The sequence below is a fragment of the Phyllobates terribilis genome, unplaced genomic scaffold, assembly GCF_046119375.1.
Source record: "Phyllobates terribilis strain yellow unplaced genomic scaffold, ASM4611937v1 Scaffold_7__3_contigs__length_470593459, whole genome shotgun sequence".
NCBI lineage: Eukaryota > Metazoa > Chordata > Amphibia > Anura > Dendrobatidae > Phyllobates > Phyllobates terribilis.
Window position 1 is genome coordinate 231,603,630 of NW_027362767.1, and position 142,963 is coordinate 231,746,592.

Sequence of the window (142,963 nt, forward strand, 5' to 3'; positions counted from 1 at the left end):
GATATTGTATAACTCCTCATAGACATGATAGGAGAGTTGCTCTCAGAAATGTATTGTGTATATATATATATTTTCTCTTTCTCAATGGTTCAATCTATCCCTCAAGGAGCAGCTTCCATTTGGGGATTGGTAACTGGCATTAGTATGTGTTTTGTCTTACACTGGCAGAATTGTTCTAGAAGACAAAAACACATAGTAATGCCAGTTACCAGTCCCCAAATGGAGGCGACTCCTTGAGGGATAGACTGAACCATTGAGAAAAAATATATACATTTCTGAGAGCAATTGGCATATCTTATCTATTAGGAGTTATACCCCCACAACAGTGAGGAATGCAAAGTCCTACATCTGGGCAAGAAAAAAAAAAAAGCATATACAGAATGGGAGAAACAGAACTAAGCAACAGCACGTGTGAAAAAGACTTGGGTATGCTAATAGATCACAGACTGCACATGAGTCAACAGTGTGATGCAGCAGCAAAAAAGGCAAACACAGTTCTGGGATGTACTAACAGAAGAAGAGTCCAGATCACATGAAGTAATTATCCCCCTCTACTCCTCCTTGGTCAGACCTCATCTGGAAGACTGTGTCCACTTCTGGGCACCACATTTTAAAAAAAGACATTGAAAAACTGGAGCAAGTTCGGAGAAGAGCTACCAGGATGGTGAGCGGACTGCAAACTATGTCATACGAGGAAAGGTTAAAGGATCTGGGAATGTTTAGATTGCAAAAGAGAAGACTGTAATAGCTGTCTACAAATATCTGAAGGTCTGTCACAGTGTAGAGGGATCATCCTTATTCTCATTTGTACATGGAAACACGAGAAGCAATGGGATGAAACTGAAAGGGAGAAGATACAGATTAGATATTAGATAAAACTTTTTGACAGTGATGGTGATCAATGAGTGGAACAGGCTGCCAGGAGAGGTGGTGAGTTCTCCTTCAATGGACGTCTTTATACAGAGGCTGGACAGACATCTGTCTGAGATGGTTTAGTGACTCCTGCATTGAGCAGGGGGTTGGACACGAGGACCCTGGAGGTCCCCTCCAACTCTAACATTCTAGGATTCTATGAATATCACTGAGTTCTCTGGCTGTGAGACTCCTCACAAATTACTGATATTGATTGTGACTATGAAAAAAGCCACAACTCAATACTTAAAAAAATTAAAAATTTCCCTTAGGAAAGACCAACACAAACTTGTGTGTTTAATATTGCACATTAGTTAATGTAATAAACAATAAAGGTTACATTTTAATAGTTACTGAATCTTTCGTTAGGGTTTATTTGCCTTACAGCAATTTGTAAATAAGCAATACCGGATATAACCCATGGCCACAAGAGGTGCTATTTGTTAGGTAGAATCTCAGATAGTTCCTAAATCTACATAAGGACTCAATTTCAACATAAATATAAGAACAAGTTTAGATGGTGAAAAGCCCTGTGTGAATGTAGCGGTGGGTGATCATGTCCATTACTTCTTATGGGCGTGCCGAATGAACCCATAAGACCCATAAGAATGAATGGCGCGGCAGTGCTCCATTCACACCCAGTTCTTGGGATTGGTGGGGGTTCGAGCAATCGGGAAGTAATCCCTTTTTCTGATGGGGGATAACTTCCAAACTTGAGAACATCCCTTTAAATTATTGATGAGTATGGACAGCAGACTGACCAAAAACGCACTTGTCTGAGCAAGCGCCAAAACCCAAAATGACAAATTGTAAAATTCTCACCTGCAAGATTCCTGGGGTGACCGGCAGCCGTTCCTGGATGGAGAAGTGCATCTTGGAACAATATCTGTTTATATAAACAGGTCACTTACCCAACTTGTCCCTTGTTTTATGTTAGCACTGGTCACCTACTAAGCACTACAATACTTTTACACAGCCGGGACACATTTTGTAAAGAGGACCTTTCCCCACATTTTTCATGTTGCACTGGACATGTAATAGTGGCAGCGGAGCGGGATAATAATTTTTTTTTGCCATTATTTCATCTCTCTGTTGCAAAGATAGTAACAAAGTATTTGTAATGTAAGGAGTTAACTATCTGATACCATCCGCTTAGACTTAAAGGGGTTGTCAACGCTTGAAGTTAAAAATTCTAGAGTCACTCTATAGGACTGCAGACTTCCGAATCCTCACATATTGTGAGGATTCTCCAGTGCCGGCAATGGGTGGTCACATGCAATTTGCATACATGTAGTCATATGCCAACTAGACGTGAAGTGAATTGAGGCCGAGCACGTCTAGTTGGAATGTGACCGGAAGTATGCAAATTGTATACTTGTCAGGTAATGGCCCGTAGAGTCCTCATAGCATGTGCGAGTTGCAAGGATTCATAAGTCTGTAGTCATACAGTGACTACAGACTTTAATCTCAAGCTTGAACATCCCCTTTAACAAAATTTCTTCACTGGGGGCGTGTACTACTTCTCCTTGTATGACGCTGACCAATCACTGATCTCGCTGCAGAGAGATTGCAAGTTGCTTATGATTGGTCAGCATTATACAGGGGGAAGAAGTACCCGCCCCCAGTGAAAACTAACAACATCTACTTGGATGTAACAAAAATTAACTCATTAGAAGCCAAAAACTTCAATTTCGCTTCTCCATTACGGAGATGTTAGCCTTTAAAAATGGTTGAGATATCTGAATAGATCACAAGCAGATCGACACTGAACTCTGGTGACCATTAGTCTTCATTTTGAAATATCAGGTAAGCTGATCAAGAGGGTAAATTCACAAAAATGTGTACAATTTCTCAAGGCAAAGAACTCTAACCAAATGTATGCAATGGCTGTTAAAATATGCATTTTTTTTAATCCAGATTCATAAGAAAAACCTACTGTCAATTCTACAACATACCTTTTTGTAGCTTCAGAGCTTAAAATTCCTTTCAATGTCTTAGGGTTAAATGATTAAATTTCTGGCCGCCTGCTGTCACCACTAGGGGGAGCTCGCTGTAAACAGCCACAAAATGACATCCTTGTAAAATGGTGTCACCGTGTAAATCACGATCAGAACTGTCGTTTTATAGAGAAAAAGAGCAGATGAAAAGCAACAGATGAAAATATTAAAATGCTAAATGAGACAATAGTTTTCCAAAAGACAAATTTTTCTAAAAAGACAAATTTTGTAAGCAATATAGTGTCACTTTAAACAATATCTTCCCATTGTGAACAGAGACATATTCTGCTACATTAAACTTATGCAAATCAACAGAATAAGAATCACAGAGACGCTGCACGGTTAAAGGGTTATTCTTAACATTTAAAGTTCTGACCTATCCACGAGGAGGGATTCTGACCCTTAGGATCCCTGCAGATTCCTAGAGCAGGACTGTTGGGAGATCACCTATCCATGGCCAACTTAAATGTTGGGAATAACCCATCTAACATTAAAATTGTAACCACATGAAAATTCTGAACACCGGAAAAAAAAAAAAAAAACTTAGGTCATAGTTCCCACGCTAAGTTTTTGATGTGTTTTTGACTGCCAAAAAAAAGCAGCATCCCACAGTTCTGACAAAGTGAATGTAAGTCTCGTGCACACTGCTCTTTTTATACGCAGGCGATGCATTTGAAATCAGCAATATATCAATTTTTCTTGCTGTAAATATGCGTTTTATATGCAGATTTCCTCCATAGACTTGAATACGATGAGGGGAAAAATCAGCAGGTAAAAAGCATGTAATCAGCATGACTATCAATAAAGTTTTATCAATGCTAACAGAAAGTTTCCAAAACTAAGCAGCTTTTATTTAAAACCTGACATGCGCTCAGAAACAAAGTAACCTGAGAAATACTGCAACATCAAAAACGCACCAAATACTCATTGTGGGAACTTATTTCTTATTTCACTTTTTTCAACATTTTTCTATTGCACCAAAACTAGAAAATAAGGAAACTGTACAAGGTAGTCAATAAAAAAAAAGATTATTTTGAGTATATAGCTTCTATGTGGACGTGGTTGCAGAATAGATGACCACACACATGGACAATTATCATTGCTGAATGTGTGTGTTCTCAATGGGATGTGTGAATCGCTGCCAGAAACCTTTGCCGGTGGTTTATCCCCCAAGAACAAAGGATTGGGCATATTGACATTTAACATGACCAACCTTTGTTTTTTCAGCCTTACACATTAAATTGACTTCTATTAGCTGCACACAAGACCAGTGCCAGACTGGGATGCCAAGGGCCCAACCAGTAACATTCAGTCTGGTGGTCCACTGTTCAGCTACATGCAAATATCACATTACCCTCACTCACAAATTTGCCTATGTTTCTATATAATAAACGGGGTAGTTTATTAAATGAATGTTGAGTTGATGCCCTTGTCTGTATTTAGTGAAACAAATGTATTGTGTTAACTACTTCTCATATAGGTGCTGTGGAGAGCCAATTCCTGCATGGGGGCCCACCGGAGGATCCTCCGGTTCTTCGATGGGCCAGTCCGAGCCTGCATATGACTTGTATCAATTAGGACATCCAATACATTGAAACATACAGAATAATTAGCAGACGATCACAGATCTCTCTCTCTAATATATATATATCCATGTATATATTCATAATTGGATGATTGTGTGTGTGTATTATATATACGGTATATATTATTTTTACAAAGATCTTCGGTTATGAGAAGATGAACAGTTCGATTTATTAACCGTAAAACTCACAGTGACCAGACGAGGCGACGGCAGGAAAAAAAAAAAAAAAAAATTTTATCTATGTAGAAACAAAACCATTTGCAATCAGTGATCCAAGAGATTTATTGATGTAGCAGGCACTTTACAGATAATCCTTCTCTGGACAATAAACCCACATTCAGTTTTGTATGAAAGCAGGTCTGTCCAATGGATGGTGTTGGCCCCAATGCAGCCTGTGGCCCCCAGTTGTCACTGGTGCACACACCACATACTAGACAACACTGCTCTTCAGGAATATCCCAAAGCCTAAGCCCCTGCTACCGTAAGAGCAACATTGCATGTTCTGCGGGAAGGGTCGTTAGATGTAGGTGAAATGGCTCAGAACAACCTACCGGACGAGCCTCCTCCTCCGCCGACTCCCAAATTCAGCTCATTGCCTGTGGCAGGACAATCCTACCCAGGTCCATGTATGTTACTGGGTAAAACAAAATAAATATTCAAGGGTGAATCATGCAATGTTGCTTCTAAAAGGCAAAAAAACAAAAGTATCAACCAATTAACACAAAGATAAAACAAAAGTATTTCCATCACTTCACTCATGGAAGCTGTAAGTTTAATAAAGTTTACAGTTATCAGTAGAGCAGTGGGCGCTGCAGGAGAGCGGTCGTCTTTCTCCAAAACACCCATCGTTGGGACAAAGAATACCAGACCGCCCCCAGCCATACTGCAGGTTTAATTTAGAAACATCACAAAACACATATCTTTATTTTATTTTTTTGCTTTTTTTTTTTTTTTTTTTTTTTTTCAATTTCCCCCAATCACTATGCGGCTTTAACCCTTTCTGTGCCACAGGAGCTGGCACCTCCTCCCATGGAAGAAACGACGCCGCGCTGCCACAGCCTCTGGGGCAGAGGAAAGGGTTAAAACCGTAAATTTTCAAGTAAGACCGAACTCGAGGAACTCCTAAAATCCTGTATGTACAAGTGAACAAATAAAAAGCCACCAGTCCTGTGACCCCCAAAGAATCGGGTCTGATGCTAATCTCGCCGGCGGTTTTATTATGGGAATTCTAGCTGGAGAATAAAAAGGGCACAGAGTTTGGGACTTTGGCGCAGCCTCGCTACGGGAGCGGTGCCTCTTGGCTTGGGCGGATTTTGAGGTGTCTCTTGGCTTTGTTTTAAGTCAATTTCGCTGCTCGCCCATCTTAAGAAAATTCCTCATCTTTGTCAGTTTACATTGCCTTGCTAAGGAGGACTGGTGCTTGGAACAAAATATACCCCATTAAACAAACATACATTCATGTCTCGTCCACAGTCAGTAATAAGAAGCATTCCCAATTGAATTTTCCAAAACAGTTTAATATATAGCAGTCTGCAGACAGACGGCCTCTGCATCCGCTCTTCTTCACTGCGCTGGAGCCCCGAACATAAACTTCTCCGTTCAGATGATACAGTCTTTTACACAGATTTCCGTGAGGTCAGAACTCGGACTATGGAGCCAAGGCCTCCTATTACTAATGCCTGTGTGGGGAGGAAAAGAAGAGCACGTTATATCAGTCCGGAGTGTAATACAAGGCAGAAGGATTAGACAGAAGATGATAAACCCGTATCCCATACCCCCCAACAGTCCCGGATCCAGCAGGACAGTCCTGATTGTAAGGCGCTGTCCCAGGAGGGAGCAGAGATACTGCTGAATATAATAGTGGAGCAGGGAGGCAACGGATCCCACGTCCACTGCTCGGTCTGTGTAGAGACTGACGATCCTGTCAGGACCTTTAGGTCTCACGACATTCTCATGTGACCTTAAGGTCCTGGCAGGAACAGAACTTCAGTCCCTATATAGAGTGAACCGGGGAGCCAACAATTAGGCAGCGGAGACAAGGAGCCGGTCACACGGGCACGCTGTAGTCATGGCGGAGCTGCGGGCGCGCTGTAGTCATGGCGGAGCTGTGGGCGCGCTGTAGTCATGGCGGAGCTGCGGGCGCGCTGCAGGCATGGCGGAGCTGCGGGCGCGCTGTAGGCATGGCGGAGCTGTGTCTACGCTGTTGTCATAGATGAGCTGTATGTGCACTGTTGTCATAGTGGACTTGTGTGTGCGCGCACTGTTGTCATAGTGGACCTGTGTGTGTGCACGCTGTTGTTATAGCTCAGCTGTGTGTGTTGTCATAGCTGAGCTGTGTGCGCGCTGTTGTTGTAGTGAAGTGTGCACACTATTGTCATAGCTGAGCTGTGTGTGCGCACTATTGTGTTCGCTAAGCTATGTGTGTCGCGCGCTGTTGTCGTAGCTGAGCAGTTTGTGTACATGGAAACTATCCCCAAGCTGGCAAATGACAGGATCTTACAGATCTCACTAGATCGTATCAATGCCACTACACCTGGAAGAGGCAGGAGAGAAGGATCCCTTTAAGATGCGGCCTTCATTTAAGCAGCATTATGACCATCACATTTGATAATAGCAGTAGAGGAACAAGATATTTATATCTAGGTACTGTCGCTATTGCATTTTATTTCCTAATGAAAAATTATTGCAGGTGAAAGATGTAAAACAGCAATAAGCCGATTACACAGGGAGCTTTGACTAAGGGTATGTGCACACGATGCAGAAATGCTCAGGATTTTTTCCTGAGCGTTTCTGCATCTCTCTGGCAGGAAAAAACGCATGCGGATTGTACATGCGGATTGTATATGCGGTTTCCTGCCAGGGACATGCGGATGTGAAGCGGTCTTCACTTTCATTTCCGCATGCGGGTTGACAAGCGCTTCCCAAGCGATTTTTAGCATCACTTGGAAAGTGCTTGTCAACTTCACACTATATAAATCCATGCAACCGGCATGGATTTATATAGTGTGTGATGTCAAAAAATAAGAAATAAAAATATACTTTACCCTCTGATGGCCCCCGGTGTCCTGCTTCATCGGTCCCGGCTGCCGGCAGTGAAGACTGTAGGACCTTCCGACGTCAGCGTCACGTGACCCGTCACATGACTCTGACGTCAGCGAAGGTCCTTCATTCAACCGCGAAGTGCGCGGGAAGCCGGCAGGACGCAGCGCGGGCCGTCAGAAGGTGAGAATATATATATTTTTATTCTTTTTTTTTTAATGGTACCTGGGTCTGGATGAGAGTCTTCTCATCCACACCCGGGTACCATCCGCACATTAGACCGCATGAAAAGCGCATCAACATATACAGTGATGCGGATTCCATGCGGTCTAATGCAAGTCAATGGCGGCAAAAGAGCAGCGTTTCCGCAAAATTAATTGACATGCTGCGGATTTTTGACCGCAGCGTTTACGCTGCGGAAAAATCCGCATCATGGGCACAGCACATGCGGATTTCCATTGGGGAACATTGCTGCCCTTCTACCATGCGTTTTTCATGCGTTTCCGCGGCGTTTCCGCAACTGCAAAAACGCCGCGGAAACGCATGAAAAACGCATCGTGTGAACTCAGCCTTAAGGTAAGCGAGCCTCCGAGCAGTGAGCTGCCTAATCTGCAGCCGGTGATCATACATTACACATGGTGCACAATTTAGAAGGTGCAATCCAGGGCTGTGGAGTTGGTAAGCCAAACCTTTGACTCAGACTCCACGACTGACTCCCTCATACACGGCTCATGTTTAAGTGATAAATTTACTGTAGCACAGATTCATCTCAGCTAAAAGTCCAGACCCTTAGATCAGAAACAGGACAGACATTTATAGGACATTTTCATAACTTTCCCAAATTCTTATGAAAAAAAATATTCCCCACAAACTGCATTGAACTACTGTACCCAATTTATTATAGATTTTAGGAGTCGGAGTTGGTGCATTTTATGCCGACTCCGACTCCACAGCCTTGGTGCAATCTATGCATAAAGTTGCCAAAAGTAAAAATAAATAAATCTCCAATAATGAGGAGCGGATGCAGGAACACCTACTGATTACAAGTGGTGCAAATCGATTTACACGATTCAGTCCATCGGCCAAGTCAGTAATCTGTGGCTGCTGGACGGGAGTCGTGAAAACCACCTCGTACCTGACGGCATCCGCGGCTCTTCTTCTGATTAGCCGACCTGGTGGCGTGTCGCACATGTAACATCACTGGCTGGCTAATAAGAAGGGCCGCCGATCAGGTTCTCAGGGCTCCGGCCCAGCAGCCACAGATTACTGATGTGGCAGATGGACCGGGTCTGGCATATCGATCTGCAATAACTCTACGACTAATTTATCTGAAGCAAAATTGGGCATAGGAAACAATTCCCGGCCAGACTCCTCACATGGGTGATGTGTGCGAAATAACCTTCATACTTGGAACTAATGGCTCTTTTCTGTGATAATTCCTCACCGGTCTCAGTTTACTTTCCTGCAGCGGTCAAGTGCCGTCTACCCAGATGACTGCTGCAGCCAAGACCTTAGATGTCATGTACTGGCTGTGCTACCATCACTACGGAGGTTACGGATTGTCTGCAGTGGTCACATGTGAGTAGTTGGCTTGTCCTCATTTGTGGAAAGGTAATAAAACCAGTGGGACCACCAGTGCACCGTGCTCCCGCCGCCGGCAGGTGCGCTCATACACTTTGATCAGAATGTGTAGTAGTAATCTGGAGGTTTGCAGAATGATTTAGCATTTATTTGTCCTGTTCCTTCCACATACATGTGATACATGACCCCCTGATATCTTCTGCTACATGACTAGTAAGGTCTATATCGTAGGAGCCAATATTACAGCAGAGGATGAGCCCTCTGAGCCCCAAGTTGAATTTCAATGGAAAACTACATATCAGGACCATGTAGAAACACAATTGGTCTTCCCAGTTATAGTCTGCACCGGCGATCGATAAGGTCGGACATTCCCCCGTTAATCATACATTTTTCTTACTCGTACCTTTTCGTGCCACTGTAGCAATATAGCGCTGCTGTTCTCTGTGGGCTTCTCAAACCCCTTGTAGATATATTTCATTAGCAGGTCGATCCCGTTTCGATCCAGTGTTTTTACCGCTTGCTCAATCTCGTTGCTTTTAAATGATGTCAGGACCTTCAGTACTATTGCCTGGGTGCGTTCCTGCGGTCAGAAAAGGTGAGAGCGGCATTACAGAGGCAGAACAAGAGACCGCACTGATCATCTTACAACGTTCCTAACCTGGAAAACCTGCAAGTTACTCTGTACTCTCAAACTCTGCTGTTCCTCCTTTACTCCTCCTGGAAATGAGTGAATACATTTGACAACTGGGTATTATCCATCCCCTTATGAGAACGATGTAGGAATCTCAGAAAGCGTTGTAAAATGTCCTGAAGAGGTTTTTTTGTGCAGTTTAGGGGTCACGCTGTGCTGATCTCCAGCTCGGCCGTGTACCCAGATGCCCAGCGTGGACAACAGGTGAAAGAATATGCGTCGGTCTCTTCTCATTTTACTACCTAATACAGCACTGTCCACCTTTTTGGACCAGCACAAGAACGGGCATCGTCCTTGAAGGAGCTATCCGTGAAAACAAATTATCACCTATCTTCAAGGTTGTCCATAGCTCATTGATGGGTGGAGGTCTGACCAATAGGACCTTTCCTGATCAGTAGAAAGTGGCACTTTTATACCTATTGGAATGAAGCAGCCGGTCAGACCCCCGACTGCTGCTCCATTCGTTCTCTATGGGACTGCCCGAAAAAGCCAAGCCCAGCGCTCGACAGCTATAAAGGGAACGAGTGGAGCGGCAGCTAGGCATACGCGCTGCCGCGGTTAGACATGCGCGCTGCATTCTGACAGGGATAAAAGTCTATCGCTCAGAGCAGTTCCTAGCGGGGTCCTGTAGAGAAGTGATAAGTTATTATTCGACAACCCCTTTTTAAAATGTAAAAAAAAAAGGATAATATCTTTTAGTCAAAAATCACCCATCCCAATCTAGTTGTCAGTTTAGGTATACATACCCCAGGGAAACTACATTGGAAGGGTACAATGACGGGCACAATGACAGGCCCACACATGCGTTCGGAGATTCCGTTCATCTGTTCCGTTTTAGGAGCAGGCAATGCATTAATTTCCTAAAACCCCACTGATTATTATGGGGTCCTTCTGGGTTGCATTAAGTGATGGGAGGAGGGGGAGAGTTCTCCTTATTCTAAAAGGGGACATATATTGGAATCCAGACGGACCCCTTAGAAGGGCCTCACTGATCACTGCTTGCATCAGTTATGCAGTAAAGCCATTTTTGGATGAATGCTTTGTCTGCTCCTAAAATGAAAACCCATACATGCTAGTGTGAACCCAGACTTAGAAAACGTGTTAATAAATGTTTATCCACCCAGACCAATCAGGAGAGCTGAGTGATCATTTATGAAAAAGATTTTGCTGTGGTGAAGCCCCTCTCCTGAGCAGTCACGCCTGTCAGTCCTTCTCGTGGCTAGACTGGTGTCCCACTGGCCATTACACCATGACAAGGAGCCTCCGTAGGTATTAGGCGCAGTGCACTGAGACCAGTACACCTTTTCTCTGTGCACACCGTCAATAATGCTTCCTCCCTGTGGGATGTCAATCAAGCATGGTTTGCAACATTGGAGTCCTGGGTTCAAATCCCACCAAGGACAACATCTTCAAAAAGAGTTTGTATGCTGTTCCTCCTTGACATACTGATAGGGAATGTAGATTGTGAGTCCCAATGGGGACAGTGATGATGATGTCTGTAAAGTGCAGTGGAATATGATGGCGCTATATAAGTAAAATAAATAAATCAAGCCAGGAAGAGGATCGGACAGTGTGACTATTCAAGAGAGGCTCCACCCCCTTGACTCATTAAAGCCATGTAAGTATGCCACAATATAGGCCATCAGCATTGTGAACCAGTTACTGTACTGGCAACAAGGGTGATGGTTTGGGGGTCCTAATCCTGTTTACAGGGTCCCTTTAAAACATTAGAATAACACAGCACAACCTTGCATTATAGAACACGGACAATCCCTTTAAATTTGGATACAATCTTAGGTACATATAAAACCCATTTGGACTTCTACTTTAAGGGGCATGAACAGCATTCATCACCTAGTCACAGGATAGGTGACAAGCTTATCGTAATTGGTGGGGGTCCAACCGCTGGGACCCCTTCTGAACCCAAGAAAGGGATTCCCGTGTTCCCTGTGTGAATGGAGAGGCAGTATACATGTATGACCTGTGGCTTCACTCACTTATAGATGATAAATGCTGTTTATTGGGGAAACCCCTATCTGAACATGTAGCTGAGTGGGCGATATCCCATCACATGTAACCAAAAGAGTCGGCACCATCAATATTAAACCCACCATTTTCTGGAAGATGAATGAAGTCTCCGGGTTGGAGCGGCGGACTCACCTTTACTATTTGGTTTTTGGAGTTGACGGGAGAGTTCCGGAAGGCAGCGTGGAAGGCGCGGAGCAGGTCCCCTGTACAGCGCTGTTAAGGAGGGTACCGTACAGAAATGGAAGCCACAGATCACCGGGGCAAGGAAGACATCGGGGAAAGAGTCACTTAGGCTGCTCGCATAAGCTATACGGGATCCATTCACACAACAAAAGGCAAAAAACGGACCATTCAGCCTCCTCTGAGCCGCTATGTGCTGACAAACCTTTTTTAACTGTATAGTAAGTTGTTTTTTTTACTATTAGATCCTATGTGCCACGTGCGCAGCTACACCCCCATACAGCGCCACGTGCGCAGCTACACCCCCATACAGCGCCACGTGCGCAGCTACACCCCCATACAGCGCCACGTGCGCAGCTACACCCCCATACAGCGCCACGTACGCAGCTACACGCCCATACAGCGCCACGTACGCAGCTACACGCCCATACAGCGCCACGTACGCAGCTACACGCCCATACAGCGCCACGTACGCAGCTACAAGCCCATACAGCGCCACGTACGCAGCTACACCCACCTATACAGCGCCACGTACGCAGCTACACAAACCTATACAGCGCCACGTACGCAGCTACACAAACCTATACAGCGCCACATACGCAGCTACACACCTATACAGTGCCACACATTGAGCCTAAGGCCCTCATACACGGACTGCATCAGCTGATGGTTGGACCGACAGCCATCTCTCCCATACACATTTCTCTATGAGAAAACTACAGCCAGACATCTATGCTGGTGGCTTATCTCCAGGAGAACAATGTGATCGGCAGTCTGAAATCGGACATGCCCGATCGACATCCCCTCCGACAATCAGCTGTCCGGTGCCCCCCCATACACAGCGATTGCCAAACCCGTTCTTATCAGCCAACGTTAGTCTATCATGTATGGCAGCTTTGGGTTACGTTCAGATTGAAAAGGGGCTCAGTCGTGTCTGCAGATTGCTGAAGTAACGGGTTCTGTGTGCTTGTCCACACTTTGGACGGGTGCTGGAGATGCTTTAAAGGGGTTGTTCACTACTCGAACAAACGCTTCTGAATTCCCGAGTAAAACACCACCTATATTTACCTCGGATGCCAGTGCCGTTCCTTTAGTGTCAGCACTGGCTCTCCCGGGGATTGTGTGACATTGCTATGTCACGCAATCTCTGCGTCCAATCAGCGCTGGCTCCACTCTCTCCTCTTTTGAACAAATCAAGACATCAGGAGGAAGAGTGAGAGCATCCACAGCCGTCCCTTCCTCCGGACGTCAATTACGTCCATAGCAGAGAGTGAATCCAGAGCTGATTGGCAGCAGGGATCGAGTCACAATGTCATGCGATCTCCAGTAGAGCCAGTGTTGACACCGCTTGAAAGCTGCCGACACCGGAGGTGAGTATAATATTCAAAGTGAGAAGCGGTTGTTCTAGTAGTGGACAACCCCTTTAATTACCAAAAAAGCAGCAAAAATGCATGGTTGCGTCCTATGAATTCTCATTACTTTCTAAAACGCAATGTGTGCACATAGCCTAAAGAGTCTGCGGAAAAGCTGAGTCTAAAGTCAAGAACTGTATGTTGGGGGCAATGAAGAAATGGCAGGTTATACAGCTCAGTCACCTTGTGATGGGTACATACATGTATGGGTATGACATATACGAGACGTCTTGAGGAAATAGTAAGACAGTACATGATCCAAGGGCACCACCATACCTGACATTCCTCCCTTATCTAAGTTACACAAAGGTCAGAAGTACGATCCCATTCTCCACCAACCAGGTGTCAGGTCCGACCCCGGCAGGTAACATACTACCAATACTCAGGTAACTCAGGAAATTCCCAATTTAGGAGGACAATGCTACAAACAGATCTAATAGTCTATTAATCATATGGTCACAAATGGCCTCCTGTTCAGCCACCGGTGCCGGCAAATGCAGATGGATCTCCGGACAAGAATGGCGCCATATTTATTACCGTGCAAATCCCGGTCCTGCGCATCTATCAGCATCGGACACGTTTCTTACAATCTGGCACATTTCCCTCTAAATTATTTAATGGGGGAAATATCAACCTTTCGTCTTGGAGTGGCTTCCCGCGAGGTTCCATGATTAGATCGGACCGCCGACACGCCAACAACAGGAAGGTGTACGCACTTGCTGCAAATAAACCACGGCCTGTCCTCACGGCTGGTGTCAGGACACCGCTGGGTTTTATTTTCTGCTCAATTCTGACTAGGACCGAGAAGAAAGAATGGAAATATACACGAGGGATTGTCCGGAGGATAATGGGATTATTTATGTAACTGTGTCGTAATAATAAGCTTATTCCCGAGATTGCGAATTTTACTGAATCTAGGACCTGGAAGCCACATTTTCTACATTTCTGTATATTAAAGGGTTAACCGTCATAAGAACCGAAATCTCCCAATGAAATTATATATGAAGGTATGAAATAGCTTGTCCCATAAACATTATATCACCTATTCGCTGGACAGGCATGAGAGCCGGGCGTCTGACCATCAGGAGTGGAAGAGAAAGGTAATGAGCATGTGCGACCATAGCTATAGGAGAGGAGGTCGCACATGCTCACTACCGCTCCATTCTCAGAGAATGGCAACCAGACCTCAGTGATCATAGATTTAAACTCTATCTAGTTGATAAGCGATTCATATTTATAGGTTTATATGTAGAATTTATCTAAAATAAAGGGATTTTCCATCTTTAAAACAAAAAAAAGTCTTGAAAAATCAACAGCGTACATCAGCACTGCAGCCAATCACAGAGCTCAACGTTTCTGCTGATGTAGACAACACGAGCAGCCTAGTTCAGTGATTGGCTGCAGTGGTGATGTGAGTCGTAGTTGTGATGTCATGGCTGCAGCGAAAATCCAGAGACAAGAGCAGCAGCGGAGAGCCAGTGCTGGACTCGAAGAGGGTGAATATATCATTGTGATTTTACAAGACTGCTGCTCTTTGGGGACCATTTGGGACAGCCATTTTAAAGAGGTGGTTCATAGTATAGGTGAGACGTGTCTGACCACTTGGACTCAAGCCAATCACAAGAATGGGGTCCTGCGTCCCATATTTGGATCAGGCACGGGTGCACAATACTGGCAACGGCTGTCAGTCCCATAGTAGACTATTAATAAAGCTACAGCCTGCGTCCATCCCCAATCCATTAAATCAGAGGCCACAGGACTAACAGCGTATATGTAAACTTACGAGTCTTGTACAGATCCTGATTTACAGCCTGCAATGTAATCCAGAGCAGCATTCACAATTCTGCTCATAGTCCTTGTAAACTGCTGGCGTGTTAGCAACCTCCATCAGCTTCCCATGCCTACAATAATGCTATAGGATACGATAGTTTTAGTACAATAGTGCCTAAAGTAAAAAGAACATTTCCGAAAATATAATTTATCAAGGTATGCTCTGTACAAGAAGTCCTGTGATTCCAGCTCTGAAGCCAGTTTAATTGTGACTGTAGCCTGGGACTGTAATATAGGCAAGAACAGTACAAGAAAAATAATGTGATATATTTACTGAAGTTCTCAGTACCATCCAAGGAACACATTGTATGGGAAAATCCCATATTACTGGAGTGAACATGTTCTCCTTACACTGGAAAACTGACCATCATTTTGGAAGATCTTATAAAACAGGACCAACCTGTTCAGAGGATAAACAATGATGCTGTGCCCGGGAGATGTGTCAGTCATTAACCATCATTACACCGCGCTGGTGGAGCGCACATAGTGCAGCACACGCAGGAGGGAAGATTCTATAACTTGACAGTAATGTACAGGGTCCGAGAAGAAAGGGAACGCGGCATCTGAAAATCACCTACTGTAATCAATGGGGAATGGATTTTTTTATGTTCTGAGATATAGAGATTATATATATATATATATATATATATATATATATATATATATATATATATATATATATATATATACACACACACACACACATACATATAACACAGGGTCCACCACTCACAATAGCTGATGTCACAGCTCACCTTCTCCCTCTCCTGTACAATGACTGATAACACCTCTATATACAGTAGATAATACAGGATCCACCATTCACAATAGGTGATATCACAGCTCACCTCCCCCCTCCTGTACAATGACTGATAACACCTCTATATACAGTAGATATCGCCTATTGTGAATGGTGGATCCTGTGTTATCACAGCTCACCTCCTGTACAATGACTGATAACACCTCTAAATACAGTAGATAACACAGGATCCACCATTCACAATAGGTGATGTCACAGCTCACCTCCTCCTCCTGTACAATGACTGATAACACCTCTAAATACAGTAGATAACACAGGATCCACCATTCACAATAGGTGATGTCACAGCACACCTCCTCCTCCTGTACAATGACTGATAACACCTCTAAATACAGTAGATAACACAGGATCCACCATTCACAATAGGTGATGTCACAGCACACCTCATCCTCCTGTATAATGACTGATAACACCTCTATATACAGTAGATAACAGGATCCACCATTCACAATAGGTGATGTCACAGCTCACCTCCTCCTCCTGTATAATGACTGATAACTCCTCATTTAAACAAGTGAGGTTAAAAAAAAAAAAAAGGATTTACAGAACAGGTGATTTTCTAATGACACATTCCCTTTAAGAACTGCCCAGTGTACAATGTGCTGCTGAGCAGTGAGTTTCCTCCATAGAGGCGGGCTGGTGACATGCAGTGGGCTGGCGTATTATTGGTTACAATTGTGCTGGGACTTCCCACTGGTGGAAAGGAGGCGAGAGCTGCGGCGGAGGGAGCACCATGTACACAAATCCTTTCACCTCTGTTCTTATTAAATCCTATTAAAACCTGAATAATCGTGAATAACATTAACACACCGGCCGTTTCTCACACGGTTTCCTAATCATTCTTTTACCATCAATCCTCGGCTTGGACACCTACAGTCTTATTAATAAAGACAGACCCCAGATAATCTAATGTAGGAAGAATAAAACCCCTAATACTTACCCAGTAATAATGGAGTACTGAATGATTCTACAAATATTAATAAGAATTTAAGGGGCTGATTTTACATATTAACCCATTAAGAACCAGGCAAGGTCAGTTTTGCTCTCTTCCTCCCTCTTTTCCTTTTTTTTGGCGTTAATAGCGTGAGATATTTTTTCTTTTTATTAATTTGGGCAATTACTCAAGCGGCAAAACCAAATACGTACATGTTTATTTCTTTTTTTTTAATGTTTTTAAAAAAATTTTCACCATTGAGAGACTTGGGCCTGTAATCTCCTGATGGCCTGTATAATACACTGCAATACCAAAGTAGTATTGTGGTGTATTGTAAACTTACTGGCTTCCAATGAAGGCCAGGCCACAGGTTGGGCGTCATAATAGTAATACCACAGCAGACACGAAGGCCTTTAAGAAGGCTCCCAGCAATCCATCGCCACCCCACAAAATCGTCACAAGGGGTGCTGATGGGCTCCAGAGTGACGGAGACGTTTTACGCTTCACCCTAGCATTTCAGAGGTTTAACTGATGTGACTAGGTAGCTCCAATCTGCATTATGCTGTACGCTGCTACCTCCAACAGTCCCATAGACAATGAAAAGAGCTGTGAGGCACAGGGCTGTGGAGTAGGAGTCGTGGAGTCGGTGTCCATTTTGGAGGAGTCTGAATCGGAGTTGGTATAAAATGGACCGACTCAGACTCCTAAAATCTATAATTGGGTGCAGTAGTACAATGCAGTTTATGGGGAATATTTTTTCATAAGAATTTGGCAAAGTTATGAAATGTCCTATAAATGTCTGTCCTATTCCTGATCTAAGGGTCTGGACTTTTAGCTGAGATGAATCTGTGCTACAGTAAATTAATCACCTAAATATGAGCCGTGTATGAGGGAGTCGGAGTCGTGGTGATGGAAATTGAGGAGTTGGAGTTTTGGCTTACCGACTGCAGAGCCCTGGTGAGGCGCATGTGTAGCCACGACTTCATACCGAGGGGGAGAGGCACGGCCCGGCGAGGCCCACCTCTCAAGCAAGAAGTCCCACCAAGCTCACATTAGACATACCAATCAGTGCGAAGGAAGCCATGAAATATCCCTTTATTGTGCCCAATAGTAATGTTTCTCCCCAGTAATTGAGTCATTACCATGCTCAATACAATATGTGCACGGTTTGGTGCAATAAAAAAAATATTTCCTGGATTCTGTCAGATTTCTAACCTAAAATTGTGATCCGAGGTCCTTGATATTTATACCTCACCTATCTCCCATAAATGTAAGACGGCAGCCGCCTGATATACAACTATGTACCGGCATCTATATAATCAAAAGAAAAAATGCTGCAGTAAAACAGCCTCACCATTGTGACGCTGGGGAAAATTCCAACCACTGATTAACCACAAGGTCTCGTTCACACAGCGGCCCCACAAGTCATTCTCTATAGGTCGGAAAGTGAAAATACAGAGCGAGGGCTGTTTATAGAAGGTGAGCTGACACAAACAGCCCCATCACACGGAGAACGAGACGTCCGAATCCACCGCATGGCCTCCATGCTCCTCCAGAACGGGGCCAAAATATCGTCAACCCTGCCAAGTCCATTTAGCCATTCTGAAGCTCAAAAAGAGAAACCGGTTTACAAGGGATAATCCTCCCCCGCGGGGAACCCCAGTGATACCTGCGCACAAACCTGACGCTAAGCACCACTACAGAGGAAAGAAGCATAAGGGTGTGTTCACATTGCGTCTGTGTGTAAACCCTCCATCTGGGTGACCTTATTATATATATTATTTAATTGTTATTTTTTTTGGATTTGCCTTTCTAAGTAATACTTTTTAAATTGCCGTCTATAAATGAAGGTGACCATACACCTTAAAAGGGTCCTCTCACCCTCTGCCCAGAGTGCACCTCTCCACAAATTTCCTGCTGCACTCCTGCTAGATTGAGACTTTGGACCGCTGGCCTGAACCGTGCCCCCCTCCAAGCGTCATCGGAGGAGCACAGTTACATGGAAGCTGGCTTGATCACGAGCCAGCAGTGTGCCCCAGCAAACTTCAGGGCAGCACTTACAAACTCTATGGAAGAGAGCTTGTAAGCACTACACGAGCAATAAAATACAAAAAAAAAAATAGCAAACTTTTTTGTTTTCTGCATTTTATAAGTTTTAAAAATGAATGAACATGAGGAGACCCCTGTAAGGAGCATTTTTTAAAGGCCAAACGTCTGTATCAGTCCAGGCATAAATCACACCGCACCGTGGTCTCCAGACTGAGTTCAGATCAATGGCCAGTCCTTACATCACAGACGTCTGAAGTCAGCCAAGTTTGTAGGAGGTCTTCAGTAGGGGAAACAGGGGACCCTTTTACAATCAGATCAAAAAAGGACTACAAAGTTCAGCGCTCACTCTAATAAACCCAGGATGCCCTTCCAATCCACAGAGGATTTATTGCTGTCACTTGCCCTGCTGGTGATGTTGGGGTATAGAAAATAAAAAGTATTAGAAAGGGTTTTATGTAATATTGCCAGTTCTATTCCTTTGTGCCTCCCCAATTCTCCCCACATGTTAAGTCAGGGTTGTGGATTGCAGCAAAGTGTTAAAGCGGACCCTCTGCCTGCGAGCTCACAATCCACGACAGGCAGCGCCGGCTTAATACTTCCCCCAGGAATACAGATGTCGCCCAGTCACAATCCTATATTTAGTGCTGAGGCCGATGCATTTCTAAAATAGGGAATTTGGTAGAAATCTTGGATGTGACGTAGATGCAGGTATGTATAAACCAGAGGCCGGCAAGAGCTCGTGTAATGATTCACTATGCCAGAACGTAAAGGAAAAGGAGATCGGGGGGCCGAACTGTGCAAACCGACAGCGCAGTCAGCTTGTGTGTACAAGACCAGACTCCGGCCACACAGATCATCAGCTTCACTTATTATCACACGGTGAGCCCCCCGCACACAACATCTCCCCCCATCTATGGAGCAAGCTCCTGCACAGCAGCTATGCAGGGAAATACAGAAGCCAAGAAGGAATTATAAGAAGTGACGGCATCTGAGCAAGGCTAGTGCAGGTCCAGGATGCTTACTGGGGGTCTGTACGGCAAAGGAGCTGATCAGGGGCAACTGTCGGGAGTCGGACTTCTGCCCAAATGTACCATGACATGTCGGTCATTCACACTGCATAGGCTGCCAGAGACAAAGCTGCTCTTTGTTAGTGCGTGTCCACTTTGGCATCTACATAAGGCCTAGTTCACACCACTGCTGCTCTCTCTGGTCTGATCAGCAGGTTTCTGAACCAACAGCATTATAGGTGTATACAATACTGCTAGGGGCCCGCTGTCAGGCCAGGACTTGCAGGTGGAGCCGCTACATGGGGGTGTGAATTAGCCCGACTACGTGGACAGGAAAGTGTTGTTTGAGGTTAGAAATAAGGGTCAGTTCACATCGGGGGTCAATGAGAAAACCTGAATGTTGGACTTCTCAGCAATACTAGTCCTGGCACAGCTGTCACTGCGTCTCCCAGAAGTTTGGGGAAAATGGTCTCTCTCTCTCTGTGTGTGTGTGTATGTGTGTGTATATTATATATATATATATATATATATATATATATATATATATATATATATATATATATATATATATATATCACACTTTGCAGATCGCTTGGGGTCCAACTGCTAAGACCCCCCCCCCCCCCACCTCTGAACATGGGGTGGAGCGATGGCCGTGCATGTGTTGCCTGGCTCCATTCATTTTACACACCAGAAATTGCCAAGAACATCAATTCACATTTATTTACGGTACAACGCGATAATTTCACAGCAATTTTAGAAAATTGCAGCAAAACAATGCAGCATTGTGTGATCATGGCCTAACGGTGCACAGTAGAGATGAGCGGAGCGATTTGTGGGGCTCCGGTCCAGCATGCAGGTCAGTGGTACTTAGTGGCTAGAAGGGAGGCTCATGAATCTCTTACCCTCCAGAGTGGCATTTGATTTATCAGGGCTGGCACCATGTCACGTCGCACAGATGACATCACGCCAGCCCCAATAAATCAAATGCTGCGGTGGAGGCTAACAAAACCAGTGGGACCACCAGTGCGATCGTAATTACATCCAGGCCTGGCGTGACGTCATTTGTGTGTCAGCCCTGACAAATCAGAATACGCACCAGCGACGTCTAACCACCAGGTACCACTGACCCAACACTGGACCGGAGTCCTGAGAACGATCCGCTCATCTCTAGTACATACGTTTTTTACTTGGAATCCTGTTGCTGAAACATCAACATACAAATGTTTCTTTTTAATGTTTCTATTGACTTCGTGGACAAATTTGGAGTTTTTTTTTTTTTTTTTTTTCCCCATGCAGAAAGATGTTAATTGACATGTTGCTTTTTTTTTATTTTTTATCCACGCTGGGAAAAAAGAATGCAAGTTTTCCCATTGAAATCAATAGAAAGCTTAAAGTATTTGAAGTGTATTTTGGAGCAGAATCCATCTAATAAAACCTCTGTGAACGCAGCTTTATTCTGATCCGTCAGCCAAAACAGCCATTAAAAAGGTATGATCACATGGAGCGGTTACACTGCTGATTTTCCATTAGGATTTAAGGGCAGAAAATCTTAAGTGTTACAGTAGTAACAAAATTGACGGCTTCACTGCACACTGCCATATTTTCGGTGTGGAAAGGCGTCATGTAACTCTGATTTAACGTTGGTGCACTCATCTGAACAAGTAAATGGACACAAGACTAGAAAAAGAGGTAAAACTCCTTTTCAAGACTCGAGAAAAGCTGAGAACCCTGCGGGAGCAGCAATGTCAGCTATGGCGATCAGCACACGGCTTTCACAGAAACAGATAGATCTCATGGTGGCTTAACTATTCCCAAAAGTACAAGTCAGCGATTTATATTTTCGGTGCCTTTATTTTAGACTAAGGTCACACAACCATTTTCTCTCCATCAGAGAAAACCGCTTTTTCTTGGAGGTGGAGAGAAAAACAACAACAACAAAAAAAAAAAAGTTTCTCCACCTTCTCTATTCTGTCAGTCCGTGAATATCGGATCACACTTGGATGTCCGATATTTTTTCACAGACCCATAGGCTTGCACTGCCGATTCTGATCTGACGCTCGGATCAAAATTGGACGTCTCTTATTTATTCCTTGGACTACTCAGTCAGAAGAATAAAGTCGGACATGTGCACAGCCCCACAGACTATCACCGGTACGAGTGCTATCCGTGAAAACCATGGTTAACACACGTCCCGAGAAAATTGGTCGTGTGCACGAACCCTTAAAGGAACATAATCTACAAATTTTTTTTTTTTTTTAACCACTGTAGTATCCCAGACAGGAAAATCCTGCTCCACCACGTGCCACCTACTACCAGTCTAGGAGCTTAGGTACACAACGATATGTGTGAAAAGTTACTAGGCAAAGATGCAATGTCCGAGGCCGCAAGCAGCAGGCGCAATAAACCTATGGTGGACGCGTCCGTAAATCCCATCTCCAGATGTGGTCTCGGCACCCTCCGCCCGTCTCAGGGCATCAGGAGGGTGAAGCTAAGCCACCTGTGTGACTTAGAAGCCAATGGCCGCGTCATCCTCAGGTTGTGGGGAGGAATGTAGCGCTCATTACTACACCAGACAGGATTTTCTTTTCTTTTTTTTTTTTTTTTTTTTTTTACAACCCATTCAAAGTCAAACATAAATCAGGGTGTGGTGGGCGAGAGCCCTTCGTTACAGAAGTCACTCCCATGCCAGGGAGTTACAAAGACGTCCATTCAGTGGCACAGCCATGTAACGTGTGCACCTTTAAGACATGGCAGTCTGGAAATGCTCTGCTGCACTCATTCATCGCTTTCTCTTGCAAGAATTACACTTTAAAATATCTTCTAGGTTAGTGTTCTTCCCCAAGTGTTGCAAAACTACATGTCCTGTCAGGACATGATGGGAGTTGTAGTTTTGCAACTGCTCCGGGAACACTGATCAAGGGTGTGAGCTCTATAGAGTCAACAAGAAGCAAATTTTCTGTCCAGAGAAAAATCCGCTGTGTAATACAGTGGCAGCAAGGTGAACAATATTTTAAAGGGGGTTTTCTGATTTTGGAAAACCCCTGTCCCCCCAGCTGCAATTGGTTTAAAAAAAATAAATAAAAATGCTTTGCTCTCCCTCCCCGGGTCCAGTGCAGAGTCTCTACCTCTGCTCCAGGTATCTATAATTGACTAGCTGCAGTGCTGTCAATATTATGTCAGCCCTGCAGACAATAACAGACAACGGGAGTGGCGGTGGAAACTTATCGCTGGACCTGGGGAAGGTGAATAAAGCAAAGTGTATTTGTTTTTAAAACAAATGGTAACCAGGGGACAGTTCTTTTTCCAGAACCGGAAAACGCCTTTTAATATATTTTCACTTACAAGCTACTACAAAAAACAAAATCTGCACAAAAATTGCCTAGAGGTGGGCTATGGGTGCTGTTGCCAACCTGTAGGGGTAAAGTTTCTGGGAAAGCCGGGGGGGGGCAACAAATTTTGGAGTCATAATGCAGATATGTTGGTTGGTGAAAGTGGGCGGGAGAAAAAAAAAACAACACTTTGGCAGAAGAGGATGAGAGAGAGACGTATAAACGCTGCTGGATGTCACAGGAAAAGCTTTATAAATATTTATAGTGCAATAAACCAATTTATTTACAAACGTGTAATAAAAGCAAACGGTATCACACCCAACACCAAGTATCACGCTCACTAAAGAGGCCGTGGGGATCCCAGAATGAAGCAGCCAAAGACAAAGAAATGCAGGTGATCTGAAGTTCCACAACATACACTTATATTGTCAGGGAGGGAGAAAATGACAATGATGAAAGCAGCAAAACCTAAATATTCAGATTTCTCAAGGCCTGGTCCTACTGTCCCAACACAACATAGCAAACCAGAACTGGGGGATAAAAGACATGAATTTTAAAGGGGTTGTCCACTTTTGAATTTTTTTTTTTCTTAAATGCATATATCTGGAGCCAAGTCTCATTTTTCCAATTGGATGTCAAAAAATGTTGCACTGTTTGGCTTCTACAAGTTCTTCACTTGCCCACACGAGGAGGTCTGTGGTCATAGCAGCTGTGAGGAGCTCAGAAAAAGAGAGAAAAGTTACAAACTCCGGGTCAGAACATCATAGTGAGCTGACTGACAGATTCTCAGGTAACTCATTCTGCAGCCAGCAATAATAAATAAATATATATATATATAAAATTTATTTTTTTTCTTAGAATTGAGTCCACTTTGCTGCAGGTTTTCTCTCCGGTATGTATGGCTACACAGTAATCTCATGGCTAAAGAACCCAAACAAGCCACAGACCTCTACGGGGGGGCAAGTCCTGTGCAATCTGCATCCTAAACCCCACCGAAGATCATTACACTGCAACATTGCAATCTTAGTATCCCTGATGAAGACAGCCGTAGCTGTCGAAGCGCGTTGGAACGTCTTTGACCCAGCTGAGAAGGCACCCACAGGCCTCCGTACTGAGTGCACGCCGCTTACCACGTGACAGCGCGTCACTCTGCCCCTCTCGCGCACTTTCAAGTGAAAGCGCGCCTTCTCTCCCCCCTCCCTCTCTCTCTCCCGCTCTGCCTACCCGGAAGCACGCGAGCTGCGGCGGTCACCGGCCGGGACTCCGCTCTCGCTCCGGGCTTCATCACCTGCTGACATATCGCGGGACTGCAGACTACAGACTGTAAGTAATCTCGAGCCTCGGCCCCCACCGCTTGCTACCACACGAAACTGCCAGGAGCAGATACCTTAACTTTCACTATTCTATCCTTGGCAGACTCACAGACCACGCGGTCTGCCCTATACTCACCTTGCAACCATAGCCTTCTGCTACATCGTGACAGCATTTTCTGACTACCCAGCCAGAGACCCCTGCTATATCAACCCTACAACCAGAACCTTCGTCTACACCAGAGCATTTTATGGCAGGACACATCACTGCCTGACCGACTGACCACCCAGTCAGAGCCTCTTACTGTACCTAATTGGTATCCAGGATCAGAGCCTCCTACTATAGAACTATTGCTGCATAAAAAATTCATCCAGAGCCTCCTGCTGCACCTTCCGTACCACCGGAACACCTGATGCACCTGTCCTCTTATGTCAACAATATATGAAATAAGGTAAATAACAAGCATAGCAACTGCAGACTAATCCTACTATACCTCAAACACTAACCCTCCCTTAAATTTCCAAACAGGACAAAGGGTACAACATAGACGCCACATCGTCAGTACCGCCAGAAGCACCTTGCTGCACCTCTCCTACAGGGACAGGGACAAACCAGACTCACCTGCTGCATCTCTCAAAAGGACAACTATAACTATTAAACCCAAATAGAACTAGTCTACCTTAGGGTAAGTCCTAATCCTATCGTACCACCTGAAAACCAAGTACCTACAATATCAAACCTATTTCTTCTACGACCCTAGGACCTCGAGCCCCCTTTTCAGATAACCATCCCGGACCAGTCCACCTCCATAGTTGGCTCCCTGTGGATCACGGTCCAAGAAACACATCCGCACGTCTCTGTTCTTGTTGCCCACCGATTGCCACAACAGCAGCAGGTAAAGTACAACTCCCACTAGTAACCTCTAGTCAATTACTCCTAAGTTCTAATGCACTTTTCCTGCACCTCAGGTATCTAGAGTATGTGAAGCCTCCTACTGACACTAGAGTCCACCGTCAAAAGGCCTTCAAGGTTGCCACAAGGAGATACAGACCCATCATAACCGGTAACCCATACAAAACCAAACCTACCAAGAATCGATTCCCTAAGTACCGTATTACCACACCATACTACTATACCGTAACACGGTTCCTCTTTCACCAGGTCCACCCTTCTGCCTCGAAAGTATCGACTACCTCAAGACTCTATGGAAAGCCGTTCTATCCATTAATCCAGAACCATATTTATTTATATTTATTTACTCATTTTTACCAATCTCTTATATTGTCTATTTTAGCTTTTTAGAAAAAATCTTTTTAAACACCTGTATCAATAAAGTACATTTTAGTTATTTATTCTCCCGAAGTCCTTCATTCACTACCACTAGCGCGAATTTTAAACCATAGGCTATTTTATCTAGTACATCTACTATGGACACTTAGTGGTTCCCTGTCCAAAAATTCGCTGCCTTTGATAGTGAGTAGCCTAATAGCGCCTCCAATACCTACAACGCAATCTTTGTATCACCCTTCATTCTTGTCCTTAAATACATATTACCATTTCTAAAAAAAAAAAGTCAAAATTAACACCCGCAACTAGAACAAGAGGACTTCGGTGACACTTTACCGCCGGCCACTTCGGCTCTGCAGACATTAGCCCCTTTGACACGGCACATAGATTCCGGGTAGGACTTGCACTAATATCTATGGAGGATCTGTAAGCTGACGATCATTAGATGCCATCTTTCCTACCGTCCTTACATACAATATCATGGGCACTGGGTAGCGAAATCATCACCATTTCCTAGTCCAAATTGACATCGGACCACCACTGATCGCCGGCCCCTTTAGCACAGCGCAGAGCTTTCTGCTAAGAGAAAATCCCATAGATGTGAATGGACTTTTCTCAATGGCAGAAGTTGTGCTATAGGGTCCTGTGCCCGGGTGCTCTCCACTATAACCCTGCCCCCCAATAACTGCAGCCGGTAAGGCAGCCCTGTATAGGAGGCATGGCTGCTGTCCGCACACCCCGGTATATCCCTGTCCCCACTATAATCGCAGCCGGTAACGCAGGATATTGCCTGATGAGCCCGTCCACCTCGCCCTCGTCCGGCCCCTGGGGCTCCGCCGGCTCCTCCTGCAGTTGGTCGTCCACGAACTTGTTCTCGTCGTACTCGTCTATGTCCACTTTGCGGAAACGCGACGACAGTGTGTTCTTGGCCATGGCGGGCAGGGAGGGGGTGTGACAGGCCGCGCGGGGGTCCCGGCACTCTGGGGGTGACCCGGGGGACTGCACGCAATGATGACGGGGTGACCGGGAGGGAGGTGGCGGCGCTGGCTACTGTCACGGGCTTCCCGTTCCTTTCCGCCCGGCTCCCTCCGCTTCCGGTGGCTCCGGCGGGCGGAGAGTGAAAAGGAAGCGGAAACGCCTCAGCGACCTCACTGAGGGAGGGACGGGAGGGGGAGCAACATGGCGCCTGCTTGTTGCTTAGCAACTGCGGCCCGGTAACCAGGGGGTCAGGGCCTGTCAGAGGCTGAGGCCGGGGGCTTCTTATGTGGAAAATCCTGAAATATAACGCTTTATTCTCTGTGACGGATCTGTGCTGATTCATTATTGACTGTTTTTTTTGTCCTGTAAAAAAATTCATTAAGCGTTTTTGGTGACTTTTTTTTTTGGGGGGGGGGGGACGTCACCAAAAACGCTTAAACCATGGTCTTAGTCATTGGTATGGGAAAACCACATGTTCATGGTTTATAGCACTTTTTAACCATTTCAGGTTTCCAAAGATGACAAAAAGAAGCCCTAAAAACGCAAACAAAAAATAACTCAGGAAATGACAAAAACTAAAAATGACACTTCAGGTTTACAGGACCCTAGAGAAAAGGAGCAGTACCTAAAGCATCCTCTGCTTGAAAAATAGATGTTTTTGACAGCCGGACAAAGACACAGTGTGAACAAACCCCAAGTGTAGGTGCTCACGACATTCTGAAGACTCAAGGTTTCCCTAGGGGAAGTCACTACAGGCACAAGCCGGCAGATTTTAACCCTGAAACCATTAAAATAAGTAATAAAAGCCGGCTGCAGATGTGCACCCAGAGGTTTTTGATGAGGTCAGTCCTGGCATTGCGGTCGCAAAATATTCTTGTGTGAACACGACCTTAAAGGACATGAACCTGCTTGGTCTCTGCAGCATTGGTGAAGTGCAGAGACACCCATCTCTGGCCACCTTCAGAGCAGCGCTCGCTCGTACATGAAAATAGAAGTTGGAGAAATCAGCATTTTGGAACTTTTTTTTGTTGCTTCCGCTATTTGATATGACTTGTCTTTATACAAAATCTTCTGCATTGCAAATTCATTGCATCATGGAGATTGTGTACTGTAGGAGCAAAGGCTTAAAGAAAGACAAAAGTCTGTAAAGTTCTGCCTAACTGAATTGTGAAAATGCTCGGTGTATACAGGGTTTATGGGCTCGAAGCAGGGGCAACAGCAACTGGGCCCGTGCTGGAGGGGAGCCCGCCAACGCCAATTTCACATGGATGTGCGTCCTAGGATGGGGATGTTATACCAGGATAGGGGACATTATACCAGGATGGGGACATTATACCAGGATGAGAGACATTATACCAGGATGGGGACATTATACCAGGATGAGAGACATTATACCAGGATGAGAGACATTATACCAAGATGGGGACATTATACCAGAATGGGCGACATTATACCAGGATGAAGGATGAGGACATTATACCAGGATAGGGGACATTATACCAGGATGGGGACATTATACCAGGATGGGGACATTATACCAGGATAGGGGACATTATACCAGGATGAGAGACATTATACCAGGATGGGGACATTATACCAGGATGAGAGACATTATACCAGGATGAGAGACATTATACCAGGATGGGTGGAATTATACCAAGATGGGGACATTATACCAGAATGGGCGACATTATACCAGGATGAAGGATGAGGACATTATACCAGGATAGGGGACATTATACCAGGATGGGTGGAATTATACCAAGATGGGGACATTATACCAGAATGGGCGACATTATACCAGGATGAAGGATGAGGACATTATACCAGGATAGGGGACATTATACCAGGATGGGGACATTATACCAGGATAGGGGACATTATACTAGGATGGGTGGCATTATACCAAGATGGGGACATTATACCAGAATAAGGGACATTATCCCAGGATGAGGACATTATACCAGGATGGAGGACATTATACCAGGATGGGTGACATTATACCAGGATGGGTGCCACTATATAAGGATGGGGAACATTATACCAGGATGGGTGGCATTATACCAAGATGGGGACATTATACCAGGATGAGAGACATTATACCAGGATGGGTGTTATTATACCAAGATGGGGACATTATACCAGAATGGGCGACATTATACCAGGATGAAGGATGAGGACATTATACCAGGATAGGGGACATTGTACCAGGATAGGGGACATTGTACCAGGATGGGTGGCATTATACCAGAATTGGCGACATTATACCAGAATGGGGACATTATACCACAATAGGGGACATTATAGTAGAATAAGGGACATTATCCCAGGATTGGAGGACATTGTACCAGGATGGGTGACATTATACCAGGATAGGGGACATTATACCAAGATGGGGACATTATACCAGAATAAGGGACATTATCCCAGGATGGGGACATTATACCAGGATGGGTGGCATTATTCCAGGATGGGGACATTATACCAGGATGAGTGACATTATACCAGAATGGGTTGCATTATTCCAGGATGGAGACATTATACCAGGATGGGTGGCATTATATCAGGATGGGGAACATTGTACCAGGATGGGGACATTATACCAGAATATGGACATTATACAAGAATGGGGGACATTATACCAGGATGAAGGAAAATGTTATAGAATGGGGCCCAGGATGGGGGAGATTATTACATGGGGGCAAACACATATGTCTTTATAGGATCTAGAAATCTAGAACGCTACAAGGGCCCATACATCTGACCAACATGTTGGTGGGAGCCCAGGTCCAAATTTTGCACCGGGGCCCTTAGGACTCTAGTTACGCCACTGGTCATTGACTGTAATGAATGCCAACTGGACCAAACTTGTATGTGAGAAGATAGGAATTTGTGCACATGTACTGTAAGTAATTTGTGTAAGTAGAGGGGTGGTGGACTGTTGGGGTTATCAGTACAAAACCTCGCCGATCAATAACCACATTCCTGATTCTACAATATTGATCTCTCGGCTCTGTCGCTTGTTTCTGTAAAATGCATGGCGCTCTATGTCTTGCTTTGCGTGCTTATTCTTAGCACTTGTGGTCTATTCTGCATGCATCGGCAGCCGCTGGAAACCACAAGTTGTATGTGACATACAGCTACAATGTAAGATAATTTTTGAGGAACCATGAATGAAGAGGAGAACTCAAGCACCTACTTTTTGCTATATGGAGTCAGGCCTGTAACAAAGGTCAATATAGTGTTTCTCAAATTGTGTTTTAGGGAATTTCAGGGTTCTACCAAGGAGTCTCTTGGGTTCCCCACGATAAAAACTTTTAATGGCAGACGAAAAAGACATGACAATATAACCATCCAGATACGCAAATAGCAAGATCCATAGCGGCAACATTTCTACTGACGTACTAGCCATACACATTAGATGTAAAGCAACAGTGAAGCATGGTGGAGGATCCTTGCAAGTCTGAGCTGCATTTCTGCAAAAGGCATGGGGAATTTGGTCCGGATTAATAGTATCCTCAATAATGAGAAATACAGGCAGATAATTATCCATCATGTAAAACCATCAGGGAGGCGGCTGATTGGGTCCAAATTTATTCTGCAGCAGGACAACGACCCCAAACATCCAGCCAACTATCTTCAGTGTAAAGAAGATCAAGAAGTCCTGGAAGTGATGATCCGACCCCCACAGAGCCCTGATCTCACATCATCCAGTCTGTCTGGGATCGCATGAAAAAATAACAGGATTAGCACAAGCCTCATATACACAGAAGATCTGTGGTCAGTTATCCAAGATGTTTGGAACAACCGTCTACTGAGTTCCTTCAAAAACTGTACAAGTACCGAGAAGAAGTGATGAAGGCTAAGTGCGGTCTCCAAATATTGATGTGATTTACATTTCTCTTTTGTTAATTCACTTTGCACTTTGTTAAACGGTAAAAAATAATCTATTAACACTTCTATTTGGAAAGGATTTGACTTTACAGCATTTATTTTCCACACCTGCCTAAAACTTTTGCATTCAATGATTTTGATACAACCTGCCAACCATTCAATTTGTATGGGGGTCTACTGACTCTTTCATGTGTCTCGGGAGAAAAGGAAACCAGGATCAGGTAGCTAAGAGTTCAAAAGAAATCAAGCCAGACATGTCACTAGAATCAAGGATCACCAAGCTACGACTTGTCTACTGTGGACACATGATACGAAGAGAACAATCACTGGAGAAGGACATCATGGTCGGGGGAATAGAAGGAACAAGATGAAGAAGAAAACCAGCAACCAGATGGCTCGATACTATCAAGATAACGGAGGAGAAAACCATGGTGGACCTATCTAGGCTGCACAAGATCGATCTTTCTTCAGTGCGTTCATCCATCAAGTCGCCATGGCTGAAGATTGAGCTGAAGTCCGTTAAATAATAATAAGTTAAGAGTTGAGTTCTCTAAACTTTTTGTTCTCAAGGAGAGAAGTCAACATCAGAATTGTCTGGAAGTGGCTTCCTCCGATCTTCAACCAAGCAAAGTGTGTATGTGAATGGGGGCTAGAGAGTGTGAAATCGTCAAACGCAGAACTCATCCTCTCTCTTGTATGATTTTAATTGTATTTTAAGTCTTTAAAAGTTACACTCTATGCATAAGATAGGGAACCACTTACTGATCCCTGGGGATACTACCACTTAGACCCCACTAATCCTGAAATCAGCCTGGTCTTAGTGGAGCTAAGGTCAAGCATGCACACCTCTGTTCCCTTCATTCTTTTCAGGAGATAATTTAGTGCCGTACTCAGCTTTATCCATCAATGACAATAAATGGGGTGAAGGCCAAGCAAACGCATCTCCCCATTCAAGGTGGGACTTTGGTTTCCTTGACCAATGGTCACGCTAGCGCTGCCGCTGGTCTTTTTTGTTGCTGTATTCATAATTTCACTGCTGCAGCCATGTCAACGAAGACCGCAAGCAGCGCTGAAGGGGATTTAATGTAAAAGTAAGAAAATCAGCCTTATGTCACATTCACACATCCAAGAACAGACCGTGATGCAAGAACTGTCCACGGGTCTCCTGACCCGAACTTGACAGCCACATTACTTTTACATTAAAGCCCCTGTAATAATCTAGTTCTATCCTAGATAGACAGAAGTCAATGCTGGGACGAATCCATCACAAGATGGAAAATATCAATTCCGTCGACTTTAATGGTGTCCGTTGGGTTTCTAACCATTTTACTGCAAAAACAATACTGCAGCATGTTGTACCACTCTTTCCGCCATGTTCGATCAAGTCTGAAACAAAGTCTCCTAACATGAACCTGCAGCGCAGAAGAGGATAACGTTTAGGATAAATCTGGATTTTCAAATTGAAAATTTGCAGCATATGACAGAAAAGTAGATCAGTTTTACTAAATCTCCTATGAGTCAACACAAAGACAGGATGCACAGCCTTAATAATAGGGCAGGGTGCATCATAATGTACCGAAAACATTGAGTAGAAACAGCAGAAGGAAAGCGGCACACTATAAATGCACACACCTTAAATACACTAGCTATAGCGCAATTATAGTGTACCGCTATCCTTCTGCTGTTTCTATTTCACTAAATCTTCTGAACAAAGCACAGAAATAAAACTGATGGCGTAATTTGAACTGACTTTTTTGCACATCTTATCTTTTGCAATGCAAAGGGTAAGAAATCTGCAAAACTGCACATTTACGCAATGAACAAAAATCTACAACGTATCAGAGCCATGAAGGTGTACAGGCTGCGGAGAAAAAAAAAACATCTCCTGCTCAATATTTCTGCAAATACCACTCTAAAAACCTGCATCCAATTTAAATGGGAAAAAGCCACAGCAGAAATTCATGTCCCATTTGCAAGCTTTTTTTTCTCTGCGGATGTGCCTGTGCAAAATCAGTGCCATGTGAACTTGCAGCAGCAGATTCATTGTAGGAATTGCTGCAGTCCCATACACTTACATGGGATTCTTTCTGCGTTTAAGACATATCACACAGTTGTGGAAATATGTTAGATCGCCTGTAACTTCTGTACCAACAGGACTGTTCCCTCGGCTTTTAGCCTAGCCATTCACCCGTCTCTGCATTCCAGCTTCATAGTTCAGATGTGGCCATATGTCTCCTAGAAAGGTTGTAAAGTGAGCTTGTATGTATTGATCAGAGTGCGCCCCCTAGTGTTCTTTCTTCCCACTGAATGGGTAAGATACATGGGGCTGATATGAATGGGACAGATTTTCAGCAGCCGACATTTCCTAATAAATATAGTCGCCACCTAGTGGCTGCACAAAGAAATACAAGCTATTTTGTTCCTTATAGCGTAAACCTGCGCACCCACTATGCGTTTTTCAAGCATTTTTGCCGTGGAATTTCAGTAGCAAAAACGCTTGGTAATACGTGCCCCATGGTCCCCAATGATAATTCGCATGTGCTGTGCACATGCTGCGGAAATTTCTGCTGCGGATTATCATTGCGGAAAAATACGCAGCATGTCCATTAATTTTGCGGACACGCAGTGTAATTGCCGCCATTGACTTGCACTGAAACGCTTGACATCAATCATTTAGTCAGCTGATGGTCACGCGACCATCACCTAACCGCGTGACCATCAGCTGACTAAATGACGTCACCGCAGGTCCTGGCAAAACACCGCGGGCCGCCGAGGAGAGAGGACGCCACCGGGAGGAGACGGGTGGGCCGCCGGAGAGGTATGAATATTTTTTTTATTTTTTACTTTATAATTCTTTTTTAACTTGCAGGTACAATGGTACCCGGGTTGGACGAGAGTCTCTTCTTCTCCAGACCCGGGTACCATCCGCGGATGTTATGCGGTTGAATGCAAGTCAATGGCGGCGATTTGGCCGCGAAATTGCACAATAAATGGTTGTGCAGCGGATTTTTCCGCAATGATAATCCGCACCGGAAATTTGCGCATGTGCACAGCACATGAGGATTATCATTGGGAAACGTGGCAGACATCTTAACCAGCGATTTTAATGCGTTTCCGCGGCGGAAATACCGCCCATGGAAGAACAGCATTGTTTACTTCCATCCCGAACGATATTTTTATAGAAGCATCTCAGTACATACATTATCCCACTGAGTATGCCACAAGTTCTTTTTTTTCTCTGCCAAATTAGCTCACAATTAAACTTTGCTTGCATGGCGTGCTTACTTCTTCGGTTGAAGGTAGACATACAGTGGGGAATATAAGTATTTGATACCAAGACTGGAGAGGTCTGTAGTTTTTTTCGTAGGTACACTTCACCTGTGAGAGACAGAATCTAAACATAAAAAACAAAGTCACATTGTAAGATTTTTACATATTTCATGCAATAAAATGCAGTTTAATTAAGTATTTGATCACCTACCAACTAGCAAGAATTCTGGCTCTCACAGACATGTTAGTTTTTCTTTAAGAAGCCCTCCTACTCTGCACTCATTACCTATATTACCCTCTTCACAACCTTGGACGTATAGGTATGTCCAAGGTCGCCTCCCCGTTTGATGCCGGCTCCGGCGCTGATCTGATCAGCTGTCATGTGCCCCTAACAGTTGCAGGGTCAATCGTGATCCCCCCGCAGCTGTTAACATGTTAAATGTCGGTTTAACGCCAATAGCGGCATTTAACATGGTTGTGCCAGAAGAGAGTCACTAATCCCGTCCATCGGCGCGGCGCCCCATCACATGATCGCCAATGGGTTGGCATGAAAACCCAGGGGCTGCAGGAGACCCCTGTGGTTGTCATAGCAGATTGGCTATGAGCGCTGAGCAGTGGCCGGCTTTCATAGCAGATGAGCATTTTTGTTAGCAGGGTTTCAGCCCTGCTATGTGTAGCACAGATGATCGCAGTTTCTAGTCTCCCATGGAGACTACTGAAGTGAGAAAAAAAAAAAAAAGGTTTTAAAAATATTAATGGTCCTGTGTCCCCTAATGAGGCGACAGAGTAAAATATATAAAAGTTCAAATCACCCCCCTTTTACCCATTCAAAATAAAAGACATTCGGGATCGCAGAGTTCAGAATCGCCCGATCTATCAATACATAAAAAGAACTAATCCAATCGGTAAACGGCGTAATGAGAAAAAAAAAAAACAATCAAAACACCAGAATTATGGTTTTTGGTTGTCGCAACATTGTAATAACGGGCGATCAAAACATTGCATCTAGCCCAAAATGGTATCAATAAAAACCATCAGCTCAACGCACAAAAAAATAAGCCCTCACCGGACCCCAGATCCCAAAAAATAGAGACGCTAAGGGTCTCAGAAAATGGCACCATTTTTTTCTTTTTGACAAACTTTTGATTTTTTTTCACCACTTAAAGATCCTATACATGTTTGGTATCTACGAACTCGTAATGACCTGGAGAATAATAACGGCAGGTCAGTTTTAGTATTTAGTGAACATGGTAAAAACAAAAACCCAAAAAACTGTGGCATTTTGCACTTTTTTTTTTTTTTTTTTTTTTTTGCAATTTCATTGGACTTGGAATTTTTTCCCCGTTTTCCAGTACATGACATGGTAAAATCAATGGTGTCGTTCAAAAGTACAACTCATCCCGCAAAAAAACAAGCCCTCACACGGCCATATTGACCGAAAAATAAAAGTTATGGCTTTGAAAAGGAGAGCAAAAAACAAACTCAAAAGACCAAGTTGGTGAAGGGGTTAATTGCACCTGTTTGAACTCGTTACCTGTATAAAAAAAAAAAAAAAAAAAAAAAAAGGACACCGGTCCACACACTCACACTACAAGCTCTCCACCATGGCCAAGACCAAAGAGCTGTCTAAGGACAACAGGGACAAAATTGTAGACCTGCACACAAGGCTGGGATGGGCTACAGGACAATAGGCAAGCAGGCAACACATTTTGGCGCAATTAGAAAAAGGAAGAAACACAAGATGACTGTCAATCTTCCTTGGTCTTGAGCTCCATGCAGGATCTCAGCTCGTGGGGGTAAGGATGAAATGTCAGGAATTAGCCCAGAACTACACAGGAGGACCTGGTCAGTGACCTGAAGAGAGCTGGGACCACAGTCTCAAATATTACCGATAGTAACACACTGCGCTGTCATGGATTAAAATCTTGCAGGGTACGCAAGGCCCCCCCTTCTCACGCCAGCACATGGCCAGGCCCATTTGAAGTTCGCCAATGACCATCTGGATGATCCAGAGGAGACATGGAAGAAGGTTATGTGGTCACAAGACCAAAATGGAACTTTTTGGTTCCAACTCCACTCGCCAAAGGAAGGAGGATGAGTACAACCCCAAGAACACTACCATTAAGCATGGTGGGGGAAACACCATACTTTGATGGTGCTTTTCTGAAAAGGTGACAGGATGACTGAACCGTATTGACGAGAGAATGGATGGGGTCACGTATTGCGAGATTTTGGCCAACAACCTCCTTCCCTCAGAAAGAACATTAAAGATGGGTTGTGGCTGAATGACAATGACCTGAAACACAGCCAGGGCAACTAAGGAGTGGCTCCGTAAGAAGCATTTCCTGGTCCTGGAGTGGCCGAGCCAGTCTACAGACCCGAACCCAATAGAAAATCTTTGGAGAGAGCTGAAACTCAATGTTACCCAGCGACAGCCCCGAAACCTGAAAGATCTGGAGAAGATCTGTATGGAGGAGTGGGCCAAAATCCCTGCTGCAGTGTGTGCAAACCTGGTCAAGAACTACCGGAAATGTCTGACCTCTGTAATTGCAAACAAAGGTTTCTGGACCAAATATTAAGTTCTGTCTTTCTATTGTATCAAATACTTATTTCATGCAATAAAATGCAAATTAAAGTAGTCCATAGGATATCCGTAGGATAGGGCGTCAATGTATGATCGGCCGTGGTCCCGCACGCGGCACCCCCGCCGATCAGCCATTATCGGTGCTGGCGGCCGCCAGTGCTCACCTGCGGGGCTCCGCCGTCAAGTGGTAGTGGCTGCCACGGTGTACTACACATCCGCCTCCTATTCAATTGAATGGGAGGCGGATCTGCAGTACACCGCAGCGGCGACTACCACTTGACGGCGGAGCCCCGCAGGTGAGAAGTTCCAGCTGGCGGCACAGATAACTGCTGATCATCGGGGGTGCCGCGTGCGGATAGAGTATCCATGTAAAAGTAGTGGACAACCCCTTTAATTATGTAAAAATCATACAATGTGATTCTGTTTTTTTTTTTTTTTTTTTTAGATTCTGTCTCACAGGTGAAGTGACCTACGATAATAATTACAGACCTCTCCATTCTTTGCAGGTGGGAAAACTTACAAAATCGGCAGTGTATCAAATACTTATTTTCCCCACTGTAAGGCCATCCTATACCCCAACATGTAAGCTGCATACGATTTATAAGTCATATGTAGCTATAGTATTACCCATGTGCTTAAATAAGTAGGCTACGTTCCCACAATGAGTGTTTGGTGAATTTATCTTGCAGGTTTTTATTTTATTTAAAAAAAAATAAAAAAAAAAGTTTAATGACTGGTAGAAGTCATGCTCCGAGTAGAAATTGTCTACACAAGTGTATTTTTCCCCTTTATATAGTTAGGTCAATGAGAGGCACCAGATAATTTACCCAAAAGAGTTTATTCAGTACATGAGACTTTATGCCTTAACAGCAAACTTGCGCACGGCGTACAGACGGTCTTTTCTCTGCCGTTTCTTGGTCCTCAGAGACTCTTCGTGCTTGTTCAGTCTGCGCCTCAGGGCCCTGGTCTTCTTTGGCCTCAGATCCAAAGGCTTGTACTTCTTGCCCTAGTGAGAGAAAGCACGTTTGTTAGGTAGCCCTGGCTATTACATCTAGAAGAGGCCACCAGCAGCCAGTAACCTGATAACCATTACATACAAAACTGCAATATTCAGGGTATAAGGACATCTCACATGCCTTTCCTGGCTTCTTCCTGACCAGGCATCTTGCCCCATAGGATTACACTGCCTCCTCTATTATATACAGATATTTATATGTATCCACCAGGAAGCTAAGCCGGCTATTCACAGCTGGACATGAGCCGCCCGGGGGTAAATTACTATAGCAAGAACCTATTCACACTGCAAGCCATCGCAGGGCCCAGTGCTGGGTGATTGTCTTGCAGGATCCAGAACTTTATACCATTGTAACTATGAAACTATGCAGAACTTCAGTGAAATCCTCTCACTACAGAACCAATTATACAGTAGACGCATTATTTCTGTTAACGGGGTTGTCCGTTCCAACACTGCTGCATTTTTGTGATAGGAGACTCAACAGAATAGTCATTATTTATAACATTTCCTGCAGTTTATTTCCAAAATGGGAGGCCTCCCGACGGAGCACATGACACTGGCCGGGGCCCCCCCGACAGCGCATGCGTCCCAGCAGCAGGTATGTATAGATGCAACATCATCGGCACCTCTTGATGCAGATCCACTACCATTCTTTGAATAAGTCCCGGACCCGGCCGCTGACGTGATAGGTGACGGAGCTCAGGCTGTGCAGTTCCACAACTGATCCCATCCGGCCGAATCGGGAACAGATGGACAGTGTGAGTGACGGTTGTGTTGAACCCGCACCAATCTGATATTGATTACCATCAATGTAAAAGTAGCAGACAGCACCTTTAATTTCATAAAGACGACTGTATTGGAAAACATGTACGTCACATCCACAAATTGCAGGCATATTCGGCTCGCGGGCACTCATCCACATTGCAGACGCATGCTGGAGATGCCTTTACATAGCATGCATTATTCTGGTCCGTAATTTGGGCCAAAATAGTACAGGATGCCGTTTTTTTTCCATGCAAACAATTGGGTCTATAATGGGTGTGTGCGCTCTCCGCTGTGGGGCACAGACAGTATGCAGACCAAGTATACACTTTGGTGACATGTGGATAGATTATCAGCAAGTCCCAGTTATATAAAAGGGACAGTCACAACTTTTTGCCACGTATGAACATTCCCTTGGTCATCATCGAACCGGCAAATGACAGGTTGCATATGTCCAGTAATTTTCTGGATAGGAAACGCTTGGAGAAAAGTCAAAATTGGGTCTGTGTATAGGGCGCCTTCTGTAGAAGCAGCTCCAATTACTTACTTTGTAAAACTTCCTCAAGTTTTCCTTTTGTGTCTGATTGATCACGGTCAGGACTCTGGCGATGGACTTGCGGACAACACGGCTGAGGGAGAACAAGAACAGGCGATGAAGACAGAATAAAAAAGGTATGATGCCCTGTGCATGGAAACACTGACTGCGAGCGGTGGTCGCAGGCAGTTATATCATCCCCCCTCTAGGCTGAGGATTTAGGAAACTGTAGGTGGACATTCACATTAAAGGGTGGTAGTAACAATAAAATTACCCCCTAGACTGGATTTAAGAGTCCATTCTCTGAAAAAAAAAAAAAATTGACGTTGGTGAGACTGCTGGAAATGATGAGGACAGAATTAGGCCATCTTTGCAGTTCCATAAACAATTAAAGGGGATATCCAGGACTTTATAAAAAATAAAAAGTGTGCAGTTGCTACCTGCCTGTTGTGCCCAGTGCCATTCTTCACCGATAGAGAGCGCTCCTGCCGACCTGACGTCAGCAGAGGCAGCGCAATCATCAGCAGGAGCGGTCTGTGCCAGTAAAGAATGATGCCGGGCACAACAGGCATGTAGGTAGCAACTGCACATTTTTTTTGTATTTTTTTTTTTTTATATCAAGTCCCGGATATCCCCTTTATGTGACTTGTGGTGGAAGAAGTTGAAATCCTGGTAGAATGCCTTTAATCACTTCCCCCAGTGGTCAATTTTAATTTTTCGCTTTAGTTTTTTTCCTTGCCTTAACTTTTATCTTTCTGTCCAATGGGTGAGGTTCCAACCACTGCAGACCCGAAGAATGGGGCTCTGAAATGCCCCATGAATGTGGCGCAGAAACCAAAAGGCAATCACATTTCATACAACAATCAAAATTGTGCTCCATGGTACAGTTGGCATTACCCTGTAACCCCGGTGGCACATTTACCCGAGATACCCTTCACCACCTTGTCTACGAGAAGACAATACTGACTTGAAGAGCAGGAGGTACTAAGGTCTATGGTGGGATGGGATATCCCGATGAAGGTTTGTATGGATGGACAGATTTAGAGCCAATGCCGTATGTGTCTGATAGGAGCAGCATGTATGGAGAATGGGGGAAGGATGAGCGACCTGCTCTCCAATCACTCATCAGAGCACACAACTCCAATGGAGCAGAATAGAGCGCCAGAGACTTGTGCCGCCACCCAATAAAGCAAGAACAGGGTAGAGGTGACCGCCCGCAGCAGTACCTGGACCCATCAGACACGTATAGCACATAGTGTTAGTGCGTCCTCCTCAGGTGGCCAATAACACCCGGCTGAATATACTCACATCTTGGACAGCTTAGATGCGGCGCCGCCTGTCACCTTGGCTACTCTCAGCTGGGACAGCTCCACCTTCAGGTCATCCAGCTGCTTCAGCAGCTCTTCCTTCTTCTTGCCACGCAGATCTCGGGCCTTAATTTTTGCCTGTTTAAAATGAGATAAGTGGATTTATTACCTTACCGCTGTTATCAGCCACATAGATTCTACACAAGTTACAGGTCCACCTCACATGTTCTCACTTTTAGGGCTCATCCACAAGCATTTTTGTATTATCTGTATGGATCACGGTACTACCTACATGGACGAGATCTAACCAAATCTCATCCGCAGGTTGTCACAGACCGGATTTTATAGTCCACAATACGTCAACTCCTGTTGCCCATGTGGATTTGCAACAGATATTTCCATCACAGGTGAACAATACCCTTGTGGGCGCTAGACGTGGTGCAAATGAATTTGCAGGACCCAGTCCATTGGCCATGTCAGTAATCAGTGGATGGGACCCCTGAGGACCACCTTTTACCTCCTGACGTCCGTGGCTCTTCTTTTGATTAGCCGGCCTGCCATGACATCACACGGGCACCACCACGATGATGTCACACCAGGCCGGCTAATCAAAAGAAGAGCCATGGATGCCGGACTATAAGAGGCGATTCTCAGCTGTCCTCTCCAGCGGTCACAGATTACTGCGATGCCCGATGGACCAGGTCCTGTGAATCAATACATACCACTCTAATGGGCACCTGTGTGGGGCCTAAATATAGTAGTGCAGCTATTCTCACCCTCACTGATCCCACCCAGTATAACAGGGTCCCTGGTGGTCTCTACTTTACGTTTGAAGCTATGGGAAAAGCCCATTCACCCAATGACTGGCTGCAGCAGGGACCGCCTAAATGTACTACTGGCTACATCGGGATTTCCCGATATTTTGGGTGTCTGGAGACCGGCAGGAACAGGGGGAAGTATTTATCAGCCGGACATCCCCTTTAACACGCACACATCTCCATGCAATCACAGCTGCCAAGATCTCAGCACACTTGTCCTTTTGGGCAAAACTTTTGTCACCCTCAGGGCCTTAGTCCTGTAACTCTCTAATAGTTGTGAAACTAATGGTATGCTGGGACTTGTAGTTCTAACACAGCTGGAGACACACTGGTCCGGTCTGTAAAGGATCTCTTAGTAAACCTTCAGAGCAGTAGCACCTGCAGTCCAGATCAAAGTACATTCTATCAGCTACTGCTCCCTGTTGTCAACCATTAGGTTGGGTCGTCAATGAGGGGTAGAAATGTCTCCCCCCCACATGTACACGCAGGATATTAGCGTGCACTGTGCCTTTAAGGAGGATCACTGACCTAAGCAACGCGGCAGGACGAGCCCATTACACCGCCACAGTAACAGCACGGCCGGCCATACCACTACACAACCGGGAGGGGGGGGGGGGAATACAACAAACACATTTATCCGCCCTGTCCCTTCCCGCACTGACACAATTCCACCCCTCACACATTCTCCACACTCCCCGTTACACGATAAACCGACGTAAACCGTCACCAGAAAGCAGAAACCGCAGGATGTCACCGGATTACACCGCAGGAGCGCTCGCAACTTACCATCGTCGCCGCTGGCTGCCAGAGGAAAGGGAGGGGTCACCAGGCAGAAGAGTACTTCCGGGTAACGGGCGGCTCCACTGCATTGATTCGTAGGGGGGGAAACCGATGTGTTTAATGGAACAGTCCATTCAATGCAGTCAATGGCAAAAATCACTGCTTGTCTTACTTTGTACTCGTCATTTTTTTTTTTTTCATTTCCAATTATCCAAAGCTATGTGTATTTTAACAGTTATACACAGATATAAAGATATATAAACATATATATATATATACATATATATATATATATATATATATATATATATATATATATATATATATATATACAGTACAGACCAAAAGTTTGGACACACCTTCTCATTTAAAGATTTTTCTGAATTTTCATGACTATGATAATTGTACATTCACACTGAAGGCATCAAAACTATGAATTAACACATGTGGAATTATATACTTAACAAAAAAGTGTGAAACAACTGAAAATATGTCTTATATTCTAGGTTCTTCAAAGTAGCCACCTTTTGCTTTGATAACTGCTTTGCACATTCTTGGCATTCTCTTGATGAGCTTCAAGAGGTAGTCACCGGAAATGGTCTTCCAACAATCTTGAAGGAGTTCCCAGAGATGCTTAGCACTTGTTGGCCCTTTTGCCTTCACTCTGCGGTCCAGCTCACCCCAAACCATCTCGATTGGGTTCAGGTCTGGTGACTGTGGAGGCCAGGTCATCTGGCGTAGCACCCCATCACTCTCCTTCTTGGTCAGATAGCCCTTACACAGCCTGGAGGTGTGTTTGGGGTCATTGTCCTGTTGAAAAATAAATGATGGTCCAACTAAACGCAAACCGGATGGAATAGCATGCCGCTGCAAGACGCTGTGGTAGCCATGCTGGTTCAGTATGCCTTCAATTTTGAATAAATCCCCAACAGTGTCACCAGCAAAGCACCCCCACACCATCACACCTCCTCCTCCATGCTCCACGGTGGCAACCAGGCATGTAGAGTCCATCCGTTCACCTTTTCTGTGTCGCACAAAGACACGGTGGTTGGAACCAAAGATCTCAAATTTGGACTCATCAGACCAAAGCACAGATTTCCACTGGTCTAATGTCCATTCCTTGTGTTCTTTAGCCCAAAGAAGTCTCTTCTGCTTGTTGCCTGTCCTTAGCAGTGGTTTCCTAGCAGCTATTTTACCATAAAGGTCTGCTGCACAAAGTCTCCTCTTAACAGTTATTGTAGAGATGTGTCTGCTGCTAAAACTCTGTGTGGCATTGATCTGGTCTCTAATCTGAGCTGCTGTTAACCTGCGATTTCTGAGGCTGGTGACTCGCATAAACTTATCCTCAGAAGCAGAGGTGACTCTTGGTCTTCCTTTCCTGGGGCGGTCCTCATGTGAGCCAGTTTCTTTGTAGCGCTTGATGGTTTTTGCAACTGCACTTGGAGACACTTTCAAAGTTTTCCCAATTTTTCGGACTGACTGACCTTCATTTCTTAAAGTAATGATGGCCACTCGTTTTTCTTTACTTAGCTGCTTTTTTCTTGCCATAATACAAATTCTAACAGTCTATTCAGTAGGACTATCAGCTGTGCATCCACCAGACTTCTGCACAACACAACTGATGGTCCCAACCCCATTTATAAGGCAAGAAATCCCACTTATTAAACCTGACAGGGCACACCTGTGAAGTGAAAACCATTTCCGGTGACTACCTCTTGAAGCTCATCAAGAGAATGCCAAGAGTGTGCAAAGCAGTCATCAAAGCAAAAGGTGGCTACTTTGAAGAACCTAGAATATAAGACATATTTTCAGTTGTTTCACACTTTTTTGTTAAGTATATAATTCCACATGTGTTAATTCATAGTTTTGATGCCTTCAGTGTGAATGTACAATTTTCATAGTCATGAAAATACAGAAAAATCTTTAAATGAGAAGGTGTGTCCAAACTTTTGGTCTGTACTGTATATAGTTGAAAGCTGCATTAACATTTATTTTTATAATTAACATTAATAAAATAATACCTCCTGTGAACTCCCAGCCTGATTTCCTTAAGACTGGCCCATTTGATCTTGACAAAATAAAACTGTATTATTTTTATTGGAAGGACAATGATCAATACAGCCCTGCTATGTATGTAGAGGGTAGGACAGGGGCCGTGCAGGAGGGGTCCCACCGACGCCAGGTTAGATTGGATGTCTGTCCTCAGATGCACAGTCAGTTGAAGTGTATTGTGGCTCAGAAACTCACTGGCTCCCTGCGCCACAATACACCCCGCCGGGCAATTAGAGGCCAGTAGCTGACGTCGGCTGCCATGATGTCGGTCTCTGTGCCATCTACGTAAGACGACTCCGCATTTTGTGGCAGGTGGGAGAGGAGGAAGGTAAGAAGAATCATTGATCTCTTTTTTTAAAAAGTGTTGGAGATGAACGGAGGACATTATTACAGGATGGGGGCCAGGACAGGGGTCATTACTCAGGAAGGGGCCAGGATGGGGGACATTAATACAGGAAGGGGCAAGAATGGAGACATTACAGGAAGGGGCCAGGACAGGGGTCATCACTCAGCAAGGGGCCAGGATGGGTGATATTAATACAGGAAGGGGCAAAAATTGAGAAATGATTACAGGAAGGGGCCAGGATGGGGAACATTATTGTAGGAATTGTCCAGGATGGGGGTACATTACTACAGGAATTGTTCAGGATGGAGGACATTATTACAGGAATGAGCCAGAATGGAGGACACTATTACAGGAAAGAGTCGGGATGGAGGACATTATTACAGGAAAGAGCCAGGATGGGGACATTATTCCAGGATGGGGAAATTATTACTGGAAGGGGCCAGGATGGGAACAGTATTCCAGGAAGGGGCCAGGATGGGGAAATTATTACTGGAAGGGGCCAGGATGGGGATATTATTATAGGATGGGTGAGCTGGCAGGGACATTATTACAGGAAGGAGCCAGCATGAGGACATTGCAACATGAAGGGGCCAGGATGGAGGACATTATTACAGGAAAGAGTCAGAATGGAGGACATTATTACAGGAAAAAGCCAGGATGGGAACATCATTACAGGAAGGGGCCAGGATGAGGACATTATAACAGGAAGGGGCCAGGATGGGGAACATTATAACAGGAAGGGGCCAGGATGGGGAACATCATTACAGGAAGGGGCCAGGATGAGGACATTATAACAGGAAGGGGCCAGGGTGGAAAACATTATTACAGGAAGATGCCAAATGGAGAACATTTTTATAGGATCAGGATGAAGACATTGACATTATTACAGGGAGGAGCTATGATGGGAACATTATTACAGGGAGAGGCCAGGATGGGGACATTATTATAGGATGGGTGAGCTGGCAGGAACATTATTACAGGATGGAGCCAGGATGAGGACATTATAACAGGAAGGGGCCAGGATGGAGGACGTTATTACAGGAAGAGACTGGATGGGGGACATTATTATAGGATCGGGATGAGGACATGGACATTATTACAGGGAGAGGCCAGGATGGGGACGTTATTAGAGGAAGAGGCCAGGATGGAGGACATTGTTACAGAAAGAGCCAGGATGGGGGACATTATTACAGGAATTGTCCGGGATGGGGGACATTATTCCAGGAAGGGGGCAGAATGGGCACATTATAACAGAGAGGGGTCAGGATGGAGAGGACATGGACATTATTACAGCGAAGAGCCATGATGGGGACATTATTACATGGGGAGGCAGGATTGGAACATTATTACATGAGAGGGTGAACATGTATTTATAGGATCTAGAATGCTACAAGGGCCCATACATCTGACCATCATGCAGATGGGTGCCCACCCAGGTCCCAATTTTGCACTGGAGCCTATCGGACTTTAGTTACACGACTGCTGACAGGTTCCCTTTAAGACAACCAGCTACGTATTGAATTTTATTGAAAATACTAAAAAAAAAGTCTGCAAATGATTTTTCACTCAAAATTAAATAAAATTTCTTCGCTAAAGCCACCAGTGGAGGCGGGCACAGTGTAAGTCAATCACTGGTATTTAAAAGTTGATGAGTAATAAAAAAAAGCTCATTAATATGTTTCCCAAATGTTGCTCAGTAGAAGAGATGTTCCCAATATTTCCTTACCAGTACCTAAGAATGCTCAGAGACCTTCCTTATTTAATGAAAAGAAGTGTCTCTCTTACTTTGTCGAATAGGCTAGCCTCATGAACTGAGGACCCCCTTTATGACATCTGTAGGCCATAATCCTTGAAAATGAAGTTATCTTTAGAAAATGACCCATTGTTGAAAGTTTTTGCACTCAATGTATTTTTTTAGAAATGCTTTTTTTTCCCATATAACAATCTTTATTAAAATCAGAAAAATACAATTCCTCCCTGGGTTTATACCACGGACAGAAAAAATCCAGGATGGGGGACATTATTACAGGAATTGTTCGTGATGGGGGACATTATTACAGGAAGGGGCCAGGATGGAGGACATTATTACAGGAAGGGGCCGCATAAGAGACATCTGGCCTCTTCCTGTAATAGCGTCCTCCACCCTGGCCCCTTCCTGTTATAATGTCCATATCCTGGCTCCTTCCTGTAATAATGTCCCTGTCAGCTCACCCATCCTATAATAATGTCCCCGATCTTGGCACTGTAGGTTTTCTCATCTTATTGCAGCAATGGAGGTGACACGCGGTATTAAAAGTTTATTTTGCAACTTGATTGGCAATACAGAGTTGTTGATTATGTCAATGCTGGAAGTTTCTTCTTGTTCCTGAAAAATCCGTATTCTCCGAGACGCTGGTGGAGGCGTATACGCAACATGTTACTACTGTGATTGGTAGAAGCCCATAGCACCAGCCAGCATTAGGGTGCCGTCTGGTGAAAAAATGCAGATGTGTGTCATCTCTAGCATGCCCTGCAATAGAGAAAGGCGAGTTACTCAGAATATTATATTATACATACTAAATGATAAAAAATATCCCCATACCATGGAGACCAATGGGGAACCAGGGAAGCGTCAGCATTGAAACGGCATGGAATGGGTAAAGTGAGCTTTATCCCTTTTGGTTTTTTTTTTCATTTTTTTCTACTGTTGGGAAAAAAACTACCAAAAAGTGTAAAAGAAATGTTTTTCTTGAATATTGGATAAAAAATTACTCCTTTTTGATGGAAGAACAATTGCATTACTTCACGCTCCGAAAAATAAGGGAACACTTATCTAACTCTCACCTTCACAACTTTTATACATTTTCCTTTTTCACAGTCCCAGAGTCTGACCTGCAAACGGAATTGAAAAGTGGTAATTACATAATAAAATCACAATTTCCGCTTTTTTGTTGCTTCACAGCCATTCAGTTGTTAAAGGGGCCATCATAAAAGAGACTCGTTAGCACCTTCAGAAGACTCCCATACATATATAACAACCATCAGGGGTTACAAAGGCCATACCCAGGGGTTACAGAGGCAATACCCATGGATTACAAAGGCCATACCCATGGGATACAAAGCCCATACCTAGGGGTTACAGAGGCCATACCCATGGGATACAAAGGCCATACCCAGGGGTTACAGAGGCAATACCCATGGATTGCAAAGGCCATACCCATGGGATACAAAGCCCATACCTAGGGGTTACAGAGGCCATACCCATGGATTACAGAGGCCATACCCATGGGATACAAAGGCCATACCCAGGGATTACAGAGGCCATACCCAGGGATTACAGAGGTCATACCCATGGGATACAGAGGCCATACCCAGGGGTTATAGAGGTCATACCCATGGGATACAGAGCCCATACCCAGGGGTTATAGAGGCCATACCCATGGGATACAAAGGTCATACTCATGGGTTACAAAGGACATACACAGGGGTTACAGAGTCCATATCCACAGGTTACAGAGGCCATACCCAGGGGTTGCAGAGGCCATACCCAGGGGTTACAGAGGCAATAGCCAGGGGTTGCAAAGGCCATACCCAGGGGTTACAAAGACCATACCCAGGGGTTACAAATGCCATACCCATGGCGGTCAGCTGATCATTGATGTATCTGGTGTTAGGGGACTCTGATTCACAAACTCTGTATTTAAAAAAAAAATCATATAAATGAAGCTTGAGTCGTTTTTTTTTTTTTTTTTTTCTGGAAAAGGTTCGAGGCCATCTTTTAGGAAAACTGGGATAAAAATCAATTCAGCTGCCAATGAGTGGTATTCCCAGTTTGTTCTGGTTTATACTTACTTAAGCTGGTCCAAGGAAAGACCACCAGTGAACCAGCAACAAGGTCATTGATACATGTGGGCAGGCCAGACCTGAAGGATCCCACTGAGGGGCCCCTGAAGCCCAAATTGGTGCTGGTTATGATACAAAGGTGCCAGACCACACTGTGCTCTGTAGATTGCTGCAGACTGGTCATAGTGCCCATGATAACCCCGGTCCATCACCATTTATAATGGGGCACCAGATCTGAGCCCTGGAGCCATAGAAGGTCTGTGCTATCACTTATTCTTTTACAGCATGTGGACGGCTAGGAAAGATGGCGCCGGGATGTCCTATAGGGAGACGAGAAGCCATTGGAGGCGGTGTGATGGTCTGGGCAATGTTCAGCATGGAAATCTTGGGTCCTGCATATTATTGTGGATGTGACAGGTACTATTTACCTACACATTGTATAAACTAAGTACACCCCTCTATGTCACAGTGTTACCCTATGGCTTCTTTTAGCAGGATAATGCCCCTGCTACACTGCAAACATTGCTGAGGAATGGTTCAGAGAGTTCAAGGAGATGACTTGGCCTCTATATTTTCCTGATCTCAATCCCATTAAGTATCCTTGGGAAGTCCAGTCCATGGTGGCCGCACCTTGTAGCTTACAGGACTTAGGGAAGCTGTCATGTTGAAAATGGTATCTGATCTGCAGGGATGATGTTATAGAGCAGGAGGAGCTGATCAGGTTCATAGACATTTTTTCTTCCATTTTATTCATTGAAACCCTTGTGTTTGTATGCATGAGTCCAGTGGGCGGTTCCTGTATGACTGTACATGCAGAGATAGCTGTCAATCACTAGTAGGCCCGCCCACTGGACTCATATACATACAAACACCAGGGATTATAAATTTTACCGAACAAAACCTATATATCATTCTGCTCAGCGTCTCTACTCCATGCTGTCCACAGATCGGGCTGTATGTTCCTTTAAAGGAACTGGTGCTATTGTCTTTGTGCCAGATATCACAGGATTTTGTGGATGCCATGATTACACATGAACCTACACAATATTTAGACGGTTTCTTGTAGGAGTCTAGGACAGTCAGTGTTGACATAGGGCATACATGTCAAACTCTGGCCCGTGGGCCAAATCTGGCCCACAGGATGGTTTTATTTGGCCCGCGATACCAGAACCACCACCCCTATGTGGGGCCCATTATTCTGTATGGAGGACCATGCAGGGCCATTATTCTGTATGGAGGACTATGTGGGGCCCATTATTCTGTATGGAGGACTATGTGGGGCCCATTATACTGTATGGAGGACTATGTGGGGCCCATTATTCTGTATGGAGGACTAGGCGGGGCCATTATTCTGTATGGAGAACTATGTGGGGTCCATTATTCTGTATGGAGCACTATGTGGGGTCACTATTCTGTATGGAGGACAATGTGGGGCCCATTATTCTGTATGGAGGACTGTGTGGGGCCCATTATACTGTATGGAGGACTATGTGGGGCCCATTATTCTGTATGGAGGACTATGTGGGGCCTATTATTCTGTATGGAGGACTGTGGGCCCATTATACTGTATGGAGGACTATGTGGGCCCATTATACTGTATGGAGGACTATGTGGGGCCCATTATACTGTATGGAGGACTATGTGGGGCCCATTATTCTGTATGGAGGACTATGTGGGGCCTATTATTCTGTATGGAGGACTGTGGGCCCATTATACTGCATGGAGGACTATGTGGGGCCTGTTATTCTGTATGGAGCACTATGTGGGCCCATTATACTGTGTGGAGCACTATGTGGGGCCCATTATTCTGTATGGAGCACTATGTGGGGCCTATTATTCTGTATGGAGGACTATGTGGGACCCATTATGCTGTATAGAGGACTATGTGGGGCCCATTATTCTGTATGGAGGACTATGTGGGGCCCATTATTCTGTATGGAGGACTGTGTGGGGCCCATTATACTGTATGGAGGACTATGTGGGGCCCATTATTCTGTATGGAGGACTGTGTGGGGCCCATTATACTGTATGGAGGACTATGTGGGGCCATTATACTGTATGAAGGACTATGTGGGGCCCATTATACTGTATGGAGGACTATGTGGGGCCCATTATTCTGTATGGAGGACTGTGTGGGGCCCATTATACTGTATGGAGGACTATGTGGGGCACATTATTCTGTATGGAGGACTATGTGAGGCCATTATAGTATATGAAGCACTATGTGGGCCCATTACTCTGTATGGAGGACTATGTGGGGCTATTATTCTGTATGGAGGACTATGTGGGGTCCATTATTCTGTATGGAGGACTATGTGGGCCCATTATTCTGTATGGAGGATTATGTGGGGCCCATTATTCTGTATGGAGGACTATGTGGGCCCATTATTCTGTATGGAGCACTCTGTGGACCCATTATACTGTATGGAGGACTATGTGGGGCCCATTATTCTGTATGGAGCACTATGTGGGGCCTATTATTCTGTATGGAGGACTATGTGGGCCCATTATTCTGTGTGGAGCACTATGTGGGGCCCATTATTGTGTATGGACCACTATGTGGGGCCTATTATTCTGTATGGAGGACTATGTGGCACCCATTATACTGTATGGAGGACTATGTGGGGCCCATTATTCTCTATGGAGGACTATGTGAGGCCATTATACTATATGAAGCACTATGTGGGCCCATTACTCTGTATGGAGGACTATGTGGGGCCATTATTCTGTATGGAGGACTATGTGGGGTCCATTATTCTGTATGGAGGACTATGTGAGGCCATTATTCTGTATGGAGGACTATGTGGGGCCATTATTCTGTATGGAGGACTATATGGGGCCTATTATTCTGTATGGAGGACTACGTGGGCCCATTATTCTGTATGGAGCACTCTGTGGACCCATTATGCTGTATGGAGGATTATGTGGGGCCCATTATGCTGTATGGAGGACTATGTGGGGTCACTATTCTGTATGGAGGACAATGTGGGGCCCATTATTCTGTATGGAGGACAATGTGGGGCCCATTATTCTGTATGGAGGACTATGTGGGGCCTATTATTCTGTATGGAGGACTATGTGGGCCCATTATACTGCATGGAGGACTATGTGGGGCCTATTATTCTGTATGGAGCACTATGTGGGCCCATTATACTGTGTGGAGCACTATGTGGGGCCCATTATTCTGTATGGAGCACTATGTGGGGCCTATTATTCTGTATGGAGGACTATGTGGGACCCATTATGCTGTATAGAGGACTATGTGGGGCCCATTATACTGTATGAAGGACTATGTGGGGCCCATTATACTGTATGGAGGACTATGTGGGGCCCATTATTCTGTATGGAGGACTGTGTGGGGCCCATTATACTGTATGGAGGACTATGTGGGGCACATTATTCTGTATGGAGGACTATGTGAGGCCATTATAGTATATGAAGCACTATGTGGGCCCATTACTCTGTATGGAGGACTATGTGGGGCTATTATTCTGTATGGAGGACTATGTGGGGTCCATTATTCTGTATGGAGGACTATGTGGGCCCATTATTCTGTATGGAGGATTATGTGGGGCCCATTATTCTGTATGGAGGACTATGTGGGCCCATTATTCTGTATGGAGCACTCTGTGGACCCATTATACTGTATGGAGGACTATGTGGGGCCCATTATTGTGTATGGACCACTATGTGGGGCCTATTATTCTGTATGGAGGACTATGTGGCACCCATTATACTGTATGGAGGACTATGTGGGGCCCATTATTCTCTATGGAGGACTATGTGAGGCCATTATACTATATGAAGCACTATGTGGGCCCATTACTCTGTATGGAGGACTATGTGGGGCCATTATTCTGTATGGAGCACTCTGTGGACCCATTATGCTGTATGGAGGACTATGTGGGGCCCATTATGCTGTATGGAGGACTATGTGGGGCCCATTATACTGTATGGAGGACTATGTGGGGCTCATTATACTGTATGGAGGACTATGTGGGGCCCATTATTCTGTATGGAGGACTATGTGAGGCCATTATACTGTATGGAGGACTATGTGAGCCCATTATACTGTATACAGGACTATGTGGGGCCCATTATACTGCATGGAGGGCTATGTGGGGCCCATTATTCTGTATGGAGGACTATGTGGGGTCATTATACTGTTTGAAGTACTATGTGGGGTCATTATACTGTATAGAGGACTATGTGGGGCTATTATTCTGTATGGAGGACTATGTGGGGCCCATTATACTGTATGAAGCACTATGTGGGCCCATTACTCTGTATGGAGGACTATGTGGGCCCATTATACTGTGTGGAACACTATGTGGGGCCTATTATTCTGTATGGAGGACTATGTGGGGTCATTATACTGTATAGAGGACTATGTGGGGCTATTATTCTGTATGGAGGACTATATGGGGTCCATTATACTGTATGGAGGACTATATGGGGCTATTATACTGTATGGAGGACTATGTGGGGCCATTATTCTGTATGGAGGACTATGTGGGGCCCATTATTCTGTATGGAGGACTATGTGGGGCCCATTATACTGTATGGAGAACTATGTGGGGGCCATTATTCTGTATGGAGGACTGTGTGGGGCCCATTATTCTGTATGGAGGACTACGTGGGGCTATTATTCTGTATGGAGCACTATGTGGGTCCCATTATTCTGTATGGAGGACTATGTGGGGTCATTATACTGTATGAAGTACTATGTGGGGTCATTATACTGTATAGAGGACTATGTGGGGCTATTATTCTGTATGGAGGACTATGTGGGGCCCATTATACTGTTTGGAGGACTATGTGGGGCACATTATTCTGTATGGAGGACTATGTGAGGCCATTATAGTATATGAAGCACTATGTGGGCCCATTACTCTGTATGGAGGACTATGTGGGGCTATTATTCTGTATGGAGGACTATGTGGGGTCCATTATTCTGTATGGAGGACTATGTGGGCCCATTATTCTGTATGGAGGATTATGTGGGGCCCATTATTCTGTATGGAGGACTATGTGGGCCCATTATTCTGTATGGAGCACTCTGTGGACCCATTATACTGTATGGAGGACTATGTGGGGCCCATTATTGTGTATGGACCACTATGTGGGGCCTATTATTCTGTATGGAGGACTATGTGGCACCCATTATACTGTATGGAGGACTATGTGGGGCCCATTATTCTCTATGGAGGACTATGTGAGGCCATTATACTATATGAAGCACTATGTGGGCCCTTTACTCTGTATGGAGGACTATGTGGGGCCATTATTCTGTATGGAGCACTCTGTGGACCCATTATGCTGTATGGAGGACTATGTGGGGCCCATTATGCTGTATGGAGGACTATGTGGGGCCCATTATACTGTATGGAGGACTATGTGGGGCTCATTATACTGTATGGAGGACTATGTGGGGCCCATTATTCTGTATGGAGGACTATGTGAGGCCATTATACTGTATGGAGGACTATGTGAGCCCATTATACTGTATACAGGACTATGTGGGGCCCATTATACTGCATGGAGGGCTATGTGGGGCCCATTATTCTGTATGGAGGACTATGTGGGGTCATTATACTGTTTGAAGTACTATGTGGGGTCATTATACTGTATAGAGGACTATGTGGGGCTATTATTCTGTATGGAGGACTATGTGGGGCCCATTATACTGTATGAAGCACTATGTGGGCCCATTACTCTGTATGGAGGACTATGTGGGCCCATTATACTGTGTGGAACACTATGTGGGGCCTATTATTCTGTATGGAGGACTATGTGGGGTCATTATACTGTATAGAGGACTATGTGGGGCTATTATTCTGTATGGAGGACTATATGGGGTCCATTATACTGTATGGAGGACTATATGGGGCTATTATACTGTATGGAGGACTATGTGGGGCCATTATTCTGTATGGAGGACTATGTGGGGCCCATTATTCTGTATGGAGGACTATGTGGGGCTCATTATACTGTATGGAGAACTATGTGGGGGCCATTATTCTGTATGGAGGACTGTGTGGGGCCCATTATTCTGTATGGAGGACTACGTGGGGCTATTATTCTGTATGGAGCACTATGTGGGTCCCATTATTCTGTATGGAGGACTATGTGGGGTCATTATACTGTATGAAGTACTATGTGGGGTCATTATACTGTATAGAGGACTATGTGGGGCTATTATTCTGTATGGAGGACTATGTGGGGCCCATTATACTGTTTGGAGGACTATGTGGGGCTATTATACTGTATGGAGGACTATGTGGGGTCATTATACTGTATAGAGGACTATGTGGGGCTATTATTCTGTATGGAGGACTATGTGGGGTCATTTTACTGTATAGAGGACTATGTGGGGCTATTATTCTCTATGGAGGACTATGTGGGGCCCATTATACTGTATGGAGGACTATGTGGGGCCCATTATACTGTATGGAGGACTATGTGGGGCTATTATTCTGTATGGAGGACTATGTGGGGCCCATTATACTGTATGGAGGACTATGTGGGGCCCATTATACTGTATGGAGGACTATGTGGGGCCATTATTCTGTATGGAGGACTATGTGGGGCCCATTATTCTGTATGGAGGACTATGTGGGGCCCATTATACTGTATGGAGGACTATGTGGGGCCCATTATACTGTATGGAGGACTATGTGGGGGCCATTATTCTGTATGGAGGACTATGTGGGGCCCATTATTCTGTATGGAGGACTCTGTGGGCCCATTATTCTGTATGGAGAACTATGAGGCCCATTATTCTGTATGGAGGACTATGTGGGGCCCATTATTCTGAATGGAGGACTTTGTGGGGCCTATTATACTGTATACTGGTTAGCTCGCGACATTGTCCAAGTTTTTCATTTTGGCCCTCTGTGTATTTGAGTTTGACATCCCTGACATAGAGAGAACATAGTGATCATTTTGGTTACAGGGGATTTGCTGACTGTGTAGGCAATGTAATAAAATAAAATTGTATGTTAGCCTATTGACAATCATCTAACTTTACAACTGCATTCATTTACAATACATGTACGTCATCCAGACATTATAGCGCTTACCGTCTTGTCATGTCCTGTAGAAGCCAGAAGTATACCGTCACGGGAGAAAGACAAGGTTCTTAACCAGTCCACGTGTCCTTTCAGGAGAAAGATCAAGGCTCCTCTACGTGGGTTCCAAATTCTTATTGTTTTGTCCCATGAACCAGAAGCCTGAACAAAAAATAAAAAAAAACTAATTGATAATGTACCCCAAGGTTCAGTGATGCTGGGTCCTCTCTTTTCAACTTATTTCTTGATTATATAGAAGATGGCATTGATCATGTTTCTACTATTTTTGCAGATGACTCCAATCTATGAAGTATAGTGCAGTCTATAGAAGATAAGTTACATGCTGATTTGGATAAAGTTTTTGGGCATCCACTTGACACATGAAGTTCAATGTGGAGAAATGTAAAGTTGTGTACATGGTAACTACTAATAATATGTGGACATCATAAAACTAGGAGAGTCACTTATAGAGGAGGATCTGGGTGTATGAGTAGATCACAGACTAAGTAACAGCACAATGTCAATCGGCAGCTTGTAAAGCCAACAGGATATTGTCGTATACTAAAAGAGGCATGGATTCGCGAGACAGGGACGTAACAAAGCGTTGGTGCGACCTCATATGGAATAGGCAGTTAATTTCTGGGCACCAGAAAAGGTACAAAAAAAAAGCCACAAAACTGATAAGGGGCAGGGAGGATCTTAATTATGAGGAAAGATTTAAATAATTATATTTATTTAGTCTTGAGAAGTCTAATGGGGGACATGATTAAGTACATAAATGACCCACAAAAAAGTATAGTCAAAAGTGGTTTCATGTTAAACCCTCTGAAAAAACAAGAGGGTATTCTCTTCACCTCGAGAAAAGGAGGTTCAATCTCCAGAGCAGACAAGGCTTCTTTACCAGGAGAACTATTAATCTGTGGAGTGGTCTACCTCAGAAGCTGGTCACAGCAGGAACCATCAATGGATTAAAAAAACAGCATAGGATTTTTTTTCTGAAGGAAAAAAAATCATAAATACTAATGTAAATATAAAATTCTTGTTCTGAATGTTGATCCAGTTGATTGATACTCAGGATCAAGAGGAAAAAACTTGCTCTTTAGGGTAGACTGGGTCATGTATTATTCCTTATTCCTTCCCATCCCTTGGTTGAACTTGATGGACATGTGTCTTTTTGAGTCCCTGTTTTCGGGATTGGTGGAGTTCCCAGCTGGCTGACCTTCAGCAACTAAAAACGTATTACCTATCCCTTAGATAGGTGGTAAATGTTCTAAGTGGGGCATCCAGATAAAGAACGGACAATCCCTTATGGACCCCATACACATTAGACTAACGTTGGCTTAACCCATTGATATTGATGTGTTCGGTCAACAGTCTAACGTGTATGGGGGTCGCCGGCCGACTGATGGTCGGGAGAGATGTAAATCGTGCATGTTTGATTTCGGACTGCCAGTCGCATTGTTCTCCAGGTGATAAATCACCGGCAAACGTGTCAGTCAGTGACTTCCTCATAGAGAAAACTGGAGCGATCGGCCGAACGAGCCCTACGGTGTATGGGAGAGTCGGCTGAGGTTGCTGTTGGCTCAACGATCAGCCAAAGTGTCCTTCTGCCATCTAATGTGAATGGCCGGTTTTAAAGCTGAAGACTCGCTCACACCAAACTTGTTCATAACACTGTTGCTTCATTGCCCGATAAACGAGGCCCAGAGATTAGAAATACGCGAGCCATATTCTCTTACCAACATCCCAGAAACAGAGAAGCAGACACAGCTGATATTTCCCGTATGTCCTTTCAGAGCTCGGTCTGATGCGTCATTATGGAGACTCCACACTCTGACGGTATAATCCCAGGAGCCTGTGGCCTGCAATTAACATTAAAGAAATGAGTGCACCGCATTGTAATGTCACATTATTATACATTTTTAGAAAATCAGCTTTGCTAGTTTAATTTTAAAATGTTAATTAAATGGTAGCTGAAGGTTTAGTGTGAGACTGGAAAAAGATAACTGATGTACTCTAGAAACAGCATCGCTGTTATTGACAGGCTGGATCTGCTGTTGTATGACCTGAGTGGAGCATGTATGGGAGAGACAAACATAGCATCCATGTGTATGGATGGGTGAACCGAGCTGACCATGCATGTGTATGGGAGAACCGAGCTGAGAATGCATCTTGTCCTTGGTGGGATTTGAACCCTGGACCCCAGCGCTGCAAGGCTGCAGTGCTGTCCACTATATGCATGTACTCTATATGAGGGAGCCAGGCAGAGTGTGCACGTGAATGGAAGAGTTGAACCGAGTGTGCATGTGTATTGGGGACTCCAGCCAAGCATGTATGTGTATGATAGAACCAAGTCGAGCATGTGTGGCACCCCAGGGGTCTGGTTTCCACAGTAACAGCAATGTTATGTCTGAGAGCAGGTGGAAGGTCTCTTGGTCAGGAATCCTATGCATGCCACACCTCCTGCCCAGTCCTGGGAGGGGAAGAGCTTCCCCTATATAAACCTGGGGCTGAGGCAGGGTTAGAGAGTTCAGAGGGAGAGTGCAGCCAGGAGGGCTGACAGGGAGCTGTGGCTCCGGCTGGGCCCAGCTCCTGGGCCATGCCAGAAGTAGAGACAGAGAAGAGAAGCAGCTATGGGAAGAAACAACAGGAGCTCTGTGGGAGCAGTGTTACAAGGAGTCAGGGGCTGGCAGCTGCAGAGCTCGCCCTGACTGAGAAGATTTCTTACCGGACCCGGAGTCCGAGGCTGTGGGGACTAACTCCTACCCAGCAGCAGAATCCGTCAGGCAGGGGATTTCAGGTCCTCTGGCCAAGAAACCCGAAGGCACGGTCACACGCATGGGACCAGCACCGCCGTCGTGGAGCGGAAGCTACTAGAAGGCCCCGAGTCACCGGCCATACGGGTGAGCACCACACGGTACACTCAGGGACGTGGGCTACTTATACCCGCCTCTAGCAAGGTAGCCAGAAGAGTACAGTTAGTTTGGGAGGCCTACAACTCCGCCTGGCCAGGGGAGATCCCATCTGCTCAAGGACTGACCAGGCCCCAATCGCTAGCCAGTACTCCGGGAGGGTCTATCTTTGTCACCAGTAAAGACCCTGAACTACACCGTACCGTCTCCGAGTGGTTCCTGCTACCCCCATCATCCACGTCGGCTGCCCTGAGGCCATACCCCTCCCGTTGGGGGTTATACTATCACGCTGCACAATCCTACCACCGGCCTCAGCGGTCTGCCCTGCAGCAGCAGCTCCTTAGCTGTACTCAACGGGTGGCGTAGTCGTCCAACATCTACCGCTGATACAGCGCCACTTAGTCTGACTCCCTGGGCACGGACCGGATCACCGCCACGAGACTACAACCCTCAAGAGATCCGGCTCCGGGTAAGCTCCCGCGTGCGCAACGCAGCGCGACACAGGCCCAGGGGCGCGTCAACTTTTGGCGTAGTCGGCAGGATCTCGTGCCCGCAACCACCGGGTACTGCGTGCCTGAAAAAGACTGTTCAAACTTACCAGTGGTGAAGATTCCCGCCATCCGGCGCCATCTTCAGCCTTCTTCCCGCCATCGGTGAAGATTCCCGCCATCCGGCGCCATTTTCAGCCTTCTTCCCGCCTTCCATGGAGTTTTCCCGCCGTTGGACGCCATCTTGAAGACGCCGCGCGGGAAGAAGAGGGGCGTGGACTCCAAAAGCGCGCGAGAACTGAAGCCCCGCCTCACGTCCAGACGTCGCGTAAGGTCCTGGAAGGAGCCCAGCAGACGCTGACGTCACAGGAGCGCGACGGAAGGTCCTCAACCCTGACGATCCACTGCGGAGCCGCGGCCTACGGAAGAGGATCATCGCAAGGTAGGCCACGGTCCACTAGGGGGGAGAAGGATGTCGGATACGGAGGAGAGCTTCACCGCTTCAACCCCCGCCAGCGCCACCGCTGTTGCGGTCATGCCTTTCACCATGCCCTATATCCTGGGGGCAGCCTGGCTACCCCAGTACTCAGGGGAGTCACATACCCTGCATGACTTTAGAGAAAAGCTGGATAGCCTCTTCCAGGTGTACCCCCTCACAGAGGAGCAAAAAGTGAGCATCCTGGTGGCCCAATTAACCGGGGCAGCCCAAAGGGAGGTAAAGTCCTGGCCACCTGGGAGGAGGACTGTCGCAGAGATACTAACCCAGCTAACCGAGGAGGAGCTGCAGTACTACCAATACGAGGAAAGCCAAGAGGACCCGGACGGGTCTGAGGACTACCCTCAGGAGGGAGCACAAAGAGGACATAGCTACTGAAGGGAAGTAGCGTGAATAAAGAGCTGTAAATAGTTACCCGTAAGGGTACAAGGACTGCTGCTAATTAAAATATGGTCCCCGTTGGGATTAGTGAATTGTTCCCCATGTGCCCCTATCTTAAACCAGGCTGAGGACTGTGAGCAGCCATTCCTTATCCCCACTGACCGAGGACTGAGAGCGGTCTTTCTTTCCCTCTACCTGGCCGAGGACTGAGAGCGGCTATATCCTGTAAATAATTATGTGTTTCTAGTTATTTATAGGAGTCCTTGGTGGATTTACCGGGAATCCTTGTACATGGTTGGAGCGTAACCTAGGAATGGACTAAAGACTGTTAAGGACTCGGGGCAGGACAGACCCCTACCTGGTTACGTCTCCCTGTTTTGGTGAAATGGACACCTTGCTTTTCTTCAAAGACTGCACCCGGTTGCGGACACGCCGTAACCATCTTTATGTGTTTTTCTTATTGTATTATTATTGTTTATACCTTGTTATGTTTTTCTAAAAATATGTTTAGTCCCGGAGTACTAAATTTCACTAGGGGGGAATGTGGCACCCCAGGGGTCTGGTTTCCACAGTAACAGCAATGTTTTGTCTGAGAGCAGGTGGAAGGTCTCTTGGTCAGGAATCCTATGCATGCCACACCTCCTGCCCAGTCCTGGGAGGGGAAGAACTTCCCCTATATAAACCTGGGGCTGAGGCAGGGTTAGAGAGTTCAGAGGGAGAGTGCAGCCAGGAGGGCTGACAGGGAGCTGTGGCTCCGGCTGGGCCCAGCTCCTGGGCCATGCCAGAAGTAGAGACAGAGAAGAGAAGCAGCTATGGGAAGAAACAACAGGAGCTCTGTGGGAGCAGTGTTACAAGGAGTCAGGGGCTGGCAGCTGCAGAGCTCGCCCTGACTGAGTAGATTTCTTACCGGACCCGGAGTCCGAGGCTGTGGGGACTAACTCCTACCCAGCAGCAGAATCCGTCAGGCAGGGGATTTCAGGTCCTCTGGCCAAGAAACCCGAAGGCACGGTCACACGCATGGGACCAGCACCGCCGTCGTGGAGCGGAAGCTACTAGAAGGCCCCGAGTCACCGGCCATACGGGTGAGCACCACACGGTACACTCAGGGACATGGGCTACTTATACCCGCCTCTAGCAAGGTAGCCAGAAGAGTACAGTTAGTTTGGGAGGCCTACAACTCCGCCTGGCCAGGGGAGATCCCATCTGCTCAAGGACTGACCAGGCCCCAATCGCTAGCCAGTACTCCGGGAGGGTCTATCTTTGTCACCAGTAAAGACCCTGAACTACACCGTACCGTCTCCGAGTGGTTCCTGCTACCCCCATCATCCACGTCGGCTGCCCTGAGGCCATACCCCTCCCGTTGGGGGTTATACTATCACGCTGCACAATCCTACCACCGGCCTCAGCGGTCTGCCCTGCAGCAGCAGCTCCTTAGCTGTACTCAACGGGTGGCGTAGTCGTCCAACATCTACCGCTGATACAGCGCCACTTAGTCTGACTCCCTGGGCACGGACCGGATCACCGCCACGAGACTACAACCCTCAAGAGATCCGGCTCCGGGTAAGCTCCCGCGTGCGCAACGCAGCGCGACACAGGCCCAGGGGCGCGTCACATGCATGTGTGCTGGGGAGCTGAGTTGGGTAAGCATGTGAATGGGAGAGTCGAGCAAGGTATGCATGTGTATGGCGGAGCCGAGCCAAGTGTGCATGTGTATGGGAGTAGCCAAGATGTGCATGCATGTGTATGGAGGAGAATATGTATGGGCAAGTGAGCATGTGTGTATATGGGAGACGCGAGCATATTTGTGTATGGGGGAGCCAAGCTGTGTATGGGGGAGCTGAGCATGTAGAGAGATAGCTGTAGGCTGAATAAGCATTTGGCTGACTGCCATCTTAGGGGAATGGACGCCTTCAGAATAAACTCAACTTTTTATATAAATGGTATATTTATTATTACCCTGGAAATTCATGGCAGCCAAATCAGAGCCCTGCAAACCTCCTTCTAACTACCAGCATCCTGATTAATAGGCCTGGCATGACGTCCTGCTTGCATTGTGCCCCAACTATAATATAATGCCTACTAATCAGATGGTAGGAGGAGGATCACAAGGCTCTGGCCTGGTGGCCACGGATGACCAACGTGGCTGCTGGACCTTGATCTGCAAATATTTTTTTCCTCATCTATTCAAATAACTGAAAAAAAAGGTGAAGTGATAGAAGCCCAAATGGTAAAAATACAACAATCTTTATTAGAAAATATGGTAAAAGCTGTAAAAGAATAGTAAAAAGGGAGGAAAGACAGCAAAGAGAAATCCCCTGCATGTAAGAAGACCTATCAATAATTTCTAATGTAGGAAGTATTAAATAACATATCCTCAGCCACAGAATGCATGGAAACATTTCATGAATCAACGATGACTCCTACTAATCAAATGCATAATCGCGGTTTGTGCTATAAATAATAAGATGACTATAGAATATAGCGATTTGGATACATGTACAACAGTGACTCCTAGTGGTCAAATAGACAATTGCGGTTTGTACTATAATAATGAGGTATAAATGGAACAAGTACAACACAATAAGTGCAGTCTGTGACTCAGATGACTACATAGAGCAATGCATAATGAAATGCATGAGACAGTGATGATGATATCAGTAAATCTCTGTTATTCAGTGGTATATACAGTACAGACCAAAAGTTTGGACACACCTTCTCATTTAAAGATTTTTCTGTATTTTCATGACTATAAAAATAGTACATTCACGCTGAAGGCATCAAAACTATGAAATAACACATGTGGATTTATGTACTTAACAAAAAAGTGTGAAACAACTGAAAATATGTCTTATATTCTAGGTTCTTCAAAGTAGCCACCTTTTACTTTGATGACTGCTTTGCACACTCTTGGCATTCTCTTGATGAGCTTCAAGAGGTAGTCACCGGAAATGGTCTTCCAACAATCTTGAAGGAGTTCCCAGAGATGCTTAGCACTTGTTGGCCCTTTTGCCTTCACTCTGCAGTCCAGCTCACCCCAAACCATCTTGATTGGGTTCAGGTCTGGTGACTGTGGAGGCCAGGTCATCTGGCGTAGCACCCCATCACTCTCCTTCTTGATCAAATAGCCCTTACACAGCCTGGAGGTGTGTTTGGGGTCATTGTCCTGTTGAAAAATAAATGATGGTCCAACTAAACGCAAACCGGATGGAATAGCATGCCGCTGGAAGATGCTGTGGTAGCCATGCTGGTTCAGTATGCCTTCAATTTTGAATAAATCCCCAACAGTGTCACCAGCAAAGCACCCCCACCCCATCACACCTCCTCCTCCATGCTTCATGGTGGGAACCAGGCATGTAGAGTCCATCCGTTCACCTTTTCTGCATCGCACAAAGACACGGTGGTTGGAACCAAAGATCTCAAATTTGGACTCATCAGACCAAAGCACAGATTTCCACTGGTCTAATGTCCATTCCTTGTGTTCTTTAGCCCAAACAAGTCTCTTCTGCTTGTTGCTTGTCCTTAGCAGTGGTTTCCTAGCAGCTATTTTACCATGAAGGCCTGCTGCACAAAGTCTCCTCTTAACAGTTGTTGAAGAGATGTGTCTGCTGCTAGAACTCTGTGTGGCATTGACCTGGTCTCTAATCTGAGCTGCTGTTAACCTGCGATTTCTGAGGCTGGTGACTCGGATAAACTTATCCTCAGAAGCAGAGGTGACTCTTGGTCTTCCTTTCCTGTGGCGGTCCTCATGTGAGCCAGTTTCTTTGTAGCGCTTGATAGTTTTTGCAACTGCACTTGGGGACACTTTCAAAGTTTTCCCAATTTTTCAGACTGACTGACTTTCATTTCTTAAAGTAATGATGGCCACTCGTTTTTCTTTACTTAGCTGCTTTTTTCTTGCCATAATACAAATTCTACTAGTCTATTCAGTAGGACTATCAGCTGTGTATCCACCAGACTTCTGCACAACACAACTGATGGTCCCAACCCCATTTATAAGGCAAGAAATCCCACTTATTAAACCTAACAGGGCACACCTGTGAAGTGAAAACCATTTCCGGTGACTACCTCTTGAAGCTCGTCAAGAGAATGCCAAGACTGTGCAAAGCAGTCATCAAAGCAAAAGGTGGCTACTTTGAAGAACCTAGAATATAAGACATATTTTCAGTTGTTTCACACATTTTTGTTAAGTATATAATTCCACATGTGTTAATTCATAGTTTTAATGCCTTCAGTGTAAATGTACAATTTTCATAGCCATGAAAACACAGAAAAACTTTAATTGAGAAGGTGTATCCAAACTTTTGGTCTGTACTGTATATTTCATTAATCTGCCTGAGTTTGTTCCCTGATGCTGTCAGGTCATCTCACTTATTTCTATAGTTTTATGATCCACGTTGACTTGCAAGCTTGTTTGTTTGTCTCTGCGTTTTATTGCCTCCTGCTGTCTTAAGTTGGTTGATTGATTGTTACCGAGCTAAATTAGTGATAGATCTAAGAATATACCTTCCTATATATTCAGACATAGCCAAGAGAAGGTGATTGTGCAGATTTTATCAAAGTGCCATATTTTTCAAAGTGCCAGAGCAGTTAAACATGGCATTTGGACAGGGCAGGAGACAGATAATCTAAGCGAGACATCCAAACAAACTTGTTTCCAGGTCATTTTCATTGCAAAATGTATTCACTGTATGTATTTGAATCATCTATGTTCTGGCTGCTGCAATCACTCACATCTACCGCTGCTTCATACATTCTGTGCACTCCATCCATATCAGCCCCTCTCTCCTTCCCTCTCCTATGTACGGCCCTCACGCTCTTTTCACAATCTTAAACTGCAGGGATCCATTCACTGCCACCATACAACACATGAGACTCTCTCACAAATCACTTAGCCATCTGCTCACACGCTCTATTCTCCTCCTAGTGGTAGGAGAGATCTCTCCTAACCCCAGCCCCATTTTATAATAGTAAGTTGAACCCCTCCGCTGCTACACTCAGAAACCCTGCGAATCTCACTAATGTTCCTTGCATGCCTTCTGTCTCTTTTAATTATTCCCTCTGGAACTCACGGTCAGCGTATAATGTGGCACCCCAGGGGTCTGGTTACCACAGTAATAGAAATATTACGTCTGAGAGCAGGTGGGAGGTTTCTCTGGTCAGGAGCCCTAAGCATGCAACACTGCCCGCCCAGACCTGGGAGGGGAGGAATCTGCCCTTATAAACTGGGTCTGGGGCGGGATTAGGTCAGTCAGAGCCTGGAGAGGGAAAGTGACAGCAGGAGCTCTGTAGGAGCAGGAGCGAGTGCCAGAGGCTGGAAGCTAGATAGCTCGCCTTGGCTGAAGACACTAAACCCGGACACGGAGTCCGAGGCTGTGGGGACATCCAGGTCCAGCAGCAGAATCCAACCGGCAGGGGATTCCATGTCCTCTGGCCATAGAAGCCCGAAGGCACGGTCACAAGCAAGGGACCAGCACCGCCATCGTGGAGCGGAGGCTAACAGGGGGCCCCAAGTCACCGGCCATACGGGTGAGCACCACACGGTATACTCAGGGATGTGGGCTACTTCTACCCGCACACAGCAAGGTAGCCAGGAAAGAGTACAGATAGACGGGGAGGCCTACAACTCCACCTGGCCAGGGGAGATCCTGCTAGCTCTCAGACTGACCAGGCCTCTACTGCTAGCCAGTACTCCCGGGAGGGTCTGCTTATTACCATCAGTAAAGACCCTGAACTGCACCACACGTCTCTGTGTTTCATCGCCGCACCAGCACCATTAGTACTGGGACGCTCACACCATTACTCCCATCGTCCACGCTAGCTGCCCTGAGGCAATACTTCTCTCGTGGGGAGTTATCCCATACTTGGCTGCGCATACAACATCAGCCTCAGCGGTCTGCAGCGCAGCGGCGGTCCCCACTGACCGCAATCCACGGGTGGCGTAGTCGGACATTTGCTATTACATTAAGACTGCCACTGGTTTGACCACCCTGAGCCACGGACCGGGTCACAGCCACATGGAGACTACAACACCCAGCATGCCACCAGAGGCCCAGTTCCGGGTATCCCCTGCACAGCACAGGCCCAGGGGGCGCGTCAACTTTGGCGTAGTCGGCAGGATTTCGTGCCCGCAACCACCGGGTACTGCGTGCCTGAAAAAGACTTTTGTACTTACCTGTGGCGAAGTTTCCCGCCGTCCGGAGTCGTTTCCCGCCATCGGACGCCATCTTGGGTCGTTTCCCGCCGTCTTCTGCCGTCTTCCCGCCATCCACAGCTGCTTCCTGCCATCTTCAGGACGCCGCGTGGGAAGAAGAGGGGCGTGGACGCCGAAAGCGCGTGAGATCCGAAGCTCCGCCCCACGCACTGACGCTGCGCAAGGTCCTGGAAGGGAGGAAGAGTGACGCTGACGTCATAGGAGAGCGACGCCAGGTCCTCTACCCCGACGATTGACTGCGGAGCCGCGGCCTACGGAAGAAGAGCATCGCAAGGTAGGCCACGGTCCACTAGGGGGGGTAGAAGGATGTCGGATACCGAGGGGAGCTCCACCGCCACACCGGCCGCCAGCGCAACCGCTGCTGCGGTCATGCCATTCACCATGCCCTATATCCCGGGGGCAACCTGGCTACCCCAGTACTCAGGGGAGTCACATACCCTAAGTGACTTTAGAGAAAGACTGGATAGCCTCTTCCAGGTATACCCCCTCACGGAAGAGCAAAAAGTGAGCATCCTGGTGGCCCAGTTAATCGGGGCAGCCCAAAGGGAGGTAAAGTCCTGGTCACCTGGGAAGAAGAGGACTGTCAGAGAAATACTAGCCCGGCTGAAAGACACATTTGACACCCGCACCTCAGCCGAAATAAAGCTCAGATTTTACGGGTGCAAACAGCGGGCACATGAAAGTATAAGAGACTATGCTCTAAACCTACAAGAGGCCCTGAGAGCCATTAAGCAGGCAGACCCTGACAGCGTGGGGAATGAAGACAAGCTGTTGACCGAACAATTTATTGAGGGTCTACTGTGCAATGCCCACCGAACCCAGATGCGGGCAATGGCCTTACAGGACCCTGACCTGGACTTTGCACAGTTCAAGGACAGAGCCATCCGGGTGCTCCGAGAACCGGCACCAGGTGGCGCTGTGACCCACAGGCGCCCTGCTATCACTTATCACCAGGACGCGGCGCCCTTGTCTGCAGGGCCTGTGGGAGCTGATGCGCAGGCTTTGAACAATGACCCGGCTACAGACCTGCACCATCAGGTCCAAGAGCTGACTAAGAGTGTTGCCGCGCTAACCAGAACTGTGCAGTCTTTACAGGTCTCTTCTCCAGGAAAGATCCAGCTGGCATCCGGACCGGAGGATGTCCCGTGGCGCCGACTGAGGAGGACCCCACCAACCAGAGGAAGACCCAGCAACAGATACAACGAGGACGGACGACCCATCTGCCGCCGCTGCAATCAACCGGGACATATGGCAAGGTACTGTCATTTAAACGGGCACAACCTGGGGTAGAGGGCCAACCCCCAGGCATAAGATCATCAGGCCCATCGAACTGGCGTGACAAATACGTAGGGGGACGTCCGGTCTTGCCTGTGGTACTGGACGGCATTCCTATGAGTGCCCTACTGGACACCGGGTCACAGGTCACCACCATCCCGTACGTGCTCTTTAAGCGGTACTGGAATGACTCGGACATAACCCGCTACCCAGATGACGACCTGAGCATTATCGCCAGCAATGGTCAGCCCGTGCCACAGATAGGATTTAAGGAAGTGACCATCAAGGTCGGTAAAGTTGAACTGCCGGCACAAGGACTGATCATTGTGGACATTGACCGTCGCGAGAGTCACCCAAAGATAACCCTAGGTACTAACGTAATTGAAAACTGTCTTGCAGAGGTGATTCTTATTTTGCAACAGGTTGCCAAGAACGCCAGTTCCAGCCAGCAGCGTGTCCTCCAAAAAGAGATCCGGGCACTGATGAAGCGGAAACAAGTGGAACTATCTGGTGGTGAGATAGGTAGCGTGAGAATGTATGACCCGTTCCCTATTGCCATGCCCCCGAAAAGTGAGATGATGATTTGGTGCCGGGCAGCTATTGGTCTAAGAGGTAGAGACTACCAAGCAATGGTAGAACCCGTCTACTCAGACAGTAGGCCCACCATTTTGACAGCACGGGGGGTGGTCAATGTACGCCATGGGAGGGTGCCCGTCCGCATCATAAATATCGGGGAGAGAGAAATATACCTGCCCCGGTATGCCACGCTAGCCAAATTGTTCACCATCAACCAGAACTCTGTACAGGCCGTGGAACCCTTGCCTCCGTCTCAACCAGAGGAAGGTAACGGCTCTAAGAAACCAATGGAGGACTGGTGTCAGCAACTGCATTTGGGTACTGACTCCACTCCCTCACACCAAAAACAGGGAGTCTATCGGGTGGTTCAAGAGTACGAGAGAGTGTTTAGTAAACACCCGCTAGACTTCGGGCGAGTAAAGGGGGTAGAGCATCACATCCCCACGGGAGACCATCCTCCCATAAAGGAGAGATACCGACCCGTACCCCCTGCACACTATCAACACGCCAAGGGGATGCTAAAAGACATGAAGGAGGCTGGGGTAATTAGGGACAGCTGTAGCCCCTGGGCAGCTCCACTAGTCCTAGTGAAAAAGAAAGACAACACCATGAGAATGTGTGTAGACTACAGGAAGGTCAACCGTATCGCACACAAAGATGCGTACCCGTTACCAAGGATAGAAGAGTCGTTAGCTGCATTAAAATCTGCTAACTTCTTCTCTTCTTTGGATCTCACTAGCGGGTACTGGCAGGTTCCTGTAGCAGAGGCGGACCGGGAGAAGACCGCATTCACGACCCCGATGGGACTCAGCGAATTTAACTGTATGCCGTTCGGCTCTGCAACGCACCAGGAACCTTCCAACGGTTGATGGAATGCTGTCTGGGACACCGGAACTTCGAGACGGTCCTATTATACCTGGGCGATGTCATCGTCTATTCCAAGACCTATGAGGACCATCTGGAACACCTGGCAGAAGTGTTTGAAGCCCTGGCAAACTATGGCCTAAAGGTACAGTACCTGGGACACGTGGTGAGTGCTGACGGAGTGGCCCCCGACCCTGAAAAGATCACCGTGATTAAGGACTGGCCAAGACCATCCAGCATAAAGGAAGTGCGGCAGTTCCTCGGGTTGGTAGGCTACTACCGAAGATTCATTCCCGGTTTTACCAAGAAGGCAGCTCCTATGCAGGACCTCCTGATAGGCCAGTCCAGGAAGGCCAAAAACCAGAAGCCACCCTTCAGATGGGAAAAGCTGGAAGAGGAGTCATTCCGCCAGCTGAAGATGGCCCTCACGGGGGATGAAATCCTGGCGTACCCTGATTACAGCCAGCCCTTTATCCTCCACACGGACGCAAGCAACATCTGGCTAGGAGCCGTACTGTCCCAGATCCAGCAGGGGAGAGAACGGGTAATTGCTTACGCCAGCCCAAAACTGCGACCCACGGAAAGAAACCCTGAGAATTACAGCTCGTTCAAGCTAGAGTTCCTGGCAGTGGTGTGGGCAGTAACCGAACGTTTCAAGCATTACCTTGCCTCTTCCAGGTTCACCGTGTACACGGACAACAACCCGTTGACACACCTGGACACGGTAAGACTGGGTGCCCTGGAACAGAGATGGATGGCCCGCCTGTCCAATTATGAGTTCACGATCAAATACCGGGCAGGACGCTCCAATACCAACGCGGACACCCTGTCCAGGATGCCAAACCTACCGGACGGAGGGGAAGATCCAGAGGAACTGGAAGAGGTCGAACTCCCTGCGTTCCACCGTCATGGGATTACCCAGTATTCCCACCGTGTGAGGGGCCAGTGATCCGCTACGTTCAACCCCTTACCCCACTACAACTGGGCGGAGGCGCAAGACAGTGACCCCGCAGTCCGTCTGGTGAAGGAGATGCTGACCCAGGCTGACGCCCGCCTGGACCCAGACGCTCCGGAAGAGACCACGCAACTGTGGACGGAAAAGAACAGACTGTTTCTCTACAAGGAGAAGTTGTGCCGCAGAATGGTCAATTCCCGGACACATGAACTGATCTGGCAGGTTGTGGTACCGAGACGGGACGCAGCTATGGTGCTGGAGGCCTACCACAATGGGGCAGGGCACTTCGGATGGAAGAAGCTGGAGTTCCTGCTGCGTGAACGGTTCTACTGGATAGGTATGAGAGGAGCCATTGAGAGGTGGTGTAGAGACTGTGGCCCATGCAATCTAAGAAGAAGGGACCGTGCCAGCCTGAGGACTCCCCTGCAGCCCATCATCACCAGGCAGCCGCTGGAACTGGTCGCTCTGGACCATGTTAAACTGGCTCCAAGCAGAAGAGGGTATGTCTACGCCCTAACCATCGTAGATCACTACTCCCGATTCCTAGTGGTGGTCCCCGTCAAAGACTTAACAGCACAAACAGCAGCTAGAGCCTTCCAGCTGCACTTCTGCCGCCCACACGGGTACCCGGACCAAGTGGTGACGGACCAAGGACCAGCCTTCGAAGCGGAGGTCTTCCAGGAGTTCTGCAACCTGTATGGCTGCAAAAAGATAAGAACAATGCCCTATCACCCCCAAACCAATGGACTCTGCAAGAAGATGAACCAGGTGGTGATAGATCTGCTAAAAACATTGCCCCTGGAAGAACGCAGTCTGTGGCCTGAGAAACTGCCCGATCTGGTGGACCTGTATAACCACATCCCGGTAGGTTCCACCAACTGTACCCCGGCTTACCTAATGCGAGCAAGACCTGGTAAGCTGCCTGTTGACCTGGATATGGGAGTCCTGACACCCGAGGACACCTCGCCAGAGGCAAACTGGGATACAGAACGGCAGCAGCAGTACCGGAAGGTACAGGAGAGCGTCGAGCGAAGTCTCTGTCAATCAAGAGAAAGGCAGGAGAGGACTTATAACCAACATGCTCCCGCTGTTCCCCTGGTACCTGGAGAGCAGGTCTTGAAAAGAAAAAGGCGGCTCCATAAGTTGGACGACCAGTGGGAAAAGGACCCGTACACCGTACTGCCCTCAAGCCACAATAATCCAAAGGTGTACGTCATCAGCAAGGATGGAGGAGAGACCACAGCCACTGTCTCCAGAGACCACCTGAAAAAGTGCCCCGAGAAGTTGCAAAGCACGGATGAAGATCAGGAAGACCCTCAACCCGTAGAGGAAAAGGAGGAAATGATCAGCACCGTACTCGGAGACTTTCCCCGGTCCTGGACACAAGTAAACAATGCTATCATGGTGCCCGTCCTCACCTTTCTCCAGCCAGCCCCTCAAGTGCCTACAGAAGACCAGGTAGAGTTGGAAGAGCAGCCGGCCCAGGAGGCAGAAGAGTCCACACCAGCAGCGCAGGAGGATCAACCCTCTGCTAGTAGTGAGCCTGCCGTGCCCCTAGTGAGCCAAAGAGTACACAGACAGCTGCCCAGCTTACCCATAACACCTCCTACACCGTGTAGTGCAGGACCAGTTAGTGAGCTCCGTAGGTCCACTAGAGTCACTAGAGGTCAGATGCCCGCTCGCTGGAAAATATAAAGTAATGCACTGTAAATTTACCTGTTTCTTGAAAATGTTTATGGTTCTTGTTGTTGCCTGTTATTAATTATGTTTCTCAGTTACCCTGCAGATTTCTATGGACTAACAGGTTATGGACACTGGATAACCGGAACAATTCTTGTAGATAGTTGCACATTGTGCCTCTTGCGAAGACGGCCGCGGAAGAGAACCTGTCTGGCGTGGCCTCCTTGTGGCCCAAAGTAGTTAGTCTCGCCTTGCAGCCACGCCCAAGGGCAACGCAAGGGGTTTGCTTTGGACAGGTCCCCTACTTCGCTTAAAGCTTCACCTTGGGTGACATGGACACCCTCTTGTTTCACAAACTTCACCTTGGGTGATATGGACACCCGGTTACGGAAACGCCGTGACCACAAAATGTACTTTTTCATGTTGACTTGTTATTGTTATACCCTGCATTTATGTTTCTTTAAAAATATGTTTAGTCCCGGAGTACTAAAATTTACTAGGGGGGAATGTGGCACCACAGGGGTCTGGTTACCACAGTAATAGAAATATTACGTCTGAGAGCAGGTGGGAGGTTTCTCTGGTCAGGAGCCCTAAGCATGCAACACTGCCCGCCCAGACCTGGGAGGGGAGGAATCTGCCCTTATAAACTGGGTCTGGGGCGGGATTAGGTCAGTCAGAGCCTGGAGAGGGAAAGTGACAGCAGGAGCTCTGTAGGAGCAGGAGCGAGTGCCAGAGGCTGGAAGCTAGTTAGCTCGCCTTGGCTGAAGACACTAAACCCGGACACGGAGTCCGAGGCTGTGGGGACATCCAGGTCCAGCAGCAGAATCCAACCGGCAGGGGATTCCATGTCCTCTGGCCATAGAAGCCCGAAGGCACGGTCACAAGCAAGGGACCAGCACCGCCATCGTGGAGCGGAGGCTAACAGGAGGCCCCAAGTCACCGGCCATACGGGTGAGCACCACACGGTATACTCAGGGACGTGGGCTACTTCTACCCGCACACAGCAAGGTAGCCAGGAAAGAGTACAGATAGACGGGGAGGCCTACAACTCCACCTGGCCAGGGGAGATCCTGCTAGCTCTCAGACTGACCAGGCCTCTACTGTTAGCCAGTACTCCCGGGAGGGTCTGCTTATTACCATCAGTAAAGACCCTGAACTGCACCACACATCTCTGTGTTTCATCGCCGCACCAGCACCATTAGTACTGGGACGCTCACACCATTACTCCCATCATCCACGCTAGCTGCCCTGAGGCAATACTTCTCCCGTGGGGAGTTATCCCATACTTGGCTGCGCATACAACATCAGCCTCAGCGGTCTGCAGCGCAGCGGCGGTCCCCACTGACCGCAATCCACGGGTGGCGTAGTCGGACATTTGCTATTACATTAAGACTGCCACTGGTTTGACCACCCTGAGCCACGGACCGGGTCGCCGCCACACAGAGACTACAACACCCAGCATCCCACCAGAGGCCCGGTTCCGGGTACCCCCAGCACAGCACAGGCCCAGGGGGCGCGTCAATAACAAACTTTCCTAAATCCAGGACTTTTTCCTTTCAAATTCCCTTAACTTTCCGGCTCATCCTGAAATCTGGATCCAGCAGTCAAAGACTGCCGCCACTGCTGCTCTCTCATATTGTAGCCTACATTTTTCTCATACCTCCAGACCTGACAACAGACAAGGTAGAGGTGTTGGTCTGCCACTATCAGCCAAATGTACTTTTCAGGTTATCCCCCCAGTACCTTCACTTATCTTCTCTTCTTTTGAGGTCCACACTGTCAGACTCTACGGGCCCTTCTCCCTGAAAGTGGCGGTTGTGTATTGCCCTCCGGACACCTCCCATCAGTTCCTGGATCACTTTGCCACCTGGTTTCCACATTTTCTATCCTGTGACATCCTCACTCTCATCATGGGGAATTTAACATCTCCATTGGTGATCCCCTCTCCCCATCGTCCTCTCACCTTTTATCTCTAACCTCTTTTGGCCCTTCACAGCTTACTAAATCTACGCATGAAGATAGCAATATGCCGGACCTGGTCTTCTCCCGACTCTGCTCAGGGCATGATTTTACTAACTCCCATCTCCTGCTCTCTAACCACAACCTTCTTTCATTTTCTGTCAATAATTTTCACCCTACTCAAGACACCCCGGCATGCCCGTATATTAAGTTCGAGTCCCTGCATCTGCATGATTTATGACTGTTAGTCAGCCTCAACACATGTGAGGATTCCCTAACAAACAGGCAATCTCTGCATGTGTTGAGACTGACTAACAGCCATAAATCATGCAGACGCAGGGACTCAAACTTAATATATGAGCACGCCGAAGATACTCGGAAAGCACTTTAACGTGCTCAACAAAAGGGCTAAACGAGCACTCTCGCTGATCACTAGTGGGCACGACTGGAGAATAGGCAGGCTGGGGCAGGTGGACACAGCTGATAGACAGACAGGCAGATGGGCACGGCTGGTATACAGGCAAGCAGATGCGGCTGATAGACAGGCAAGTGGGCACGGCTGATAGGCAGGTATACTGGATATGAGCACTGGGACCTGAAAACTAGCAAGTGTGTTAATAACAGACATGCAACGTTGCTCAGGCACCTCCATGTAGGAGGTGGTTACTAAAATAGTAAGTGTCCCCCAGCGTGTGCGCGTTTTTAAGAGACTGGGAGCGCGCATGCACTAAGCACAGTGCCCTGGGAGCTGCGTGCCATGCGCGTACCCTGGGCACTAACAGACCCGGAAGGAGGAGGATGTGTGGGATGGGGGCCGCGGCCGTGAGTAAACCAGTGTCCCTGCCAGGGAAGAGGGACTGCGTGCTGGGACGCCGGCTCCACACATACATCCATTACTTAAAAAAACATCCCTTGACCAGAACTATACTGGTAACTATAGACCGGTGTCTAATCTTCCTTTCATTTCTAAATTCCTGAAACGCTTGGTCCACTCCCGTCTAATCCGCTATCTCTCAGATAACGCTCTTCTGGACCCTTTACAATCCGGTTTCCGCTCTTCACACTCTACTGAAACTGCCCTCGCTAAAGTCTCTAATGATCTACTAACAGCTAAATCTAATGGTCACTATTCCCTGCTGATTTTCCTGGATCTCTCTGCAGTATTCGACACTGTGGATCATCAGCTCCTCCTCACTATGCTCCGCTCTATCAGCCTCAAGGACACTGTTCTCTCCTGGTTCTCCTCCTACCTCTCTGACCGCTCCTTCACGGTATCTTTTGCTGACTCCTCTTCCTCTACTCTTCCCTTTACTGTCGGGGTTCCTCAGAGTCCTGTCCCCTTCTCTTCTCCTTATACACTTCCTAAATTGGACAAACCATGAGTAGATTTGGTTTTCAGTACCATCTCTATGCTGATGACACTCAATTATACACCTCGTCTCTTGACATCACCCCTGCATTACTGTAAAATACCAGTGATTGTCTGTTTGCTGTCTCTAACATCATGTCCTCCCTCTATCTAAAACTGAATCTGTCAAAAACTGACCTCTTGTGTTTCCTCCCTCCACTACCCTACCTATGCCCAATATTGCCATTTCCGTGAGTGGCTCCACCATTACTCCCCAGCCCGCTGTCTTGGTGTAATTTTTGATTCAGATCTTTCCTTCTCTCCCCACATCCAATCACTCGGTCGCTCATGTCACCTGCACCTCAAAAACATCTCTAGAATTCGACCATTTCTTACCTTTGACTCTGAAAAAAACTCTTACTGTCGCTCTTATTCATTCTCATTTGGACTACTGCAACTATCTACTAATCAATCTTCCTCTTACTAAACTCTCCCCTCTCCAATCTTTCCTGAAAGCAGCAGTCAGGATCATATTCCTTTCCAGCAGCTACACGGATGCCTCCACCCTGTGCCAGTCATTGCACTGGTTACTCATATGCTACAGAGTTCAATCTAAACTTATCACTCTCACCCACAAAGCTCTCCAGGGTTCAGCACCACCCTACATCTCCTCTCTCATCTCTGTCTACCACCCTACCCGTGACCTATGTTCTGATAATGACCTAAGATTAAAATCCACAATAATCCAAACCTCCCACTCACGTCTCCAAGAGTTCTCAAATGCTGCACCAATTCTTTGGAATGCACTACCCAGGACAATTCAATTAATTCCCAATATCCACAGTTTTAAGCATGTCATAATAACGCATTTATTTAGACTGGTCTATCACCTCACCACACTTATGTAACTATCCTCGTTTTGCCCATACAAAACTTCTTCAAAATCAGGACCCTCACACCATCTGTTCACACACTCTTTTTGCACTTAATAGCCCTCTGTGCCTGTACTGTACACACACTGGCTGGTGATTGGTTCATTCAGCATTATGTGAATACCCCTATTTATTATATTATGGCCGGACCATAAAATACAAGCACTTGTTACCATCCACCTTCCGTGCTCCCCTATTTCCTCATAGATTGTAGCTTGCGAGCAGCAGGGCCCTCACTCCTCTTGGCATCTGGTGAATTATGTGTTATTCTGTAATGTCTTTTATTGTCTGTACAAGTCTCCTCTAAAATGTAAAGTTCTGCGGAATATGTTGGCACAACAGAAATAAAAATTATTATTATGTTGTACTTGCATACTTGCATTTAGTACTTGCTTGTTACTAAAATGTTACTGCTTTTGTTATATTTTTCTAATAAAGAGTGTTGTATTTTTACCATTTAGGCTTCTATCACTTCCCCTTTTTTTCGGGTATTTACGTCTATTTGGAAGTGTCCATTATACATTTTGGCCTTGTATAGGTTTTCATTTATTTATTTATATATCCAGTGTATAAAATAGTATATAAGGATTCCACCTAAGAGTCCAACTAATTTGATTGAATGTTGTGGACGCACATAATAATGTCATTCAGGTCTCCTTATTGTGATATTATGTGTATTATGAGTATTTATGCCTGTAGGAGAGAATGTGTTGACTCTCAGAGGAACTGTACCACAGCACATGGAGGGTCCCTGAGAGACAACATACAAGATCCATGGCAAGTATATAAGCCTTAAACCAATTGCAACCTAAAACGCCGCTGCCGGTGTCCCTGCATGGCTCCCCTTCACCCTTCATGCAGGGACACCGACATACTCACCGCTGCAGCCGCATTGTTAGCTCCCCGTCACTCGGCGTGACCCTTGGCGTGATCCTTGCTTCCTGATCTAGTTCCTGGCAGTGTGCTTAGTGTGCAAGCTGCCCTGTTCTTAAAGGGCCAGCACATGCACCTGCAAGAAGGCCCCCAACCAATAGCTGGGAGGCATCTTGTTTGAAAGGCACCCTCCCCAATAGTGAGGTCCCAAAGCAACGTGTTTCATTAGTGTGCTAGTGGTGCAGCTAGTGACATATTAGGCACCCTGTTCCTGGTGTGGTCAGTGTCCTGAACCTGAAGTCCCTGATCCTTGTGTGGCCAGTCCTGAACCCATCATCCCTGGTCCTTGTGTGGCAAGTCCCGAACCCTGAAGCCACTCTGGTGGTACCTGAATCTACAGTACAGACCAAAAGTTTGGAAACACCTTCTCATTTAAAGATTTTTCTGTATTTTCATGACTTTGAAAATTATACATTCACACTGAAGGTATCAAAACTATGAATTAACACATGTGGAATTATATACTTAACAAAAAAGTGTGAAACAACTGAAAATATGTCTTACATTCTAGGTTCTTCAAAGTAGCCACCTTTTGCTTTGATGACTGCTTTGCACACTCTTGGCATTCTCTTGATGAGCTTCAAGAGGTAGTCACCGGAAATGGTTTTCACTTCACAGGTGTGCCCTGTCAGGTTTAATAAATGGGATTTCTTGCCTTATAAATGGGGTTGGGACCATCAGTTGTGTTGTGCAGAAGTCTGGTGGATTCAAGGCTGATAGTCCTGCTGAATAGACTGTTAGAATTTGTATTATGGCAAGAAAAAAGCAGCTAAGTAAAGAAAAACGAGTGGTCATCATTACTTTAAGAAATGAAGGTCAGTCAGTCCGAAAAATTGGGCAAACTTTGAATGTGTCCCCAAGTGCAGTTGCAAAAACCATCAAGCGCTACAAAGAAACTGGCTCACATGAGGACCGCCCCAGGAAAGGAAGACCAAGAGTCACCTCTGCCTCTGAGGATAAGTTTATCTGAGTCACCAGCCTCAGAAATCGCAGGTTAACAGCAGCTCAGATTAGAGACTAGGTCAGTGCCACACAGAGTTCTAGCAGCAGATGTGGCGCCCCTGCTGCGCATTGGTGCCACAGATCCTAGAGGGGTGCATGGACGGATTCCTCCACAAGAGGCCCTCATAGCATACACACACCTCCACCTTCCACCTCAGACAACCAGAGGGAGCCCGTTAGGGATATAAAAAGGGAAGGTGGAGCTAGGCAGTTCAGTCTGGAGTAAGTCTGAAGTCTGTAAGGAGTCCAGTTACAGTCTAAGTCTGGAATCTACAGTCTAAGTCTAAAGTCTGCTGCAGCCAGAGAGGTTGGCAGTCCAGCCCAGACTCAAGGAGCTCAGGTTAGTGAGCCCAAGGCGTGCCGACACCATAAGAGCGGTGAAGAGTAGCGAGGCCTACTGCCAGTGTGAAGCCTAGTGAGGGCCCCGAGCGTGGCCGAAGGCAAGTGGAGTAAGCGAGCTACATAGGGGGCAGAGGAGCTTAACCAGCTCACCCCACAATCAATTACCGGACACCGGATCCGCGTCTGCAGGGCTCTCTAGGACCAGCAGAAACAACCGTAACCCCTGGCGAACAACATGTCCCAGGAACACCAAACGCTGACTGTTATACCAGGGTCAGGAGTCACTGAGGCCCAAGATACCAGGGAGTGTGATCTCCAACAGAAGGCCCTACCACCAGGTCAGCGGGTGCAAGACAGAGACCAAGTTAGACCTAGCTTCAGGCAGGTCATAAACTTAACAGGAAAAGGCAAGAAACAGGAGGCCCCACACCCGCTCACTGGGGAGAGTCCTGAAATGCACCCTTCACCATACAGTGCCCTGGATCGTGCCTGAAACACCACCAGTAAAGGTACTGAAGTGAACTGTCGTGTGTGTGCCTATTCTTCCTCCGACCCGGCTGGGCCCCCTCTGTCCTGCATCCCTTCTCCTACGCTGCCCTGAGGCCCCGCTCCACCTGTCCTGTGGAGAGCAGAACCAACTAAGCTGCCTGACCACCAGCCTCAGAGGACTGTAGCAGCGCTGGTGATTCTCACCAGACACCACAGGTGGCGTCGCGAACTTTCCCTATCCCATACACCTTTCCCCCATTTTCCTTGCTTTTTAAAGAGTGACCCCAGGGTACGGGCCTGGGAGCCGGCCGCCGCGGCATCCCCCAAAACCAAACAGCAAGGCCCGGGCGCCGAGTCGCCCCCATCCCCTGGGCGCATCACAGACACATCTCTACAACAACTGTTAAGAGGAGACTTTGTGCAGCAGGCCTTCATGGTAAAATAGCTGCTAGGAAACCACTGCTAAGGACAGGCAACAAGCAGAAGAGACTTGTTTGGGCTAAAGAACACAAGGAATGGACATTAGACCAGTGGAAATCTGTGCTTTGGTCTGATGAGTCCAAATTTGAGATCTTTGGTTCCAACCACCGTGTCTTTGTGCGACGCAGAAAAGGTGAACGGACGGACTCTACATGCTTGGTTCCCACCGTGAAGCATGGAGGAGGAGGTGTAATGGTGTGTGGGTGCTTTGCTGGTGACACTGTTGGAGATTTATTCAAAATTGAAGGCATACTGAACCAGCATGGCTACCACAGCATCTTGCAGCGGCATGCTATTCCATCCGGTTTGCGTTTAGTTGGACCATCATTTATTTTTCAACAGGACAATGACCCCAAACACACCTCCAGGCTGTGTAAGGGCTATTTGACCAAGAAGAAGAGTGATGGGGTGCTACGCCAGATGACCTGGTCCACAGTCACCAGACCTGAACCCAATCGAGGAGATGGTTTCGGGTGAGCTGGACCGCAGAGTGAAGGCAAAAGGGCCAACAAGTGCTAAGCATCTCTGGGAACTCCTTCAAGATTGTTGGAAGACCATATCCGGTGACTACCTCTTGAAACTCATCAAGAGAATGCCAAGAGTGTGCAAAGCAGTCATCAAAGCAAAAGGTGGCTACATTGAAGAACCTAGAATATAAGATATATTTTCAGTTGTTTCACACTTTTTTGTTAAGTATATAATTCCACATGTGTTAATTCATAGTTTTGATGCCTTCAGTGTGAATGTACAATTTTCATAGTCAGGAAAATACAGAAAAATCTTTAAATGAGAACGTGTGTCCAAACTTTTGGTCTGTACTGTATATCCGAGACCTGTGTGTCTGAACTTGTGCCTATCCATGTACTCCATATACATGGACTACTAAAACCAGTTTCCAAATCATCCCTGTCTGAGATTCCTTGTCCGTAACCTTTCTGCAGAGGATCCTGATCCAAGTAGTCTGAACGGAGCCCAAGTCCTATCCATGTCTGCGTACCTAACCCCTGGGGTTAGCAGCTGCAATACTGGGGACTGCTTAGGAGTGGTACCTGGTGGCTACCTGCAGCTCAGTCTGACTCCACCATCAGGAACTCCAGTGAACACCAGGTAGCTGCTTAGCTACGCCCCTCCTAGGTAAGCCCGGTCCGAACCATGTGCACCACCTGCGTACGTGACATAGCCACCGACACGTGTGCTCCCTGGACCTCATTTTTCACACATAGACATTGTGCTGGCGTATTCTGATGCCTCTCAGTTTACATTGCTGTCACTATAATACCATACTTACAAAGCGAGAACCATCTGTGGAGAAAGCACCGCACTGAATGGCATCTTGATGTCCAGCGAAAGTCTTACATCTCTGACCGGTCTGATAAATAGATGATATAAATGGTAAATTTAGAAAAATGCACATTACCTATGAGTGATGGGTAGAGCAACAGTAGAGCCCACTGTTATGGCCTATATAGGGCCTATGTTTCCCCCATAAAAATCCATGGGTGTTTTGTAATATATGCAGAGGGCAAATTAACCTTCTTACCAGAATGCATGAATTCTATAGCATATCAATTTTCTAAAAGATAATGTTGAAGTACATCATACAACTCATATTGTAAAACAGTTTCCATTATATAAAATGTGAATATTGTAGCAGAGCCAGGTAGGACATGGTTACGTCCTAGCTCTACAGGATTTGATTAGATGCACCTGCCTAGCTTTTTACTAGAACCAGAGCCTGTGGTCACTAGGTGTGTCAGTCTGCTGAATGGAGCAGAATCGAGTGTGCTGCTGGTGAGTGATCAGCCAAAATGTGAGCTGTAGCTGAGAGAGCGATATGCCAGAGTTTCTCTCTGAATGGAGACAGTATGGGACAGCTAGGAAAGCTGAGCAGTCTGTGTGTTGGAGCTGCAGAAAATTGTGTAGAAGCTGCAGCCTCTTCAGTGTGAACTGTGTCTGGAGTTGAAAATTTCTGTTTGGCGCTGGAAGCTACTGGAGCTCAGGCTGAAGACGATAACAAGACTGGTATGACCAGACATCTTCTGTGTATGAAGTCTGCTCTGGTAGAAGAGGCTGTTTTTGGTTTTGAATTCCTTGGAGTTTTATGAAAGCAATAAAACTGCACCTGTCTTGACCAAACCGCATTGCCTGTGTGAACGCTACCTAATGCTTACCTGAGAGTATGGATCCCTACAATATTTTCTTGCATGAGATTATAAATTTGGGGATCATACCTGCACTTCCCACAAGATGACAAGACGATCCCATCCCGCAGACAGTAAATATTTGCCATCTGGGCTGAAACTAACGGTTTCTACACTTTTGGAATGATCTGAAATAAAAAGAGCTGATTTAAAAAAAAATTCTGGATTCAGAAAAGATAGAAAACAATTGCAGCTGGTAAAGATATTTTCATCCCGAAAACTCAGACGAGTTTTTTCTCACTTGTCATCCGTATACAATCTGCTTTTTACAGCAGCGGCTATTAATAATTTACAAGATCATTTACAGTTTCCTACATTACAAAATTGCAATGTATCCGTAAAAATCGGATGCTACATTGTATCTCGGTACGGCATCCGACTTTCTCTGCGCTCCCATAGACTTCAGTGGGTGAGTCTCATCCGATTTACAGAAGAAGCTAATGTATGCTGTACACGCAGCTTCGGTCAGTGAAAAAAGTTGCTCATCTGTACCACTGAATAACATTGGTCCAAGTGTGATCCATTTTTTTTTTTTACAGACCGTACTTGGACCAAAAATATGGTCGTGTGAACGAGGCCTTATGCAAAATTCCGCGACCATATTAAAAAACAATCTGATTTCCATCCAGTAAAAAACAGCATTTGTTTTTATACATCAACAGTTAACAAAAGACCAAAAACAGTTCCCTATATTAAAAATTGCAATGTATCCATAAAAATCAGATGCAATACGAATGATCCATATGGGATACGATTTTTATTTTTTTTTTGCTCGCCCATAAAACTTCAATGGGTGAGTCTCATCTGAAATACAGACGACGAGTACATGTTGCGATATTTTCCATGCAGACATTCCTTCCATGTGAAAAAACGGTCATCTGAACAGCCGAATAAAAAAACATTGGTCCTAGAGCTGTCTATGTGAGGTCAGTTTTTTTCACGGACCGAAAATACGGATGTACCCTTAGGACATTTTTATATGTGCTGTTTTTAAAGTTCTATGCAAATTCTGGAAATCCGCATTGGTAAAGGTAGAGTTTTGCTGCATTATTTGCATTGGAAAAGGTAGAACCTGCTATGCCATGCACAAAATAAATGGATATGCTGCATTCTATAATCCACAGCGCTGGTCAATTTCCACTCGGCTGAGTGTGCTTGTTCGTATCGTGGGCAGATGTAGGAGCTGCCTTCTATTGCATGCATTATTGTGCACCTACTGTTGGCCCATGGTTGACCCATGCGTGGTCTAGCACGTGGACTGGAAACACTCTCGTTTGAATGATCCCCAAGTAAAATCACAGTAATATGCAGCAGGTTTTCCATGTGCGCATCTGCCGCAGAAAATCTGTTGTGTATTTTCCCCATGAGAATGTAGTCTTATAGTCACCAATTTTGCCTGGATGACGGTATGAGATGCGTGAAATTTGTAGGAATATGGCCATGCTACATCAAGTGTTTATGGTCTTTTGGCATATGTCCTGGTCACTGGTGGCATTCTCTTTTGTCTGTTTTGAAAATCTTAGTCCAACCTATGAGGTTCTAAATCTGAGCCAATTAGTAACCTATGCACCTGTATGGTATATGCCTCATATATTGAGGGTTTAGGTTTAATGCTCCTGAGAACGTAATCGAAAAAAGTAATGAGAACAAAGCCTAACCTGGGATCATTGACATAAAACATAATTCAATTTTAATTTCTGATGTTTACATCTTTTATGAAACTTTTTTGGCCATTTGTTACAAATTTGGAATTGTGAGACTCTGATCCTACGCCTTATATTATAGTGGACTTCTTCTAACATACCAGTTAGCACATGAAGACAATCCGCAGTATCCAACCTCCATAACCGCGCCGTACAGTCATGTGATGAGCTTGCAAACAAGGAGCCATCAGGGGAGAAGCAGCATGACTTTACTGGACCTACAGAGATACAGGGGGTAAGGGACATTAGGTTTAATTAAATGAAATAGTAGTTAACACAAAAATTAACCAATAACCCTTATGAATTATCCAGTTATGACGTCCGCGGCTGAAAATCAGGCCTTTCTAGCAATCAGCTTGTGCGGTAATGTGTGATACATAGTTATTTGCAAAATTGTTAGTTTTTACAAATACACCCATTTAAGAACAAGGGAATAATCCTTTAAGGAAGACCAGTCACCAGATTCAAAGCGTCCAGTTTTTGTTCCTATTTCATTCCCGCGCATCCCCTGAGTACTCCATTTTTTGTATATTTTAAATCTGCCACTTGCTTCTAGAGATACGGGCCTTTTTATGTAATGCTACTTTTTAATGGTCTTTACAACGGGGTCTGGCTCACAGCATAATTATGCAGAGCAGCTTAAAGATACGCCCCCAAGGAATCCTTGGAGTAATGCCACCTTTGTAAATACGATAAATACCATAAAAATGAGCACACACTAAGTAAAAATGCCCATATCTCTGGAACTGTATGGCGGATTAATAAAAAAATAAATAAAAGTAATATACTGGGGAGCAGCGGGAATAAAATAAGAGCAAAATGTGGCTACTTTTGTCCTGGTAGCAATATTGTTACAAGGTAGACGAGTAACTGTATGATAATTTGATGCTATGATGTATATATGGAGTTATGGAAACAATATTGTTTTTATAGAAACACATGAGTATAATAACATTTTCTTTATGTTTTTTATTGTTTTATTTAATTATGCTTATTCCTGGTTGTATATAATATAACGTGTATGAATATGTAGCAATTCATAGTATAGAGGTTATTTGGAGGTTTCAACATTCAATTAATGTGTCACGATTCCGCCACTTACTGTGTCCTAGGGATGCAGTGAGTGACAGCTCAGCTGCCCCATGGATTTCAGAGGCATGCTGGGCTGTCAGTTTTGTGAATGGGATAGCCCGGCCATCCAATCAAGGGCTGTGGTGTGCCGGGCTATCCCCATGCAAATTAAGGATTGAACAGCAGCCCAATCAATCTGTGCCTGCTAAGTTTTCTCCAGGTGCCTCCTTTTCTGGGTGATTGCCTGGCTATTTAGCTAGCTGACGATTGTCAGACCATTGCCAGTCGTGGCTTTGCTCGGTGGTGTGTTCCTTGTGCTCTGTGCTCTGCTTTCTGATCGTTGCCTGACCTCGGACTTTGCCTTTTGACTATTTGTTTGTCTTACCTCTTGTTATGATTATACTCACACACTCACACACGTGTAACAGAAGAGGGAAATAACTTCCAAAGAGAGAAACTGCACCTGTCCCCAACTGGTCCCTGTAAAGACTAGAAATGGCCCTAGCCGCACAACTAAATACACCTCCTCGAACCTGTCTCCCTAAAAGGCCGTCGAGGGGCTTCTTGTATCTCCTGAAGAACCAGATGGGAGGCTGCAACACAAATCCAACAAAGGTAGAGGAAAGCATGCAGGGAGAAATGATAACCAAGGTTGAGAAATTAAAGCACATTCACAAAGGATAGACAGGGATAAATAAGGAGAACAAAAAAACAAACAGAATAAGTGAAACCTCCCAGACCCCCAGAAGTGGAGAAGAGGGGAAAGGTGCTGGGAGAAAAACTCACAGATTTGCAGCAGAAAAAACAACTGGGGCTTACCGGACAGGATAAACCCCTACCTGAGGAGCTGGAACTCCAAACACCATTTATATGGAAGTATAGCCAGCAAGTGAGGTAAGTGAGAGGTGAACATATAAAGCCCACCCCAAAATGTGATAAGACAGAGCCAAAAGGGAAAATGGAAAACACCTGGAAAAAAGCAAATCAAGAAAGGAAAACCAAGACAAAAGAAACCGTCAGTATTTGGATACAGACGAAAAGGACTGTAGCCCAGCAGAGAGGGAAACCGACCATGCAGCAAAAGGTCCTCAGATCAAATCCCATAACCGAGCCATGACACTTCTTTGCCTTTGATGTACTCTGCTCTTTGTTGCCTGACATTAGTCTTTGCCATTTGACTATTCCCTTTGCCTTTGACGTACACTCTTGGTATTTGACCCGGAACTCTTTACTCCCCCTGTCTCATGGCTTGTGCGTGAGAAGTGACTAGCCAGAGTCACATAATGGTTTTCATTAAAGTGGTACTCCAATCTCTCAGACTACTAGCAATCTTGAGAACCAGATCTTGAGTTCCTTTGGCATTTCACCAGCACAAAAGAATTAGGCTGTGCTGCATTTCTCTGCATAGAAATTCACATGGGGCGCAACTGTGTAGGGAAAAAATGCAAAGCGGCAGTAGCACTACTAGTGCTGTGATTCATTTTTTTGTGAATGAACACACAAATTTTTTAAAATCAAGTTTTAAGAGATCCTGGGGTGTGATGCATACCCACACCTCCTTTTACAAGTCACTCCGCTGTAAAAACCCATTTCCTACCCTATGATTGTGTGTCAGTAAAACTTCCAGGAGTGCTGCTTCTGAGGAGATTGCTACTGGGTCAAAGAGATTTGATACCTCTTTAACTCTCAATACAAGTGTATGGATGTCCTATGAATTAGCAGCTTCTAAATCTGCGGCATTTCACACAGGTCATATACGCAGAAGTAATCTTTACATTTACAACCCCAATTTCAAAAAAGTTGGGATCGCCATGTAAAATGTAAAGAAAACAAGAATGCAATGATTTAGAAATCTCTTATTGTCACATTTTATTCACAGCAGAACATAGATCACAGATCATAAAGTTAACAATGGACATTTTTCTAAAACAAGTTGGGCCTGGTCCGTGTCCAACGTTGGGTAGCATCCCCTCTTCTTTTTTACAACAGTCTGTAAATGGGAAATAAAGAGACCAATTGGTGAATTTTTGGGAGAGGAATGTAGTCCTATTCTTCTGAGGTCGGATTCATCCTGCTCCACGGTCCGGGGCCTTTGCTGGATTTTTAGTTTCGTAATGCACCAAATATTTTCTATTGGGGAAAGGTCTGCATATGTTGTTCTAAAACTTCTATATAATACTCATGACGCGCCCCTGGGCCTGCTGTGTCGCGCAGCGTCTCGCGCACGGGGGCTTACCCGGAACCGGATCAGATGAGGGTTGTAGTCTCCGAGTGGCGGGGACCCGGTCCGTGCCCAGGGGGTCAGACTCAGTGTGTGGCAGTCTTGATAGATGTTATTTGAGTGTCGACTACGCCACCCGTTGATTTGCAGCTATGGAGCTGCCGCTGCAGGGCAGACCGCTGAGGCCGGTGTAGAATTGTGCAGCGTGATAGTATAACCCCCAACGGGAGGGGTATGGCCTCAGGGCAGCCGACGTGGAAGATGGGGGTAGCAGGAACCACTCAGAGACGGTGCGGTGTAATTCAGGGTCTTTACTGGTAACAACGATAGACCCTCCCGGAGTACTTGCTAGCGAACGGGGCCTGGTCAGTCCTTGAGCAGATGGGATCTCCCCTGGCCAGGCGGAGTTGTAGGCCTCCCAAACTGACTGTACTCTTCTGGCTACCTTGCTAGAAGCGGATATAAGTAGCCCACGTCCCTGAGTGTACCGTGTGGTGCTCACCCGTATGGCCGGTGACTCGGGGCCTTCTATTGGCTTCCGCTCCACGATGGCGGTGCTGGTCCCACACGTGTGACCGTGCCTTCGGGTTTCTGGGCCTGAGGACCTGAAATCCCCTGCCGGTCGGCTTCTGCTGCTGGGTAAGAGTTAGTCCCCACAGCCTCGGACGCCGGGTCCGGTAAGAAAGCTTCTCAGTCAGGGCGAGCTCTGCAGCTGCCAGCCCCTGACTCGTAGTAGTATTGCTCCCACTGAGCTCCAGCTGTTTCTTCCTATGACTGTCTCTTGTCTCTACTCTCCTTGACTCCTAACCCTGCTTCAGCCCCGGGTTTATATAGGGGAAGTTCTTCCCCTCCCAAGACTGGGCAGGAGGTGTGGCATGCACAGGATCCCTGACCAAAGGACCTCCCACCTGCTCTCAGACATAACATCTCTATCACTGTGGCAACCAGACCCCTGGGGTGTCACATTCCCCCCTAGTGAAATTTAGTACTCCGGGACTAAACATATTTTAGAAAAACATAACAAGATAAAAACAATAATAATACAATAAGAAAAACATATAAAGATGGTTACGGCATGTCCGTAACCGGGTGCAGTCTTTGAAGAAAAGCAAGGTGTCCATTTCACCAAAACAGGGAGACGTAACCAGGTAGGGGTTTGTCCTACCCCGAGTCCTTAACAGTCTTTAGTCCGTCCTGGGTTACGCTCCAACTATGTACAAGGATTCCCGGTAAATCCACCAAGGACTCCTACAAATAACTAGAAACACAAAATTATACACAAGCAACAATACACAGGTAAACATAAATAAAACAATTTATACACTTCAAATCCTCCACCGTGCGGGTAACTGGCCTCTAGTGGCCCTAGTGGACCTACGGAGCTGACTGCCTAGCCCTGAACTACAGGGTGTAGGAGCTGTCAAGGGTAAACTGGGCAGCTGTCTACCGGCTCTTTGGCTCACTAGGGATATGGCAGGCTTACTGCAAGCAGAGGGTTGATCCTCCTGGTCTGCGGGTGTGGGGTCTTCTGCCTCCTGGACCGGCTGTTCTTCCAGCTCTACCTGTTGCTCCGTAGGTGCTTGGGATGCTGGTTGGAGGAAGGTGAGTACGGGTACCACAACTGCACCATTGACTTGAGTCCAAGACCGAGGGAAGTCCCCGAGCACAGTACTAACCATATCTTCCCTTTCCTCTACGGGTCGATGGTCTTCTTGTTCCTCTTCAGGGTTCCTCAGTTGTTCGGGACACTTCTTCAGGTGGTCCCGGGATACAATAGCTGTGGTTTCCCCTCCGTCTTTACTGATGGTACAAACCTTCGGGTTCTCGTGGCTTGAGGGCAGTACGGTGTACGGGTCCTTTTCCCACTGGTCGTCCAACTTGTGGAGCCGTCTCTTCCTCTTCAAGACCTGCTCTCCGGGTACCAGGGGAACAGCGGGAGCATACTGGTTGTAAGTTTTCTCTTGTCTTTCCCTAGCCTGACAGAGACTTCGCTCCACGCTCTCCTGTACTCTCCGGTACTGCTGCTGCCTCTCCGTGTCCCAGTCTGTTTCTGGTGAAGTGTCCTCGGGTGTCAGGACTCCCATTTCCAGGTCAACAGGTAACTTACCAGGTCTTGCCCTCATTAGGTAAGCCGGGGTACAGTTGGTGGAACCTACCGGGATGTGGTTGTATAGGTCCACCAGATCGGGCAACTTCTCAGGCCACAGACTGCGTTCTTCCAGGGGCAACGTTTTTAAAAGATCCATTACCACCTGGTTCATTTTCTCACAAAGTCCATTAGTTTGCGGATGGTAGGGTGTCGTCCTTATCTTCCGGCAGCCATACAGATTGCAGAATTCCTGGAAGACCTCCGCTTCAAAGGCAGGTCCCTGGTCTGTCAGCACTTGGTCCGGGTACCCGTGTGGACGGCAAAAGTGCTGCTGGAAGGCTCTAGCTGCTGTTTGAGCCGTTAAGTCCTTGACGGGGACGACAACCAAGAACCGGGAGTAATGATCCACGATGGTTAACGCGTAGACGTAGCCACTTCTGCTTGGGGTCAGTTTTACATGATCCAAGGCTACCAGTTCCAACGGTTGCCGGGTGACGATGGACTGCAGGGGAGTCTTCTGGCTGGCACGGTCCTTCCTTCTCAGGTTGCACGGGCCACAGTCTCTGCACCACTTCTCAATGGTTCCCCTCATGCCTACCCAGTGGAATCGCTCGCGCAGCAGGAACTCCAGCTTCTTCCACCCGAAGTGTCCAGCTCCGTCGTGGTATGCCTCCATCACCATGGCTGCGTCTCTTCGTGGCACCACTACTTGCCAGAGTAGTTCATGCGTCCGGGAGTTAACCATTCTGCGGCACAACTTCCCCTTGTAAAGGAACAGTCGACTCTTCTCTGCCCATAGTTGTTTGGCTTCCTCCGGAGCGTCTGGTTCAAGGCAAGCCTCCGGGCGAGTCAGCATCTCCTTCACCAGTCGGACGGCAGGGTCGCTGTCTTGCGTTTCCGCCCAGTTGTAGTGAGGTAAGGGGTTCAACGTAGCAGCCTGCTTACTCCTTACCCGGTGGGAATACTGGATAGTCCCATGACGGTGGAACGCAGGGAGTTCAACTTCTTCCAGTCCCTCCGGATCTTCTCCTTCGTCCGGCAGGTTGGGCATCCTGGACAGGGCATCCGCGTTGGTATTGGAGCGTCCGGCCCGGTATTTGATTGTGAACTCGTAGTTGGACAGACGGGCCATCCACCTCTGCTCCAGGGCACCGAGTCTTGCCGTGTCCAGGTGTGTCAACGGGTTGTTATCCGTGTACACGGTGAACCGGGAAGAAGCGAGGTAATGCTTAAAGCGCTCGGTGACTGCCCATACTACGGCCAGGAACTCTAGCTTAAATGAGCTGTAATTCTCGGGGTTCCTTTCGGTGGGTCGCAGTTTTCGGCTGGCGTAGGCGATTACTCGTTCCTTCCCCTGCTGGATCTGGGACAGTACGGCTCCTAGCCCGATGTTACTGGCGTCGGTGTAGAGGATAAAGGGCTGGCTATAATCCGGGTACGCCAGGATTTCGTCCCCCGTGAGGGCCATCTTCAGCTGGCGGAAGGACTCTTCTTCCAACTCCTCCCATTTGAAGGGCGGCTTCTGGTTCTTGGCCTTCCGGGACTGGCCTATCAGGAGGTCCTGCATAGGTGCTGCCTTTTTGGTGAAACCGGGAATAAACCTTCGGTAGTAGCCTACCAACCCGAGGAACTGCCGCACTTCTTTTACGCTGGAGGGGCTTGGCCATTCCTTAATTGCGGTGATCTTATCAGGGTCGGGAGCCACTCCGTCAGCGCTCACCACGTGTCCCAGGTACTGCACCTTTGGTTTCAGGAGGTGACACTTGGAGGGTTTCACCTTTAGGCCGTAACTCGCCAGAGCTTCGAACACTTCCGCCAGGTGTTTCAGGTGGTCCTCATACGTCTTGGAATATACGATGACATCGTCCAGGTACAACAAGACCGTCTCGAAGTTTCTGTGGCCCAGACAACACTCCATTAGTCGTTGGAAGGTTCCTGGTGCGTTGCAGAGTCCGAACGGCATGCAGGTGAACTCGCTAAGTCCCATCGGGGTGGTGAATGCGGTCTTCTCCCGGTCCGCCTCTGCTACAGGAACCTGCCAGTACCCGCTAGTGAGATCCAAGGTAGAGAAGAAGTTAGCAGATCTTAAAGCAGCCAATGACTCCTCTATCCTTGGTAAGGGGTACGCATCCTTGTGTGTGATACGGTTGATTTTCCGGTAATCTACACACATCCTCATGGTGTTGTCTTTTTTTCTGACTAAGACTAGTGGAGCTGCCCAGGGGCTACAGCTATCCCTGATCACCCCAGCCTCCTTCATGTCTCTAAGCATCCCCTTGGCGTGTTGGTAGTGGGCAGGGGGTACGGGTCGATACCTCTCTTTTATAGGAGGATGGTCTCCCGTGGGGATGTGGTGTTCTACCCCCTTGACTCGCCCGAAGTCTAACGGGTGTTTACTGAACACTCTCTCGTACTCCTGAACCACCCGATAGACTCCTTGTTTCTGGTGTGAGGGAGTGGAGTCAGTACCCAGATGTAGTTGCTGGCACCAGTCCTCCATGTTTTTCTTAGAGCCGTTACCTTCCTCCGGGTGAGATGGAGGCAAGGGTTCCACAGATTGTATAGAATTTTGGTTAATGGTATATAATTTGGCTAGCGTGGCATACCGGGGCAGGTACACTTCCCTCTCCCCGATATTTATTATGCGAACGGGCACCCTCCCATGGCGTACATCAACCACCCCCCGTGCTGTCAAAATGGTGGGCCTACTGTCTGAGTAAACTGGTTCTACCATTGCCTGGTAATCCCTACCTCTCAGACCAATAGCTGCCCGGCACCAAATCATCATTTCACTTTTTGGGGGCATGGCAATAGGAAAAGGGTCACACATTCTTACGCTACCAATCTCACCGCCGGAGAGTTCCACCTGTTGCCGTCGCATCAGTGCCCGGATCTCTTTCTGGAGCACCCGCTGCTCGCCGGAGCTGGCGTTCTTGGCAACCTGCTGTAAAAGGAAAATCACCTCTGCAAGACAATTTTCAATTACATTAGTTCCTAGAGTTATTTTTGGGTGACTCTCATGTTTGTCAATATCTACAATGATCAGTCCCTGTGCTGCCAGTTCGACTCTACCGATTTTGATGGTCACCTCTTTAAATCCGATCTGTGGCACGGGCTGGCCATTGCTGGCGATGATACTCAAGTCGTCGTCAGGGTAGCGGGTAATATCCGAGTCATTCCAGTACTGCTTAAAGAGCACGTACGGGATGGTGGTGACCTGCGACCCGGTGTCCAGTAGGGCACTCATGGGAATGCCATTCAGTACCACCGGCAAGACTGGACGTCCTCCCACATATCTGTCGCGCCAGTTCGATGGGCCTGGTGATCTTTTTCCTGGGGGTTGGCCCTCTACCCCAGGTTGTGCCCGTTTAAAGAACAGTACCTTGCCATATGTCCGGGTTGATTGCAGCGGCGGCAGATGGGTCGTCCGTCCTCGCTGTATCGGTCACTGGGTCTTCCTCTGGCCGGTGGGGTCCTCCTTGGTCGACGCCACGGGATGTCCTCCGGTCCGGATGCCAGCTGGATCTTCCCTGGGGTGGAAACCTGTAAAGACTGCACAGTTCGGGAAGGCGCAGCAATGCTCTTAGCTAGCTCTTGGACCTGATGGTGTAGGTCTGGAGCCGGGTCATTGTCCAAAGCCTGCGCATCAGCTCCCACAGGCCCTGCCGACAAGGGCGCTGCCTCCTGGTGGTAAGTAATAGCTGGGCGCCTGTGGGTCATAACGCCACCCGGTGCCGGTTCTCGGAGCACCCGGATGGCTCTGTCCTTGAACTGTGCAAAGCCCAGATGGGGATCCTGTAAGGCCATCGCCCGCAACTGGGTTCGGTGGGCATTACAATACAGTCCCTCTATAAATTGTTCAGTCAACAGCCTGTCCTCGTTTCCCACTCCATCAGGCTCGGTCTGCTTAATGGCCCTCAGGGCCTCTTGTAGGTTTAGTGCATAGTCCCTTATACTCTCATGCGCTCGCTGCTTGCACCCGTAGAATCTAAGCTTAATCTCGGCTGAGGTGCGGGTATCAAAGGTATCCTTCAGCCGGGTTAGTATCCCTGCGACAGTCTTCCTCCCAGGTGGCCAGGATTTTACTTCCCTTTTAGCTGCCCCGGTTAGTTGGGCCACCAGGATGCTCACTTTTTGCTCTTCTGTGAGGGGGTACACCTGGAAGAGGCTATCCAGCTTTTCTCTAAAGTCATGCAGGGTATGTGACTCCCCTGAGTACTGGGGTAGCCAAGCTGCTCCCGGGATATAGGGCATGGTGAAGGGAATAACTGCAGCAGCGGTGGCGCTGGTGGGGGCTGAGGCAGTGAAGCTCTCCTCCGTATCCGACATCTTCCTCCCCCCTAGTGGACCGTGGCCTACCTTGCGATGATCCTGTTCCGTAGGCCGCGGCTCCGCAGTAGATCGTCAGGGTTGAGGACCTTCCGTCGCGCTCCGGTGACGTCGGCGTCTGCTGGGCTCCTTCCAGGACCTTACGCAACGTCCGGACGTGAGGCGGGGCTTCAGTTCTCGCGCGCTTTCGAAGTCCACGCCCCTCTTCTTCCCGCGCGGCGTCCTCAAGATGGCGTCCAACGGCGGGAAAACTCCACGGATGGCGGGAAGAAGGCCGAAGATGGCGCCGGATGGCGGGAAAACTTCACCACTGGTAAGTTTGAACAGTCTTTGCTTTTCAGGCACGCAGTACCCGGTGGTTGCGGGCACGAAATCCTGCCGACTACGCCAAAGTTGACGCGCCCCTGGGCCTGCTGTGTCGCGCAGCGTCTCGCGCACGGGGGCTTACCCGGAACCGGATCAGATGAGGGTTGTAGTCTCCGAGTGGCGGGGACCCGGTCCGTGCCCAGGGGGTCAGACTCAGTGTGTGGCAGTCTTGATAGATGTTATTTGAGTGTCGACTACGCCACCCGTTGATTTGCAGCTATGGAGCTGCCGCTGCAGGGCAGACCGCTGAGGCCGGTGTAGAATTGTGCAGCGTGATAGTATAACCCCCAACGGGAGGGGTATGGCCTCAGGGCAGCCGACGTGGAAGATGGGGGTAGCAGGAACCACTCAGAGACGGTGCGGTGTAATTCAGGGTCTTTACTGGTAACAACGATAGACCCTCCCGGAGTACTTGCTAGCGAACGGGGCCTGGTCAGTCCTTGAGCAGATGGGATCTCCCCTGGCCAGGCGGAGTTGTAGGCCTCCCAAACTGACTGTACTCTTCTGGCTACCTTGCTAGAAGCGGATATAAGTAGCCCACGTCCCTGAGTGTACCGTGTGGTGCTCACCCGTATGGCCGGTGACTCGGGGCCTTCTATTGGCTTCCGCTCCACGATGGCGGTGCTGGTCCCACACGTGTGACCGTGCCTTCGGGTTTCTGGGCCTGAGGACCTGAAATCCCCTGCCGGTCGGCTTCTGCTGCTGGGTAAGAGTTAGTCCCCACAGCCTCGGACGCCGGGTCCGGTAAGAAAGCTTCTCAGTCAGGGCGAGCTCTGCAGCTGCCAGCCCCTGACTCGTAGTAGTATTGCTCCCACTGAGCTCCAGCTGTTTCTTCCTATGACTGTCTCTTGTCTCTACTCTCCTTGACTCCTAACCCTGCTTCAGCCCCGGGTTTATATAGGGGAAGTTCTTCCCCTCCCAAGACTGGGCAGGAGGTGTGGCATGCACAGGATCCCTGACCAAAGGACCTCCCACCTGCTCTCAGACATAACATCTCTATCACTGTGGCAACCAGACCCCTGGGGTGTCACACTCAACATTGATGGTAACCTTCAGGACGGGTAAGCTGCCCATGCTGTAGGCACTAATGCAACCCCATGCCATCAGAGATGCAGGCTTTTGATCGGTGTGCTGATAAGCTGGATGGTCCCTCTCCTCTTGAGTCCCCAAGACATGGAGTCCATGATTTCCATAAAGAATTTCACATTTTGGTTCATCTGACTGTTAGAACTCTCCTGTTAGTTTTTTTCTATCTTGCTGGTCACATGACCTTTTTTGCCTATTTAATCCTGCTCCGCCCTCCTGGTCTTGCTGGACTTCATTGTAATTTCTACTCTTAAGCTAGCCTGGTGCTTAGTTACCTTTCTCAGTCTGTTTAGCTAGGTCTTCGAACCTTTATGTTCTATGGTGTGTGTTTGTCTTTTACTGCTACAATTTCTGCTAGGAGGTGTCCAACTTTATCCCAGTCCCTAGTTCTTGTAGGGATCCCTCCCTTGCATCTATAGGTCTTCGTACAGACTAGCTGAGGACTTTAGCGGGTCTGATCGCAGGATCAGGTTCCCCGTTACATCGTAGGGATCTAGCTTAGTTCTATTGTAGGGACAGATCTCCTTTCTTTCCTTAGTGCTTGTAGCAGATCATAACAGTAAGTCCAGCCCAAAAATATCTCTAAAGAAAGACCTCCAGTTTCCATCATGGTGTCGGTTCAGGATTTGGCTCAACGCCTGCAGGGACTCTCTCTGGAGGTGGCCGAGCTCCAACAACACGTGAGTAGCTGTTGTGGAGCACATTTTGTGGAGCCAAAGGTACGTTTGCCTGATTTATTTTTTGGTGATCAACAAGAATTTTTTTCCTTTAAAAATGCTTGTTTGTTTTATTTTCGTTTGAGACCCAGATCCTCTGGTGATGAATCACAGCGCATAGGGTTCATAATGTCACTTTTGCGCAAACAACCTCAGGGATGGGCATTTTCTCTCCAACCTAGTGATCCATGCTTTAGATCAGTGGATAGTTTTTTTTCTGCTTTGGGTTTGTTGTACTATGATCCTGATCGTGTCTCATCTGCTGAGACTGAATTGAGACGTTTGAGGCAGGGATCAGGTAATGTGGAAAAATATTGTTCTCACTTCCGTCGGTGGTCTGCCCAGGTGGGGTGGAACGATTCAGCTTTGAAAAGTTTGTTTCTTGCGGGGCTAGGTGAAAGGGTTAAGGATTTGCTAATTGCTTATCCCACACCAGGAAACTTGCAGGAGGCAATGCAATTAGCTATACGGGTGGACAGGAGACTGCGTGCAAGGGTTAATGAGAGTAAATCCTCTGCCATGTCAGCTCCGAGTCTTGAGAGGGTCTGTACTGACATTGGAGAGCCGATGGAGATTGGGGCGATGGCACCCCGCTCTCAGGAAAAAGACCGCAGGTCTTCTGAAGGTTTGTGCTTTTATTGCGGGAAATCTGACCATTTTATTAAGAACTGTGTGCTTCGTATGAATAAAGAAAAAAAAAAGGCCAGTTACGCCCATATAGCCTGTTTAAATACTAAGGGGGTATTTCTTTCTGCTACTACTGCTGCTCAGGAAGAATTAATTGAATTTCGGGTATTTGTGGATTGTGGTTCTACTCTGAATGTGATTGATGGGGGATTCTTGGAAAAACTTAAATTAAAACCCAAACCTTTGTCATCCCCTATTGCTGTGGTTTCTGTCGATGGCTCCCCCTTGAAGAGTGTTACTCACAAGGTCTGTGAATTTCCCCTCACTATTAATGGTATTCACCAAGAAAATTTGGATTTGGTAGTATTAAATAATTTGCCTTCTCCAGTAGTTTTGGGGTTACCCTGGTTAAAATTGCACAATCCTGTACTGGATTGGTCTACCAATGAAATTAAGTCCTGGGGCCCTAAGTGTTATGACAAGTGTTGTAACGGACGTATTGCTGCGGTGGAAAAAGGGGAATTACCTGTACCTATTCAGGATTTTTGGAGAGTTTTTTCTGAGGAGGAGTCACAAATTTTGCCTCCCCATAGAGACTATGATTGTACCATTGAATTTGTCCCTGGAGCGACTCTTCCTAAAAGTCGTTTATTTAATCTTACTATTCCTGAGAGGAAGGCTTTGGAGGAATACATACAGACAAGCTTGGCCGCCGGTCACATTAGGCCTTCCAAGTCTCCTGTGGCTGTTGGATTTTTTTTTGTTAAAAAAAAGGACGGCGGTTTACGTCCTTGTCTGGATTTTCGTGAGATTAATAAAATTACTGTACGCAATCCTTACCCACTGCCATTGATTCCTGATTTGTTTAACCAGTTAGTGGGGGCCAAGTGGTTCTCTAAAATTGATCTCCGGGGGGCATACAATTTGTTGCGCATGAAGGAGGGTGATGAATGGAAGACTGCTTTTAACACTCCTGTGGGTCATTTTGAGAATCTGGTTATGCCTTTTGGTCTTACCAATGCTCCAGCATTTTTTCAGAATCTTATTAATGACATCCTTAGACCTTTGATCGGCAAAAATGTGGTTGTGTATTTGGATGACATTTTGATTTATTCACCGGATCTGGAGTCTCATTGGCGGAGCGTACGTGAGGTATTACAGTTATTAATTGACAATTCGCTTTTTGCTAAGCTGGAGAAATGTGAGTTCGCTGTACAGAGAATTAGTTTTTTGGGTTACATTATCTCCAGCGAGGGCTTTGAGATGGACCCGGTGAAAGTTCAAGCTGTGCAGGAATGGCCTAGGCCTATTGGTTTGAAATTGATACAGAGGTTTTTGGGTTTCGCCAATTATTACAGAAAATTTATTAAAAAATTTTCTATTGTCAAACCACTAACCGATCTCACCAGGAAAGGTGCTAATGCGGTTCAGTGGACTACTGAGGCCATTGAAGCTTTTGTGTTTCTAAAGGAGAGGTTCAGCTCTGCCCCCATCCTTATGCAGCCTGATGTGACTAAGCTGTTTTTGGTTGAGGTTGATGCTTCTTCGGTGGGGGTCGGTGCGGTGTTGTCTCAGAAAAACAAGGATGGAGTACATCCCTGTGCCTTTTTTTCAAAAATTTTTTCTGAGACTGAACTTAATTACAATATTGGTAATCGGGAATTGCTGGCTATTAAACTCGCATTTGAACACTGGCGTCATCTCTTGGAAGGTGCTGAATTTCCCATTCAGGTTTTCACTGATCATAAAAATCTGATCTATCTTGATGCTGCCAAGCGCTTGAATGCCCGTCAGGCTAGGTGGGCACTTTTTTTCTCGCGGTTTAATTTTTCCGTTACTTACATCCCGGGTACCAAGAATGTTAAAGCTGATGCTTTGTATCGCAGCCTTTCTCCCATGGTCGGTGCTGAGGAGGAGGAGAGCATTTTACAAGAAGGTGTTGTGATTGCTGCATTGGACTCCGTTTTGGAAGATGAGATTCTTAAAGCACAGGAGAATGCCCCATCTAACACTCCCCATGGGAGGTTGTTTGTGCCTAGGACCTTTAGGAGAGATTTGTTTGTTGAGTGTCATGAGTCTCGGTTGGCAGGTCATCCAGGAATTTCTGAGACCAAGAGACTTGTGGGTCGCAGTTTTTGGTGGCCTGGATGGCAGAAGGAAGTCATTAAGTGGGTGCGTCAATGTACGGTGTGTGCTAGATCTAAGTCTTCACATACTCCTGCAGCGGGATTGCTTTGCCCTCTGGAGGTTCCTAGTGCTCCTTTGACACATCTGGCTATGGACTTTATTACTGAAGTTCCCTCCTCTGAGGGTTTCACTGTCATCTGGGTGGTCGTGGACCGTTTTAGCAAGATGTGTCACTTGGTTCCTTTCATCAAACTGCCCTGCGCTAAGACACTCGCTAAGGCCTTTGTCAAGGAAATTGTCAGACTACATGGCGTTCCTACTGACATTGTTTCGGATAGGGGACTTCAGTTCATGGCTCGTTTTTGGCGTGCTTTTTGTGACAGGTTGGGAGTTCATTTGTCGTTTTCATCCGGATATCATCCTGAGTCTAATGGCCAGACAGAAAGGAAGAATCAGGATGTTGAGCAGTTCTTGCGTTGTTTTGTGGCAGACAATCAGGAGGGGTGGTCTGAGTTTCTGCCACTTGCTGAGTTTGCTCTTAACAACAATACATCCTCTTCTGCTGGTTGTTCGCCTTTTTTTTGTTGTTCTGGGAGACATCCATCTTTTGGGTCATTCTCCAAATTGGTATCGGCCATGCCTGAGGAGGAGAGTTTTTCCGGTGATTTGGAGAGAGTTTGGACGGATGTGCGTGGTAATCTTCAGGAGGCTAACAAAAAATCTAAGAGGTACTTTGATAGGAAACGGCAAGAGGTTTTATTTGCTATTGGTGACATGGTTTGGTTGTCCTCTAAGAATCTGCGGTTGAGGATTCCTTCTAAAATATTGGGTCCCAAGTTTGTAGGGCCCTTTAAGGTGCTTCAGGTAGTTAACCAATCTGCTGTTAGGTTGGAGGTTCCTACCTCCTGGAAGATTAATCCGGTGTTTCATGTTTCTCTGTTGAAAAGAGCTTATGTGTCGGATGGAGACTCCTCTGCCACTGTTCCTCCGGTGGTGGAGGACGGGGAACACGAAATTTCCCGCATCCTAAATTCTAGACGGTATAGAGGGAGTTTGCAGTATGTCGTCGCTTGGAAGGGTTTCGGACCCGAGGATAACTCATGGGTGAGAGCGGATGATGTTTCTGCTTCCAGACTTGTCAGAGCGTTTCACAAGAGGTTTCCTGATAAGCCTGGGCCTAGGGGATCCGGAGGATCCTCATAGAAGAGGGGGTACTGTTAGAACTCTCCTGTTAGGTTTTTTCTATCTTGCTGGTCACATGACCTTTTTTGCCTATTTAATCCTGCTCCGCCCTCCTGGTCTTGCTGGACTTCATTGTAATTTCTACTCTTAAGCTAGCCTGGTGCTTAGTTACCTTTCTCAGTCAGTTTAGCTAGGTCTTCGGACCTTTATGTTCTATGTTGTGTGTTTGTCTTATACTGCTACAATTTCTGCTAGGAGGTGTCCAACTTTATCCCAGTCCCTAGTTCTTGTAGGGATCCCTCCCTTGCATCTATAGGTCTTCGTACAGACTAGCCGAGGACTTTAGCGGGTCTGATCGCAGGATCAGGTTCCCCGTTACATCGTAGGGATCTAGCTTAGTTCTATTATAGGGACGGATCTCCTTTCTTTCCTTAGTGCTTGTAGCAGATCATAACACTGACCACAGAACAGTTTTCCATTTTGCCTCCATCCATTTTGAATAAGCTTTGGCCCAGAAAAGTTGGTAGCGTTTCTGGATAGTGTTGATATATGGTTTCTTCTTTGCATGATGGCGCTTTCAGTTGCATTTGTGGATTGTGACCACACTCATTGATTTCAGGGAGTATTCCTGACCCGATGCAGTGATTTGCACAATGGAATCATGCCTGTTTTTAATGCAGTGCCACCTATGGTAGATCACTAGCATCAAATATTGACTGATGGCCTTGTCCTGTGTGCACATGGATTTCTCCAGAATCTCTGAATCTTTTGATAATATGTGCTGTACATATTGGAATATTCAAGTCTTTGAAATTGTTTTCCGAGGAACTGAAATTTTTCCACAATTTTTAGAAGTTCACTAGTTCACAGATTGGTGACCTCTGACCATCTTTGCTTGTGAGAGACTCTGCCTCTCTACAATGCTCTTTTTATATACAGTTGGGTGACTTAGTTGAAAATTGACCCTCCAGCTGTTTTTCATTAGTACCACTTAGTTTTCCAGCCTTTTCTGAACACTGTGCCAACATTTTTGAGATGTGTTGCTGTCATGAAAAAAGAACATCATTCTAGTTGGAGGTCTTCTTATTTATTTATATATATTTTCTCATTTATTCTGACGACATAATTGTTTCATATATGGTCGTCAGTTTTGGAATGTGTTTTTATTGGGTTGAACTATTATCATAATTAATATCTGGATCTTTAACATATTTGTGTGCTTTCTGCAATGATTGTGTTTCTCTTGTTCTGGGTTGTCTTGATGGAGATGCAGGCTGCTGCACTGGTGGGGGTTGGTGGATCTCCTATGGGATAGCGATACGTTGCGCTTTCGGACTGCGGTCCGTTGTTGGTGTTTATGCCCTGATTGACTATTCAAGTGTCCACATTAGTGTTTGTCTTGGTACTATCAAACAAGGGACTTATATATACCATTTTTGTCTGACTACGAATTATAGCAGAATCATGTATAAGATTCCACCAAACACCATATGTCTCGTCTATTGTTGTCATGGTTTAAATTTTACTTCTCTATGGAAGTTATTTTTAAATATCATTACATATAATGAATAAATATTTTATCACTCAACTTTTTCTAAATATATAAGGTATCTGGATATATTACAAAAATCGTTTGATATTATATCTCAGAATCATTGTCCTAGTTGAGCTATAATTATATTGTCTGATCAATTTAATATTTATATGTATTTTCCGGTAATAACAGGAATCACTATCATATATATTTGCGCTTAATGCAAGTCCCTTATACCATGTTTACATAGTTGCGTTTATTTAGTTCACTGAATTATACTATATATATATATTTTATATATATATATATATATATATATATATATATATATATATATATATATATATATACAGTACAGACCAAAAGTTTGGACACACCTTCTCATTTAAAGATTTTTCTGTATTTTCATGACTATGAAAATTGTACATTCACACTGAAGGCATCGAAACTATGAATTAACACATGTGGAATTATATACTTAACAAAAAAGTGTGAAACAACTGAAAATATGTCTTATATTCTAGGTTCTTCAAAGTAGCCACCTTTTGCTTTGATGACTGCTTTGCACACTCTTGGCATTCTCTTGATGAGCTTCAAGAGGTAGTCACAGGAAATGGTTTTCACTTCACAGGTGTGCCCTGTCAGGTTTAATAAGTGGGATTTCTTGCCTTATAAATGGGGTTGGGACCATCAGTTGTGTTGTGCAGAAGTTAGGTGGATACACAGCTGATAGTCCTACTGAATAGACTGTTAGAATTTGTATTATGGCAAGAAAAAAGCAGCTAAGTAAAGAAAAACGAGTGGCCATCATTACTTTAAGAAATTAAGGTCAGTCAGTCCGAAAAATTGGGAAAACTTTGAAAGTGTCCCCAAGTGCAGTTGCAAAAACCATCAAGCGCTACAAAGAAACTGGCTCACATGAGGACCGCCCCAGGAAAGGAAGACCAAGAGTCACCTCTGCTTCTGAGGATAAGTTTATCCGTATCACCAGCCTCAGAAATCGCAGGTTAACAGCAGCTCAGATTACAGACCAGTTCAATGCCACACAGAGTTCTAGCAGCAGACACATCTCTTCAACAACTGTTAAGAGGAGACTTTGTGCAGCAGGCCTTCATGGTAAAATAGCTGCTAGGAAACCACTGCTAAGGACAGGCAACAAGCAGAAGAGACTTGTTTGGGCTAAAGAACACAAGGAATGGACATTAGACCAGTGGAAATCTGTGCTTTGGTCTGATGAGTCCAAATTTGAGATCTTTGGTTCCAACCACCGTGTCTTTGTGCGACGCAGAAAAGGTGAACGGATGGACTCTACATGCCTGGTTCCCACCGTGAAGCATGGAGGAGGTGTGATGGTGTGGGGGGTCTTTGCTGGTGACACTGGTGGGGATTTATTCAAAATTGAAGGCATACTGAACCAGCATGGCTACCACAGCATCTTGCAGCGGCATGCTATTCCATCCAGTTTGCGTTTAGTTGGACCATCATTTATTTTTCAACAGGACAATGACCCCAAACACACCTCCAGGCTGTGTAAGGGCTATTTGACCAAGAAGGAGAGTGATGGGGTGCTATGCCAGATGACCTGGCCTCCACAGTCACCAGACCTGAACCCAATCGAGATGGTTTGGGGTGAGCTGGACCGCAGAGTGAAGGCAAAAGGGCCAAAAAGTGCTAAGCATCTCTGGGAACTCCTTCAAGATTGTTGAAAGACCATTTCTGATGACTACCTCTTGAAGCTCATCAAGAGAATGGCAAGAGTGTGCAAAGCAGTCATCAAAGTAAAAGGTGGCTACTTTGAAGAACCTAGAATATAAGACATATTTTCAGTTGTTTCACACTTTTTTGTTAAGTATTAACATGTGTTAATTCATAGTTTTGATGCCTTCAGTGTGAATGTACAATTTTCATAGTCGTGAAAATACAGAAAATTCTTTAAATGAGAAGGTGTGTCCAAACTTTTGGTCTGTACTGTATATATATATATATATATATATATATATATATATATATATGTATTTTTTTTCTCATGTCTTTATTGTTTGCCACAATTTTTGTCTCATTTTACTATGTGGTTTTTAATTATACTCTTGTTTCAGCTCATTTTTGATGTCAGGAAAGAGAATTTAGTTAATGTGGTGCTCACCTGATTACATCCTGGATTGCTACCTGTGACTGCTTTCCTGACTCACTATTTATTCTAATGTGCTGCTGATAACATCACACTGAGTTTAAGAGCATGTGCATCTAGTGTGCTGTCTTTTTCCCTTCTCCTCACACCTCCCCCAGTGGTTGTACAATTGTCTCTATTTTAATTGGATTAAATAAAGAAAGAAGATTTTACATCATGGAAACAGGATTTTTTTTCTCCTCGTCATTAAAGAAGCACTCCTCCTCCTCCCATCAAAGTTTTTAGCCTCTTAATATATTACAATCATCATACTACATAGCAATATGTAATTACAATTGCTCATTTTGCCTTTCTACCCAGCTAATCCTTCTCTTTTCTCTGCTTTATGTTGAAACAGGAAGTATCTTGTCCTTGCAAAAATCATTCCTCTCTTCAATTCCTGACCCAGCTGCTCTGCCCCTCCTCCTGCCAAGGAATTTTGCAGTGACTGACGAATCGTACAGTGAATATTGACCTCCTGTTTCTTCATAGAGCGTAGAAGGAGTCAGCTAGTCAGGTTTTAATCACATGATGTCACATTTGAAGTAGAAAAGAGAAAAATGAAATGGGTAGAAAGGCAAAATGAGCAATTGTAAGTACACAATGTCATATAATATGATGATTGCAATATATTTAGAGGATAAAAATGTTGATGGGAGTGTTTCTTTAATTTCTAAATTACTTATTTTTCTTCAAAGGAAACAGAAAAATGTCTAACTTTCACCGTCTGATCTGTGTTCTTTCTTCTGTTGTGAATTTAATATTGCTATGAGAGATTTCTAAATCATTGCATACAATTTTTTGGGGAATTGGGGTTGTAGAATTTGCACCCTATTGAGTAAACCCCTTTAGAAGTGCACTGAGCTGTAGGGTGCATTGCTGCAAAAGGGGAAAAAAAAAAAAAACCTCTTTAAATCTTTTTCCTTAGCGAGTGTGAACGAGCTGAGTGTGACCGGAGCGTAAGTGCAAACTGAATAAGTATGTGACTTGTTGTTCAGTGAAGAGGTATTTGGGAATCCTGCAGTGAGTTGCTGAATTGTGAACTGCTGAGTGCTTTTCTACCTGTTTAGTTTTATTTCAGTGCAAACGGAAGTAAGTGTGTGACTTGTTGTTCAATTGTGTCACCCAGGGGGAATATAGGGGACTCGGTACCCGGGCCTTTTACCTTGTTTAGGAGGTCACGGCAGTCGGCTCCCGGGCCCGTACTCTGGGTCTCCCTTTAAAAAGGGGTTTTAGTGTACAGTTTGTCTCGTGACGCCACCTGTGGTTTCCGGTAATGGTTACCGGCGCTGCTGCAGACCTCCGGTGGGTGATGGGATGGCAGCTGGTATGTTTCTGCTCCCCACAGGTGGAGCGGGCCCCTGGGGCAGTGTAGGTGCAGATGGTGGTGATGCTGGGGCTTGCAGTGCAGGAGAGATGGCGCAGCAGGAGTAACTGACAGAGGCAGTGCAGTGCAGTCATCCGAATTTTACTCACAGTTCCTGTTCAAGGTTCTCAGGTACACTGTACGGGTGTCAGCCTCCGCGTCGCACTGCGTCCACCAGACCAGGGGTTCAGCACTTTATCAAATATATCGGGAGCACTTGACGGAACCCCGCTTTCTTTATGTTCCTTACTAGACCGACTTCTCGCGCTGGGTCTTCTCCCTCCTGCCCTGCGCTTCCCACACACAGTCCTGATCGGGTGCTCTGAAGTCCCTCTGGTCAATCTGGAGTTCCCGGACCTGCTTGATGCCCTTCACAGTGACTAGGGTGAGACTGTGGCGACTGCACCATGGAAGTGCAGAAGCCTCCGGTTTTTCCAGCTGAGACCTGGAGTAACACGGCTGGTCCAGGGACCGGTTCCCTTCCTGTGGCCTGATCCCTCTGACACCTGGCAGATTCGGGGCGTACGGGTGCCGTCCTGCACTCACCGTACCCCCTGGGATCCCTTCTGCAAGATGGAGCCTTTCTCCTCTGCTCCCCTCCTGGGCCTCTATCACTAGGCCCCACTTATGGAGCAGAGCTCCTGAAGAGACTCTGCTCCCCTCCTCTCCTTACTACTCACTCTCTGTTCTCTCCTCTCTGTTCTGCCACCCTAAGATGGCTTCCCTTTTTATACTTCCTATCATGGTGCTCCCCTACTCTACATCCTCCACCCACACCCACTACTGGTTCCCCCTCTCTTTGGTTCCCCCCCACTCCATCCAGGGACAGGGCTCAGCAGAAACACAATGCATCTTGCCCTTCCAGCTGGCCTGGAGTAGTGTAGTGTTGAATGCGGGTGTTGGGGTTCCGGGCAGCACTCCCTCCTTACTTGAAAGAAGGAGACACCACACCTCTGGGTGAGGTGCAGTACCTCTGTGGCGACTGAACCCTCAGGGGCACCACACAGTGACTTTGGATTCAGGGAGTTTGGAAGGGAGGAATTTGGACTGAATTGCTGTCTGTATTTTAGTAATTCTTTACATTTCTTTTTACTTAACATTTCTGTCTAGTGCAATCCCCATTAGGAAATGAGCTCCATTATTGACAATGCTATCCAGTGTACATCTTGCCACATGTATGCAATCCTTGAACAGCCAGTCGTGGGTGCATACTGCTGTGTGAGATGTGTGCATGTTGTGCGTTTGGAAGTCCAGGTACTGGATCTAAATGAGCAGCTGGCAACACTGAGATCCATTGACAATATGGAAAGGAGTCTGCTGCTCACTGAGCAGCTGCTCACTGGGGTAGATGTGGGGGAGGGTGGTAGTAGGGAGCTTCAGGACAGTGAGGCAGCTAGCTGAGTGACAGTTAGAAGGGGGGATAGAGGGAAAAGTGCCAGGGAGGCTAGTCCTGATCTGGCACACCCCAATAAGTTTGCAAGGTTGGCAGATGAGGGGTGTGTCGGTACAGGGGTAGCACTGCTGCAGCAAGGCATGTCCCCTGAAAGCCGGAGGAGTGTCAGCTCCAGTAAGGGGGGTAATAGGAGAGCAGGGCAGGCCAGGCAGGTGCTGGTAGTGGGGGACTCAATTATTAGGGGAACAGATAGGGCAATCTGTCACAAAGACAGGGATCATCGAACAGTGTGCTGCCTACCTGGCGCTCGAGTCCGGCACATCACTGATCGGGTTGACAGATTACTGGGAGGGGCTGGCGAGGACCCAGCGGTCATGGTGCACATTGGCACAAATGACAAAGTTAGAGGTAGGAGGAAGGTCCTTAAAGATGATTTCAGGGAATTAGGCTGCAAGCTTAAAGCAAGGACCTCCAAGGTGGTATTCTCTGAAATACTACCTGTACCACGTGCCACGCCAGAGAGGCAACGGGAGATTAGGGAGATAAATAAGTGGCTCAAGAACTGGTGTAAGAAGGAGGGATTTGGGTTCCTGGAGAACTGGGCCGACTTCTCAGTTGGCTACAGACTCTACGCTAGGGACTGGCTGCACCTCAATGGGGACGGTGCAGCTGTGCTGGGGGAGAAAATGGCTAGAAGGTTGGAGGAGTGTTTAAACTAGGGATTGGGGGGGAGGGTATTCATTTTATAGGTGGGGAAGATAGTGCAGATAGTGACCTGGGCACAAATAAAGAAATTGGGGGTGGGGTTAGAACAGTCAATAAAATAAGAAGGAATAGAGGTGCAGAGAGATTTCATAAAATGCACGTACACTAATGCCAGAAGCCTCACCAACAAAATGGAGGAATTAGAATTAATTCTGTTGGAAAATAATTATGACATGGTGGGGATATCTGAGACATGGCTGGATGAGAGCCATGACTGGGGAGTTAATTTACAGGGTTATAGTCTGTTCAGAAATGACCGTACAAACAAGCGAGGGGGGGTGTGTGTTTATATGTAAAATCATCCTTAAAACCCATCTTGCGGGAGAATATATGTGAATCTAATGAAAATGTAGAGTCCCTGTGGGTGGAGATAAGGGGAGGGGGAAAAATAATAAATTACTGATAGGGGTTTGTTATAAGTCTCCAAAAATAATGGAAGCAGCGGAGAATATCCTCGTAAAGCAAATAGATGAAGAAGCGACACAAGGAGAAGTCATTATTATGGGGGGACTTCAACTACCCTGAAATACATTGGGGGACAGAAACCTGTAGTTCCAGCAAAGGTAATAGGTTTTTGACATCTATGAGAGACAATTACCTTTCACAAATGGTTCAGGACCCACCAAGAAGGGGGGCACTGCTAGACCTAATATTAACCAACAGGCCAGACTGCATATCAAATATACGAGTTGGGGGTCACTTGGGTAATAGTGATCACAAAATAATACGTTTTCATGTAACCTTTAATAAGATGTGTAGTAGAGGGGTTACAAGGACACTAAACTTCAGGAAGGCAAATTTCCAACGGAAATAAACTGGGACGATATCCTGAGACATAAAGCTACACAAAGCAAATGGGAGACATTTATTAACATCCTGAATAGGACCTGTGTACAATATATACCCTATGGGAATAAACATGCTAGAAATAGGAGGAAACCACTATGGCTAAATAGAGCTGTAAGGGGCGCAATAAGTGACAAAAAGAAAGCATTTAGAGAACTAAAGCAAGTAGGTAGTGATGAGGCATTAAATAAATACAGAAAATTAAATACATTATGTAAAAAACAAATCAAGGCAGCGAAGATTGAGGCAGAGAGAATCATTGCCAGAGAAAGTAAAAATAACCCCAAAATATTCTTTAACTACATAAATAGTAAAAAACTAAAAAATTATAGTGTTGGCCCCCTTAAAAATAGTCTGGGTGAAATGGTGGATGAGGATGAGGAAAAAGCCAATATGCTAAATGATTTTTTTTCAACCGTATTTACACAAGAAAATCGCATGACAGAAAACATGATTAGTGATAACAAAAATTCTCCATTAAATGTCACTTGCTTAACCCAGCAGGAAGTCCGGCGGCGGCTAAAAATCACTAAAGTTGACAAATCCCTGGGCCCGGATGGGATACACCCGTGAGTACTGCGAGTACTGCAGGAATTAAGTAACGTCATAGATAGACCATTATTTTTAATCTTTAAAGATTCCATAATAACAAGGTCTGTACCACAGGACTGGCGTATAGCAAATGTGGTGCCAATATTCAAAAAGGGGACAAAAACTGAATTTGGAAATTATAGGCCGGTAAGCTTAACCTCTACTGTGGGTAAAATCCTGGAGGGTTTCCTAAGAGATGCTATACTAGAGTATCTGAAGAAGAATAACCTCATGACCCAATATCAACATGGGTTTACGAGGGACCGTTCCTGTCAAACTAATCTGATCAGTTTTTATGAGGAGGCAAGTTCTGGACTGGACCACGGAAATGCAGTGGATGTTGTGTATATGGACTTTTCAAAAGCTTTTGATACGGTTCCACACAAAAGGTTGATACATAAAATGAGAACAATGGGGATAGGGGAAAATATATGTTTGTGGGTTAAGAATTGGCTTAGTGATAGGAAACAAAGGGTGGTTGTTAATGGAAAACACTCAGACTGGGTCTCAGTTAACAGTGGGGTACCACAGGGGTCAGTATTGGGCCCCCTTCTTTTTAACATATTTATTAATGACCTTGTAGGGGGCATACAGAATAATATTTCAATATTTGCAGATGACACTAAACTCTGCAGGGTAATCAATACAGAGGAGGACAATTTTATATTACAGGAGGATCTATGTAAACTAAAAGCTTGGGCTGATAAATGGCAAATGAGCTTTAATGGGGATAAATGTAAGGTAATGCACTTGGGCAGAGGAAATAAAATGTATAATTATATGCTTAATTGTAAAACACTGGGCAAAACTGTAACTGAAAAAGACCTGGGTGTATTGGTGGATGACAAGCTCACGTTTAGTGGCCAGTGTCAGGCAGCTGCTGCAAAGGCAAATAAAATAATGGGATGCATTAAAAGAGGCATAGATGCTCATGAGGAGAACATAATTTTACCTCTATACAAGTCATTAGTGCGACCACACTTAGAATACTGTGTACAGTTCTGGTCTCCGGTGTTTAAGAAAGACATAGCTGAACTAAGGCGGGTGCAGAGAAGAGCGACCAAGGTTATTAGAGGACTGGGGGGTCTGCAATACCAAGACAGGTTATTACACTTGGGGTTATTTACTGTGGAAAAAAGAAGGCTTAGGGTGATCTTATTACTATGTACAAGTATATGAGGGGACAGTACAAAGACCTTTCTACTGATCTTTTTACTCTGAGGCCTGAGATGGGACAAGGGGGCATCTTCTACGTCTGAAGGAAAGAAGGTTTAATCATAATCACAGACGGGGATTCTTTACTGTAAGAGCAGTGAGACTATTGAGCTCTCTGCCGCATGATGATGTAATGAGGGATTCACTACTTTAATTTAAGAAGGGCATGGATGCCTTTCTTGAAAAGTATAATATTAGAGGTTATAAATACTAGATTCCTTGATAGGGCGTTCATCCAGGGAACTAGTCTGATTGTCGTATGGAGTCGGGAAGGAATTTTTTTCCCCAATGTGGAGCTTAGTGTTTGCCACATGGGTTTTTTTTTGCCTTCCTCTGGATCAACATGTTAGGCTATGGATTGAACTAGATGGACTTAGTCTTCCTTCAACCTTAAAAACTATGTTACTATGTTATACACATGAGCCTGCTACCTAAGGGTATGCTGTAACGCACCTACCTGTGTGTCCCGTTACTTTATGCTTCAATAACCCGCTCCTTGCCTCCCACACATGGATACGACTGTCATCAGAACATGTGAGGACAAGCTGAAAGTCTGGAGAAATAGCGCAGCAATTCACCTGCAAAAGGCACACTGAATCAAGAGTCAACTCTTTAAATAATAAATTAGCACCATCCTTCTTCATGTACCGTATTTGCTAAATATATGTAAAATTAAGAATTAGTAATTCTTTTTACTTTTATAACTATTGCCAATTAGGACAGTCTGTATTCTGACTGTGGAGTGACGGTATGTGAAGCAGCAGAGAATTAGGGTTCCCATACACAATAGATAGCATTTGGTTGAACGATGGTTCGGCCAAGTGTTCAGCTGTCTACTATCCCCGCCGGCTTTCTCATACACAGGAGCGCTCATTCTGTTGAGCGCTCCTATGTTCTCTATGAGAGAAACTCTACTAGACTCCTCTGGTGGTGGCTTATCTCATGGAGAACAAAAGGACATGCCAAAATTGGACATACCATACCCTTATTTCCCAACAACATAATCTGTGGTGGTAGAGTTAGTAGGCCACCATACACATTAGACTGTTGGTATTGCCTGCTGAAATTGATGGGTTTGTCCAAAATTAGTCTAATTCGCATGGGGATCTTCTGGGAAAAAGAGTTTTCTGGGATTAGACAAGACAATTTGTCAATGCCGCAACCTAAGCTGGCCATACACATGCGATAGTTCTCGAAAGAAAGCTATCTCTAAACATGAACGCTCATGTCTTTTCAATGACATTAAGCCTCTTTCAGCTGCTTATCTCCCCTGTAAATAAAAAGATGTGGTGTCAATTTCTAATGGCCAACCCTTATCTACCCCAACATCAACTGTAGATACATTTGCATAATCTACAACCACAACCACAGCTGCTCCGAGAAGTAAGGGGGTTCACCTGGATCTCCGGACTGTCACAGCATTCAACTGTATCCAAGTCAAAAGGGCACCTATATATGGAAAATAGTGGGAGAGCAGAGAGCGATTGGCTCCTTGTCCCGCCACTTACTCTGGTAAGCCACAGGCAGCTTTACACCTTTGGCCTGTGAGATGTGGAAGTGCGCAGAGGACATCAGGCGATGCAATGACATCATGGGCTGCAGGGAAACATAGCAAATCCTTGCTATTTGTGGAGACAAAAAGGGGGCACTATTACTCTATAGAGGCACAAAGAGGACATTTTTACTCTATGGAGGCATAAAGGGTGCAGAATTACTTTATGTAGGCTCATGGTGGTGGTGGAGACCCTGGTCCAAAAGTTGCTCTAAGATCCCATGGCATAACTTGAAGCTTGTGGGCCAAAATGCCAGAGCTCCAACAGAGTCCCCAATTATTGCAAGTCTTTAATAGTAATGGGCTTTTTATATGGGTCATATTATATATATATATATGGCTCCAGGGACCGGGTGCGATTGCAATCCCTACACCTATTGTAGTTATGCCTCTGCTAGGAGCCATAGGACTCTAGCCTGTTGTGATCTTCTTTACTGTTCACCACTGCAAACAATCACGCAGTATACCCTTTTTTGCTGCAAAATGTAACTGTATGGAATATTGTAGAATAGGTCTGAACTTTACGTTAGACAGGAGATTTCTACGACATTTATATCAAATGCAGTTGAAGTTACTTAGAGTAACTTCTAGTAGAGATTTCCACTATTCCAACAGTTTCATGACCGCTCATTGCAAGGAAGTTGTTGCAGAAAAGCTTTTAGTAAGGAATTAAAAACACAATTCCACTTGCACAATCTTCATGGCAATTTTCAAAATTGTATTATTCCCCATAGGGAGTAACACTTCCCTTCTCCCCACACAGCAATGAATGGGGAACACAAAACTGCTAAGCTCGGCTTTTCCAAGTCCAAACATTAAAATTCCACTGAAGGTTTTCCCTTATTTACTTTGTACATGGATGCTGATTGCAAATACCGATTAGTTGGAAATATTCTTTCAGTTAATTTGGTTTGCTATTTGCTTACGCATGTACCATGAAGGTAATTTGCACTATAATGGTCAAGCATGCAATTTTTTGGCTTTTTTGGCTCACTGATGACTTCAGGAGCTTCGCTTTGTCTAATGATGACAAAACAACCCCCAGGGTGAACTTTCCATTAATATCGTCTGACATGGGTGTACACACTTCGTAGTATGAAGATTATGTCACAACTTGGCAGTATTCCGAACTCTTAAAATTAGTTTATAGCTTACGTCGTGGGCCTCAAGTTCAGTTTAATGAGCAGGTGACATATTTCCAGGTAATGTACAAATCCATATGTTCTGACGTTCATTGCCAAGTATTAGCAGATGAAATGTGGACTTGAATAGCGGTGACTTCTAAATTCTGCGTAGTTTCAGGAAACCATTGCGTTACTTTTTGTAGAACATTCCTCAATGTGGTGGATAGGTTTGGATTTAGGTTGATGGAGGCCACTGGTTCATCTCATTTTTAAGGGAATCTATCAGCAGAATTTCACACCCTAAACTACATATTTGCCCATGTAGCTCTTTCAAAGGCAAGTCCAGTAATGCCCTTTGTTGGGTCTGACAAGATAAAGCGGATTCTCTAAGCCTTAGTCCCGGGTGGGCAAACGGATCCTAGGTACAGATGCAGCTAGCTGAAAGGCACATGGTCAGCGAGGACTATAAAGGATCACCAGGAATCTCAGGATCAGCGGGGCGGTTGTAGTGGAACTCAGCAGGAATGAATGCAAGCACAACCACAAAACATAAACAGTACAAATGATGGAGTACACCTAACATAGGACTAGGAGTCTTAGAAACTTAATCCCAAGAAACAGGTAGTTGTGTGTCAATGAGATTTAAATAGGTCTAGGGAGATGACGTCATTGAATCATGCCGGGCAACTTGAAAAACCCAATGTGGAAAAAATGAATGCCATTTTGGACCGGGGATATAACTCAAAATGTACAGTGCATCGGTTCACAAAGCTCCGGCAGGCCTTAATGTCTTCATCAAAACATGAAAGAGTGGGCAAATGTGGAGATGTCTTCCAGGCAGAATGTTCTTAAGCTGCTGCAGGTGTTGAGAAACAAGTGGTGAAACTGTAGGAATCTGGGATAGTGCATCCACGCAGGCTATGAGATCCTGGACAGACAGGACAAGCTCTTGTTGACTTACAGCTATTTACATCACCAGTCCAGGCAAATGGTCCATATTCCACCGCTGCAGTGTTGTTACTGCTGCACCTTTGGGATTTATGGTCTTGGGATTCTGTTAAGGCTCACCAGGTGAGGTGGATCTTTTATGCCCAAGGTCCTGGTGCACATGACTCGCCCCCTGGGCCGTGGGGTACTCGGCAGCCGGGCCTCTGGCTGCTGGGGGATATCACGGTGGCTAGGCCGGTCCGTGACCCAGGGCGGTCAGTGCAAAAAGGGGATATTTATAGGGGGATTTGTCGTGACGCCACCTGTGGTGTCTGGTGAGGATCACCAGCGCTGCGACAGTCCTCTGAGGCAGGTGTTAGGGCAGCTTGAGATGGAACGGCTCCCCACAGGTGGAGCAGGCCTCAGGGCAGTGGAAACGATGCAGGTTGCGCTGGGCGTTGTGGTGCAGGGGGAGCGATGGCGCAGCAGAAGTAACGGACAGAGACAGGGGATTTGCTTCAGTACCTTTACTGATGATGGTAGTCAGGTACGGTCCAGGGTACTCCAAGTGAAGGGCGCACTTCTGGACTTGCTCCCCAGTGAGCGGGTGTAAGGCCTCCTTGTCTGAACCTTCCTGTCTCTCTCCCTGGAGATTCAGACCTGCCTGGAACAGGGTCTAGCTTCCTTGATGCTTCTCTCACCCGTTTTGCTTCGCGGCGAGGGCTTTCCCTTGGTTACCACTATTCCTGGACGCTGGAGCCTTCGTGGTACCTAGTCCACTAAATGTGCGGTATTCGCGGGTGGACCGAGGGATATAAAATCCTCCTCGGTATGCCGAATTCCCTACTGGTCATAAAGATCCCAATAGGCACGGGCCCGGTGCCCGGCTTGCAGCTGGGACGAACCTTCTATGGTCCCTCTGTCCCAGATGGCTCTACTACTCTCTTCTGCCTTCTGGCCCACTCTAGGCTCTCACCGGCCAGGCTAGCCCACATCCTGGGGCCTAGCCTGGCCTTCAGCCACACAGTCTGCAGCCTGCTCTCTCTGGGTCTCTGCACAACTCCACACTAAACTTCACTGCACTGAGAGCTCCCTGGCTAAAACTCCACCCCCCAGTATCTGCATACTTGTCAGGGCTCCATCTAGTGGACTTGGGTGGAGATGTCTGCATGTAGTGAGGCCACTTGGGAGAAGTCTATCCATGCACCCCTCTGGGATCTGTGGCACCAGTGCGCAGCAGGGCACCACATTCCCCCCTAGTAAAACTCAGTACTCCTGGACTGAAGCATTTTTCAAAAACAGGTTAAACAATAACATTTCTTCCCTTTACGGGAGGCACTTTTCTTGAACGTTACAGGTAACATTATAAAACATAATAAATAATAACCATATGTACAACAGTTAAAGTTTTTGAGCAAATGTCAGTGAGTCCCCTAACAGGGTGTCCATTTCACTGCATAGGTAGCTTGAGGGACCTGTCCGCAAACCCTCCACGTAGGCCCTGGGCGTGGCTGCAGGGCATAGGTGATCCGGTGTTGGACCACGTCTTCCGCCACGCCAAACAGGTTTTTGTTCAGTGGTACCTAAAGGGGCACTCCAGGGAGCGCAACTATTTATACAAACAGTTTTTAGGCTGCTCAAGTCCTCAGCCATAGAATCCTTATACCCTTATGGGTAACTATATACAGTTCAGTTCAGTTTCACATACTGTGCTTAGTAGTGGTGCTCCCTCCGGGGAGACACCTGTTTGCTGTAGGCTGGCCCAGCCGGGTCATCAGCCTTGGACTGCAGGGGGACCAGGGATGAAGCAGCACCATTTGCGTCCGGGACAGGGACTTCACTCCTACCTGCTCCCGTAACTGCTCCAGCTTGGCCTGGCACCTCCCAGTCTTTACTCAGCTCCGCCGGAGCTGGGGCGCTGCCGGTCACTTGCAGCGCCGACTGCTGCTGGCCGTCGGACATCATTGCGCCCCCCTAGTGAACCGTGGCCTACCTTCTTCACTGCTTTCGGGTAGGCCGCAGCTCCGCAGGCGATGGTCTTACTTCAGGACCTTGCGTCGCTCGCGTCTGACGTCAGAGCGTTCACTGGACTCCTTCCAGGACCTGACGCTTCCTGGTTCGACGTCGAGGCGTGGGGCGTGTCCTGTGCTTCACGCGCTTCAGCAGTTACGCCTCTCGGATTCCCGCGGTTACGCCCTTCTTCCCGTGTGGCGACTCAAAAATGGCGGACAATGGCGGGAAACAGCGGCAATTGGCGGGAAAACTTCACCACGGTATACGACACAGTTCTTTAAGGCGCACAGTACCCGGTGGCAATGGGCACGAAATCCTGTTCGTGACGCCAAAAAGCTGACTCGCCCCCTGGGCCGTGGGGTACTCGGCAGCCGGGCCTCTGGCTGCTGGGGGATATCACGGTGGCTGGCCCGGTCCGTGATCCAGGGCGGTCAGTGCAAAAAGGGGATATTTATAGGGGGATTTGTCGTGACACCACCTGCGGTGTCTGGTGAGGATCACCAGCGCTGCGACAGTCCTCTGAGGCAAGTGTTAGGGCAGCTTGAGATGGAACGGCTCCCCACAGATGGAGCAGGCCTCAGGGCAGTGGAAACGATGCAGGTTGCGCTGGGCATTGTGGTGCAGGGGGAGCGATGGCGCAGCAGAAGTAACGGCCAGAGACAGGGGATTTGCTTCAGTACCTTTACTGATGATGGTAGTCAGGTACGGTCCAGGGTACTCCAGGTGAAGGGCGCACTTCTGGACTTGCTCCCCAGTGAGCGGGTGTAAGGCCTCCTTGTCTGAACCTTCCTGTCTCTCTCCCTGGAGCTTATGACCTGCCTGGAACAGGGTCTAGCTTCCTTGATGCTTCTCTCACCCGTTTTGCTTCGCAGCGAGGGCTTTCCCTTGGTTACCACTATTCCTGGACGCTGGAGCCTTCGTGGTACCTAGTCCTCTAAATGTGCGGTATTCGCGGGTGGACCGAGGGATATAAAATCCTCCTCGGTATGCCGGATTCCCTACTGGTCATAAAGATCCCAATAGGCACGGGCCCGGTGCCCGGCTTGCAGCTGGGACGAACCTTCTATGGTCACTCTGTCCCAGATGGCTCTACTCCTCTCTTTTGCCTTCTGACCCACTCTAGACCCTCACCGGCCAGGCTAGCCTGCAGCCTGGGGCCTAGCCTGGCCTTCAGCCACACAGTCTGCAGCCTGCTCTCTCTGGGTCTCTGCACAACTCCACACTAAACTTCACCATACTGAGAGCTCCCTGGCTAAAACTCCACCCCCCAGTATCTGCATACTTGTCAGGGCTCCATCTAGTGGACTTGGGTGGAGATGTCTGCATGTAGTGAGGCCACTCGGGAGAAGTCTATCCATACACCCCTCTGGGATCTGTGGCACCAGTGCGCAGCAGGGCGCCACACACACATGGACTCCGCGCAACGATGTAGCTAGCAGAAAGGCACATGAGGACTATAAAGGATCACCAGGAATCTAAGGAACAGCAGGGCAGTTGTAGTGGAACCCAGCAGGATTGAATGCAAGCACGAATACAAAGCATAAACAGCACAAATGGTGGAGCACACCTAACATAGCACTAGGAGTCTTAAAAACAAAATCCCAAGACACAGTTTTATATGTCAATGAGCGTTAAATAGGTTTAGGGAGGAGATGTCATTGATCCATGTGGCGCCCTGCTGCGCACTGGTGCCACAGATCCCAGAGGGGTGCATGGATGGAATTCTCCCCAGTGGCCTCAATACATGCAGACACCTCCACCCAAGTCCAGTAGATGGAGCCCTGTCAGGTATATAAATACTGGGGGGTGGAGTTCAGGAAGTCAGTCAGTGAGACGCAGACAGTGTGATAGCATGCTGCAGCTCCAGACAAGCTGAAGTCTGTGTGGCTGAAGGCCAGGCTAGGCCCATGCTGTGGGCTAGTCTGGCCAGTGAGAGCCTGGAGCGGGCTAGAAGGCAAGTGAGAGTTCCTGTCAGGCACAGACAGAGACAGAACTCAGAGAGACTGCTCAGGGAGTCTGCATGAGAGAGTCTGCAGACTGAAGAGAAGAAGGAGAAACGCATAGGTGGCAGAGGAGCATAACAGGCTCACCCCGAACCATATACCGGACACCGGGTCCGCGCCTACAGGGATCTTTATGACCAGTAGGAACAACCGGAATCCCTGGAGAACTACAAGTCCCAGGTTAACCAACCGCTGACCACAGCAACAGGGTTAGGTACCACTAAGGCTCCAGCGACCAGGAATAGTAGGAACCAGGAGAAAACCCTACCGCCAGGTCAGTAGGTACAAGAAGGAAGCAGTAAGCAAGCCAGGCCTAGCTCCAGGCAGGCCCGAAACTTAGAGAGTAAAAGACACAGATCAGGAGGCCTTACACCCGCTCACTGGGGAGAGTCCAGAAATGTACCCTTTGCCCTGAGTGCCCTGGACCGTACCTGCATCACCACCAGTAAAGGTATTGAAGTTTACCCTTGTGTGTGTGCCTGTACTTCCTCTGGGACCGTCCTGCCGTCTCCCTCCTGCTTCCACCATCTTTCTACACCTCTACACTGCCCTGAGGCCTGCTCCACCTGTGGGGAGCCGTCCCATCATAGCTGCCCTTAACATCAGCCTCAGTGGACTGTCGCAGCGCTGGTAACCTCTTACCAGAATCCACAGGTGGCGTCACAAATTATTCTAAAACCCCTATAAATATAATTATCCCCCATTTCACTGACCGCCCTGGGTCACGGACCGGGCCAGCCACCGTGATATCCCCCGGCAACCAGAGGCCCGGCTGCTGAGTACTCCCACGGCCCAGGGGGCGCGTCAGTTTTGGCGTCACAAACAGGATTTCGTGCCCGCTGCAACGACGGAGTATTGAGCCCGTTGCCACCGGGTACTGTGCGCCTTTATTCAGAACTGTGTATTTAACTGTGGCGAAGATCGCTGCCATTACTGTGTCGCCGCGCGGGAAGAAGGGCGTAACCGCGGGAAACTGAGAGGCGTACCTGCTGAAGCGCGTGAAGCCCAGGACACGCCCCACGCCGTGATGTCGAATCAGGAAGCGTCAGGTCCTGGAAGGAGTCCAATGAGCGCCCTGACGTCAGACGCAAGCGACGCAAGGTCCTGAAAGAAGACTTCGCCTGCGGAGCTGCGGCCTACCGGAAGAAAAGTAAAGAAGGTAGGCCACGATTCACTAGGGGGGCGCAACGATGTCCGAAGCCCAGCAGAACGCCGCGGCCCTCGACAACGCCCCTGCAGGAGTCTCTTCGTCCGGTGCTGCTCTGGCAGGAGCAGTCGCCGCACCAGCAGGAGCTGTGGCAAGGATGGTGCCCATGGCTCTACAGCATGCCCTAAATGTTCAGAGGGTGAGGGAACTGTTGGAACAGGACACCCTGACTGAACGGGAGGATGACCAGGACGGGTCACCCACCTCCCATAACCAGGCGCAGCCCAGGAGGGGGCGCCCTTGAGCTACTAGTTCCCCGGTAGCTCTCATGTAACCTGAACTTGGAGTCCGTGAACTATGAACGGTCCCACCATTGTACATAGTTTGCACCTCCTGAGGTGCCCCCTGGCGGTTTTCACAAGACCACCACCACTAAAACCAGCTTGGCGTGGCCAAACCAGTGGTCCTACACCAGTCCTGCAGCCCGCCCAGGACCTTCGTTGGGGGTTTGGAGCAGGTCCCCCACAAGCCAGCTTACCCAGATGAGAGGGACACACCTGAGGAGGGATCTCATCAAAACTGGTCATTGCTGAAAGTAAAGTGGTGTTGCTGCTAATGTGCGTGTGTGGACCACAAACTGTTTCCTTGTACATAATTGCACTCCCTGGAGTGCCTCTAAAGCTACCTATGCGGTAAAATGGACACCCTGTTAGTGGACTCACTGACATGTGCTCCAAAACTTTAACTATTGTATATATGTGTATTATTTATTATGTTTTTGAAACGTTCAAGAAAAGTGCCTCCCATAAAGGGAAGAAATGTTATTGTAAATCTGTTTTGAAAAATGCTTCAGTCCAGGAGTACTGAGCTTTACTAGGGGGGAATGTGGGGCCCTGCTGCGCACTGGTGCCACAGTTCCCAGAGGGGTGCATGGATGGAATTCTCCCCAGTGGCCTCAATACATGCAGACACCTCCACCCAAGTCCAGTAGATGGAGCCCTGTCAGGTATATAAATACTGGGGGGTGGAGTTCAGGAAGTCAGTCAGTGGGAAGCAGACAGTGTGACAGCATGCTGCAGCTCCAGACAAGCTGAAGTCTGTGTGGCTGAAGGCCAGGCTAGGCCCAAGCTGCGGGCTAGTCTGGCCAGTGAGAGCCTGGAGAGGGCTAGAAGGCAAGTGAGAGTTCCTGTCAGGCACAGACAGGGACAGAACTCAGAGAGTCTGCTCAGGGAGTCTGCATGAGAGAGTCTGCAGACTGAGGAGAAGAAGGAGAAACGCATAGGGGGCAGAGGAGCATAACAGGCTCACCCCGAACCATATGCCGGACACCGGTTCCGCGCCTACAGGGATCTTTATGACCAGTAGGAACCGGAATCCCTGGAGAACTACAAGTCCCAGGTTAACCAACCGCTGACCACAGCAACAGGGTTAGGTACCACTAAGGCTCCAGCGACCAGGAATAGTGGGAACCAGGAGAAAACCCTACCGCCAGGTCAGTAGGTACAAGAAGGAAGCAGTAAGCAAGCCAGGCCTAGCTCCAGGCAGGCCCGAAGCTTAGAGAGTAAAAGACACAGATCAGGAGGCCTTACACCCGCTCACTGGGGAAAGTCCAGAAATGTACCCTTTGCCCTGAGTGCCCTGGACCGTACCTGCATCACCACCAGTAAAGGTATTGAAGTTTACCCTTGTGTGTGTGCCTGTACTTCCTCTGGGACCGTCCTGCCGTCTCCCTCCTGCTTCCACCATCTTTCTACACCTCTACACTGCCCTGAGGCCTGCTCCACCTGTGGGGAGCTGTCCCATCATAGCTGCCCCTAACATCAGCTTCAGTGGACTGTCGCAGCGCTGGTAACATCTTACCAGAATCCACAGGTGGCGTCACGAATTATTCTAAAACCCCTATAAATATAATTATCCCCCATTTCACTGACTGCCCTGGGTCATGGACCGGGCCACCCACCGTGATATCCCCCGGCAACCAGAGGCCCGGCTGCCGAGTACTCCCACGGCCCAGGGGGCGCGTCAATCCACATCAGGCAATTTGCAAAACCCAAAGTGGACCACAACAGAGTGCAGCGGGCCCAGGGGAAAGAAGAATGGACCGGGATACCTGGGACAGGTGTGTAACACCTTTACTTGGCCAGTCCGTTCCTCCATTACTGAGAAATCAGTGTTTGAATTGATATGCAAATGAGGCTGAAGAGCTATGGTATATCTGAAGCCTCTGTCACTCCAGCTCTATTCCCCAGCCAGTGCCACCTCCTCCTGTTTGGCTGTTGACTCCTTTGCTGACATCACACAGCACAAAGTCTATCAGTCAAGCAAGAAGAGGTGGTGCTGGAATAGAGCTGGAGTGACAGAGGCTTCATATCTACAATAGCCCTTTAGCTTCAATGTGTGTCACATATCGTGCAAGATGCAATAAGGACAAAAATTCAAAGAGAGAGGAACACGTAAATATCTCAAACAGTACCCATAAACGAACCTATACAGATTTCCCCTTGAGAAAGCAAAACGCGCATCCGGGCAGTGTGGGGAGTTCCCATCATACACACTAAGAGTAAGTTCAGCATTGAGCTTTAACTTTTACCTATCTTCAATCTGTCATTTTTATAAAAATATGACTAGCTTTTGTTTTCACACAATGAAGGTTTTATCAGCAGGAGATTATCACTGAACGGAGTACATGGCATGTGAGCACTGGTCCAACCACACCCCCTCCTGCGATAAGAAGCTCACTATCAATAGACAATGTACATACAGAGCCTAGTGTGGGAGGGGTTAACTTTCTAAATCTAAAAACCCTGATAGTTTACTGGGTGCAGCCGTTCTGACACAAAGTGACACATCTTTGGAATCAGGGTCTCTGCCCCAACACTATGCTGCTCTCAGATGAGGTAACAAAAACCTGCTGACAAATTCCCTTTAAAGGATCGACGTTGACTTTTAGGATTGTGCTGAAGAGACACTTTTCATACTTCATTCCAGTCACATGCACTTTAAGTTTTCCCCATCAGGCATTTTACATAATCTCTTCAGGAAAAGATAAAAAAAAAAAGTTCAAAAACTCCTCAAACGAACTGCAAAGTGGATTCGCAAAATGAATAAATACGACGCGTTTTGCCTGCGTTTTGCTAATGATTTTTGGACAAGATGCAATCCCAAAAAAACTTTTCAAAAAATTCTGTGTGAACATAGTCAAACTATTGCACAAGACTAGTACATCTGCCCCCCTGTGTATAGACATTATAATAATTTGCTGCAGCGTTTTTTAAGCATTTTTTGGGGGCTTAAAAATTGCAATTTAAAAACGCAAAGAAAAATGCTGCTAAATGCTGAGTGTGATTTCAGCCCAAAAAGATTTCCGCGGGTCGGGATTCTCTGATCCTTATTAATTCCTAATGATAAGGGATGAGAATTTATAGACGGCTTTGTGATCAGTTATATATATATTCGGTGTCGCCGTCACTAACCTCGCCTTTATGCCTCTCGAAATATTTCACTGTAGTTGTGGTAAAGTATTCTGAGGGATTCCTCCACATCTTCGCTGCATGTTCTTACGAGGCCAGGTTGTGTCAGGCTATGGGATTTATCTAGGCCTCGTTGTATGGAGAACGCTTTCCTGTTGCCGTAGTAACACAGTTGAATGGTAGGCCGGACCCGGGGCTATTTACATTCCATTGTGGCCTCTGAGCTTTCATCATACAATCTGGTAACTCCTCTGTTTCTAAGGTTCAGCGAACAAAATCTTCTGCTGTCCCCTCAACATTTTGGCCCATAAAAGTCATATTTTAGATTTCCTAAAAAAATGGTGAAAAAAAATGCCTCTCCGCCATTGGTTTTTTGGTTTATTTCTCAAGGTGCAGTAAAAAAAATGTCACCTGGAAACTTGATCATCCAGGTCAGTCCGATACCAAAATTGCATCTATATTTTCCAAAAATTCAGAATTTTGCCCCAAAAAAAAAAAAAAATTATTTTTTTTTTGCTTTGTATCACCATTTTTATTTTTATGTTTATGGAGCGGAGTTAGGGCTAGTTATTTTGGGGGGACAAGTTGATGTTTTTATTTATACCAATTTGGGGGTAATATGACATTTTGAACTTTTTATTGTATTTTTTTTTAGGAAGGTGCGACAAGAAAACAAAATTCTGGGGTTTTGATTTTCTTTTTTCTCTGTATGGTGCTTACTGCAGGGGTTAAATAATTCAGAAATTAAATTTTTACGGACGCGGCCATATGAAGTATATTTATTTTTTTCCCTTTATTTTTAATAGGGCAAAAGGAGGTGATTTGAATTTTTTAAAACTTTTTTTTTTAACATTATTTTATAGTTTTCTTTAGGGGACTTGAACCTGCAATCACTTTTACTATATACTATGATACCATAATATTGCAGTATATAGTGAAAATCACGGTCTCCTATGGAGCTCAAGCAGTGGCTAAGCTTCATGAGTTCACCAAGATGGTACCCACTGAAGCCATCAACAGACTCTTGGCTGCCATAATAACTCATTGGTCCCCCGTGATCGCGTTGGGATCTAGGACTGCAGCGTATTCCATTTATATGCCGCTGTCAGAGACTGACAGCAGCAACTGAATTGTTAACAGCGGTGGCAAGGGCTGTTCGAGACAGATAATGGCTGTGTAATTGACAGCAGCATCTGAATGGTTAACAGCGGTGGCCGGGGCTGTTCGAGACAGATAATGGCTGTGTAATTGACAGCAGCATCGGAATGGTTAACAGCGGTGGCCGGGGCTGTTCGAGACAGATAATGGCTGTGTAATTGACAGCAGCATCTGAATGGTTAACAGCGGTGGCCGGGGCTGTTCGAGACAGATAATGGCTGTGTAATTGACAGCAGCATCTGAATGGTTAACAGCAGTGGCCGGGGCTGTTCGATACAGTTGCTGGCTGTGTAATAAGCTGTGTGTGGAGGGAGCTTAGCTCCTGATCTCCCCTCCACACATGCAGACCGAATCCCAGTACATTATTTCATGCCCTAAGGTGGGAAGGGGGTAAACAAACAAATAATGTGACATTTTTGGTATTCTCTTGTCCATAAAAGTCTGATATAACAAAATATGAAATTATTTAAACAGTATGTTAAATGGCAAAAAGTAAAAAAATATCAACACCCTCATAGAAATAAATAAATATAAAAGTTAGGGGGTCTGAGAAAATGGGACTCAAATCATATATATATTTTTTTTAAAGTTCTAATATTTTTTTCACTACTAAAATAATAATAAAACTTTACAAGTTTGGTATCGCCACAATCGTATTGACCTGATGAATCCTATTGCCAGGTCATTTTTACTGCACAATGAACCTAAGAAACAAAAAGCTTTTTACAACGGACTCTGGCTCTACTAATTGTCGCCCCTTTAAAAGGTCCCCATTCCATTAACCCACTTGTGGCCCAAAAAGGGGTAAGTAACCAATCCCTACAAAGCACACTCAGGGTGCGCGTATATGGTCAGTGGATTGGATGCAGCGCACTGGCGCTTCACAGACAAAACCCAATAAACAAAACAAAAATTAGCATATACCCTACAGCAAGTAAATAAGTCAATAGTGATAGTATCTGTAAGTAACATTGGGTACTTAGTTAACGCTATTTTGATTAAAAAAAGCATAAAATCTATCCCACCACAACAAGGTGTACCCAGTCGGGACGGTCCGATCCTGTCTCTAGTATTAAAACCTTACTTTGTGTCAAATGACATCAATGTCTTTCAATGTCTTGTGTCATTTGACACAAGGTAAGGTTTTAATAGTACAGACACTCTAAGACCATCCCGATGGGTTCACCTTGTCGTGGTGGGATGTCTGTTATGCCTTTTTGATCAAAATAGCGTTAACTAAGTACTCAGTGTTATTTACATCTACTATTACTGTTTACTTATTTACTTGCTGTAGGGTATATGCTCATTTTTGTTTTTTTTCTTGGGTTTTGAAAGTTATTTGTGAAGTATTCTAAAAACATTTTTTAGATTAAAAAAATAAAAATAAAAACCTTGCAACTTACATTAATTCCAGTAGATGGCAGTGTAGGTCTGTATATGAAATCCATTTGTTACTATTGTGATAAGCAACAGATTAAATATTGCCTGTGGGATCTGCTATTACTCGGTATAATAATAGTGTCACAGTTCCAGGCTCGCATGATAATTGCCCTTTCGTGCCCAGAGAAGTCAAGTAGTACCTATAGTTAGGAAATTTATTAAGGTTATTGCAAATGGAAACTACAGTAATTGCCCATTATACCCAATCAGATAACTTTTTTATTCTCCAAAGGGAGAGCTCTGACTGCTGGGACCTCCGTTAATTCTTAATTGGACCACCGGAGATAGCTGAAAGTAGCGTTTGGCTAGTCTATGGCACTCTCATAATAATGAATAAAGCAGCACTGCGCATTATCGACCTCCGCTCCATTCACACGGGGCTTTTCAGAGCCCCGATTCTCAGGATCAATAGGGTTCCCAGTGGTCAGACTCCCTCCCCCATCGTTTGGAATGCTAGCAACTACGGGATAGGGAATAGCTTCCAAAATTGAGAATACCCCTTTAAGTAGCATAGCTAAGGAGGTGCGATGCACACACTGTGAGGATTCAGAAGTCTGCAGTCACATGGAGTCACACAGTGTGACGATAGACTTTAATTTCAAGCCTGGACAACCCCTTTAACCAAAACCACTGCAGTAGGACTGATATCACCACCATATAATGATCATATAATGGTAATATCAGGTCTACACCATTACTCTGCAGACCATATATGTGTGTACTGTGCAGATTCTCACCAGTGACGTTCTCGCTGGTTGTTGTCGTTCATTTTCTTTTTTCTTTGCATTCAGTCCAGATCGCCATGACTTCTTCTTCTGTCCATAATTTGTCCCTGTAAAATGTAACACGCAGACATCTTTACTTTAATGCTTTTCCAAGACCCTCCTCACATTCTACCACCTCTACACAAACCTCAACTTGTGCTGCCTTATTATAATTCCCCTGTGCCCCCTTTATTAATACTCCCACTTGACCCCTTATAATAATGACCCTGTACCTCCTTATAATAATAAAAACACCCCCTGTATGATGGCCCCCCCATATAGTATGATGGTCCCCCAACAACTCCCTATATAGTATGGTGGTCCACCCCACAGCCCCCATCTAGTATTATGGTGCCCCCCAAACAGCACCTTACATAGTATGATGGTCCCCCATAACCTCCCAAAAATAAAAAATCCTTATACTCACCTAATCTAGACACCTCATCCTCCACAACCTCCGTCTCTTCTTCTATCCGATCTTGCAGTGACGCCATCTCACCGCCAACATTCCCTGCGTGTGCCGGCCTCTGGTAGACCGCAGATAGAATGGAAGTCTGCAGCCTGCTGGGGTAAGTGACGGAGCCTGCGACTCTTTGCTCCATCACAATTGTTAATAGTATTGTGACGCGCCCCCTGGGCCAGTGTTGTTTGGGGGATACCCGGAGCCGGATCAGATGGGGGTTGTAGTCTCCGAGTGGCGGTGACCCGGTCCGTGCCCAGGGTGTCAAGCTCAGTGTGTGGCAGTCCTACAGATGTTACTGGATGTTCTTTAGTGTCGACTACGCCACCCGTTGAATTGCGGTCAATACGGCCGCCGCTGCAGCAGGGTCCGCTGAGGCTGGTGATGTGTGTGCAGCTCAGATAGTATAACCCCCAACGGGAGGGGTATAGCCTCAGGGGGTCAGGTGTAGAGGATGGTGGTTGTGGAGGTGCAGGGAGGATGGTAATGAGACTCAGAGTCGGGCTGTGCAGTTCAGGGTCTTTACTTACTGCTGTTGTTCTGGTCACTCCGGCCTTGAGTGACCGCCCGAGCCGTGCTGCATCCACCAGGTCCTGGACTCGGCCAACTCCCAAGTAATTCTGGAGCGTGATCCTGAGCTCCCTTTCTGACGTTCCTTCTCTCTGGCCTTCCCCACCAGGGATCCACCTAAGTCCGGCTCCCTCGGGCCTCTTGTTGGTAAACCCTTGTCTCTGGGTTCCCTGACCCTATTCCTGGTCTGCCTTCCGGGTGGATTTAGTGGGTGGTCGTGGCAGATCCTGCCCACGACCTCCGGTCTCTGGCTGAGGATTAGTGCCCTCCACCAGCTTGGGATCCGGTACCCTTGTGCCAACTCTTCACCCTCTGATCTAATCTTGGGTTCTCGGAGTTCTCTCTTCTCCCCCTCTGGGTCCTTCTTTCTCCTCTCTCTCTCTGGGCCTTGGAGCTGCTCTTCTCCTCTGCTCTCTTCCTCTGACTCACTCTGCCAAAGACTTCTCTACAAAAGACTGACAGACTGACTGACCTCTACAAAAGACCCTGATCTAAGATGGTTCCCACCTTATATACTCCCTCTATGTGTGAGCTCAGGTGACCAGCACCCAATGAGCTCCTAGCATTACCCAGACTGCTCCCCCTATCTGCCCCTACACTACTGGGATGTTCCAACCCCCTCCCACTCCAGCCAGGGACAGACACTGTCGTACCTGCACATTTCTCTAGTGGGAGTACCATTGGTCTGTCCCCCGGAAATGGGATGTATGTAGTGCATGCAGCCTACTGAGCTCAGTTCCACCCTCCATCCTTACCCGGGAGTGGAATACCACACCTCTGGCTTGAGGTGTAATACCCCTGTAGCAGCCGAATCCTCAGGGTGCTACATTTGGAGTCCTGAGAACGCCGATACTGTTAACTTTGTAGCAGGCAATGCAGTCCACGGCCGGACCTACCCTTCTGCCATTTGCCAGAATTTACAGATGGCCAGTCCGGCCCTGTGATAAGCCACTACTAATGCACAATGCAGATACACTACATGGATGGAGTATTGTGCCCATTCACATTACACCTACAGGAGCCTTTATCACCTCCCCTTCTAAATCTATTGAAATTAATAAGGAGATGGTTTATAATTTTCAGCTATAACAGCCCTCAATCTTCTGACTATCTACAAGATTTTGGAGGTGTCTACAGGAATTTTTGCCCATTCATCCAAAAGAGCATTTGTGAGGTCAGACAGTGATGTTGGAGGAGAAGCCAGGATCACAATCTCTGTTCTGCTTCATTCCAAAGGTGTTGGATGGGGTTGAAGTCACGGTTTTGTGCCTCAACTGGTCATGTTCTTCCATACCAACTCCCCCAACCATCAGATGCCGGATAGAGAAGTGTGATCCGTCACTGCACAGAACACGTCTCCTCCAGAGTCCGGTGATGCCAGTTTTACACCACTCAATCTGATGCTCTGCATTGTGCTTGGTGATGTACGGCTGCATGCAGCTGCTCGGCCATGAAGCTCCCGGCAGATGTTTGTGCTGATGTTAATACCAGAGGAAGTTTGGACTCTGCAATTATGGAGTCAGCAGAGTGTTGGAGACTTTACTGCCCTTTGCACTCGGCTCCCCGCTCTGTAACGTTACGGGGTCTCCACTTCGTGACTGAGTTGCTGCGGTTCCTTCCAATTCTCAATAATATCACTCACAGGTGATGGGGGAAGATTTAGGAGGGAAGAAATGTCAGGAACGGACTTGTTACCCCGGTGGCTACTCTTACAGGACTGCACTGGTATCAGTGAGCTCTGCACCACCAGTCATTTTGTCACAGGCTAATAATGGCAGATGGCAAGGTGGGAGACCGGAGGTTTTACACCAGGGGCCAAGGGGCCGGAGGTCATACACCAGGGAGTAAGGGGTCGGAGATTGTACCCCAGGGGGCAAGGGGCCGGAGGTTATACAGTATGGACAATGGGACTGAACAGTTGCATAGCTACCAGGGCGCAAAGGTTGAGGTCGCACTGGGTCCCACACTCAGAGGGGCCCACCTGCATAGCATGCCGATATAGCTAAATGGTATAATAGAGCAGGGAGACATGATCTCCCTGCATTACTGCTCCCCATTCTGTAGGCTACAGAACGCTTTATGCCTTTGGCTTGCATAACTGCAGGGGATTGTAGTGTCAGAAGCGCCGGCGCACATACAGTACACCAGTGTCTGATGTCCAGTGTATGCACCAGCACTTTGCAGGAGGGCTTGTCAGGATCCTAGATTAGGTGAGTATATGATGTTTCTTATTTTAATTAAAACCTGTGGTGTGATTGTGGGGGCATCGTAAATTTTGTGGGCCCCTTATACATTGTAAGGGCTACTGTGGGGGCCCTCATACAGTATGGGGATTACTGTGGGGGGCTCTCAGCGCGTGGGGGCCATTATACAGCATAGGGGCTATTATGCACGTGAGTGTAAATGTGCAGGCCATTATACAGAGTGGGTGCAAATGTGGAGGCCATTATACAGAGTGGGTGCAAATGTGGAGGCCATTATACAATGTGGATGCAAATGTGGAGGCCATTATACAGAGTAGGTGCAAATGTGGAGGCCATTATACAGTGTGGATGCAAATGTGGAGGCCATTATACAGCATTGGTGTAATTGTAGGGGCCATAATACCGAGTGGGTGCAAATGTGGGGGCCACTATACAGGGTGGGGGTTATTATACAGAGTGGGTGCAAATGTGCAGGCCATTATACAGCGTGGATACAAATGTAGAGGCCATTACTGTATACAACATGGGTGCACATGTGAAGGCCATTACTGTATATAGAATGGGTGTAAGTGTAGGGGCCATTATACAGCATGAGTGTAAATATGAGGGCCATTATTCAGAGTGGGTGTAAATGTGGGGGCTATTATACTGCGTGGGGGCCATTATACAGAGTGGGTGCAAATGTGGAGGCCATTATACAGAGTAGGTGCAAATGTGGAGGCCATTATACAGTGTGGATGCAAATGTGGAGGCCATTATACAGCATTGGTGGGCCATAATATCAAGTGGGTGCAAATGTGGGGGCCACTATACAGCATGGGGGTCATTATACAGAGTGGGTGCAAATGTGGAGGCCATTATACAACGTGGATGCAAATATGGGGGCCATTATACAATGTGGAGGCCATTATACAGCATGGGTGCAAATGTGGGGGCCATTATACAGCGTGGCTGCAAATGTGGAGGCCATTATACAGCATGGGTGCAAATGTGGGGGCCATAATACAGTGTGGGTGCAAATGTGGGGGCCATAATACAGTGTGGGTGCAAATGTGTGGGCCACTATACAACATGGGGGTCATTATACAGAGTGGGCGCTAATGAGGTGGCCATTATACAGCGTGGATACAAATGTAGAGGCCATTACTGTATACAGCATGGGTGTAAGTGTAGGGGCCATTATACAGCATGAGTGTAAATATGGGGACCATTATTCAGAGTGGGTGCAAATGTGAGGGCTATTATACAGCGTGGGGGCCAATATAAAGAGTGTGTGGAAATGTGAGGGGCCATTGTCTAGTTTGACTACTAATGTGAGGGCCATTATACAGTGTAGGGGCTACTGTGAGGGCCATCTTACAGTTTGGGGAGGGGTCATTATACAGTGTGGGGAGCAATGAGAGCATCATATTGTGTATAGAAGAGCTGTGGGTCCTTCACATTTCCAGTTGCATGGATTTTTATTGTGTGAACAACTTGTCAAGCCCTTTTCCAAGTGATGCTCAAAATCGCTTGGAAAACCACTTGAAAAAAAAACACATGCATAAACGCATGTAAAAACGCTTGAAAAATGCTGAAAAAATGCATGTAAAATCCGCATGCGTTTTTTTCTGCTAAGGAGATGCAGAAACGCTCAGGATATTTCTGCTTCAAATCTGCATCATGGGCACATACCCTAAGGCTGCGTGCCCACTATGCGTTTTTCACACACTCACCTTCTGATGTCCCCCTGTCTTTTCTCCGCTACGTCCGGTCTTTTGTACGGCTCGCGATGGTCTAAAAGAACCTTCCATGACGTCATTTAGTCATGTGACAGGTCACGCGACCGCCGGCGGTCGCGTGACCTGTCACATGACTAAATGACGTCACCGCAGGTCCTTTTAGACCATACAAGAGACCGGACGCATCGTACAGGAGACCGGGGGCCATCAGAAGGTGAGTATAATGTTTATTTTTTATTTTTGACCATTTTTATTCTTTTTTTTAACTATTACTTGGTCACACTATATATGCCGGTTGCATGGATTTATATAGTGTGACCAAGTTGTTAAGCACTTTTCCAGGTGATGCTAAAATCACTTGGAAAGCGCTTGTCAACCCGCATGCGAAAATACATGTAAAAACGCTTCACATCCGCATGTCCCTGGCAGGAAAAACGCAAGTAAAACCTGCGTGCGTTTTTCCTGCCAGGGAGATGCGGAAAAAATCTGCAGCGTTTCTGCATCGTGGGCACATAGCCTAAGAGGAGAACAGTTTTTGTGACACACAGCAGGTGCAGTGATAGAGGCACATATGGCAGCATCGGCTCAGCATTGGAGTATAAGTAGGATGAGGGGTTTGTGCAGGTTGGGAATAGATGAGGACCTGGCTGGAAATGTGTAATATCTGTAGACGAGGCCTGGCTGGAAGTAGTTGTCATATCGGTCTGGCGCACATAGAAGAGACAGGAAACTGAGCGACTCCATAAGAAAGAACGTCATCTGTAAGTCACTATCTATAACTGTACTGTAATCTCTTAGATGTTCTGCAGGACTGATATCTACCACTATATGGCACCATATGGCGGTAATATTAGTGTTGGTCTTTGTGCAGAGATTTATTTTCAGTAATACCATGGTCATTGGCTGAGGTTCCCTTGACGCCACAATTAGGCTGCACCACTGGTTGTAATCAAGGTTACCTGATTAGGGGCCCACTCAGGTGTATCGCCCCCGCTGAGCTGAACCCCTAGCTACGTCTCTGGGGCTGAATAAAAACCTAAAGAAGTGATAGTGCTGCTGGCAGCAACAAACTGACAAATTGTAAAGTTTTTATGTGAGTGATGTAGTACTTTACAGTAAATAGCTATGTGCATTCTGCGTCATACAGTAAATCTGGACAGTAACTTTAATGTCCTATAAGTAGAGTTGAGCAGAAAGACTTTCAGAATCATGGCCAGTGGCCATGTCAGTAGTCCTTCATCGGCGGATCAGAGCCTGCAATGATGACTTTGCACTGGGTCTACTAATCAGAAGTGATGCTAAGAGTGACAGCATGTAGGTGGAGGTTCACAGCGCTTTGGTCTGGTGGATATGGATTATCTGGACCACCCCTCGACCAGGGTCAAGTAAATCTTTTTCCTACACTCTACCTAACAGTGAAAAAAATGGGGTTGACAAGGTGCAACCTCTTTAAAAACTTAGTTAAAGTATTAATGAACTTATCAGATTACTTATTATTATCACAGTTGATACAGGAGATCAGTGATTTGCAGTTGACTCACTGCCTCATGGTTTCCATGTAATTTTTGACTGTAGCTAATACCATGTTCTAATGAAATGAAGGCCAGCGGACATTCAGCACCATGTGTGACCCTTAGGCAAGGTTCAGATGATTGTATAAAAATTGTCCGATTCTCGTTCATACTCATACGATTCTCATCTGTATTCCATCCGTGTGTCGGTTCTTTATGTCCGTGTAACGTTCGTAATTTTTCTTCAACAATTTAGTATGGAGATCATCAAATACAATTTTCTATGTTAATAATTGCAACGTATCCGTAAAAAATGGATAGGATACGAATGATCTGTATGGGGTCTGATTTATTATTTGCTACTTTGTGTGGCCCTAGCACCTTCTTTTATTTGGGTCCCTAAACAGAATAATTTCTCGTTGTGCCTAAGCCTCCAATGGACTGGGAAAGAATAGGATCCAGTTATACTTTATTATAATTAAAAATAGTCTTGGACAGATGAGTGGATATGGTGCAAAACCTAAAAGTAGCCACAGATGGGCTTACACACTTTGATCAAAATGTGTAGTAATAGTATTCATATATTTAATTATTACAGAGCTCTAATTCCATGCGTTTGTGGTTCCCAAGGCAGTAGAAAGGAGTCATAGTTGGATAGATCAAGGGTCAAGGCTGGTGAAATTGAGTAGTAAGCAGAAATTAAGCAGAGATCAGGAAAAGCAGAGGAAGAGACACACAGCAAACCAGACTTGAATGAAATGGAGGGAGAAACAAATGTATAAAGTCTGGGACATTACAGCATTGGCTGAAGTCAGGTGCACTTAGCATGCACTGGTGTAATACTGTCACTTGTGTGTCAGAGGTGACAGACAGTCTCCCTGCAGTTGGTTGCAGGAGATCTCTTTGGCAATGCAGACACCTTCTTAGCTGTCTCACTCTGGGACCCAGCGGCTACCTCCCGCCTGTTCTAATTAACACGCTGGCCTGGGTGTTTAAATACTTTCAGTTTGCTTTAGGGTGGCGCCGGTAATATTCACATGTTTCCTGTGAAGGCTTGGAGTTGTTGCAGGCTGCTTTCTTCCTCTTTGGTGCTAAGAGGGCGAGCGTGTAATCTCTCTGAAGTCGGCTCAAGCTAAGTTACTTCCTCGGGCCTGTGTTCCCTTGCTGTCTTTATTTGTTAGTGGGGACTTACTAGCGTTCATCCCCCCTTTCCTAGCCAGGGCCTTGCTCTAGGGAGATACAGGGTTTTAGATTCCTGATCGGCGATTGGTGAGAAACCAATATAGGGACAGTAGGGGTAGACAGGGTGATTGCAGATCAGCCTAGGATGTCTCCACTCCCCCTTTCCCTAGTGTCTGGGCTCCCCTCCCCTCATCTCTTCGTGTACACTTAGTCTTTCCCACACCTTGCCTGACAAATACTCAGGGATGGAGTGACAAATCACTAGAGAATGGTGATTTAAATGAATCTGTCAGTAGGTTTTTGCTATAAACTCTGCGAACAGCATGATGGAGAGGCTGAGACCCTGATTCCAGCGATGTATCACTTACTGGGCTGTGTGTTGCTCTTCCAATAAAATCAGTGTTTTATCAGCAGGAGATTATCACTAGAGGACTAGATGCCTCGTGCCTCTTAGTCCAACTACGCCCCCATCACTGATTGGCAGCTTTCTGCCAATATACAGTGTACACAGAAAGCTGCCAATCAGTGGTGTGGGTGGAGTTATACAGGGTTCAGCATTCTGCAGCACAGAAAACTCTGATTTTTTCAAGACTGCAGCAAGCAGCCCAGTAATTGAAACATCACTGGAATCAAGGTCTCAGTTTCTACATCATACTGCTCTCAGATTTTATAGCAAAAATCCACTGACAGATTCCCTTTAAAAACAGATTGCCTTCTCCCTATCACAGATATACTGAAGGGGATGGCATAAACAAGTCAATAATATGTATTATACAGGCATGCAGTTGCTACATCTACTGCATAGTTTGAATCATTATCAAACCATTGATCATTGTAGCCAATATTTCACAAAAATTCCCATCGCCTTATGCAGTTTTAAGCTGTGACATACAGTTGTAACCAGAAGTTTACATACACTATATAAAAAGACACATCTGCATGTTTTTCTCAATATCTGACATGAAATCAGAATAAACCTTTCCCGTTTTAGGTCAATTAGAATTACCATCATCTTTAATATTTTTCAAATGCCAGAATAATGAGAGAGAGAGAATGTTTTAAAGCATTTTTTATTACTTACTGCAAAGTCAAATATTTACATACACTAAGACTACTATGCCTTTAAACAATTCTGGACTGCCCATATGATGATGTCATGTGTTTGGAAGCTTCTAATAGGTTTTGGCAACATCTGAGTTAGAGACACACCTGTGGATGTATTTTAATGCACACCTGAAACACACTGCTTCTTTGTGTATCATCATGGCAAAGTCTAAAGACATCAGCCAAGATATCAGGAAGAGAATTGTGGACTTGCACAAGTCTGGCTCATCCTTGGGTACAATTTCAAGATACCTGAAGGTGCCTCGTTCATCTGTACAAACAATTATACCCAAGTACAAGCAAGATGGGAATGTCCAGCCATTATACCGCTCAGGAAGGAGACAGGTTCTGTGTCCCAGAGGTGAACGTGCTTTGGTCCGACATGTGCATATCAACCCAAGGACAAAAGCAAAAGACCTTGTGAAGATGATGGTGGAAGCTGGTAAGATTGTGTCAGTATTCACAGTGAAACGAGCACTGTATCAACATGGGCTGAAAGGCCACTCTGCCAGGAAGAAGCCATTACTCCAAAAGAAACATAAAAAAGCCAGAATAATGTTTGAAAATGCACACAGGAACAAAGAGCTTAATTTTTGGAGAAATGTCCTGTGGTCTGATGAAACTAAAATTTAACTTTTTGGGCATAATGACCATTGCAAGGCGACCTACAAACCTGGATCAGTTACACCAGTTTTGTCAGGAGGAATCGGCCCAAATTCCCACCAACTATTGTGAGAAGCTTGTGGAAGGATATCCCAAACGTTTCACCCAAGTCATTCAGTTTAAGGGCAATGGTACCAAATACTAATGAAATGTATGGAAACTTTTGACTTTGCAGTAAATAATAAAAATGCTTTAAAACATTCTTTCTCTCTCAGTATTCTGGCATTTGACAAATATTAAAAACTAGATGGTGGCCTGATTCAAACGCATCGGGTATTCTAGAATATGTATGCGGTACACCGGGCGCAATCAGCAGAGCGGTGTTTAAATTTGGCGCCAAAATTGCTGATTGGTCGCGGCCGGCGACTGCGACCAATCAGCAAAGCGGTGTTTAAATTTGGCGCCAACATCGCTGATTGGTCGAGGCCGGTGACCGCGACCAATCAGCGAATCGTATTAGTGTGGACCGGGGAGCGGCGCTGCTTGTGTGGGTACTTCTGCTGCGAGCAGCCGGGACATGACTGGCTGTTCGCAGCAGAAGTATCCCGACCGGCGGCACCGCTCCCCGATCCTCCCTTCACACTTGCCGTCAGGAGATCAGCGGCCCTAGCCGCTGATCTCCCGACGGTAGCCGCATGGAGGTCAGCGCCGCCGCCGGTCGGGGTAGTTCTGCTGCGAGCAGCTGGGAGATGATCGGCTAGCGCCGGTCATCTCCCGGCTGCATCGCCGCTGACCTCCGTGCGGCAGATGAGCCGCTAACAGCCGCCATCTTTTTATGAAATCCCGCGTCGCTGATTGGTCGCGGCCGGACCAATCAGCGACGCGGGATTTCCTGGACAGAAGGACAGACAGACGGGATAAGACAATTATATATATTAGATTAAAGTAATCCTAATTGAGGTTTATTCTGATTTCATGTCAGACATTGAGAAAAACCTGCAGATGTGTCTTTTTATATAGTGGATGGAAACTTCTGGTATCAACTGTAATCATTATATTTTTTTGCAGAATTTGCATGAAGTTGTCATGGTTGTCAATTCTGGGAAATTAAATACTTGCAGTGTCTCTCGCGGGATGTTGGGAGCTGTAGTTTTCTTTTTTTAGTGCAGGTGCTTTTTGTCCCTTAAGTAATTTTTCTAATGAGATTTTCTATTTTTCCATTTTTTAGAGCTGGCTTATTAAAGGAGTCCTGATATCAATGAACGTAGGTCTTAAACCAGCCTTCAAAGAGAGTCTGGAAAGCATGAAGGAAATCTGCTGGAGGCTCACAGGGAGCCCCCCTCTGCGAAATGTCACTGGGGGCTCAGAGCAGTATGACAGCCTTGACCGCAGGTCTGCTGAGGGCAGCTGCCCTGGACGCGCCAGCTATAAAGGCCATTTTCTTACTGAGCTTGTTAGAGGGAGATTTGTCCTGTGTAGAGCTCAGTCCTGCTGGGGACATGAATGAAATTAGTGTTCCCAGTTACTTACTATTCAGTCTTTTGGCAGCTCTGGGTCTCCCTTCCCACCACACTAGATGCTCAGGATACTAAAGCAAGGGCATATGTCCTGGCACTGCCAATCTCCTGTCAATAGCAGCTGACATCCATTCTGCCCTAGGCTCAAGTTCACATGGAAAAATCACCCACAGGCGCTATAAAGACTTAATATTGACAGGATTTGCTGCTCAGCGCCAGGCTCTTATTGTAGTCAGGTTTCTTTAAACCCTGGTTTATCTCTGAGCCATCTTCTACGATCCCATGGAAGTCGTTTTCCCATCCACCCTCCTTCTGTGCGGGATTTAGTGCTGTACTAACAGAGAGGTCACAATAATTTAAAGATGAAGTAACTTAAAATATCCTGGAAAGGGATATTAAAAAATAACAAAAGTATCTTTTGCACATAAGGTACTGTTCAGATGCTTTCAGAGGTCAAAAAATCAGATTATTAAAGTGAGATCACCCTGCATGGCGCGGTGATATGCCGTACTCCAAACACCCAGGGGCTAGTGATAAAGAAATGTATATGTTGTAAAGTTTTCTGTAATTTCGGCCAGAAACTGCTGCCCTCATCCCCTAAAAGATAGAACTGCTTTTGGTGCACATATCAGTTTAATATGTTCTGATACTCATGCTCTTTAAATTGCCATCTAGTTTATTTAAGTAGGAGGTTTGTCTTTATCAGCATTCTAGCAGCACTATAGGTGCTGGGGCTTTCTTTCACTCCCAAGCATTGTTCCTGCCATTTTCCATGGCTCATCTGTCTCAAACATAAAACCTGCTTGTATGTGGTTTGACAGACATGAAATGAGGAGAGAGAAAAAAACACTCCCACTTCCTGTAATCTGTCCTGGCATATTTACTGCTGTAGATGGATTCCGCTTAACAATATGCCTGTATGAGTTTATCAGACAGGAGACCAGGAGCAGAGAAGCAATGACACCTACTTCCTGTAATCTGTCCTGGCATATGTGCTGCTGCAGATGGATTTCAGGTGACAACATGTCTGTATGAACTTTGACAGACAGGAGAGCAAGAGCAGAGAAACAAAGAGACTCACTTCCTGCAATATGTCCTAGTATCTTTTCTGCTGCAGATGGATTATACTTGACAACATGACTGTATGAGTTTTACAGACAGGAGACCAGGAGCAGAGAAACCAAGAGACCCACTTTCTGTAATCTGTCTCGGCATCTCTGCTGCTGCTGACAGATTCCACTTGACAGCAGGCAGTGAAGTTAGACATATGGGGGATATAGAATAGATAGCACTTTGGAAAAAAATTTAGGGTTGAAAATATCATGATGGGTAAAAAAAAAAAATACTTTTTTTTTAAATTTTGTCAATCATTACATTCACCATCTCACTTCACCTGGAGCTGAAGGATATAGTGGACTCCTTTCTAAGTGTGAAAAATGTGTCATGGAGTTAAGAGCCATAATGTAGAAACCAATTCCTACCATTAGGGTCCACTTTTATCCCACCCCCCTTTGTTTAAACATCATCTAAAATTGACCTGATATGTGATTTTTCTTTTATGACTTGAGTGTTTCTTTCAGTCGCAGTAAAACACCTTTAATAAAAGGATCGAAAAAACAGGGCAACGAGTCTTCTGTTGAAGTAGGAAAATCTGTAAACTCTTAGATAAGCGATTAGAGGGTTTACCTGCTAATTATTTGACATAAGTAGAAGTAGTCATCTGTCCATGTTCTTTGAAGGGTTACACTTCCTGCTCATTTACTGCAATATAAACAGTCTTGACAGAATTACAAGACACAGATCAGAGCTGGAGGCTTTCTTACTTGTTTTCATTATCGGTGATCTTGTGATTAATAGGTGTCTAACTTATAGTTAAGAAGACATAAACATCCCACTGTGTACACACCTTACAAAAATTCTACAGCTGACGGCCTTATCTGAAACATTTTGGGAAAAAAGCGAAGTTCGGTGCGTCCTATCAGGACTAGTATAGGTTGTCTGGTTTCTTGTGCAGTACCTTGCTTTGATGGCTGTCTGAATGGATTACCATATAGCGCAATATAGTACCCAAACAATACAAATGAATAGTTTAATTTAAAAAAAACAGGGAATGTAGCTCCGTAGGTTTAAGGGTATTCCCAGAATTGAAAGTTTGCTACTATTGTTATTTGTTATTATAGCGCCATTAATTCCATGGTGCTTTACATGTGAAAAATGGATATACATAGCAAAAATCAAGTACAATAGTTTGAACAAAAACAAGTCGCCGACTGGTACAGGAGGAGAGAGGACCCTGCCCGCGAGGTCTCATACTATCCATAGGATAACTTCCGACTTTCCGGGACACGTCAATGCAGAGAAATGAGTTGCAGGGTCCTGTCTTGGATGGAAGGAAGATGCCCATTCTCATCTTCCGTTTCATTCTTTGTCTATCGGAATGCTGGGGAAAGCCATGTACAGCAGTCCTTTAGGCAATGAATGGAGTTGAGGTTGATCACGGGCATTTCCACTTTATTCAAAATTGGGATCCCGAATCTCAGGAACCAGAGACCTGTTCTTATGATTGCTAGGACTCCAGTGGTCAGACCCACATTGCTCACAAAGTTATCTCCTATCCTATGGATATGAGATATTTTGACTGTTATCACCTGCTGCACCAGCTTCTGGCAAGGTTCTTGAAGGATCTTAGCCCATTCCCAATGAACAACGGCATCAAGGTTAATAATATTCTTGAGTTCTCTAGAGTGTGGTCCAAAAAAATTAAGAGATCAGTGCCTTTTACATGCTAGGAAAAGGATACAAAAAGATTGCAAAGGCATTGAATGTTCCTAAATTACAGTTTTTGGCTTTGTTTCATATCCTAACCTGACCGGCGGCACTCACCGACTGCCAATTGGTAAATCTTTGCAGATGAGTGGTTAATACCCTCTTTACACAGGCAGACTGCAGTAAACAATACACACCGAGCGATATGTAATAGGCTGACAAAGTTCTCGACAGTGTGAGTCTTGTTTACCGTCAATTTACCACCAAGAACGATGAACTTTTATGATGAACAAACATGTTGATCTTTCATCAGGTGATGAGCAGCCTTTACATTGAACGCTTTTTCACGATTATCTTTCAATGTAAATGCTGCTTTAGTCAAGTAGCAACACTCATTAAAGGGTCAATATTGACTTTTAGAGTTGCTACATCCAATACGTGGCGTTAGAGTTCTTGCCCTCTTATTCACTGTAAAGAATATTTGCATATTAAATTTCCAGACGAGCATTGCATGGCCTGTAAGTCTCCTTACACCAACTTGGCACCCTCCACTTTACCAGTTAGACCATCTGTCAGAGACCTGTCACCCAGCCAAATCAGATCTCCTGCTTTATAAATGGAGTTTCTGGTTTGGCTTCTAATCCTAAGTCATATGGCAAAGCTTGTTAATGGGTTGCAGTAGAGTCCCTGTCCTCATCCTCTCTGAAGCGCCAATTTTAGTGATACATTTTAGAAGCATAGCATGCAAGATCAAAGTTAAAGGAGTTTTCCAGTCTTAAACTACAAGACTGCAGTCACTCTGTGTGCCCGCAGACTTGTGAATCCTTGCACTGTGCGCTGTGAGGATTCCCTGGTGTCGGCGCCAGGAACGGAGGTAATGTGACCACAAGTATGTGATATGCATACCCCCGGCACATTCCAACTAGATGGGCATGTGTCACGCAAGGTGTGGGAAAGACTAAGTGCAACATGAAGGGAAGAGGGGAAGGAAGCCCAAACACTAGGGAAAGGGGGAGTGGAGACCCCTAGGCAGATCTAATATCACCCTGTCTCCACTAACGTCCTTATATAGGTTCTACACCTATCGCCATGCAGGACCCTAAACCCTGGATGTCCCTAGAGCTTGGCCCTAGATATTGAGGGGACAGGGTGAGCACTGGTCAGGCCCTACTACAAACTAAAGACAACAAGGTAGACAAAGGGGATACACTTCTCTTGAGCAGACACCAGAGAGATAAAGAGAGAGAGAGGTACATAGAACTATTACTGGTGCCTCTCTGGAGACACTGATAGTATTTAACTACCAAGCAAGGGTGTGTCAATCAGCAGCAGAAGGTGGAGGTAGCTGCTGGGTCCTAAAGGAAGAAGGATATAACAATACTAAAAAGATGAGAGGATCAAGATGGCATCTACTATGCCATGCGCAGCGACCTTCTGCAGCCGGCTCCAAAGCGACTGTCCGTCACACCTGACACACCCGTGACAGTGTGGCCTTGCTCAATGCAAGTCCATTGAGCGAGGCTGGAAACAGTCATGACTGCCCATTCCTGGCGCCAGTACTAGAGAATCCTCACAGTGCGCATTGCATGAGATGTGAGAATTCACAAGTCTGCAGTTACATAGAATGACTGCATACTTGTAGATTAAGACCGGACAACCCTTTTAAAGGAACATCAGCTACCATTCCTGGACGTGGCAAAAAAAGGAAGCTGTCACTTCCTGAGACCAAAGAGGTGGTGACAGAGGTGACAGAGGTCTCAAAGAGGTAGGTGGTCAAAAACCCTGGAGTGATTGCAAAAGACCTGCATCAAAATTTGGTGGGTTCAACACTGGGGGATCAGTTTGCACTATGTGGCACATACTAAACACTGAAGATCTCCATGACCATACTCCAAGAAGTGCACATCTACTGACCCAAAAGTACAAGAAAGGTCAACCCCAATATGCTCAAAAACGCATATATGAACCATATCTATATATCTGTCATGATTCCACCACTCATTGCGTGCCGGACACAGTGAGTAACTGTGCAACAGCCCTATAGGATCAGGGTCGTGCTGAGCTATCAGTATTGTCAGTGACAGCTCAACCGTTCAACCTGGGACAGTGGCCTGCAGAGCTGTCAGTACTGTTAGTGACAGTCCAACCGCCAATCAGGGCAGGGGCTTGCTGGGTTTCTTCCAGTTCTTTCCCGTTCTGGGTGATTATCTGGCTATTTAGCTCGCTCTCAGTGTCTGATTATTGCCAGTCGTAGTTTTAGCTCGGTGGTGTCTGTGCCTTGTTTTACTGTGCTCTGTTTCTGATCTTTTGTTGCCCAACTTTGGACCTTGTCTTTGACCATCCATTTGCCTAGCCCCTTTGTCTTGATCTGCTACCTTCCTGGAATTTGGACCTTGGACTGTGACCTTACTACGCCTTATCTTTGTTTATGACGAGCTCTCTTGGTATCTGACCTCAGACCTTGACTACCCTGTCTCACGGCTTGTCCGTGAATACAGTAGTGACTCAGAATCACATTCGTGACTCAGCGTCACACTATCTATCTATCTATCTCATTTTTCTCAAATTTTCATCCTACACAATGTTACTCCTACACTCCCACCTCTATAGGACCCCATAACGTTTCAGCACCCCAATCATATGATTTCTATAATCAGTGAGCTACCTAACGACAAGGAAATAGACATAAATTACTGAAATGTGTCAGTAAAATAAACATAAAATATTAGGTAACTCTGTACAATAATGTCTATATAAGCTACCCGGAAAGAGGTCTAAATAATTGAACTGCACCGCCATCTTTTGTTATTATTATGCCAAGCTGAAGGATGACTTTTCCATTCTTGGTTGACATTGTATTGTTGATCATAGATTACGGATGTCACAAATGTTGATACTAGCTCTTCATTCATTCCAGCTTTTGTTTTCACTTTTCCAAGCCCTATATTTGTAATTGTCATATACATGTATGAACAGAAATACCTTAGAAGTCAAATAAATTCACTAGTGACAAATGATGCTCTGCAATGATAGCTGCGTCTTCGAGACTGCCTTATTTGTGCTGAAATTGCTGAAGTCATATTTCTTAGCATTACTTAACGCAGCTGTTTAAAGGGTATTTCAAAAATGCGAAGTTGAATAATCTTTAGAAGCTAGAACAGAAAGCATTCATCTGGGAAAGAGAACTGATAATTCTTTCTCTATGGGTAGACAAAAACTTTTAAAATGTACCTGTCCTTTCACATAAACCTGTAGAAAAGAAAGGTCTTGTTTTAAGCATTTCCCACATCTTTGTCTAATATGTTCAGGAACTGTTCCGATTCTTATGCTTTGTAACTTAACAATCACTTTTTTCATTTGACAGATCATTTTCATTAGCATTCTGACAGCACATTAGGTGCTTGAACTTTCATTGCAACTTTTCATCTGACGGATACTGAAAGTCCACCACTCTGTTATACCTGTATGCTATTTGACAGAAAGGAAAGAGGGAGCAGAGAGAGAAGGACCCACTTTTACTTTCTGTGATCTGTCTCTGCTGCTGGAGATGGATTGGACTTGACAACAGGCAGTGGACAGTAATTTAGAAAGAATCTAATGTTTGTGTAGCGTCGGCGTCCCTGCCCTCTGCTAGGCAGGGACGCTGTTCCCCTCACCTCTCTGCTCCGAGCCCGGCGTCCTCCTCCCGCTCTGCTGGCAGCGCGCGCTCCTTCCCGGCCACTGTGCTTAGGGCGCGCGCGCGCTCCCTCCCTCTTAAAGGGGCCGCGCGCGCCGTCCTAAGGAGTCCCCGGCCAATGGCCGGAGGACTTCACCATATATAAGGCACCTCCTCCAAAATGGAGGTGCCCGAGCAATGTTGTTGCACTGTTCTACTCTGCTTCAGCCCTCAGGTCCCGTTGCCAGTTACCTGCCTGATTCCTGCCAGAGTCCTGCCAGTTTGCTGTCTGTTTCCTGCCTGATTTTCCTGCTACCTGCCTGCTAGCCTGAGGTCCGACGGTCTGCCTTACTACTCCTGTCAGTCTGTCTAAGGACCAGCTTGCCCGCTCACCTGGGAGCGCACATCAACTACCTGCCTGATTGCCTGAGGTCCGACGGTCTGCCTTCCAACTCTTGTCAGTCTGTCTATGGACCAGCTTGCCCGCTCACCTGGGAGCGCTCATCTGCTACCTGCCTGCTAGCCTACCTGGAGGCTCTGCCGTCACGTGCTGTGACCACCTGCCTGTCCAGTGACTCCTGCCCGCTCACCTGGGAGCGCTCATCTGCTGCCTGTCTGCTAGCCTACCTGGAGGCTCTGTCGTCACGTGCTGTGACCACCCGCCTGTCCAGAGACTTCTGCCCGCTCACCTGGGAGCGCTCATCTGCCGCCTGTCTGTTGGTCTTCCTGGAGGCTCCGCCGTCACATGCTGTGACCACCCGTTTATCCAGAGACTCTCGTCTGCTCACCTGGGAGCTCACGTCTACCATCAGCCGCCACAGGTCGTACCAACCCTTTACCCAGAGACTGCCCCGGTCATTTGCCGTGACCATCTGCCCGTTCACCCAGAGACTGCCCCGGTCACTTGCCGTGACCTCCTGCCCGTTCATCCAGAGACTGCCCCGGTCACTTGCCGTGACCTCCTGCCCGTTCATCCAGAGACTGCCCCGGTCACTTGCCGTGACCTCCTGCCCGTTCATTCAGAGACTGTCCCGGTCACCTGCTGTGACTGCCTGCCCGTCTTCCCTGGTCGCCACCCGCTCCCTTACAAGGACCGCCCCCTTGTATAGTAGCTCAGAGGTTCCGCCTCCCAGACCCGTTACAGTTTGCTGCTTCGGAGTGATTTTTCAGGGGTAAGACAACTTAGTTTTTAATATTTTGCAGATTTTTTTATTAAGCACAGTAGTGTCATTTAAATATTTTCCATATTTTTTAAACATACTTAGAAGTTTTTTTTCCGTGATTTTTTTTTTATTTGGTCATAAATAATATTGGCTTCTAAATCATTAAAGAGAATCTTTAGCAGTCAGTCCCACGTCCCATAGTTAGGGCTCATTCAGATGTCTGATTTTTTCACGTATGAGAAAAACCGTCCTAGTTTTTGTGCAGAGTTTCATCAGATTTTCTCAGATAAGAAAAAAGTTTCTCTATCTTCCCTTATCTAGAAATCCATGAAAAACAGACAGCTCTTGGATGCTGTCTGATTTTTTCACGGACCCATAGACTTGCATTGTCAATTTTGATTCAACACTTGGATCAAAATTAAACGTGTCTCCATCATTTGGTCGGCAAAAAATCACAGAAATGTGAACGGGCCCCATTCACTATTATAAGCATGAGTGATATCTATAAAAATCATGGATAGCATTCATATGCAAAAAAAAAAACATGTAAATGATCCCTTACCAACACTGTTGTTGGCAATTCAGGTATGTGTTTTTCCTACTTAGAAATGTCCATTTGTTGCAGGGGTTAAAGGGGTATTCCCATCTCTAAGATACCATCCCAATATATAGTAGGTGTAATAATAATAATAATAATAATAATATTAGCAAAAACTCCAATTAGGAATGTAGCATAGTTTTTCTGATTGACTATGTCTCTTTC

General features: G+C 46.3%; 3 protein-coding genes and 1 long non-coding RNA gene across 5 annotated transcripts; 1 reads left to right on the forward strand and 3 right to left on the reverse strand.

Moving 5' to 3' along the window:
• Positions 1-5,990: 5,990 nt before the first annotated feature.
• ARPC5L (actin related protein 2/3 complex subunit 5 like) lies at positions 5,991-27,142 on the reverse strand. The gene is made up of 4 exons (XM_073639813.1): positions 26,782-27,142; positions 11,966-12,037; positions 9,518-9,694; positions 5,991-6,173 (listed from the first exon to the last, which is right to left on the reverse strand). The coding sequence occupies exons 1-4, from the start codon at positions 26,926-26,928 to the stop codon at positions 6,111-6,113; spliced, it is 459 nt and encodes a 152-aa protein (XP_073495914.1). The 5' UTR covers positions 26,929-27,142; the 3' UTR covers positions 5,991-6,110.
• Positions 25,216-26,056, forward strand: LOC141154222 (uncharacterized). 2 transcript variants are annotated; one of them, XR_012247414.1, is made up of 4 exons: positions 25,216-25,393; positions 25,469-25,603; positions 25,677-25,771; positions 25,870-26,056. It is a non-coding gene; the product is annotated as an uncharacterized lncRNA (long non-coding RNA). The 2 variants fall into 2 exon arrangements; XR_012247413.1 differs by having other exon boundaries at positions 25,677-26,056.
• Positions 27,143-37,540: 10,398 nt separating the features above from the next.
• RPL35 (ribosomal protein L35) lies at positions 37,541-42,084 on the reverse strand. Its single transcript, XM_073637759.1, has 4 exons — positions 41,945-42,084; positions 40,342-40,478; positions 39,046-39,127; positions 37,541-37,727 (listed from the first exon to the last, which is right to left on the reverse strand). The coding sequence occupies exons 1-4, from the start codon at positions 41,945-41,947 to the stop codon at positions 37,578-37,580; spliced, it is 372 nt and encodes a 123-aa protein (XP_073493860.1). The 5' UTR covers positions 41,948-42,084; the 3' UTR covers positions 37,541-37,577.
• A 4,373-nt stretch (positions 42,085-46,457) lies between these two features.
• On the reverse strand, positions 46,458-120,552 carry WDR38 (WD repeat domain 38). The gene is made up of 9 exons (XM_073637760.1): positions 120,386-120,552; positions 108,604-108,724; positions 82,557-82,673; positions 80,783-80,880; positions 79,840-79,920; positions 56,968-57,090; positions 55,241-55,390; positions 47,160-47,207; positions 46,458-46,845 (listed from the first exon to the last, which is right to left on the reverse strand). The coding sequence occupies exons 1-9, from the start codon at positions 120,452-120,454 to the stop codon at positions 46,756-46,758; spliced, it is 897 nt and encodes a 298-aa protein (XP_073493861.1). The 5' UTR covers positions 120,455-120,552; the 3' UTR covers positions 46,458-46,755.
• Between the last annotated feature and the right edge of the window lie 22,411 nt (positions 120,553-142,963).

What these genes read in the sequence shown, in the direction of transcription:
- ARPC5L (XM_073639813.1), bottom strand. Translation starts at nt 26,928, where the DNA reads ATGGCCAAGAACACACTGTCGTCGCGTTTCCGCAAAGTGGACATAGAC. An exon ending in TGGACGGGCTCATCAGGCAA is followed by an intron (nt 12,038 to 26,781) that starts TATCCTGCGTTA and finishes CAGCGCTGTACA; the next exon opens with GGGGACCTGCTCCGCGCCTT. An exon ending in CCAAAAACCAAATAGTAAAG is followed by an intron (nt 9,695 to 11,965) that starts GTGAGTCCGCCG and finishes TTCTGACCGCAG; the next exon opens with GAACGCACCCAGGCAATAGT.
- RPL35 (XM_073637759.1), bottom strand. An exon ending in GCATCTAAGCTGTCCAAGAT is followed by an intron (nt 39,128 to 40,341) that starts GTGAGTATATTC and finishes GTTCTCCCTCAG; the next exon opens with CCGTGTTGTCCGCAAGTCCA. An exon ending in ACTTGAGGAAGTTTTACAAA is followed by an intron (nt 37,728 to 39,045) that starts GTAAGTAATTGG and finishes TTCTCTCACTAG; the next exon opens with GGCAAGAAGTACAAGCCTTT.
- WDR38 (XM_073637760.1), bottom strand. Translation starts at nt 120,454, where the DNA reads ATGTGGAGGAATCCCTCAGAATACTTTACCACAACTACAGTGAAATAT. An exon ending in TCGAGAGGCATAAAGGCGAG is followed by an intron (nt 108,725 to 120,385) that starts GTTAGTGACGGC and finishes TGCCTTTTGCAG; the next exon opens with GTGAATTGCTGCGCTATTTC. An exon ending in CCACAGATGGTTCTCGCTTT is followed by an intron (nt 57,091 to 79,839) that starts GTAAGTATGGTA and finishes TGTTAATTGCAG; the next exon opens with GCCACAGGCTCCTGGGATTA.